The 144,179-nt window shown below is 23.3% G+C and overlaps 11 protein-coding genes across 15 annotated transcripts in view; 4 read left to right on the plus strand and 7 right to left on the minus strand.

The window, feature by feature from the left end:
- Nucleotides 1-3,038: 3,038 nt before the first annotated feature.
- Nucleotides 3,039-19,099, minus strand: LOC122507289 (transient receptor potential cation channel subfamily V member 5). The gene is given in 17 exon segments (XM_043619899.1): nucleotides 3,039-3,564; nucleotides 4,001-4,126; nucleotides 4,613-4,729; nucleotides 6,258-6,439; nucleotides 7,138-7,399; nucleotides 7,843-8,008; nucleotides 10,204-10,725; nucleotides 11,455-11,537; nucleotides 11,783-12,037; nucleotides 14,068-14,221; nucleotides 14,530-14,719; nucleotides 15,068-15,244; nucleotides 15,550-15,637; nucleotides 17,046-17,224; nucleotides 18,161-18,362; nucleotides 18,436-18,583; nucleotides 18,979-19,099. Coding segments are annotated over 15 exon segments (2,739 nt in total). The 5' UTR covers nucleotides 18,252-18,362; nucleotides 18,436-18,583; nucleotides 18,979-19,099; the 3' UTR covers nucleotides 3,039-3,417.
- Nucleotides 19,100-19,139: 40 nt separating this feature from the next.
- Nucleotides 19,140-21,726, plus strand: LOC122507288. The gene is made up of 4 exons (XM_043619898.1): nucleotides 19,140-19,298; nucleotides 19,668-19,781; nucleotides 20,065-20,198; nucleotides 21,411-21,726. Exons 2-4 carry the CDS (start codon nucleotides 19,676-19,678, stop codon nucleotides 21,579-21,581), a joined length of 411 nt encoding a protein of 136 aa, XP_043475833.1. The 5' UTR covers nucleotides 19,140-19,298; nucleotides 19,668-19,675; the 3' UTR covers nucleotides 21,582-21,726.
- A 5,377-nt stretch (nucleotides 21,727-27,103) lies between these two features.
- On the minus strand, nucleotides 27,104-38,678 carry LOC122507290 (ras-specific guanine nucleotide-releasing factor RalGPS2). The gene is made up of 12 exons (XM_043619900.1): nucleotides 38,471-38,678; nucleotides 37,827-37,961; nucleotides 37,161-37,348; nucleotides 36,844-37,084; nucleotides 36,236-36,399; nucleotides 35,930-36,125; nucleotides 35,350-35,522; nucleotides 33,138-33,335; nucleotides 31,608-31,790; nucleotides 29,291-29,476; nucleotides 28,852-28,973; nucleotides 27,104-27,693 (listed from the first exon to the last, which is right to left on the minus strand). Exons 2-12 carry the CDS (start codon nucleotides 37,899-37,901, stop codon nucleotides 27,566-27,568), a joined length of 1,854 nt encoding a protein of 617 aa, XP_043475835.1. The 5' UTR covers nucleotides 37,902-37,961; nucleotides 38,471-38,678; the 3' UTR covers nucleotides 27,104-27,565.
- A 317-nt stretch (nucleotides 38,679-38,995) lies between these two features.
- LOC122507292 (riboflavin kinase) lies at nucleotides 38,996-41,479 on the plus strand. The gene is made up of 4 exons (XM_043619904.1): nucleotides 38,996-39,284; nucleotides 39,523-39,671; nucleotides 40,775-40,877; nucleotides 41,255-41,479. Exons 1-4 carry the CDS (start codon nucleotides 39,197-39,199, stop codon nucleotides 41,356-41,358), a joined length of 444 nt encoding a protein of 147 aa, XP_043475839.1. The 5' UTR covers nucleotides 38,996-39,196; the 3' UTR covers nucleotides 41,359-41,479.
- LOC122507291 (H/ACA ribonucleoprotein complex non-core subunit NAF1) lies at nucleotides 41,367-54,862 on the minus strand. Of its 2 annotated transcripts, none has more exons than XM_043619902.1 (7): nucleotides 54,135-54,862; nucleotides 53,471-53,696; nucleotides 47,349-48,096; nucleotides 47,135-47,249; nucleotides 46,512-46,780; nucleotides 45,976-46,364; nucleotides 41,367-41,720 (listed from the first exon to the last, which is right to left on the minus strand). In XM_043619902.1, the coding sequence occupies exons 1-7, from the start codon at nucleotides 54,156-54,158 to the stop codon at nucleotides 41,506-41,508; spliced, it is 1,986 nt and encodes a 661-aa protein (XP_043475837.1). In that variant the 5' UTR covers nucleotides 54,159-54,862; the 3' UTR covers nucleotides 41,367-41,505. The 2 variants fall into 2 exon arrangements, with proteins under 2 accessions (XP_043475837.1, XP_043475838.1); XM_043619903.1 differs by having other exon boundaries at nucleotides 53,471-53,761.
- A 10,490-nt stretch (nucleotides 54,863-65,352) lies between these two features.
- Nucleotides 65,353-66,144, plus strand: LOC122507306. The gene is made up of 2 exons (XM_043619931.1): nucleotides 65,353-65,779; nucleotides 65,974-66,144. The coding sequence occupies exons 1-2, from the start codon at nucleotides 65,451-65,453 to the stop codon at nucleotides 66,137-66,139; spliced, it is 495 nt and encodes a 164-aa protein (XP_043475866.1). The 5' UTR covers nucleotides 65,353-65,450; the 3' UTR covers nucleotides 66,140-66,144.
- A 12,492-nt stretch (nucleotides 66,145-78,636) lies between these two features.
- Nucleotides 78,637-108,625, minus strand: LOC122507285 (cyclin-T-like). 2 transcript variants are annotated; one of them, XM_043619894.1, is made up of 9 exons: nucleotides 108,413-108,625; nucleotides 104,747-104,957; nucleotides 104,505-104,628; nucleotides 100,735-100,780; nucleotides 99,745-99,835; nucleotides 99,474-99,668; nucleotides 95,195-96,412; nucleotides 91,876-93,798; nucleotides 78,637-82,454 (listed from the first exon to the last, which is right to left on the minus strand). In XM_043619894.1, the coding sequence occupies exons 1-9, from the start codon at nucleotides 108,556-108,558 to the stop codon at nucleotides 82,395-82,397; spliced, it is 4,014 nt and encodes a 1,337-aa protein (XP_043475829.1). In that variant the 5' UTR covers nucleotides 108,559-108,625; the 3' UTR covers nucleotides 78,637-82,394. The 2 variants fall into 2 exon arrangements, with proteins under 2 accessions (XP_043475829.1, XP_043475830.1); XM_043619895.1 differs by lacking the exons at nucleotides 100,735-100,780; nucleotides 104,505-104,628; nucleotides 104,747-104,957; nucleotides 108,413-108,625 and adding an exon at nucleotides 100,355-100,703.
- A 1,732-nt stretch (nucleotides 108,626-110,357) lies between these two features.
- On the minus strand, nucleotides 110,358-124,094 carry LOC122507321 (nuclear RNA export factor 1-like). The gene is made up of 9 exons (XM_043619975.1): nucleotides 123,690-124,094; nucleotides 123,124-123,476; nucleotides 114,545-114,631; nucleotides 114,180-114,438; nucleotides 113,767-114,073; nucleotides 112,461-112,497; nucleotides 112,149-112,378; nucleotides 111,844-112,012; nucleotides 110,358-111,539 (listed from the first exon to the last, which is right to left on the minus strand). The coding sequence occupies exons 1-9, from the start codon at nucleotides 123,787-123,789 to the stop codon at nucleotides 111,105-111,107; spliced, it is 1,977 nt and encodes a 658-aa protein (XP_043475910.1). The 5' UTR covers nucleotides 123,790-124,094; the 3' UTR covers nucleotides 110,358-111,104.
- Nucleotides 124,095-124,321: 227 nt separating this feature from the next.
- LOC122507322 (lysosomal aspartic protease-like) lies at nucleotides 124,322-129,009 on the plus strand. Its single transcript, XM_043619976.1, has 9 exons — nucleotides 124,322-124,596; nucleotides 124,890-124,995; nucleotides 125,126-125,249; nucleotides 125,343-125,461; nucleotides 127,398-127,597; nucleotides 127,730-127,852; nucleotides 128,262-128,424; nucleotides 128,551-128,643; nucleotides 128,721-129,009. The coding sequence occupies exons 1-9, from the start codon at nucleotides 124,520-124,522 to the stop codon at nucleotides 128,865-128,867; spliced, it is 1,152 nt and encodes a 383-aa protein (XP_043475911.1). The 5' UTR covers nucleotides 124,322-124,519; the 3' UTR covers nucleotides 128,868-129,009.
- Nucleotides 129,010-129,024: 15 nt separating this feature from the next.
- On the minus strand, nucleotides 129,025-136,991 carry LOC122507319 (tetratricopeptide repeat protein 27). The gene is made up of 7 exons (XM_043619973.1): nucleotides 136,784-136,991; nucleotides 135,619-136,468; nucleotides 133,022-133,088; nucleotides 132,611-132,943; nucleotides 132,266-132,439; nucleotides 130,105-130,257; nucleotides 129,025-129,780 (listed from the first exon to the last, which is right to left on the minus strand). Exons 1-7 carry the CDS (start codon nucleotides 136,842-136,844, stop codon nucleotides 129,061-129,063), a joined length of 2,358 nt encoding a protein of 785 aa, XP_043475908.1. The 5' UTR covers nucleotides 136,845-136,991; the 3' UTR covers nucleotides 129,025-129,060.
- Nucleotides 136,992-139,580: 2,589 nt separating this feature from the next.
- The window catches only part of LOC122507324, a 22,033-nt gene continuing 17,434 nt past the window's right edge, over nucleotides 139,581-144,179 (minus strand). For all 3 annotated transcript variants that reach the window (XM_043619977.1, XM_043619978.1, XM_043619979.1), the window contains 3 exons: nucleotides 143,341-143,780; nucleotides 140,020-140,185; nucleotides 139,581-139,942 (listed from right to left, as the gene is read on the minus strand). In XM_043619977.1, the coding sequence (XP_043475912.1) occupies nucleotides 139,838-139,942; nucleotides 140,020-140,185; nucleotides 143,341-143,780 (711 nt within the window). In that variant the 3' untranslated portion in view covers nucleotides 139,581-139,837. The remainder of the gene's footprint in view (nucleotides 139,943-140,019; nucleotides 140,186-143,340; nucleotides 143,781-144,179) is intronic.

Here is a 144,179-nt window from a genome sequence, read left to right on the forward strand (position 1 = left end):
TATTATTTGCAAATTCTTTATAAATTTCATCCCAATAATTCAATTATTTTCATAAATATCAGAAAACTTGATAGGTTTTCAATTATTTTCATAAATATTAAATAATAAAACTCATCGCGGAATTTCAATTATTTTTAATACAATTTTAATCTAATTTCTCGAAAAATGAAATTATTTTTAAAAATTTTATTGAAATTCGTCAAAAGAATTTTAATTACCTATATATAAAAATTTGTTGATAAAATTCTGTAAATTAGAGTTCAATTATAAAAAAAACATTCAATTTTCAAATAAATTATTTACTTTTTGTATTTAAATAATTGAATTCTAGTAGAATTTTCTAATAAAAATTGATTTAAATATGAATTTCAGTTAAAATTTCAGATAATAATTGAATATTAAACTCTCTAAATTTGTATTAGTAAAAATGGTTTCTAATTTGAATTAGTGACTGACTTTTTGCTTTTGAATTAGCAGATTTTACTTATAAATAGTCGTTTCTACTAATTAAATAGTAAAATTTACTTATTTAAAAACAAAAAGTCAGTCACTAATTCACATTAGTAAACATTTTTACTAATTCAAATTTAGAGAGAAAGTATTATAGCGTGCATTTTTTAAATAATTGAATTTAGAAAAGGTTTCAAATTATAATCTTTGAATGTTTGAATTTTTCATACTTTTAACTGAAAATTGTGCAGATTTAATTTTTTCAAAAAGTTTAATTGAATTTTTTTTAAGTTATTTGAAGTTTTTATTTTCCAATATATATTTGATCAAAGAATTTCCGAATAATCGATGAAATTTCGTAAAATTGAATTGTAAACAAAAGAATTTGAAAATTTGCAAAGAAATTTTTCAAAAATTATTAAAAATAATTAATTTAAAGGAGAATTTTAATTAAAAATTCTGGAAAACAATAATGGAATTAAAGTGGTGAAAGTAATTTCGAATAAGTTACAGTAACAATATTCTTATAATATAAAATAATGATTTAATCAGTCAGTCATGTTTTATAACAATTTTTTATAAGTTGTTTAATTTCAAAAAGGTTTGAATTTGAAATTTTTGAAAATCTTAATTCTTATGGAAAAATTATAACATATTTATTTTTAAATGATCAATATAACAATGCGCAATAGGGTATTATATGAAAGTTCCATGTATTTGTAAAAAATTTATTGCCAATTATTTACTTTTGTAAAATATAAATGTAGTTTTAAAAACTTGGAAAAATTCCGTTTTTAACCTGAAAAATCCTGGAAAAGTCAGGATATTTGAAATGAGCAAAAGCGTGGCAACCCTAGGTCATTGAATTTTCTCTGGTTCGGATGTCTGTATGGTAATCTTATTAATTACTTAAAAAATCTAATCGTTCTTTATATTAATAATTTCTAGTTGCAGTATTTATTTTAATCTAATAATAATAATGACAATAATAATAACAATAATAATAAAAATAATAATAATATTAATAATAAAATAAAAGTGAATAAATAAATTACAATATAATATAAAAGTATATAAATGAAAGTATAATATGAGGGGAATCGATCCTTCGACCCACGTAGTTGAAGCCTAATACACTAACCACAAAGCTGCGACACTTTCATAATAGTATTTATAAATATATTACAAATTACAATATTAATTATTTTTTTCATAAGAATTAATAATTGCACTAATAAATCTTTAAATAACGTATAACAACCGGAAAAGGGTGCATAAAAGGAGAATAATAATGAAATAATAAACCAAAAGCAAACATGTATACGAGAAGAGGATAGTAAAAAAATTAAACAAGAATATTAATTAATTATTAATTATTGCTAATTAACTATAATATTCTGATACTTCCATTATTCATTCATTCATTCATTCATTCTGTCCGCAGGCAATCATACTTTTTCGTTACCAAATTTTTATTTGTTTCTTTTGGTAAAAGAATTTGTGTAATTTCTGTATTTTTAGTCACTATTTTTAATGAAATTATAATTTTTTTTAGAAATTAATAAAAAGCATTTGCATAATTTTTATTTCATAATTTCTTTTTTTTTGAAAAAGAAGAAAAATGAAATAAATTTTTTAACAAAATTTCAATTTTGTTTAGTAATAAATAAAAGAAATGTGTATAATTTTTATCTCTTCATCAACAACATCTTTTAACAAAATCTCAAGTACGTATATATTTTTAAAAAGGGTTACAAAAATAGAATTTAATATCTATTTTTTAATTGAAAATAAAATTAGGAATTTTGAAACAGTTTTATAACATAGAAAAAATCTTAATTTTTTCGATTTGTCAATCACACTATTTTTACAATTTTTAATATTTCTTTTTTTTTTGCACAATTTCTATTTTTTTATTACAATTTTTTTTAAACAAAATCTCAATAATATTTTTTTAATAAGAATAGAATGAAGATCATGCAAATTTTTTTCATTTTTTCCAAAAAAGTGAAAGTTTTTGTGAAAATTTTTGTCTGACAAATCGAAATTGCACATTTCTTTATTTATTTCTAAAAAAAAATTCGAAATTTAACAAAATTTAAATATTATTAAAAAAAAAGGTGAAAAAATTTGCATAATGAAAATTGGGATTTTTTAAAAAGAAATAAAAAAAATGACCGTAATTTCTATTTAATAATCATAATGTTTGTTAAGTATATAAAGATTAGAAAATAAAAATTGAAAATTAAATCTAAAAGTTTTGTCAGATTTAATAATAATACTATCAATAATATCTAATAATAATAATAATAAATAGATATTATTATTTTATTATAATTATAATAACAATAGATATTATTATTATTTATAATAATAATCATAATGTTAATAATAATAATGAAAATGTAATTATAATAAATCATTAGAGTCAAAAACTTTTTAATGGTTCAACAATTTACTAATTTTTTTGTTTTGTTTTAATAAAAGGTTAAAAGTGAAACAACGAAAACAATAAACTGCGTAGTCAAGTTTTATAACAGTTATAATCACTTTGAAAACCTTAATTTGTTTCATTTTCTTTCGAGAATATGAGATCGCGCGCTCTAAATTAACCCCATTTTTTATTGTATCATATGTTCAAGTTTTTCTTATATGATAGTAAGTAACTTGGATTGCGTGTTTATAATGATACGTTATTAAATCATTAGGAAAGTCGGCAAAGTTGATAAAGTATCGACACAATGAATATATTTCTCCCCTTTTCTATAATTATAAAATTAACACACACAACAAAATTCTCATTGTCTTTTTTTATATTTTTAATTAAAATCTATTTTTTCAAAGTTTTAGAAGAATTTACAATTTTTTCTTTTATTTAGTCTTTTAAATAAAATAATTGCTTGAGGGCAGTTTTACAAGTTTGAGAAATAAATTTTTATTGGTTCTTGAAAAAAATTACCATATTTTTCATTCATTGTTCATTTTCATTGTTGTGGAATTTGATCTGAATTTTTCTTTTTCTAAACTTTGAAGTTTCTCTTGTTTCTTTTTCACCAATTTGTCATGTGTTCTTTTCATTTCGAGAATTTCTTTCATTTCTTGTTTATCCGATTCCTGAAAAATATTTTCATTTTTCTTAATTTTTTACATTAATGAAAAAAAATTCTCTTCTTTTTCTGTTTCAATCTTTCAATTCAATTAAATTTTTCAATTGAATTAAATAATTAGATAAATTATTAAATAATAATAATAATTTAATAATTATTATTAAATAATTGCTACATAATTTTGAACTAAAGAATATCTCAATTTAAAAAAATTCGATTTCAATATGATGACAAAAATTAATTTAGTCTAGAAAAAAAAATTAATTTTTAATTATTAAAAAAAAAAAAAAATTACTACATGAATTATAAAATTTCATATAAAGTAAAATTGAATGAATAATGAAATAGAAATTGATTAATGATTCAAAAATTTTATCTCACGGAAAATATATATTGAAAAAAAAACAAGTCTTGTAATTTAACGTTATATCGAGGATACTCACAGACTGATGAAGCCTTAAAACTAATGCTCTTCGTCCATCGGACATTGGTTCTGAATAATCCATTAATTTTTTTAATCTCTCTGCGGGACTGACTCCTCTCTCGACTACCAACACTATTCTCGCCCACTAGAACATGAAATGAAAATATTTTTTCTATTTCTGAATAAAAATATTCATATATTTCTGAAAATTAAAAAAAAAGAGAGGAAAAGAATAAAAATTATTTAATCAAATAATATTCTCGTCAAATTACCACAATATCTAAATCAATAATATTTCATGAATTAAAGAAAAATGAATAAAATTTATTGGAATTAAAATAAAAATTATTTTTGAATTATTTTTTTAATTAATTTTAAATTTAACTGCGACAGTAATTAAAATTTTAAATCTTATTGACATACTATCTTATTGGGTTAAAGTATTATTCATTCAATAAGTATTTTATTTTAAGAAGTACCGTCTCGAATTTGATGTGATATTAATTAAATATATTTTTATTTACTTAATTTTTTTTTCTTCTTTCGTTAGAAAGGAAATTTTTGAAAAACTGAAAAAATTTTTTTTAAAATCAAAATATACCTAAGTAGATAATAATTTATAATATACTACCTGTCTTTGCCATTCATTTCTGGTTTCTGCAATTTTTTGATAAGTATTTCCCATCATGGCAATCAACATGTTAACCAATAATATTGCAACAATCCCCATGTATAAAACAAACAGCATCTGCAATAATTAAATTTTCATTAATCCACAGTACGAGCTTTACGTTCGATTAAATTAATTTTCAAATCTATCAATGAATTGTGTTATTAGTGAAGAAAAATTGGTAATAAAAAAGAAATTTAATTGAATAAACAAAAATTTGTCTATTGTAAAAAAAGATAAATAAATAAGAATTAAATAGAAACAAAGTTTGTTTATTATTTTTTTTATTTGTTGAGTTTTTTATTGTAAAAACAAGAAAATTACGTTTTTAGTATATTTGTTAAAAAATTTTGTTAAAAAATTGTTAAACTTGTTAATTTGAAAAAAGAAATTAAATTAAATAAATAAAAATTTGTCTATTTATTATAAAAAAAGAAATTCGTTTTTAATAAATAAAAAATGTTAAATTCAAAAGAAAAATTAAATATAAAAAACAAATTTCTATATTCGTGTAAAAACGAAATTAGTTATTAGTAAAGGAAAATTGTTAATTCAAATTAAAAGAAATATGAAACTCAATAAGGAAAACTGTATTTATTGTAAAAAAAAAGGAATTTAGTCTTTTAGTAATTTTGGTAAAAAATTTAGTACAGAAAATAGTTAATTTAAAATAAGAAGTTAAATAAAATGAACAAAAATTTGTCTATTATTGTAAAATAAAGGGAAATTAGTGAAATTCACAAAAAGTTTTGAATTCAAAAAAGAAATTGAATTAAATAAAAAAAAATTTTTCCATTTATTGTAAAAAAAGGAAATTATAGTCATTAATAAATAAAAATTGTTACTTTAAAGCTCGAAAAAAGAAATGGAATTTAAAAATGAAATATTTGTCTATTTATGTAAAAAACAAGATTTGTTTTTACTAAAGACAAATTTTATTAATTTAAAAAAAAATTAGATGAAAAAAAATTTAACTAATATTATTGTAAAAAAAATGACGAAATTAATTAGTAAAAAAAGTTGTTAACTCGAAAAAAGAAATGGATTTAAAGAAATAAACATTGCTTATTATTATAAGTGATTAATAATTATCAATGAATCCAAATCAGATAAAAATAAAAAACAATTCTATTTAACGTTGTGTTTATTATTGTACAAAAGAAAAATTAGTTTTTAGTAATTTTATTAAAATATTTTATTTTAAAAAGTGTTAATTTGAAAAAGCAAATTGAATTAAATAAACAAAAATTTGACTAGCATTGTAAAAAAGGTAATTAGTTTCTATGTTTCTAGTATCAAAAAGAAAATTGTTAATTCAAAAAATAAATTAAATTAAATAAGCAATTTGGCTATTATTGTAAAAAAAAGAAGTTAGTTAATAGTACCTAAAAAAATTGTTAACTCAAAAAAAAATTGAGTAAAATAAACAAAAATTTGTCTGTTATTGTAAAATAAGGAATTAGTTATTAGTAAAAAAAAATTGGTAATTAAAAAAAGAAATAGAATGAAATAAACAAAAATTTGTCATATATTATTCTGAAAAAATTTTTTTACAAAAGAAAATGATTAAAAAGGCCAAAAATAAAGAAATTAACAAAGATTTTACCTTTGCTTCTAAATCATGCGCTGTTCTTTCAAATGCAACGTAATAATCGCCAAAATTTGTCATACTCATTAGAAACATTGCCATTATACTTTCCATTGGCGATGGCATTGGATTTGAAACTGAATCGTCAACACCTTCTGGTGTATTTGGATTATCAAAAGACAAAAATATTATATAATAAGCTGTAAATGAAAAATAAACAATTCATTATGTTGTTTTCCAATAATTTCGTCAAATTATTTATAAAAGATTATAATATTAAATTTCGCCCCAAAACCAAATTAGAAAATCTAGAATTAACTTCAATAATATATGATTCAAATTCAAAAATAACTATATGTATAAATTTTAATTTCGAATTCAATTGTAATTTTTTCTTTAATAAAAAATGCTAAATGAAATTTACAACTTTTTTATAAAATTTAAGTTTTTGCTTTATTTTAATAATTTTTTTAATTTTATTTTAATCGAAACTATTTTAGATTCAATTTAATTATGTTAATTTCATTAAATTCTATAAAAGAAATTTTAAGTCAATGTTTTTTCTTTACCTTCTTTGTTAATTATTTGAAAATTATTATTACCAGTAATTAAATTGGAACAATTTTTAAATTTAATTTTCATTTCAATTTATATTATTTTAAATTAAGTTTAAATAGAATTTTCAACGTGCATTAATTACGTTAATTTCATTCAATTCTGTAAAGAAAAAATTCGAAATCGAATTTTTCCATTTTTTTTAAGATTATTAATTTTATTACGTTCTCGATTTTTTCTCTCGTTTTCTTTTCTTTTTTTGTTAATAATTTAAAAATTATTATAACTAGTTATTAAATTAATGAAAAATTAGTGAGAAAATTTGAAGTTCTATTTCTAATACCTTGAGAAAATCCCATCACGAAGACAAGATAAATTGAAACAAATCGTAGTAAATCTCCCATGATCATTCGATAAATCATTACTACGAAAGGTCCGACAGTTTTGAATCCTCGGCAAAAGAAGAGAAAATAAGGAGCTGTCGTTAACATGACGACAACCGCGAGCATGTCTTCGACTTCGTCTTCACAGGCGATTCTCAAAAATGGAAATGTCAATAAAATGCAGCAGGAAAATAGAAACATCACTCGAGACGGTGCGGTCATCTAAAAATATTGACAAAAAATAGCAATTTCTACTTCTCGACGTTATTTTTCTTTAAATAATTTATTACATTGTTTTAAATTTAACAAATAAGATTATTTTATATTTTTTCTAATAATTTATCTATTTGTTTTATTAATTATTAATTATTAACTCACAGTAAGTAATTAATTTTTTTTTATTATTTATTATAGATTCTAAATTCTTTATTTATTACGTTCTCGACTTTTTCCTTTCTTTTTTTCTTTATGTCTGTTAATGATTTGAAAATTATTGTTTAATTTTAATAATTTTTAAATGTAAATTTAATTGTAATTTCATTATAAACAATTTATTTTTAAATTTCAAATTTATTTTTCATTATATCTGCTGTATATTTTGATTTACCAATAATTAATTCTTCATTAAGAAACGTATTTTTTTCTCTTTTTTGAAAGTGACTTACGAGATTTTCAATAAACATATTGAGGCCAAGAAATCTTGCTTCTCTGAGGGCAGCGACAATATAAAGAATTGCTCCAATTTCCATGCAAATTTCAGCTGTTAAACGAATTTTGGCCACTGTACTTGTCATTTGCATGAGTCGACATTCCTCCGCAAGATCATCCCACCTGAAATAAACATAATTTTGAAAAAATATTTTAAAACAATTTTGAATCTATACTAATATTTAAAAACTTATTTTCAAGCTCGAATTTAAAGCTACAAAAAGCAAGATGAAAATTTCAGTCCCTAAAGTTCCGAATGTTTAAATGAACGAAATTTACTTATTTCATTTTCAAATTCGAATTTTATTAAATAATATTAGGTCGATTTTATTATATTAAAAAATAATTAAAAAGTTTTCAAAGTATTTAATTTATGTTATTAATTTTTATTTCAGTGAGTAATTTTCGAAAATATTTGTATTAAAAATGTATTTCGTTCTTTTGAAAGTTACGAATTTTTTAAACATGAAATTTAAAATTCAAATGGCAAAATTAATGAAAAAACGTATTTTCCTTTTTGAAAAAAATAAAGTTCTTCTAACTCTGAAAATTTAAACAAATTTTAAATTAAAATTTAATTAAAATTAAAATTGTGAAGAACTTAAAATTGAATTTACATTTATTTCATTACAGTATTCAACTAAATCGAATAATATTTAAATATCTTAACGACATAATTTTAGACCCCATTTGTTAGTTACAAACATTTTCTTTTTGAAGTTTAATGAAAATTTATTATTTTTTAAGAAATATCCTAAGTTTTCAAAATATAATTTTTCAAAAATACGATTATATTTCAAACAATTTTTAAACGTAATAAAATTAAATTCTTATAAATATAAAATTTTCTTCAATGAAATTTGACAAAACTTTTAACTGTTTAAACTGTTAACTGTTTTTTTTTTTAAAACTGTTTCAATTATTAAAATTATTTTTGGGAATTCAATTATCTTCAAAAAAAATTTTAATTACATTTTACCAAAAACCTAATTTTTTTTTAGAATTTCTACATTAAATTATTCAAAACGTTAATAACTTTGTTAAACAAATATTTAATATCTTATTGTTATTTTTTTAAATTGAAATTTTCTATAATTTCAATGTAAAACGCTCTGAAATTTAGTTATTTCTTAAAATTACAACTGCAATTTTTCCAGAAATCAATTATTTTCTAGAATTTTTAAATAAAATTATTCAAAAGTTTAATTATTATTTTCAAAGGAAAATAATACATTAATAATGTTTTTAAATAAACATTTAAATATTATTATACTTTTACGGCGATTAAAATGTTAAAGATATTTTGATATTTAGAAAACTTTTAAAATTTAATTATTTCTCAAAATTCCTGTTATAACGCTTTTGATATTCAATTATTTTTCAAAATTTTAACAGAAATTCTTTTTCTAATCAATTCTTATTAGAATTCAACTACGATGATTTAATTATTTAAATACAACAATTTTCGTAAGATTTAATTATTTCACAAATTTTTAATTAAAATTCTTAAAAAAAAAAATATTTAAAATTTATTTTTTAAACTGAGAAAATTAAAATCTTTGAAATAACAAATTTATTTTAATAAAAGTTGAGAAAATTTTCAATTTTTTAAAATTATTTTCTGGAATTCAACTATTTTCAAAAAATTTTAATTACGAATTTTTTAAAAACCTCCTTTTTCAGAATTTTTAAATAAAATTTTTCAAATTTCTTTAATTTTTGTTTCATAAATATTTGAATACTTATTGTTATTTATTTGTCTGCCAGGAATTAAAATGTCAAAATACTTTCAATGTAAAACCTTTGGAAATTTAATTATTTCTAAAAATTTGAATTGCAATTCTTCCAATAATTGGAAGAATTATTCTTCAAATCAATTTTTATCAAAAAGTCTTACGAGAATTCAATTATTTAAATTAAATACAAAAATAAGTGATAAAATAATTGATTATTTCTAAAAATTGCAACTGTAACTCTACTTTTGGATTTTCTTTTATTTGAGAAAAAAAATTCCTAGACTATTTAAAATGATAAATAATTTGATATTTTTTTGGATACAATTTCATTACCTTACTGCCCAGTGAAAATCCTGTTATTGTAAAAATTCTAGGGTAATTAATTTATTTAAAACACTAATCACTCTATTTACAAATTAATTATGAAACTTTTTGACATGCCAATTTCAGTTGTAAAACTATTTGGAATCAAAAAGCCCTAACTTCATGAGAAAGTAGAATATTTTGATTATTATTATATAATAATAATTCTAGTTTTAATTTAAACAAAAATTGAATTTAAAATAAAAATAAAAAATATACCAGTCGTCCTCGTCTCGATGACAACCCTCATTTGAACACAATTCTGTGATATTCAATTCCTCATCACCTGAGGTCGTGTCAGAAAAATAATTTGGTGTCGTAAAATTCTTATTGCCATCGAGAGGGAAATTTTCACGATTTTTTAAGAATGTCGAAATTGTCCCCTCCAATGCGAAATCGTGTCGTCAACTTCGCAAAACATTCATAAGATTGGCAGTGATGTCGGATGTTATTTGATGTGTTACTTTTTCCATTGACGTCGGCGTAACATTAAAAGTTGAATTTACATTGAACAATAAATGTTCGGCTAAATTTTTTGTTATTATCGATGATAATTGAGATGCGCCCCATGATTCAATTAAAATCGTTGTTGCCGTATGATCCGTCGCATTGGGATTTGACGTTGGTGAACTTGTATTTTCTGAATTTTGATTATCCTTCGACAATGGTCCAGGACGAAGGGTGAGTCCAATGAGTGAAATAATAAAGTAGAAAAAGAACAAAAAGAACTGTCGATAAAATCTGAAAAAAGTCGACAAACTTTTATTTTTATAGAATCAAAAGAACAAATTGCAATTTGAAACTATTTTTATTTATTTCTGTACTCTCTCCATTTCTCTATTAATTCTCTTCTATTTTATTTCCAAATAAAATATGACAGAAAATATTTTATTTTTAATTTAGAAAAACTGTTTTATTAATTTTATTTTTTGTTATTTACAAAAATAAGCGGAACAATAAATTCTATTCTAAAATAATAAAAATTTTAAAATAGAAAAATACAAAAGATGACAAGAATATAAATTCAAATGGCAAACTTATGTTAGAAATTAAAAATTAAAGAATTCTTTTTCTAAAATTTATTTCTAAATAAATTATTTCTTGTTCGACAAATTTAATTTCATTAATTTATTTAATTATTTTCCAAAAAATATTTTTTGGAATAATAATATAATAAAAAATAAAAAATATAAAAAATATATATATATATATATATATTTTTTATATAATAAAAAATTGTGTTAATTTTAGGAATTAATTAAATATAAATTGATTATATTAATAATAATATTATTATTATATTATTATTATTATTTTTTTTTTTTTTTTTTTTTTTTTTCATTTATTTTTCAAATAAATAAAGGAAATTTTATTTTTATTCATTTTGGAGAAAAAGTATCCGAATCTTAAAGATTTGAATTTTAGATTTTTCAATTTCAAGTGAAAATAAAAATTGAACGTCGAACTTGCCTGGATTTTACAAAAGTATTCCATTTCGCGTTTAGAAGATCAACCAGAACGCCATCCATCAATTCGAGATGCTCGTCTTTGTCCTAAAAATGAAGTAAATCAAAATGTAAAAGAGCAAAAATTTGTAAAAAAAAAATAACTTTATTACTTTATAATTTGAGATAATTAAAATTAATAATAATATAATTAGAGAACAATAATTTTCATTTCAAGTATTAAAAAATAAAATAATTTTATTTATATTGTACGTCGCTTATAATAAAATTATAATTATAATTGATCATATGGTGATTAATGAATGAATTGAGAATTTAAAAAATCGACTTACACCAAAAACGACGAGATTTAAGGCGGAATTTTTGCTAATTTTCCCCGTGGTTGTATCGATGGTGTCAATTTGTGAAAGAGGATAAGCAGCACACGTGATGCTGCCAATTTGCCAATAGATTTCTCTCTCGATGTTTAGAATGTGGAAGAACATTTCGATTCTCGCTAATTTTGCAGCTAATGTCAATGGCGTTAAATGTTGATTATTGCGTACAGATAGTGAAGCTCCCACTTCATACGCCATATCAAAAGTCGTCTATTTGAGAAATAATAATTTTAATTAGTTATAATATCAATAGAATTTATCACTTGGTCAAATATAATATATAATAATATATAATATATAATATAATATATTTTAAAAAGAAAAACAAAAAAAAACAATATATGAGAATTTTAATAAGTTATTTATTTTCTATTAAATACTATACCTCATAATTGATAATTATCAATTATTTAATTTTTCTTAATTTTTATAATTATTAGATTCTTCTATTTTAAATAATTATTCTTCCTAAATGTTTTTAATTTTAAAATTACTGTATTGAAATTTGAAAATCATTGAATTCTTGCAAAGAATTTTATTGAAATTGTTGAAAATTCAAATTAAATTCTTTTGAATAATTTTTAAAAAATTTTTTAAATAATGGAATTTTTTAATAATTTTAATTGAAAATTTTTAAAGTAATTGAATTTTATTAAAAAAAAAACTTCTTGACTTCTGTCAAGTTTTAAAAATAATCGTGTTTTTTATTAATTGAAATAAAACATTTAACTATTGAATTTTAATAAAATTTTTAGAAAATAATTAAACTCTTCTCAGAATTTTATTACCATTTTTAAAAATAATTTAATTTATTCAAGGAATTTTATTAAAATATTAAAATAAAAAGTCATTCAATTCTTGTGAAGAAATTTATTAAAATTCTTGAAAATCCTAATTAAATTGTTTTGACATTTTTTTTTGTTGAATATTTTAAATAGTCGGGTTTTTTTTTTAATAATTTTAATTGAAAATTTTGAAAGTGTGTAATTGAATTTTATAAAGAATTTCTTTTAAGTTTTTAAAATAATCTGATTTGTTGATAATTGAAACTAAAAATATTTAATTATTGAATTTTATTAAAATTTTTAGAAAAAAATTAAATTCTTTTCAGAATTTTATTAAATTTTTTAAAAATTATTTAATTTATTCAAGGAATTTTATTAAAACATTGAAAATAATTTAATTAATTAATTAATTAAATTAATTTTTTTTTATTTATTTAATTAAATTTTACTATTAACTATTATGACAATAATTGAATTCTTTCAAAAAACTTCTGTAATATTTTGAATATAATCCATTTTGTTCAAAATTGCAATTAATAATTTTAATATTAAAGTTTCCTAAAATTATTGCTAGAAAATTTAATTCTATTAAATAATTTTATTAGAGTTTTTGTAAATAATTAAACTCTTTTGAAAAATTTCTTTAAGTTTTTTGAAAATAATGTAGTGTTCTCAATAATTTTAAATTTTAATTAAAATTTTTGAAAATAATTGAATTAAACAAAGAATTTTTAAAACTTTTTAAAATAATCGTTATTGTTGATAATTATAATTGAAAATTTGTTTATTGAATTTTATTAAAATTGTATTGAAAATAATTGAAATTATGAAAAGAATTTTATTATTTATAAAAATAATTTAATTCTTGCGAAGAATTTTACTGTTTATAAAAATAATTGAATTGTTTCGAAGAATTTATGAAAATTCTAGAAAATAATTGAATTATTTCAAAATATTTTATTGAAAATTAAAAAAAATAATTGAACTTTTTCGTGAAATTTTATTAAAATTCAACAAAAATAAATGAATTTCTGCAAAGAATGCAGATCTCTATAAAAATAATAATTAATTAGTATTTATGTAATTAAAATATTATCATTAATATCTAGCATTTTCTGAAAGAACAAAAATACTGATTTTCAAGACAAAAATTTAAGACCGAAAGAATTACTTATTTAGAACAAAGTAAAAATTGGTGTTTGTTCTTTCAGAAAATATTATAAATAATAAAATTTGACTTTTTTAAATGTTAATTGATTATTTATTTATTTTGTTGTTCTGTATTCCTTTGGATAAAGGTCTTTAATCACGAAATAATGAGATTAAATTTTGTGTTTGAATATTTTTGGTAATCAAAGATAAAATTATTAAACTGAAATTTTCAATTTTTGTATAATTGAAATTTTATATTTTCTTCTATTTTAAGTTTTTAGTAATAAAAATATTGAGTGTTACCATCTTTTGATAAATAAGAAGCATATGAAGAACGGTATTTCCATTTGTATCCTGTTTGTCAGGATCAGCTCCTCTTGCTAGCATCAATCGATAACATTCCTCTTGGCCCAGACAGGCGGCAAAACTCAATGGATATTCACCCCAATAAACGTAGCTTTAAAAAAATAACAAAACATTTACCAGAACTTGTGAAAAATTTAAAATTCAAAAATATTTTCTTGTCATCAGATTCAACACATGATAAACTTTTCTCAAAGTTAAATTTAATTATGTTTATTAATTCTAAAATTTTCAATTACTTTATCTCATTGCTTTGTTTATAGAATTTATCATTATATTCATTCTTGAAAGTTTTCATAAAATAGAAATATTTTTTAGAAATACTTTTATCATAGAATAAAAAGTGTTTCTATCGGTTTAAACTTTAAAGACGCAAATGAAATGAATGTAATTTTGAATTACCCTTCGTAATTGGTTTCAGGTGCCACTGAAACCCATTCGTGATCTAAACAATCGTATCTCGATGCTTTTTGATCCTCGGGACACATAAAATTTCCAAAGCATCTTTCATGAAAATCTGCACCACTGTCGAGAAGAAATTTCACTGTCGCTGGATCTTCATTAACTATCGCCATGTGTAGAACATTTTCTCCTACGCAATATATAAGAAGTAAAACTAAAATATTTACATTCGAATGACAACAAAAAAGAATTTTTTTTTTTCATAATACCGGTAGAAAGTATTTAATTTTTTATGTAAATATTATCAATTAAAACATAATTTTAATCGAGAATTTCAAAAGAGGGTCCAGGTTTGAAAAAGCGTAAGTCTTATTTTCAAGTAACAATAGATAGTGGAAATGAGACTTACGATTTTGAACCCTTTTCAAAATTCACAATCGATTTTTCTTTTTTAAATTAAAAATAAAAATTGTAAGGAAATATTTTCCGATAAAGTGAAACAAATTATGAAATAAAAAAATAAAGAACACCTAATTACCGTAATATTCATCGCTAAGATAAATGTCGCATATTAGAGTAGGATAAAAGCGTAAGAGACGTTTTCCCAAATCGGCATGAATTGCAGTTGCATGCAGCATACATAAATGTAAAATAGTTTCGCCAACTGCACCTCTTTCACTCAAACTCCAACAAACTAATCTGTACTTGCTTTTATCTGTAAAATAATAAAACAATATTAATAATAAGTAATTTCACAATTTTAATGAATTCAATTCATTTTAATAAACAATAATAATTATTATTTATAATAATAACTAATAATGTTGATAAAAGAATATATAATAGTAACAATATTTCATCAAATATTTCTTTTTATTTTTCTTCTTTCTTTTAATGCAAAAAAATTATTTTTCCTTTTAATTATTCATCTTTTCAAAAAATCAGTTTTTTATTTAATTTTAATAATTTTTAATTTCATGATAAGTAAATAAAAAAAACACTAATTAAATTTTTCATTACCTATTGTATTCTCGTCTGGATCCTCATCGCCCATGTCTTTGTCTACATCATAATCGGCCGGATTTTCCATTGCTTTCAAAACAGGCAGCTTTATCAAAAAATAATTAAAAAATTAATAATAATAATAAAATTATTAGTATTTTAATTATAATAATAATAAAATATTAAAAATAAAAAAAAATTTAATTTAGCAAATGTTCAAAAATTTTTTATTTTCAAATATAAACTTCAATTTTTGAATAATTTCAAACTCAAAATTTTTTTAATTTATTAATTTTCAATACAATTTTAATAAAATTTCACGAAAGGATTAAATTATTTTTAAACATTTTTATTAATAAAATTTTTAAAAAGAATTAAATTATTTTTTAAAATTTTAATAAATTCTTCAAAACAATTTAATTATTTTTATAAAATAGTTATTTTTCGCAAGAATTCAATTATTTTCATAAATAATAATAAAATACTTCTAAAGAATTCAATTATTTTCACTACAATTTTAATAAAATTAAAGAATCAATTTTTAATTATAAGTCACGATCAGGTATTTTAAAAAGTTAAAAAAATTCTTTGTTTAATTCAATTATTTACAAAATTTCCAATTACAGTTATTAAAAAAAGCTACATTATATTAAGAAAACTTAAAGAAATTTTTCGAAATAATTTAATTATTTACAAAAATTCTAATAAAATCGTTTAAAAGAATTTAATTTTCTATTAATAATTTTAGTAAAATTTAATAATACAATTATTAATTACAATTATTAATAAAATCAATTATATTCAATGTAAATTAAAGAAATTTTTTGAAAGTATTAAATTATTTTTAATATTTTAATAAAATTCATTGAATGAATTAAATAATTTTAAAAAATTGTAATAAACTTTTGAGAAGAAATGAATTATTTTCTAAAAATTGTAATAAAAGTCAATAATAAAATGTTTAATTTCAATTATTAACAAATACCTACGTTTATTTTAAAAACTTGACAGAAATAAATTCTTTATAAAATTCAATTTGTACTTTCAAAATTTTCAATTAAAATTATTTTAAAAAAATTCAATTTCTATTTGAAAATATTAAAAAAAATTTTTCAAAAGAATTTAATTAGGGTTTTCAAAAATTTGAATGCGAAATTCTTGGTAAGAATTCAATTTTTTTCAATATTATTTTTTTTATTATAAAGAATAAAATTCTTCGAATGAATTCGATTAATTTCAAATTTTTTGATATATTCTTTGCAAGAATTCAATGATTTTCAATACATTAATTTAAAAATTGAAATCATTTAAAAATAAAAATTATTAAAAAGTTAGGAAACAAAAAGGCAAACAATAGTTATTATTAATACGGAAGATTTTAATTTAAGTTTAAATGAAAAAATTTTAAATATGAAAGGGATATAATGATTTATAAATGGAATGCTTTCTAAAATTAAGTAAAATTCGATAAGAATGATTAAAAAAATAGTGATAAGTAGAAAAAGTGATGATACCATTTTGTGTTTAGGACGATCCTTATTTCGAAGCATAACTAATTTATCGATGGGAATCCATTTGCCTTTTCCTTTATTGTACAAAAATGGTTCGACTTTCGTTCGTAATGTGTGATCTAATTCTGCAAATTGCTTCGTTTGTGATGCTCGTTTCATCATGTCCACCAATAATCCACCACCTAATGAAAGAGAATAGTTTAAATTTTTTTACAATACTTTTTCAAAAAATCTTTTTTTTTCATGAAAAATGTTCTTCTCTGCCATTAAGATAATATTGAAATAGCAAAATATTTTCAAAAGTGAAAATGAACAAAAAAAATTATTATTAATAACTAATAATTCTGCCTACCAAATAAATAAATAAAAATAATTTAGTAAATATTGTGCTGTTATTTTGTTTGGATTAATTAATTAATTTAGTAAATACTAAATAATATACTGTGAACCAAATTATTTAATAGAAATTATGTCAGTTTTTTTTATGTAAACTTTATTTATTTATTACTAAAAAACTGGAAAATTTGTTTAAAAAAATTGTGAGTGAGAAATATTTATCTCTTCCAAATTTATTTATTTTTTCTTCCTTTCCAGAAAAAAAAAAGAAAAGCAGGATTTTTTATAAAAATTCTAATATTATGAAATAGAAAGTCTGCAAATATTTTTTCATTAATTTCTAAAAAAAATTATAATTTCTTTAAAAATTGTGATTAAAAAACGAAAATTACACAAATTTTTTTTCCAAAAGAATCTAAAAATTTTGTAACCAAAAAATATAATTGACAAATCAAAAATATATTTTTTTTCCTTCATTTTATAAAAATTTTTTAAACTTCTCAGTTTTATTTTCAATTTAAAAATAAAAAATTATGATTGGTAAATTGAAAAACTGTATAATTTTGATCTAATAAGCAAAGTGTTTAAAACAAAAACAAAACCTCAAACTGCGAGCAGAATATATGAATAAATAAATAATAAAATACAGATTTATCAGATTATTATAGTTAATAATGATCAAAATAATTACTATAATAATTGCAATAATAATTTCAAGAAAAAATAATTATTGTAATAAAAAATATTATAATTTATAAATCATAAATTTAACAATGAAATACCTTTTAAGTCGACTAATTTGTAAAGAACAATAGATGATGTATCTGTCTGCTTTTTCACAGCACTTGCAACATTACTCTCGGTATTTCCCATTTTTCTTCTTGAAAAATAATCACTATTGTACTTCTTATTTTTTTCCTCTCAAAATTATTCTAGTTCTCTAATTGTTATCATCACGCTAAAATCGAAAAAAATTGTAACACACTGCAAAATAAAATTATAATTACAAAATAGATGCATTATTATATGCCTATATAGATGTAGCGTTAATCGTTACCATGGCATTGTTTACACCACCGTCGCAAATTCTTTTCTTCTTTTTCCATCACTGGAACCCACTCCTTTCGAAAATTCTCTTCTTTATCTCTAAAATCTCTAAATAAAAAAATCCCTTTCCTTACATTTCATCATCAAAAATTGATTTCCTAGAAAAAAAACTAAAATTAGAAAAATAGATCAATTTCTGAAATAAAATTCATTTGATTTAAATAAATATAAATAAAACAATAAAATAAATAGACAAATTTAAATAGTTTTCGTTTTTTAAAAATTTCGACAAAATTATTTAAAAATGAATGAAATTATAAAAATCTTAACAAGGAAATTCTTGAAATTAGAAAAGAAAAAATCGTTTCTTGTGAAACTTTCGTTAATAATAATTCGTCTAATCTGGAATTATTGTGTAGAATAATATTTGCCATTATGACGTAGTAAATAAAAAGTGGATAAGGAAATAAGAAAGTAAAAAAAGGATATCCTCGATAATCAGCAAGTATCTACGATATAGTATAGTATATAATAATTGAAAAATATATTTTACTATCATTGAAAGATTTATGGCTTTATAAAATAAAATCTCAATCAAATCCATTGATCCTTTTCCATCAATTAATCATATTTCCAAACGATAGTGTCAACAAGGGATTAAGACTTCATCTTCTTCAACTATTATAAATCTGAAATAAAAACAAAACAATGTTAGTTACAATTTATCCCCATTACGAAACGTTTCAATTGATGAAATTTAAAAACAAAAAAACAAAAATACTTTTCATCCCTCTGGAAAGTATTTCGATATAATTTCCATTTTTTTTTTAATTCTCCATGGAAAAATAAACATCCACTCGTTTACTAACTTTGGTAATAATAATTTTTATTAATTACTTTTTTTATCAAACGAAAATCGCAGATTTGTCACTCGGCACGAAATTAATTCAATTGAAATTTTTAATTTAATTTAAATTGAAATAAATTTTTACAAAAAATAAATTAAATTAATAAATAAATATTAAATAAATGTAAATGAATTAAAATTTTTTAATTTTAATTAAAATTTTTAATTTAATTTCACACGTATTTCAATTTGCGAAATTGATTTTGAAAAAAAAATTTTTAATCTCAAACTTATTTCAATGTGGAAAATTAATTTTAAAATTAATTTTTAAATTATAAAATGAAATAAATAAAGTGAAAATTGGATTATAAAAAAATTACCTTCCTTTTTTGCAGATTTCAAAATGAAACTAAAAATAATCATGTTGTGTCTGCTGCCTTGTGTTTTGTCCTTTGATAATAAATTAGATTCACCGTCAAAGAGATTTTTGGCCTCGCTCTCCGCATCTGGTAAATTTTCTTTAAAAAAGTATAATTAAACAAATTTTTTGTTCTTCTATGTACAATAATGAATACTGCAAAATAAAATACAATAATGTAGCAGATACATAAAATAATAATATGAAATAGAATGAAAAAATTTAGTGAAAAGTAAAAACTAAATAAATAGCTTTGTAACAAATTAAATTAACTGTATTTTCTGGTTAAAATTTTTTTTTTTAATTTAGTTCATGAAATAAAAATAAAAAAAAAATATAGAATAAAATAAAAATTATAAAAAAATTTTTTTCAGATAGAGAGGACTATTTGATATTTGCTCTTGCAAAAGGATACTCGACGTTCAATTCCAATAATCGCAATAAAACTGTCAGAAATTTGATTTCCAGAAGTTTAAAGAATTATCCGGAAACTATTAATAAATTCGAGGTATTATAAGTTTTGATCTTGTCAATTCTTTTTTATTATTTCACTTTACAGTGAATTAGAAATATTTTACAAATTAAATTGTAATTTATAATAATTATTAACAATAATTAAATTTTTTATTTTTCTAATTTAGTTAAACAATATGTACATATGTTTTTGTTAATTTTTAAAAAAATTTTTTTCTCAAAATGTTGAATTTCTTTTTCTTTTCATTTTATTCTACTAATTTTTGAAAAAATATTTAAATAAATAAAATAAAATAATAAATAAAAAAATAATAATAAATAAATAAATAAATAAATAAAAATAAATAAATAAAATATTTAAACATATTCTTTATTCACTTGAACGCAAATTACAAAATTTATTATTTTCAAATATATTATATAAATATATTTTTATATATTTTTCATATTTTTCATATTTTTATGAAAAGATTAAAATTCTTCGCAAGAATTCAATTATTTTCATAAATAATAATTTAATAATAAAACTCTTAAAAAATTGTTTAAATTAATTTAACTTTCTATCAATAATTTTAATAAAATTTCAATTATTTAAAAAAAATTGTAATAAAATTCTGAGAAGAATTTTAATATTTTCTAAAAATTTTAATAAAATTCAACAATCAAATGTTTAATTTCAATTATTAACAAATACGATTATTTTAAAAACTTGACAGAAATTATTCATAAAATATAAATAATTTAAAAAATTTTTAATTAAAATTTTTAAAGAAACTGTATTATTTTATTTATTTATTTATTTATTTAAGTCTCAGAATTGAATTTTTAAAAAAATTCAGTGAAATACTTCAACAGAATTTAATTAGGATTTTCAAAAATTTTAATAAAATTCTTCGCAAGAATTCAATTACTTTTATAGATAACAAAATTCTTAGATGGAATTCAATTATTCATTAATTTTAAAATTAAAACATTTAAAAAAAATTATTATAAAAAAATAAAAATGTTGAGAAACAAAAAACCAAACTTCAAATTGTGAACAGATTAACAAAATACAATGATTTTTTAAATAGAGTAGATAGAAGATTATTATTATTTTATTATTTATAATTCAAGTCAATTAAAAATAATAAAATAATTTTCCTAAAGTTTTAAATATTCAAATGAATGAATAATTTTTTCATTTATTAAAAATATAAATACGTTTGTTTTTTATAATTCTAATGAAACAAATTTTCCTTTTTAGGAACTGCAGACACCTGAAAATTTCGAAAATAATTTCTACGCTTATGCAAAAAAGGATTATTCACTTTCCCAACAGAATGTTAAAACCCTCATTGACTCTCGAAGAATTTGCTTCAACCGAAAAAGATGCATAAGCATTGATGATATCGGAAATATGTGTTGTCCCTTTTGACAAATTAGTATTAAAAAGTATTTTTTAGAATAATTGTTTTCTAAGTGACTATATTTAATAATATTATGCTATTAATTTTAGTACTTATAATAATATTATTTTATAATTAGATAATAAAAATTTATAAAAAATTGTGAAAAAATGAAAAAGTATATTTTTTTAACTATATACGTCAAAATAAAGCTGTGATTACGTTAGAAAATAAAGTTATAATTCAAAATCATAAATAAAAAAGTGATAACTTATCTTTTATTTACATTAAACAAATAATTTATAATAATAATACATTAAACTAGAAAAGTGCCATTTGTTTTCAATTTTATTACTTCTTTATTATAACAGTATGAAATGATTTGCTTTTACATTGTATGGCATTGGATGATTTTTTTTTCTTTTTTTCTTTAATTTCATTTTTAGATGAAAACAATTTTTTTACCATACTGAGACAGCTTGTACACAATTAAAGACTACATTTACTCTATAATTTTTTTTAAGCGCAAACCTTTTATATCTTCAAGTCTGTAAAATTTTCAATTTTCTATTTTTTCTCTTTTGGCAATTTTTCTTTCTTTTTAATTTTTCCAGTATTTTACTTTTTTATATGTTGTATATTAATTATTAATTATTATTATTAGCGAATAAATAATAATGGATTTTGTCAAATTCAATTTCTGTTAATTTTTCCAATGTTTTTCCTTTTTATGTTTTATTTAGTAACTATTAATTATTATTAATCAATAAATAATATCTACAGATAGATCGTTTTGCAATTTTTCTCTCTTATTAATTCTTCCAGTGTTTTTCTTTTTTATACTTTACATATTAATTATTAATAATTAATTTATATTCATATAAATTATTAAAATTCAAGATGTAATAATTAATAATTAACAAATAATTGTTATTAATAATTAATAAACAATAATAAGTGATCAACGATAATTAATAATCAACAAATAATGATTACTAATAAACAAATAATAATTAATAACTAACATGATAATTACTAATCAAAGTCAATGTTTGAGAATTTTTCAAAGTTTGAGAATTTTACAGCGAAAAATAATTTTTTTTATGTATATAATTATACAAAAAAATTTTTTTGTCTTTTAATCGAAAAATCGACGAATTTTCTTTCGTAATAATTTAAATATTTATCTCGTAATAATTGGAATTAATAAAATCATTCTTGAAGTTATAAAAGACTTACAATTAGTGAACATTTACTGCATCAAACGGAGTGCCACAACCATTTTTTTTTCGTTTTTTTCAACATATACAAAGTACGCCCTTTCTATATAAGTAACACTATTTTTTATGTGATTAAAAAGCTGGACGCAACCGTCAGAATTAGGTATGTTTATTTTTGGTATCATTTTCTGTAAAATCAGTCGCATAAATTAACAACTATTTACAATATGAGACAAAGCTTTAATCAAGTTCTGCCAACTGTTTTCTTTCTTTTTGCGCTTATAAAAAAAATAAATATAAGCGTTAATTATTATTTTTTTTTTGTTCTTATCAGTCAGCAGACTTATTTAAACTCACAAAGTACTTTTAATCAAAATAATCATTGCAATTTTCTAACATATATTTTTTCCCCTAATAAAACTGTATATACGATAAAAAAAAGAAGAGATGGAATGATTTTTATGTATTTTCTCTTGAATTCACTTTGTGTGTCTAAATGTGCTCAGTCTTTTTTTGGTCAATGAGAAATTCCAAATTTTTTTGCTTTATCTCTTATACATTTTTTTTGCAGTATTTAAACAAAATACAATGCAATTACAATATATAAATATATATACATTACAATTATTAAAACTGATTAATTAAATTAATTAATTGATCGTAATCAAATTATTAATTATAATAACCATTATAATATAGAATTCATAATATTAATGACGTTTCTATTTCCACTTAATTTTATAATTCTTAATCAAGATATCTTTCTTTTTCACAGATAATTGACGTAAAATTTTAGATAAAACTTTCTTAAAGTAGCTCAACTGTGTTTATTTATTTATCAATAAAAGACGACCAACTTGGAAAATTTAAAGAAAAAAAGCAAAATTGATAGTTAACAGTAATCAGATTAAATAGATTAGGGAGTTAATTAGCAATTAATTATATTATTCAACTAAATGAAAAAATCATATTGCTTTTAAAATAGAATTTTTCACAGATAGAGCTTCCTTAATCGAGTTAATACAATAATTAAACGCAAAATATATTTTTTGAGCTCAGAAAAATCGTAATAAATTTTGTTCGAAATATTCAGGCCTCGGATCGACTTTAAGGTGCAAAAAAAGTCGTTTTAGACGATTAAGGATATAAGAAAAGTCGAAAAAGTTTTTTATTTTCATTAAGTGTTGTCAGAAAAATTGCATTTTGTATTTTCCTGACCTTTCACTTATTTCTAAATTCAATTATTCAAATCAAATTATTTTATTTTATAAATAAGTAAATACATTTTTTTATCCACGTGAATTAAATTAAAACTGTAACGTTTCGAAATAATTATTTTCTAGTATTTTTAACTAAACTTTTCTTCTAAATTAATTTGAATAATTTTCCGAAAGTTTTTCGAGAATTCAATTATGTATTTAAATTTAAATGCAAAAATCCGATGTTTTTTAACAATTGTAACTGTAACTCTACAATTTTTTTTTACATTCATTTAGGAGAATTATTGAAAATAAATAAACGAAAAATTGAAAATAACTCATTTTTTAACAATAGTGTTAAAAAATGCATAAAATTAGTTTTTTCCAAATATTTTAAAATAATTTCTGAATGTTGACAGATTTTTCAATGATAAAAATTGAAAAATTTTCAAATGGTTGAATTTTATAAAAGAATTTTTGGAAAATATTAAAAAGTATTCAAGTTCTTGAAGAATTTTAGTTACAAATAGGAAAATACAGAATGTCTAAAAAATTTGTATAGCAAGTCTAAAAAAACTAGATTTTAAAAATTTTCATTTACTTCCTTTGAAGATAACTGGGTTTTAAAAAATTATGATAAACAAATTCTAAGAATTAGTTTTTTTAAAATATTGTAATGTAATTTTTCGAAAATAATTTAATTTCAAAAAAGAATTTTTGGACGATTTAAAAACTAATTTTTTAATTAGACTGCAAGAGAAATTATTATAATGAATAAATAAATTTATTATAATTAATTTTATAATCTTCTTCTAAATTTTAATAATAATTCTAAAAAATTAGATTTTCATAAATAATATTAAAGTAATTATTTTTTGGAGATACCTATTTAAATTAAAAAAAAATAATTTAAAAATATTGAAAATAATTGAATATTAAAAGATTATAGAAAAAAAATTCCAAGAGTTACTTTAAATTTTAAAAGTATGTATTTAAATATAATTTTCAATAATTTTAATTTTTAAATTTTCGTTTAAAGATTTTTCATTAAAATTTTCGAGAATTCAATTATTTTCACAATTTGCAATGAAAATGTTTCGTTTTATTTTCAAAAATCTTAATGAAATACTAAACAAAATCTTTTTCATTGGGGTAAAATTTCACAATATGTAATTATTTAAAAACTTTATAATTATATTATTAAAAAAAAATAATTATAAAAAAATTATTCAAAAATAATTTTTGAAAGATTTTACTTTAGTTATTTTTCACATTATAAAAATCGAAATAAGTTGCATTTAGTGACAAAAAAGTGGTATTTTGTTGCAATATTTTAAAGAAAGGTCGAAAAATTTGCATTTTTTGTGCAAATAAGTGGAAAAAATCGTTTTTTTTAAATAATCGGAAAAATTCTAAAAAGTCATACTATCCGAGGCCTGAATATTGTATAAATATATTCCACAATTTAGATCATGATCGCTTAATGTTTTGTGACTATTATTACTAAAATTAGTTAACTATTTTTTACGAGCAATTTTAGTCTTTATAGGCGTAAAATTTTTTCCCCGCAATTTAAACCCTGCCTTTTTAATTATATTATTATTATTAAATGCAAAAGAAAAAACAAATGAGTGTAGATAATATTACAGTGAATATAAATTCAAACGTGCACCCATTATACAAATATATATAATATGTATAATATATTAAGAGTATATCACATTCTAACGAATGTTTAGTCTTATTCGCATGAAGCTGATATGATTGGTTTTTTTCAAGACTTTTAATACATTCTCCCGAATTTCAAAAACTTCGCAATGTTTAGAGAATTTTTTAAAAAACAATAAAACTTAAAGACACATGAAAAGTTTTAGTCGAAAAAAATTATCGTCTTTTACAAGAGAAAAATTACTGACTCGACAAATCAAAATTTGTCCACTTATTCGAAATAAAACTTTCTCTTAAATTACAAAATTAAAATTTATTCGTTTATATTTTTTATCAAATTTAATTTACCATATAATTGTATTTAATTCATCAATTAAATAATCATACCAAATAGAAAATTATTTCGATTATAAAAAGCGATCATTTTTTTCGATTTCCACTCTTGCCGCACATTATTTAAAGAGAAAACTTAACTTTCAATTAATAATTAAATTACTAAACAATTTAATTTCTCACAAATCAGTCAATTTTTCAATTAAAAAATGAAACAGAACAAATTTTGCAATTTACAAAATACTCACAATTAATATACTTTTATCAATTCTATTCTACAAAATTTAAAAAAATAAACTTTAAATTAAAAAATATCGATTTTCATGTTAAAGATCTTTGAGATCGTAATATAATTTCCTAAAATTCCAAAAGCCAAATATCAGCTTGTGAGTATTTTCATCTTTTTTTTTAAACACATTTTCAAAAAACGTAATCTTTCAAGTAATAAAAATACAATCATTAACAAACAGAAAAAAACATGGAAAATTAAAAAAAAAAGATTCATACAAATACAAAAATATCAATATTTGTCCAAAAATTAATTAATTCATAAATTAATTAATTTTTACGGAAACAAATTTAATTGAGAATAAATTATTTAACATTCAATTTTATAGAACCTTGCATTCATTAAATATTTATATATATTTTTTTATTATTATATTACGAATTCTTTAGGCAAGAGTTAGTTCGTGGCACCATTTTGAAAATTACGTACAAACTTAATATTTCTATAATATTATTAAAAATTGTCAGCGTTATCTAAAAAAAAACATTCTATACTCTAATTTTAAAAAAATTACTCTAATTAACGAAAAAAAAATTAAGCGTTAATAGCTAGGCTTATTACTTCTTTATACAAATATTTAATTTTATATTTTCACTCTGAATATCTATCGCAATTTTATAGTATAAGCAGTTTTTATTAAAATTGTCCATTTGAAAAAATAATTCATAACTAATTCAAAGTTTAAAAAAATACGATTTTCGAAGAAAAAAAAATATCGATCTAATTTTAAAAGAAAACTAAACATTCAATTACTGGAACTTAAAAATACTCTAATTAAACGTTATTATAATATATAAATAAATTACAAAATAAATTACATTTATTTTCTAAATATTGAGAATTGATTCCGAGAAAATAAAGTGAAATCTGACTGAGATAAAAAAAGTAGTTGACTTAAATGTGTATTATTTTTTTTATATATAATCAGATATAATTATACTTGTAAAATGTGTTTTCTAAGTAGTAGAAAAATTTTCAAATATGAAAATTCTAGAGAGCCATTTAAAAATTTCTAGATGAAGATTATTGCCTTAAGATTCGTAGGATGAAGAGTGAAAAATGAAAAGAAAAAAATGAGAAAAAAAGGGTAACTTTGCAAGTATATATCTTTGATATGCATCATTCTTCGTTTAAGACGCATCGTCGAATGCGTCGAGAATTTGGATTTTGAAGTTGATACGTGGAAGACAGAAGTTATAACAGTGACATGAATTATTATTGAGTAATTCACTTGCAAATTTTTATGGATATATAATTCCTTAAATAAATTTTTTTTTATTTTTTTTTCCTTTTTTGTTAAAAACTTACTCGAACGACATGAGATTCACTGGTATTGGCTTTTTTTCTGTTGCACCGCGAACAGTTGCCCGCAATTCCTTCAGCCACTGATCGGCGAGTTCCCTCGACGAGGCCCGAAATTTATAAACGTTGCCTGAAAATTCAAAAAAATTTTAATTTAAAATTAAATAATATATAACATTTCTTAATTTTAATTCATTAAAATGAAAATATAAAATAAATAATAAAAATTAAATTTAAACATACATTATTTTATGTTACACGAATAAATTAATTATTAATAAATAAATATTATTAATAATTAATAAAAACTATTGATTAATAAGAAAATAAGAAAGATAATAAATTAATATTCAATAAATAATATCAGAATAGCCACAAGAACTTGATTTTGTTTTTTTCGGATTTCCAGACAAAATTTTCACTTTTTCCCTGATGACTATTAAAAAATCCAAGGAAAGTTCAATTATAATGCAAGATAATTTTTAGAAGGAAAAATTTGATTAAAAAATTTAAAGACATTTTCTAATTTAAAAATAAATTCCGTTACGGTGACTAATTTCCTTCGATTAGTGAATTTCCTTCAAAAATGTGAATAAAATTTTTTAAAACTTCAATTATTTCAAAAATTTTCAATTTCTTGATTATAAAAATTCAATTATCTTTTTAAAAAATAGAACTGAAATATTTTAAAAACCTAATAATTCAAAATTTTTAATGAAATTTTTCAAAACTAATTTTTTGAATAAATTTTAAACTTAAATCTTTTTAAAGTTAAATAATTCATAAAAATTTTACACTAACAAAAAAATACATTCTATTGTGACACTTTGTAAAACTTAAATGTTTGCACCTATTATTAAATTGAATTAGAAATTAAATTTTAATTCAATTCTTTGAAAATTCGATTCCTTTTTAAATTTATAATCAAGTTCTTTAATAAAATTTTTTAAAAAATCCAAGTTTCCTAAAAAAAATTGAAATTTTCAAAAATTTTAGTTTAAAACCTTCTGAAATTCTATTATATTTGAAAATTGCAACAGTTTTTTAAACTAAAATCTTAATTCTATGCTGATTATAATTATTAACTATAAGAAAGTTTTTCTAGAATTTAATAAAGATTTTTAAGTTAATTTCAAAAATGTTTTTAAACACTAAAAATCAGATATTTTGTAGTAATTCCAAAAATTTGATATTTTTCCAGTACTTTTGGCTAAATTCACAGACATTTTTCCCGATTTCCCTGATCTGTGGCTACTCTGAATATTAAATAATCTATAAAACGAATTACCTTTCAATGGATCTGTCAATAAAAATGTATCTGGATGAACACTGTTATTTGACGGTTCCACAATCCATCCAAAAATTGAAACCATTTTATAGGGTTCTCTCTTGAAATCAGATCTGTCGTTTCTAATAAATAAGAAAAGAATTTTTAATTAGATTGGTATAAAAAATAAGAAATTTTGAATATTTAAAATCATTATGTATGTAAATTTTTTTTACCCTTTGAGGACCTATGTTACTTTCAAGCAACGTGAATAAAACTGAATATTGAAAGAATATATTTCATAAAGTATAGTAAATTTTCTATTTCAGATTCTGGTCTTCAAATAAAAAACTTAAATAACTTTATCTGTGAAAAGATTGTTTAAAAATCAAAAAATGCGATTTTTCAAAAAAAATTTCGTCCTCAAAGGGTTAAAATAAAATTTCTTTATATAAAGTACCCTTTGAAACATTTTGAGGAGAAATAAACAATTGTCGATGCCCACAATTGAACCCAATATCTTTGCCACGTGGAAACTGCTGGCTTTCTGCCGTCCCGTAAAATGACTTTTCTCCTCAACAGGCCTTGCATTGAACAACAAGGTTCCACGAATCCATCTAATTCACACGGTAATACTGTAAGGGTGCTGAAAACAGAAATTAAATTGTTTCTACTTAATTTTAAATCAGTAATGAACAAATAGCAGTTATGTCTTTTATAAATTAAATTAAAATTGATTCAGTTTTCTTACACTACCGTCCGTGATTATCAGGACGCCCCTTTTTTCATGAGTGAAAAAATGCTTAAAACGTAGAAAATAAGAATGACAAAAATTTTTCGTATTTTTCTCCTGAAAGCTAATGAAATTATGAAAAGACTGACACCTGATCGATGAATTTTAGTTGACTATTCTGTCAGATACAGAAAAAATACTGGATTTTACATGCTTTTCGTAATTTTTTAATTTATCGAAAACTAATTAACTTTTATTAGCGCTCTTGGTCTTGTTTTAATCTCTATTTAATGTAGAATCTAAATTATTCACTGGTATTGTGAAATAAATTTTTCCAAAAAAATTTGAAACCGTAAAAGTAGGATTAAAAAAATTCAAAAAATTATCATGAATATTAAAGTGTCAAAAAGGTCAATGTAAAATATGTTCATTTAATAGATAGGTATACTAAAATTCAAAAAAGCTTTTTAATTACTTAATTATTTAATTAAAAAAATTTTTTTTTTGAAAAAGTGTCAATTTGGTTTTCAAAATTTTTTTATCCGACTTTCACAGTTTCAAATTTTTTTGGAAAAATTTATATCACAATACCATTAATTAATTTAGATTATACATTGAATAGAGATTGAAACAAGACCAAGAACGCTAAAAAAAGTTAATTAGTTTTCGAAAAAATTAAAAAATTACGAAAAGCATGCAAAATCCAGTATTTTTTCTGTATCCGACAGAATAGTCAACGAAAATTCTTCGATCAGATGTCAGTCTTTTCATAATTTCATTAGCTTTCAGGAAAAAAATACAAAAATTTTTTGTCATTCTTATTTTCTACGTTTTAAGCATTTTTCCACTCATGAAAAAGGGGGCGTCCTGATACTCACAGACGGTAGTGTAAATTAAAAAATAAACAGATATTTTCAATTAACCTAGAAATTTACTTTAAAAAATTTTTAAGTGAAATTTAATAATTTCAAATTGAATTAAAGAATTGAAAATACGTTTCAAAAATTCACACATTAAATTTAACAATTACAAAAATGAAGTAAAAATTAAAAGACTGAATATCGAAGTAAAAATAAAGTTTTAAAATTTATTGAAAATAAAATTTAATGATTAAAAATTAAATTAAAAAATTTTAAAAATCTTTTAAAAATTAATGGTTTATAATGATTGCAAAAAATAAAGTTCAGAAAACACAAAATTTAATTAAAATATTAACTTCAACTGAATTTAATGTACGTAATTGATTTTTAAATTTATAAATTCAAAAATAAAATTTTAAAACTAAAAATTGAATTAAAAAATTAAAAACACTATTCGAAAATTTGTAAATCCTGAACAAAAATTATCAAAGTATATTTAAAAGATAAAAATTAATTAAAAAAATTAAAAACACGATTCAAAAATTCATACATTGAGATTAATAATTACAAATTTAATTTCAAAAATTATCAAAGTCAGTTTAAAAGTTGAAAATTAAATTTGACATTTAAAATTTCGAAAATTTAATTTGTAATTAAGAATTGCATTCAAAAACTAAAAATTGAATTTAAAAATTAAAAACAAGATTCTAAAATTCAAAAAAATCAATTCAAAAATTATAAAATTTAATTAAAAAATCAATAAACAGAATTAAAGGTTGAAAATTAATTTTTGAAATTTAAAGATTCAAAAATGAAATTGAATAATTAAAAATTGCAATTGAATATTAATAATACCCTTTAAAAATTAATAAATGGAGTTCATAAATTACAAATATTGAATTAAAAAATTAATATGTAGATAAAGTGAATTTAACATTCGAAATTTAATTTCTGTAATTTTAAAGTTCTAAATGGAAATTTAATAACTAAAATTTATATATGAAAAAGTACTTTTTAAGAATTAATAATTGAAGTTCAGAAATTAACAAACTTAATTTAATAGTTAAAAATTAATTTTTGAATTTTAAAAATCCTTCGAAAAGATATTGGGAACAAAGGGTATTCCTAATAATAGCAACTTTTAAGTAAATTTAATTTAATGAAACGAAAGAAATAATTAATACCTAGTTCTCGAGAGCAAGCTGCAATCTTCATTAACAGCGTCTGTGGGTGATCCAGGTGAATTTTGATCCAAATCAAGAATTTGCGTTAATAAATGTGGTTCCTCCAAGACCGAATCATCGAGTAGATGTCGAACAGTCAACTGACTTGGATCCAAGGGCAGAGCAGTTGGCTTTCCAAAAATACTGTAATCATCAAAATAGAAAATTATCAAAAATTTGTAAAAGAAAATTGTCAATTTTTTTTCATCCATGCTTCAATGCTTCTGGATAGAATTTTTCTTTCGTTTCAAGGATTGAGAAGGGGAAATACTAACAACTAATATCACCAGAGACATTTACTCGAATAAAAAATTAAATATGTAATAAAGTAAAAATAAGTAGGTATTAAGTAATAATAAAAGAATTAATTTCTATGAATAATTTTGTTAGAATTATGTTTTCTCTTCAGCTTTAAGTCGTTTTAATAATGGAATAAAGCATTTTTTTTAGTTTCGTTTCAGTGTTTGAAAAAAGCGCTAAAACATTCGTATACAAAATGAAGTTAATAAAAATTCATTTAAACAAAAATGAAATAAAATTTTGTTTTCTAAAAATTATTAAAAACATGCAATGCTTTAAAAATACAATATTTAAAAAATCTACGATATACATCGATAACTATTTTTGTCATCTAATGAAATGATTGAGACATGAAAATAAAATAAATTAAATCAGTTGATACCTTTAATGATTTAGTACTGAAAAAATGATGACTACTATAACGAAACGAAATTCAACGAATTAAAAAAAAATACAATTATTTCTGCTTCTGATCATGCGACAGTAAAATTATTTTCACTGCTCCCAATATATTTTCTATAAATGAACTTTCGACTGTAAAGAAAAAATTAAATTAATCACATGCAAACGATTCTACGTTCACATGATGCTATTCTTCAAGCATCTATATGTTTTTTTAATTTCACATAGGAGAGTCCTATTCTCCAATCTGGGACTCACCCAGAAGATGTCATGTTTGATCCATATTTCCCTCCTTGTTTATGGAAGTTGCGAGGTAGACTCGTACTACGAAATCTAACAAGTTCATGATCATGAAAAACTTTTTCATTTATTAAAAATTTTGTTTCGAGGAAAAGAAATTCTTCATTTTACACGATAATAAGTTTTGCGATTAATAATTTTTCAATTTTAGAATTCAAATTTAAATATAAAAAATAGAAAATTAAAATTTAAAATTTTAATTTTGTAAAAATAATGAAGAATAATCATTTTTACATGTTTTAGTTTTAGAAAAATTTAAGTTAAAATATAGATAAAAATTAAATTAAAAAAATTTTAAATTTAAATACATCGAAGAATTATTTAATGATTGTAAAATCTTCTATTTTATTTTAAGAAACATTAAAGATTTATCAAAATATGTTTAAAAAAAATAACTTTTCGCCTAAATAAAAAAGATAACTGTTACAAAAAATATGAGAAAAAATTTGTTATGGTGAGAAAAGAAAAATGTGAAATTATTATGCTTACTTTGTGCCGAGACTTCTACATTTTCGATGACCAGGTACAAATTTTGTCGCGGCAGAAGCGGCATGCAATCGAAGTGATCCAGCGCATCCTCTTGCTGGTGATAAAGAAAGAGCTGCGACTCCTGTTACATCTCCCACGGATTCCTTACTGCTACTTGATGATGGAACTGGAGAATTTGGTTCGAGCTTCATTGATAATCTGAAAATAGTAAATAAAAGAATACAACATTTTTCTCAATTCTTGCAAATGATAACAAAAGAGTATTCTTTATTTTAACTATTAAAGAATTTTAAAAGTTTCAATTTAGAAGTTTTGTTAAAAATATTTAACTAAAAAAGATTAATTCAAAAATTAATTTAAAAGAAAAGAAAACTATTTTTGCTATTGTTTCAAGATTTCATGACTTTTACAGGTTTTCCAGACATTTTGGTTAAATTTTTTTTGTTAATTATTAATATCTTTTTTTAAAGTTTGCAATTTTTCTAAATTTTGAAATAAAATTTTTGTTACAATTCTACTTTTGTTAACAAATTCCATGAATTTTATTATATGCGAAGTAAATTTCAGTAAAAATTAGTAAAATTTCTTTCAAAATAATAAAATTTATTATTTCTAAAATAAATTTTGCATACTGTCTCCGAAGAAAAATTTTTTATCAAAATTAGAAAAATTACTTTAAAAGAAGTAAAATTTACTCTGGAAAATATAAATTTTTAATATTAAATATTACAGCATTTAAAGAAAATTTTAATGACAGGGTTGCCATCAAAATTTAATTGTTTTTCCCTGATTTCCTGTCAGAATTTCAACTTTTTTCTTGCCCTAAAAGAATATTTTGATTCACTCTACTGTAACTTTTTCAAAATTATTTTCAATATTTCAATTTAATTATTTTCTGAAATTTTAACTAAAATTCTTTTCTGAATCAAATAATTTTAATAATTTCTGAAAAAATTCTTTGATAGTTTAATTATTCAAACAAAAAAAGAAAGGTGCACTAAACTAATTCTGAAATATATTTGTTTTTCAAGCAATTTCAATACAATTCAAATAAAATTTTTTTTGAAAACTAACTTCTTCGGAGGTTTAAATTAGAATAATTGAAAATTCAAATTTTCTAAAATTTCAGTTTGAAACCTTTTAAAATTAGAGTATTTATAAAAGTGGTGAAAGTAACTCATAAAATTCAATTACTTTTGGAATTTTTATCTAAAATTCTTAACTAAATCAATTATTTTTAATCATTTTTGAGAATTTTTATTATTAAAAAAAAAATAAAAAATGAAAGCTCACCTAAAATAATTCTGAAATCCATTTGTTTACACTTAAATTTTACAATTATTTAAAGAGAGTAAATATAATTCTAAAATCCACATGTTTACAATTCAATAATACAAAATTTCGAGAATTTCCCAAAAACTTACGTATTCAGAATTATTTACTTTAATTTTAATTTAAATTATTTTTAAAAAAATTTTCTATTATTTCTAATTGAAACCTTTTGAATTTAAATTATTTGTAACAAATTCAATTGCGTATTCTGTAAAGTTTAATTATTATTAGAAATAAAAATAATTTAATGTTTTATATCAAAATTCGTCATGATTTCAAAGTTTATAAGGCAAACTAACAAAAATCCAAAAAGAATTAAATCTTGTTAATTTTTACAAAAATTGCTAAATCGTTATTTTATATTTTGTACTTTGTATACAAAATTTTTAAGTTTAAAAACTCTTAAAAAATAATATAAAAAGATTTTTAAATTTTGTCTTGATAAACTGAAATTTTTCTAAAGTTTGCAAAAAGAACTTTTCTCTTCAATTTAACTAAAAAAATTACTAACTTATCCAAAAAGTAACAATTTTGGAAAGTTTTTCTTTAAAGAAGGAAATAGGAGGAAATTTTGTTAAAATTAAGGAAATAAAAAAGGAAAGAAGAAATAAAGGCGATTAGATAAAAAGGAGAACAAAAAAATCTCTGCGCTTAATTTTAAACCAAATTGTGTCATTAGAAGGGAGTAACAAGAATGTTAACATTGAAATTTTAAAATTTGGACAATTCAAGTTCAAAAAATAAATTTTTAAAACCATTTTATAAAATTCCCTGACTTTTCCAAATTCTTCAGATTTTGCCTGACAATTCTATTATTCCAGAACCGTATCAGTGATTACTTATGAAATATTTATTAAATAAAAGAAAATTAATAACTTACTTAAAATGATCGTCTTCTAAGAATTTCTGTAGTTCCTCAATATAACGGACACTATTCACATACTGTTGAACGTCGGGAAGGGGAATTATCCCTGGATATTCACTAGCTTGAAATATAGCGACTCGAGTTAAAACTGCATCGAACTTTAATATTCTTTGACAATTATCTCCACTCTGCGAAAAAAGTACAATTATTAGATCCCCCTTGAAATAAAAGATCAAAACAGTTCACTTTTGTTTTAAGTTTAGTTTTTCAACAAAAATAAATTTGATACACAAATTTATTTCTTGGAAATATTTGAAATATTTCTTTGAATTAAAGCGTCTAAGCTTTTCTTCTACTAAGCAAAAATATAATTGAAAAACTGTTCTCCCTAATTTTTAGTAATTAGAAATTTAACACATACTTTAATACAAAATAAATATTCAAATTCCTTTCTCTAAACAAAATTAAACTCAAATTAAAAGGTTTTAGTAATTAAAATTTTTTAAATTAGTAAATATAGTGAAAAATGTAGTTAATATAGTTTAACAAAAAGCCAAGTTTTAAGTAATCTTTATAATTGAGCAAATATAAATACCCTCAAAGTTGGATGAGCCATGTCGATATAAACAAGATCAGTGAGAAATAAACCCAAATATGGAATACATGGCAATTTTATTGAATCCATATGAACTCGTAAATTCATCCAATTATTTTTGTCACTAAATACTTCGGCCAATTTTTCAAAGGTCGCTTTATCTTTCTTTGAAATGCACGCCCAGGTTTTGTTTAATCTACATCAAACAAGAAAAAAAGAATAAGAAATTTAGTTTGGTAAAAAAGAAGAAATCAATTTCCAAATATATAAGAGATAAGAAAAATTTCTTCGAGTTGATATAAATACCTGTATATTGAAGCACTTTGTAAAGCAGATGTTATCGCAAATAAGGAATGCAGATTATTTAACTCATAAAGCCGTTTCGCAACTCGAATAAAGTGAGCTAATATCTCAGCTCTTTGCTTTGCCGTTGGTGCATTTAATATTTCTTGAACAGTCCAAAAGCTCACCTAAAATATCAATTTTTCAGAAATAATTAAAGTATTTGTATTTTATTTTTTATTTGTATTTTTTTATGAAAATATAATTATAATAAAAGGAAGTTCTTTCAATCAATTAAATTCATTTTATATTTAATTATGAAAATTATTTCGGCGGCTGTGCAGTCGAAATGATATAACAATTGTATTTTTATTATTTTAATTCGACTCGAAAAAATTGATAAATTCCATTTAATATTTAAGTACCGAGTGATAAAACTTTACAAATTCTTAATTATGAAAGTTAATGTATTAGTTATAAAAATTATTAATTATTAATTGAAAATAATTTCTTGAAAATATTATTATCATCATTATTAATAATAATAATTATAATAATTTATTATTATTATTATTATTATTATTATTATTCGATGAGAAAGAAAAATAATTGAAATATTGTGACATACTAACATGATTAAATCTTCTTGTAAATGAGACGACATTTGGAGCGACAATTAATTTATTCTTTTTATTCCAAGAGCAACTCGACAATTCTTCTGGCCTAATGGATTTAAAAATACTTAGATCTAATAGAGTTAATTGAGAGGCCAAGTCTTCTGGTTGAACATTTAGGGCGACTAAATTTTTAATCGAGGCTGAATTACTGTTACATCTTCCTGGTAACGAATTTGACTTGCAACTCACCGAATTTCTAAAATAGAAGAAAATTTATATGTAAAAACAAAAGATTTAATACTTTCGTCACATAAAAAATATAAATTTAATACCCAAAATTATCGTAGCCATTTTGAGCAGTAAGAGGCGTTAACTCTGAGTATTTTCTGTAAGCCTTAAATTTGTCTCGATGATCTTTACGCTCCTTAAAAACTCTATCGATATTATTGACATTATTCGGCAATAATGGACCATTTAAAGAATTTGTCTCATTAGCGAAGTATTTATCCAAATTTCCATACTGTATAACAAATAAATTTTAATCATTTATTTTAATAAGTTATTAATTTCAATGTTTAAAATAAATTTATGATTTAAAATAAAAAAAAAATAAATTATTTATAAAATAAAAATTCCATATATAATTATAATCATTAAATTCAATTTTTTTTACTGATTAAATCACAATTCGATACTTTTGTAAACAGACAAGAAATCACATTTACGCTGATGAAAATTAATTGTATATAAAATGCTATAATAGAACGATTGCATTGTTTTTAATAATTACAACACATGTGACATAAACTGGGGTATCAAAATAAAAATAAAGAGATACAACTGTTCGAAAATTAACTTCATTATGAAAGATGATTAACGTTAATTAAGGTTTCTTTGAACTGTCAATAACAAGTTTCTCAATTATTCTAAAAAGTTTTTTTTTCTATTTGTTTAAAAAGTAAAAATAAATATGGAAATTTTTTAAAAAATATACTCACTTCTGCAATTCGTACAGTGGAAACAGAATCATTTGAAAGATCACGGGACATAGATGTGTAACGCATTTCAGCCATTAAGTCACTCGTCGCAATAAAAACAATTCATCTTTCTTCGATCGAGTAATTAAATTCCATCTAATACAAAATCAACAACTATTAGGAATTAAATTTTTTTTCTCCTCCACAAACAAATATTAAAAAGAAACCACAAATTCTATTCGTAAATCTTATGATAAATAAGTAAAAGAAACACAAAATTGAGAAAACAAATTCTTTTTTAAAAAAAAAACACCAAATACCTAACAATAATTATTAAATTTTGCAAATATTCAAAAAATTACAAATAACAAATTATAAAAAAAATTGTTAATTTAAAATAAATCCGAATATGAATGATAAAATTATAAAAATATATATGCACTCGTTTAAAAAAAAAACAAAAAATATTTCGCGCACTAAATTATAGGTTAGAATTTCCCTTGACGTTTAAAACGTTTAAAACTTAATAAATCAATAAAATACAGTAGAAATGGAGTAAATGAGTTGAAAGGTTAAATTAACGAAATTTTACTTATTTGATAATTAAGTTTCGTGAAATTATATTAATAAAATTTTCGAAAAGAAAGCACTGTCAAAATGTATACCATTTAGTGCATGATATATTGCCACTTGTGATAACCAGATAACCCTGCAATTATTTCGCAAGGTCAATGACGTATCATGAATAAACATCCGCGAAACGTTTCTTTTGGCGCCTCTCACTTCTATAATCAACAATAATCAAAAATAGTTTAAAACAACTAAACTCCAAATCATTATTCACACCAATGTGTGTATATAACTATTTTAACAATTTTGACGGGTGGGATGTTTTAACTGCGCACGCGCTGCAAATCTTTTCTGATTGGTCTACAATTACGCGCTGTTTTTTTTAAAGTAAAATAAATTTTTTTTATAAAATCAAGTTTTTTTTCATTCTGAATTTATTTTGTAAATAAATAAATATATAAAATTAAGGAATTATGCGGTTAAGTATGTTTATTTCTGTTCACTGTTCATAAAATAAAATGAATAAGTGTAAGGAAGGTTAGTTAACCTACTCCAACCTTAGAGATCACAATGATCACATGTTTTGAAATATAGTTTTTTTTCCTTCGCCTTTAATTCATAAAGTCCCTAGAATACAATAATAATTAAATGACGTGATGCTGTATACATACCAAAGATTAAAGAAATAGATTATCTTTATTATACAATAATGAACAGTTTTAAATGATTTTTCCTTATCATTATTGCTCTGAAGTATTGGAATTATATCAGTATTTAATGCATTCTTGTCTGAAAAACGTTAAAAGCTAAAATAAAGAACGATGTTTAGTAAATTTTTACCTTATTGTACAACTGGAAAAGTTGTTCAAGGTTTTGGAAGAGGATCAAAATCTCTAGGAATTCCAACAGGTAATTTAACATAAATAATAAAAATTCGTAATAATTTTTTTTAATTACTTCACCTCAATTAATATTTCTTCAATTTCAAATTTTCAAGGTCTTAATGTTTTTTTACCACTTCAGTAGTTTTTTCTCTGGAGAAATTTTCTATTATCCTATAGTAAAAATGATTTATTTTACCGAAAAAAAATCATTTTTCTTTTATTTTTTACTTGATAATTTTTTATAACTTTTTTTTCTAACTTAGCAAATCTTCCTGAAGATGTTGTCGATGCATTACCCAAAGAATTTGGTACTGGAATTTACTATGGTTGGGCATTATTGGAAAAATCAATTTACAAAATGGTTATGAGTATTGGTTGGAATCCTTTTTATAAAAATGAAAAAAAATCTATGGTAAGATTATTTGAGAATAATTGAATTTCTTCGAAGAATTTTATTATTTATGAAAATAATTGAATTCTTGTAAAGAAATTTATCAAAAAATTTGCGAATAATTGAATTTCTTCTAAGAGAATTTTTTTTAATTAAAGGAGTTTCTTTAATAATTTTAATTGAAAATTCTGACAGTAATAAATTGAATTTTATGAACAATTTCTTTCAAGCTTTTAAAATAATCGTGTTTCCTAATAATTGAAATTAAACAATTAAATTATTGAATTTTATTAAAATTTTTAGAAAATAATTAAATTCTTCTCAGAACTTTATTACAATTTTCTAAAATAATTTAATTAATTTAAGTAATTTTATTAAAATATAGAAAATAATTAAATACTTTCGAAAAATTTTTTAAAATTGAATTGTTTCGAAGGAATTTTTAAAATTTTAGAAAATAATTGAATTCTTTTGAAAAATTTTATAACAAATTAAAAAAAAAATTGAATTATTTCGTGAAATTTTATTGGAAATTATTGAATTTTTGTAAAAAAATAATTGAATTGTAAAAGATTTATTAAATTTTTAAAAATAATTGAATTCTTTCGTAAAATTTTATTAAAAATTTTATTTTTTCATGAAATATTTTTAAAATTATATTTAAAAGTAATTGAATTTTTGCAAAGAATTTTACTATTTATAAAAATAATTGAATTGTTTCGAAATATTTTTATAAATTTTAGAAAATAATTGAACGCTTTCGTAAAATTTTATTAAAATTTTGTTGAAAATAATTGATTTTTTGCAAAAAATTTTACTATTTATAAAAATAATTGAATTCTTACGAAGAATGTTATTATTTATGAAAATAATTGAATTTTTAAGAAGAATTTTATTAAAATTTTTGAAATTAATAAACAAGAATAATTAATTAGTAAATTAGTTAATAAGTGAATTTTTTTAAAGTTTGAATTTGAAATTATTCAAAAATTTATTTTAAAATAAAAAATTTTATAATTTGCATAATAATAATAAATTGAATTTCACGTAACATTTCCTATGAATAAAATAATTTGCTAAATAATGTTTTTTGAGGATTAAAAAGAATTCTTTTTTTTTCTTAGGAAGTTCACTTGATTCATGAATTTCCCAGTGACTTTTATGGTGAAACGATTAAAATTATTATCACCGGATATATAAGGCCAGAGAAAGATTTCACGTCTGTTGGTAAGAAAAAAATTTATTTATTTAGCTACATTTTCAAATCTTATTTTTTAAAATATATTTTTATATTCTGTACGTAAATTACTGTATAATTAATTATTAAATATCTCTTTTTCTCAACAAACATTATATTCTATGCTTTACTATAATTTTATATTCTATTCTTTCCTATAATTAATTAAGTATAAATAATTAATAATAATCATTAAAATAATTAATATTAATAATTCATCTATTTAACATATTTTATGATATAAATCATAGAACATTTTATATTTTCATTCACTCTAATACTTAATAATTTTATTATTATTTCACTGATAATAAGTTTTGAATATCATTTAACTCGACTTTTCAAAATTCTCTTGTATTTTTTTCAGATAATTTAATAAAAGAAATACAAAACGACATTGAAATTGCCAAAAAGAAGCTCGATGAACCAAAAATGTGTGAATATAAAAGTCATTCATTTTTTGAACAATAATGCAAAAGTAATTTCTAATCTATATTTATTGAAACAAGAGACCTAAACATTAACGTGTATATACAAGGGTTATTTGCATATTTTTATAGAGAAAATGTAAAAATAAATTTTATAAATTGAAGAAAAAATATAAAAAAGAAATATATCTTACATTCCTGGTGGAGAGGGATTTGGCGGAGGAATGGATGGAGGCGGTGGAGGTGGAGGTGGACTTAAGGCAATTGAATTTGTAATTGTTGGTTCAGCTTCTGATTGAAGATTTTGTGAAGATGGTGCCTGACTCCTCGTGTTCCATGTCATGGAATTTGAAAATCGTGATGATTGTTGAAAGGAAGATGGAAAACCCATTTGTGGTCTGAAACCTAAATATATTTTTTTGTTAAAAGTTTTTACGTCAAAGTATTAAAAACGCTTCAAGATAAATTAAAATTACTGCGTTAGATTAATTATAGAACATTTTAAAAAAATTAAAAAATTCGATTATATCTGCCCTCGGATCGATTTTTAAGGCGCCAAAAAAGGCGTTTTAGTCGATTAAAGATACAAGAAAGAAATCGAAAAAATCGTTTATTTTATTCACTGGTGTCACAAAAATTCCATTTTGTATTTCCTGTCCTTTCACTGCCTTCTAAATCAAATTATTCCATAATTACATAATTTTGTTAAATGGTCAATTTCAAACATTCTAAAATTTAATTACTTCTAAAAAATTTCAATTGTAAATATGCAAAAGAATTGATTTTTTGAAAATTATAATAGAGAAATTTTCAAAATTAGTTTTTTAAAAATACTTTTAAAATAATTTTTCTTTTTAAATATTTTCAATTTTAAAATTAATGTATTGTCAGATCATCGAATTATTGCAAAGAATTTTTTCAAAAAATTTGATAATAATAGAATTCCTTCGAAGAATTGTATTATTTAAGAAATTAATTGAATTCTCGCGAAAAATTTTGTTAAAATTTTTGAAAATTCTAATTAAATTCTTTTTGAAGAATTTCTTTGAATTTTTTTAAAAATAATTTAGTTTTTTTAACAATTTTAATTTAAAATTTTTAAAATAATTGAATTTTATGAACAAGTTCTTTCAAGTTTTTAAAATAATCATGTTTGTTAATAATTGAAAGTAAACATTTAATTATTGAATTTTATTAAAAAATTTTAGAAAATAATTGAATTTTTTCGAAAAAATATTATTAAAAATTAAAAAATTTAATTCTTTCATGAAATTTTATTAAAAATAAATGAATTTTTGCAAAAAATTTTACTATTCACAAATATAACACTGTGCAACAGTAAAAAATTACTTTAAATCGGACCTACCACAACTTGTTCGTCTTGAAAAACTGAAGAAAATGGTATATAATAAATTGCTGGAACACCCCAAAAATTTCATTTTAGAGCCAAAATACCAATTTTTTGTACTTTACGTATAAAATATCTTGTAACTTTTTCATTTTTGATCCAATTTCAACCATTTTTTTTCATTTTAAAGCTGAAAAATAGGGCTTTCTAAACCTAATTAGTTTTTTTGGTTATATTTAAAAATTAATTCAAAAAATTCAGTAAAAGTTCGAAAATTGCAATTTTTAAAATAATTTTTCAACTTTAGTTCTTATTTTATGCCCCAAATATTATTTGGAGTAGTTTTTTTCAATTTCACGTTTAAAGAATATTTAATTATGCGTCGAATGCGATGTTTTTTAAAAGAATTCGTTAAAAATTGCCTGAGTTATTCCATTTTTTAGTTTTGCAGGCATATTATTGAATTTATGCTTAAGACAGTATTTTCTTTTTCTCTACTAATATTTGTTGCTGTTGCGTTGTTATTGAGTTTTGACAACATTTTTTTTATTTTAACAATGTACTAAATTATTTTCATAATTTAAATATGAACCATTTTCCAACGGGAATCGTAAAACCGTTATATCAGAATTTTTAGCCTAAAATAAAAAATTTAAAAGGGAGTAAACAAAGTAATTAGATTTAATTATAATATCTTAAAATATTTCTGTATATTCTGAAATCGTTTATAATTTTTAACAATTACAATCTGAATTAAAAATGCTAATTTTTTCGACTTTTTTTTTGTACAAAGAATCATTTGTTTGAATATTATGTAGCTAATAGACAACTTGTGGAATCCGTTAATAAAACAGTAAATTTAAAAAAACAATATGTAATATAATTTTTAAAAAAATGTTAATGTGTAATATTTGAATTTTATCTCTTTGGATTTATCGTTAATACTTAATATTTAAATTAAAAACACAATTTACTGCATTGTTATAATAAAAAAAATGTTGTCAAAAATCAATAACAAAGCAACAGCAACAAATATTAGTAAAGAAGAAGAAAATGCATAAATTCAATATTATGTCTGCAAAACTAAAAAATGGAATAACTCAGGCCATCTTTAACGAATTATTTTGAAAACATCGCATTTGTCGCAGAATTAAATATTCTTTAAACGTGTAATTGAAAAAAACTACTCCAAATAATATTTGGGGCATAAAATTAGTACTAAAGTTGAAAAATTATTTTAAAAATTTGCAATTTTCGAACTTTTACTGAATTTTTTGAATTAATTTTTAAATATAACCAAAAACACTAATTAGGTTTAGAAAGCCCTATTTTTCAGCTTTAAAATGAAAAAAAATGGTTGAAATCGGATCAAAAATGAAAAAGTTACAAGATATTTTATACGTAAAGTACAAAAAATTGGTTTTTTGTCTCTAAAATGAAATTTTGGGGGTGTTTAAGCAATTTATTATATACCATTTTCTTCAGTTTTTCAAGACGAACAAGTTGTGGTAGGTCCGATTTAAAGTAATTTTATTTTTTCATTTTTTGTATCATAGTGTAATTGAATTGTTTTGAAGAATTTATTAAAATGTTAGAAAATAATTTAATTCTTTTGAAATAATTTATAACGAATTAAGAAAAAAAATGAATTCTTTCCTGGAATTTTTTTGAAAATAATTGAATTTTTGCCAAGATTTTACTATTTAAAAAAATAATTGAATTGTTTCGAGGGATTTATTAAAATTTTAGAAAATAATTGTATTTATTCGTGAAATTTTATTAAAATTTTGTTTAAAAATAATATAATTTTTGCAAAAAATATTACTATTTATAAAAATAATTGAATTCTTACGAAGAATGTTATTATTTATGAAAATAATTGAATTTTTAAGAAGAATTTTATTAAAATTTTTGAAATTAATAAACAAGAATAATTAATTAGTAAATTAGTTAATAAGTGAATTTTTTTAAAGTTTGAATTTGAAATTATTAAAAAATTCATATTTGAAAATAGAAAATGTTATAATTTGCATAATAATAATAAATTGAATATCACGTTCCGCGCGTAACATTTGCTAGTTTAAATAATAATTCTTACAAAATTAGATTTTTTACAATACTTTAATGTAATTCTTTCCTTGTAGATATATGAATTTTCGAAAAAAAATAAGTAATTGAAAATATGAAAAATCATTGAATTTTAAAAAATTATAACAAAAAAATTCGATACATTAGGTTTCTAACTATTTATTGTAGAATAATTTTTTAAAGATAATAGATTTTTCAATTATGTAATTTAAAAATTTCCAAATAATTTAAATGCAACAGACCATTTTAAAAGGAACTTTTAGAAAATATTAAAAATTAATCAAGTTTTTGAAGAATTTTAATTGCAAACATTTAAACATACGTAATCTTTCAAATTTTGATAAGTTTAAAAAAGTACATTTTTTAAGTATTTTAATTTACTTTTTTCGAAAATAATTGAATTTTAAAAAATTATGATAAAAAAAAATCTAATAAGTATTAATTTTTTTAAAAATATTGTAGTATAATTTTTCAAAGAAAATTGAATTTCTCAAAAGAATTTTTGAACAATTTAAAAAATTAATTTAATTTTAGAAAAATTTTAATAAAAAATTTAAATAATGATTGATTTTAGAAACTTTATTAATAATTATTGTAAAAAATTAGATTTTAACAAAATTTTTATATATAGTTAATTACTTTTTATAGATATTTGAATTTTTTTAAATGTGTAATTTAAAATAATGAAAGTAATTAAATTAAAAAAACTATAATAAAAACATTCTACTAATTATTCTTTTTAAAAATATTTTATTAAAATTTTCTCAACACAATTTTTATTCATTTTCATTTTCAAAGTTTTATTTCAATATTTCTCTTTAAATTTTTTGAAAATTCAATAATTTAAAAAATTTGGAATTAAAATTCTTTATTATTTCATATTTACAAATTTTAATTACCTAAATTTTTTTAAAAAATCAATTGTTTTGAATAAAATTTCAATTATTTAAAACCTTTTTAATCATATTTTTCAAAAATGTAAATATCTTTAAAAAAATATCCAAAAACCATTTTTGAAAGATTTGACTACTAATTTTTCATATTATAAAAATAAAAATTAGTTGCATTTTATAGCAAAAAAGTGGTATTTTGTTACAATTTTTGTAAGAATAATCGAAAAAGTCGCCTGTTTTGAAAATAGTCGGAAAAGTCCAAAAATGTAAACATCCAAGGTTTGTAATTATTAAAAAAAAGACAGAATAAAACATATTTAGATTTTCTTACCTCTATAATTTGGCGAAGGATAATACATCGACCATGCTGGATTTGGAAACACCGGATATGGAGGCCAAGGATTCTGTTGATACGGCGGCGTGGCTCCATACCAATTTTGCGAATAAGAATCCTGAGGACTTGAAAATCGTTGTGCAGTAGAATTATTTTGTATATTTCTTTTCGTATTCCAAGGATGATGTGACTTCCAATCAGTTGAATTCTTTTTCGCATTTGAAGATTTTTGACTAGTTCGCTTCTTTTTCGTTGGTATTCCACTTTCAGCGACGGCTTTCTCAGATTTTTGTTGTTTCCTCAAATTTTGATAATACGCCTGCTCCTCCTCGTCGTCGGAAAATTGAGGCGGCTCATCGTCATCAGTCGGATCAGAAGCTTTCATCCTACAATCAAATATATTTTCAATTTTTTTTTCTTTAAAAATATAATTTAATTATAGAATTTAATTCACAAATTAAAAAAAAATTAATACAGAAAAAATTGTGAAAAATAAGAGTAAATAATTATGTAAATAATTTAGATTTACATACTTGGTGAGTTCATGTAAGAAAACAACGGAAGTGTATTCCGTATTGGGACAAAAGTAGACATTCATGCCGACTTTTATGTTATTTTCTTGAATATGTTTCGAGTTATTGAAACGAACGCAATAATGGGGATCTGATACTTGACCAAAAACATCAAATACTCGACCCAAAACTCGACGACCTCGTTCTATGAAAAGAATTGATTCTAAATTCAAAGTTGGTTTACCTGGCTTTGGACGAACTACTACCATTTGATCAACGATCCAGGCTACCTGTTTAATACAAATATTAGCATTAATAGAAGAAATACGAAACAAATTATTTTTCAAATAAATTAGAAAGAAATTATTATTATTAGAGTTGTGCAAAAAGCTCGATCGAGTATTTCAAGCTTTTCGTTTTTCTAGCAGAACTGAGCAGAATCAATCCGAACTTGAACCAAATTCCATCCGACACGTGCAGTATTAAACCTAAAATAATTTTGAGCACTTGAATTTTTCGAGCACTCAAATATTTTTGAGTGACTAAAACTCGAGCCTGGCTCGAGCTCGACCATGCTATTCGAGCTTTTTGCACACCTCTAATTATTATTATTATAAATTTAGAGGTAAAAAAATAATAATTACTTCTCCTAGTGGATCGCAAAGTACTTCAGGAACATTAATGTTTAGATCTTCAATAGGTGGAAGATCATCAAATTCTCCTTTACTTTGTCTTCTAACACGTTGCTTGCCTTTTTCACTGTAAAAAAAATATTTGTTAAAGTACAAATAGTAGAAAAAAAATTGAAATTTGGAAAATTGATAAATTACTTATAAACCATTTTTTTAAATTAGTTACCTTGCTATTTTTTTGTTTTCATTCAAACTTTTTACACTATTTACAGATAAACTCTCACTGTCGCTACTACTTTCGGAATCATCACTACTGCTACTGCTACTTGAATCTTCCTCGCTATCGACTTCATCACTGCTGCAAGTAATTTCATTGTGAGATCGATATTCCTTAAGAACTTCCACTTCGCTATTTATTTCAATTTCCGAAATTTCCTTATCGATTATTGACACTTCTGCTCTCTCATGACTGATTATTTCAATTTCCGGCGATACTTTTTCATTACTGACTATTTCGACTTCTTGTGTTTTATTACTGATTGTTTCTACTTCTGGTGTTTTATGACTGATTATTTCAACTTCTGGTGTTTTGTGACTGATTTTTTCCACCTCTTGTGTTTTATTAATGACTATTTCTATATCTGGCGTTTTATTACTGATTATTTCTACTTCTTGTGTTTGTTTACTGATTATTTCTACTTCTAGTGTTTCATTACTTATTATTTCCACTTCTTGTGTTTGTTTACTGATTATCTCTACTTCTTGTACTTTATTATTGATTACTTCAACTTCCTGTGTTTTATTGCTGACTGTTTCCATTGGTGGATTTTTATTAGTAATTATATTCACTTGTTGCTCTTCATTGGTAACTAATTCCATTTGTGAATCTTCGTTGTTAACTTCATCCATTTCTGAGTCTGAAGAATAATAGTCCATTGCTATGGAACTTAGCGCTGTTGTCTTTTGACAATTAGCTACGTAAATAATATAAGATTAGTATAATTTAAATAAAACAATTAAATTAATAATGAATAATTATTAAATAAAAAAAATAATTATTTAGATATATAATTAAACAGGCCTCGGATAGTATGGCTTTCTAGACTTTTTTCAATTTATTTTGAAAAAATAGGACTTTTTCGCCTATTCTACAAAATATTTGAACAAAATACCACTTTTATGGTATAAAAATGCAATTTATTTCGATTTTTATAGTACGAAAAATAACTAGTCAAATTTTTCAATTACAAATTTTTTTAAACTTTTATTGAAAATAATAAAATTTTTAAAAATATTTCATTATATTTTTAGAAATCTTTTGAAGAATTTTGCTTGCACATTTTTAAAATAATTGAATTCTTAGAATTTTTCAATTATAATTTATTAAAATTCAATTATTTTCAATATTTTCAATTACATATTTCCGAAAATTCAAATATCTGCAAAAAAAATATTACATTAAATTTTATTAAAAATCTAATTCTCTATAATTGAGGGGACGGCTTCTAAAAGGGGATACGCGTGGATTCTCACGTATAAGTATTGACGAATAGTGTGATTTTAAAACATTTTCAATTTTCAAATTCAATGACAAGTTTTCTCTAAAATTTTATTAAAATGATATGGATATTTACAAAGTTATTAATGTTTAAAGCATATGGTACGTCAGATTTCTCGCGCCTGGAACGCATTGAGTCCCAAATTGTTCGTTTGCAACGCGTTAAAAATGTGTTTGTCAATATATATAATAAAATTTATTGAAATTTATTTTTAACATAAATATTTTATTTTGTTATATATGTACAAAAGTCAACTAAAATAATATTTCTTATTTTTAAGTTTCTTGTTTCATTTAGTTCAAGGTTTCCACTCTTCGTCAAAATGATCTCGTTTACTACATTTAATGTTTTTAAAATAATTATTAAAAAACTCCTGTCCGTTTGGAGAAAGATATCGATTTCCTTAATTGTGATAAAAAAATCTCGAAATCCTGGGAAAATTGTATTGGGTTTTACCGAACCCTTTTTTTTGCAGTCAACGGTCGCGGCAACCGCGACTCATCTGGACACCATATTTTTCCGTAGAGTGAAAACAAATGACAACTTTGAGAAAAATAGCATATAAAAAAGGGTTAGGTACTTCCTTGAAGTGCACATGATAACAAAAAAAAAATCTATTGTATGAAAATGTTTGCCAAAATACAGATATAAATAAAATAAAATTTGTTTTAACTTCAAGTATTAAATACAATATGGAATTATTGTACAATTTATTTTGCGAATAATTCTGCAATATTTTTTTAAAAATAATTTCATATATCTTTACGTACAATACATGTTAGAATAAATAAACTGATGCTACTGTTATATAAAGTTAGATGAATCGTCATAATCCATAGTTAAATATTATTTAAAAATAATTACTTTGATATTAAAAAACCAGTCAAAAATTAAAATAATAATATTTTTACTATTCTTAATAAACTTTTATTAGTTAAATTAACATTACATTTATGTCAAAATAACTGTGTACTAATTATTTGTATGTCAGTAAATTTTAACTATTTCCAGACGATTTTGGCTAATTATTATTGGTTACTTCTTAATAATAATAATATTGCAAAAATTTATCAGTGACTTTAATAAAAATTGTATTTATTTTAAGTAAACAAATGAATAAACTAAAATAGTCTTAATATGTTCCATGCAAACGAACAATTCGGTACTCAATGCGTTCCAGGCGCAAGAAATCTGACGCACCATACGCTTTAAACATTAATAACTTTGTAAATATCCATATCATTTTAATAAAATTTTAGAGAAAACTTGTCCGTATCGTAATAAAAAACTTTCTCACTGGAAGTTTTTTGTACCTTGAAATTTCCTAGATAAACGAAGCGTTGAAAGTTAAAAAAAACATTTTTTGCAATGTATTTCGAAAAAATTAATAAACTTTTTATTAATTAAGATTTTGAAGTTTTAAAAATATAGTTGGTTTCAGGAAACCTTAATCTGTGAGTTTGTTTTTGTTTGATTACAAAATATGAAAAATCAAAAACACCAGCACGAGTTAAAGACGTAAAACATTTAAATTTTTTGGTTTTCAAAAATTTAGTTTTTTCTCATTATTTTATAAACTAAAAAAGATATAAATTTATTTCTTAAAGAAAAAAGATGCGCCTTTCCATTTTCCACAAACTTCGGTAATTCAAATTGCAATTTGTAATACTTTCAAAAATTGACCAAGTGGACAAAACTTAAACGCGAGAATCCACGCGTATCCCCTTTTAGAAGCCGTCCCCTCAATTATTATTAAAAGTAGCAAATTCTTCTTTGAAAGAATTCAATTATTTTTATAAATGTAAAATTTTTCGCAAAAATTCAATTATTTGTTAACAAAATTTTAATAAAATTTCACGAAAGAATTCAATTATTTTTTAAAATTTTAATAAATCCTTCTAAACGGTACGATTCAATTATTTTTATAAACAATAAAATTCTTCGCAAAAATTTAATTATTTTTATACATATGAATACAATTATTTTGAAAATTTCTGAATATACTTAATTTTTATAAAATTCTCTACCGAAATTTAATTATTTTCGAAACAACATTAATTGAATTTTTTGAAAGCATTTAATTATTTTCAAATATTTCTATAAAATTCTTCAAAACGATTCAGTTTTTCCTAAAATTTTAATAAATTCTTCAATCATTTCAATTATTTTTGTAAATAGTAAAATTCTTTGCACAAATTCAATTCTTTTCAAAACAATTTCAATAGAATTCCTCAAAAGAATTTAATTATTTTCAAATATTTATATAAAATTCATTTATTTCCTAAAATTTTAATAAATTCTTTGGAACAATTCAACTATTTTTATTTTTTATAAATAAAAAATTCTTTTATTCTTTTATTATTATTATATTAACAGACACGATTATTTTAAAATGTTGAAAAAATTCTTTATTTAATTCAATTATTTTCAAAAAAAACTTAAAGAAATTCTTTAAGAAAAATTAATTTATTATCAATAATTTTAATCAAATTTAATAGTAAAATAATTAATTATTTGAGTATATTTATTAACTCGTTTCATAACCTATTGGTTTATACAAGTGAAGTCTCATTATATTACAATACATCAGAGCGATTAAAAAATAAGAAACAATAAACTAAAATATGGCTACGAAATAAAATTTGAATCACAAGCCTCTCTTGTTCGCAAAACATTCAACTTCTAGAATCTAGAGATACGCTCACCCAGGATCTCCACAATCATACGTACGAATCTTTTAATTACATTAGAATCTTCCGATGACAAAATCTCACTCCAAGCTTCGGTTCGATCAGTTTTTTCTAAAAGAATCGGGAAGTGATATTCACAAATATGAGAGCATGAAGGACAGTCCAGTAAAATATGATATAGAGAGTCTAACTCTCTTCTACAAGCAGCGCAAATCATATTATTTTCGAATTTATACACAAAATTATCTGTTATTATTCTATTGACATACTTATTACATAATCTAATTTGAGCAAATGTTCTCTTACAAGATAGCAAGTTTCTGGCTTTTAGGTATGGCTGCGCACCCAATCGTATGGGGAGAGAAGGATAAATGCAAAGACTGCTTGACGATACAACACGCTTATCATCCATTACTCGCAAAGAGTGACCATACTTCTCCAGGATAAGGAGATAAGATTTCTGCAACCGGCACTTCTTTGAATACTGCGTCACTAAGATGTTATCAACCAAATTTAGACGGTGAAATTACCTATGCCGAAGTAATTAAATGTATTTCATGGTGTAAGTGTGGAAAGGCTCCCGGAGTTGATGGGATTAGCAATGATTTCTATAAAAGTTTACCACAAAATTGGGTTTTATTCATTACACATTTCTTCAATTCGATTTTAAAGAAAGAATATGTCCCCGAATCTTGGGGTAAAATGACTACCACTATGTTTTTTAAGAAGGGGGAAGTCACAAATCCTGACAATTATAGACCAATAACTTTGGTAAATTGCATCGCGAAACTTTTCACTCAAATAATTTATATGCGAATGGTAGCTTGGGCTGAAGATTTACATCTGATACCGGAATCTCAATCCGGATTCAGAAAAGGAAGAAGTTGTATGGATAATCTCTTTACACTACTTTCTATCATTCAGATCCATCTTGCTAAACCAAAAGCTATCTTGTATGCTATTTTCATTGATTTTAAGGGAGCTTTTCCATCAATCTCGCATAATCTATTATGGAGAAAATTGGAAAGTCTGGGTTTATCTTCTAAGTTAATAAATATTCTAAAAAGTTTTTATTCACAAGCATATACCTGTATAAAGAATAAGGACGGAACAACGCAATATGTTAATGTTTCCAGGGGGGTTTTGCAGGGAGAAGTCCTTAGCCCGTTACTTTTTATATTGTTTATACGGGATATGGAGGAGTATTTGATCTTAAAAAATTGTAGAGGGGTTGCCATTAACCATCTTATAGAAATTATGATGCTAGGATACGCCGACGATTATGTTATGCTTTCAGATTCACCTTCAGAAGTGAGAAAAAAATTAGAAGCTCTTCGTTTGTATTGCGAAGAAAATAACTTAACAGTAAACGCTACTAAAACTAAAATAGTTGTTTTTACGAAATCCGGAAGGTCAAGGGCTAAAAAATTGAAATATTTTGGTTTTGGTAAAGAACGAATTGAAGTTGTAAGCCGGTACGAATATCTAGGTGTTATTTTTTTTCAAATAATTAATTATAATTGTTAACAAAATCGATTATAATAAAAAAAAATAAAGCAATTATTTTAAAGAATTGAATTATTTCCAATAATTTAATCAAATTTCTTGAATGAATTAAATTATTTTAAACAGAATAACAGAATAACATTTAACAGATTAATTTTATAAAAAGCACTTTTTTTTCACTATTTTCGTTTATTTATTTTTTATAATTCATCTTAATAACTCTATAATTCTAGAAAATAATTAAATTATGAAAGGGTTTCAGTTGTAATTTTTAAAAATAATTAAATTTTATAAAGTTTGAAATTGTAATTAAAAAATTTTAATTCTTATGGGAAAATAAAATTAAGCATTTAAATATTCATTTAATAAAATTATCAAAGTTTTGAATAATTGATTTTAGAAATCAATAAATAGTTAGGGAAATAAAAATGTAATTTTTGTGACAACACTGAATAAAATAATAGAGTTTTTCGACTATTTTTGCGCTTTAAGTCAATCTGAGGTCTGTAATTATCATTTAGTTAGGTAGACTATTTGAAAAATAAAAAAGTCATAAATAATAATTCTAAATAATTGAAAATCTTCCACATTACCTTCATTATGATTCTGCTTTTCCATTATTGGAGCACAATCGCTATTTAAATGAGTTTCAATTTTATTGTCTTGATATATTGAATCAAGTGATTTTTCAGTTTCAGAAACATTTTTATTTGAACTTGTCACACTGTCAATTTCATTCCTTGCAAGTTCTGTTATACTTTCTTCTAAATTTCCTGGTTTTTCCAAATCTACTTCCATTGTCATAATATAGATTCTCTTCTATATATTTAAGAAAATTTCTTATAAGTTTAAAATTTTATCGTAAATTTTTTAATTTACGAAATCTAAAAAATGTATATAAAATTACAATTTAGAAAAATTAAGAAGATTTCGTTTGAAAACAATTTTAAAATTCATTCTATATTTTTGATGATTTTTTAGGAGTTCCGGACACGATGAAAAGCACGTGCAAAACACAAAAACGAAGTAAACATAACCTTTAAATTACTCGCGCTTTAAGGTTTTTTGGTTTGTTTCAATTATTTACATACTTAAAAAGAATTATTGATTAATAATGAGAATTATTTAACAGTTAGTTAAAAATATTTAATTAATTAATTCATTAATTTCAAAAATAAATAAATAGTGGAAGTGGTGGAGCGTCAAAATCGTCAAAATTTTAATGATTTATAAAAGATTATAAGTTAAATAAAAAACCTGTATATCCAGAGTATTGTCCATTTCTTAATTCTTCGTCAATTTACTGTCACAAATCAGTTAAATAATCACATTAACTGAAAGATGAAAAATATTAAATTTTTCTCCAATATTTTTTTGCACTAAAGTCTAAGCGGCGTGAAGTTGGCACAACAACTAGAGAAAATTAATATTTAATTAATTGAATTCGTTTGGTAATCGTATGGTAGTGTATGGTAGTCAGTTTTTTTTGTTTGGTAGCGAAAATTGAAAGATTTATTTAAGTTTTAAGTTTGGCGTGCTAATTTCACGATAGCACTGCAAATACAATTTTTTGTAAAATAAAAACTGGAAACCGTTTGGTAGTCGTTTGGTAGTGATTGGTAACTACTTCCTGACTTTTGGTAATACAAACTGCAGAAAATATAACATTAAAAAAAATTAACAAAATATAATACACAGAGTAACGTGCTACCCGTGCTACACAATACTGCGCATGCGCACAACGGTCGGCCATGTTTATCAACAGGGAAATTCAAACTATATAAGTATGTCTTTTAGTACGACGACAAAATTATTTAATTTAATCAAAATAATAATAATAATACCTTCTACTTAATAAATAAATGTTACTTAATTATTAACTTAATTTTTAAATAAACAAAGAATTTTTAAATAAATAATTTACTTCCCTGCGCGTTTGCTTAAGAATTGTTGTGCATCAAAAATTCTTTTTTCCCTCTAATTCTAAACTTATGCTTATGATTGGTAGTAAAAATTCAACGATTGTTAATAAACAATTCATAAATAAATAAACAATTTTTACAAAAAAAAAAATTATTTTCCTGAGTGCTAGCTTAAAAATTGTTGTGCATCAAAAATTCTTTTTTCCCTCTAATTCTAAACTCATGCTGATGATTGGTAGTAAAAATTCAACGATTGTTAATAAACAATTCATAAATAAATAAACAATTTTTACAAAAAAAAAAATTTATTTCCTGCCTGCTAGCTTAAAAATTGTTGTGCATGAGAAATTCTTTTTTCCCTCTAATTCTTAGCTTATGCTTATGATTGGTATTGAATATTAAACGATTGTTAATAAACAATTCATAAATAAATAAACAATTTTTACAAAAAAAAAAATTTATTTCCTGCGTGCTAGCTTAAAAATTGTTGTGCATAAAAAATTCTTTTTTCCCTCTAATTCTTAGCTAATGCTTATGATTGGTATTGAATATTAAACGATTGTTAATAAACAATTCATAAATAAATAAACAATTTTTACAAAAAAAAAAATTATTTTCCTGAGTGCTAGCTTAAAAATTGTTGTGCATCAAAAATTCTTTTTTTCCTCTAATTCTTAACTTATGCTGATGATTGGTAGTAAAAATTCAACGATTGTTAATAAACAATTCATAAATAAATAAACAATTTTTTCAAAAAAAAATTATTTTCCTGAGTGCTAGCTTAAAAATTGTTGTGCATCAAAAATTCTTTTTTCCCTCTAATTCTAAACTTATGCTGATGATTGGTAGTAAAAGTTCAACGATTTTTAATAAACAATTCATAAATAAATAAACAATTTTTACAAAAAAAAAAAATTTATTTCCTGCCTGCTAGCTTAAAAATTGTTGTGCATGAGAAATTCTTTTTTCCCTCTAATTCTTAGCTTATGCTTATGATTGGTATTGAATATTAAACGATTGTTAATAAACAATTCATAAATAAATAAACAATTTTTACAAAAAAAAAAATTATTTTCCTGAGTGCTAGCTTAAAAATTGTTGAGCAGGAGAAATTCTTTTTTCCCTCTAATTCTTAGCTTATGCTTATGATTGGTATTGAATATTAAACGATTGTTAATAAACAATTCATTAATAAATAAACAATTTTTACAAAAAAAAAAAATTTATTTCCTGCGTGCTAGCTTAAAAATTGTTGTGCATCAAAAATTCTTTTTTCCCTCTAATTCTAAACTTATGCTGATGATTGGTAGTAAAAGTTCAACGATTGTTAATAAACAATTCATAAATAAATAAACAATTTTTACAAAAAAAAAAATTTATTTCCTGCGTGCTAGCTTAAAAATTGTTGTGCATCAAAAATTCTTTTTTCCCTCTAATTCTAAACTTATGCTTATGATTGGTAGTAAAAGTTCAACGATTGTTAATAAACAATTAATAAATAAATAAACAATTTTTACAAAAAAAAAAATTATTTTCCTGAGTGCTAGCTTAAAAATTGTTGTGCATCAAAAATTCTTTTTTCCCTCTAATTCTAAACTCATGCTGATGATTGGTAGTAAAAATTCAACGATTGTTAATAAACAATTCATAAATAAATAAACAGTAATTACAAAAAAAAAAATTTATTTCCTGCGTGCTAGCTTAAAAATTGTTGTGCATCAAAAATTCTTTTTTCCCTCTAATTCTTAACTTATGCTGATGATTGGTAGTAAAAATTCAACGATTGTTAATAAACAATTCATAAATAAATAAACAATTTTTTCAAAAAAAAATTATTTTCCTGAGTGCTAGCTTAAAAATTGTTGTGCATCAAAAATTCTTTTTTCCCTCTAATTCTAAACTTATGCTGATGATTGGTATTGAAAATTGAACGATTGTTAATAAACAATTCATAAATAAATAAACAATTTTTACAAAAAAAAAAATTTATTTCCTGCGTGCTAGCTTAAAAATTGTTGTGCATCAAAAATTCTTTTTTCCCTCTAATTCTTAACTTATGCTGATGATTGGTAGTAAAAATTCAACGATTGTTAATAAACAATTCATAAATAAATAAACAATTTTTTCAAAAAAAAATTATTTTCCTGAGTGCTAGCTTAAAAATTGTTGTGCATCAAAAATTCTTTTTTCCCTCTAATTCTAAACTTATGCTGATGATTGGTAGTAAAAATTGAACGATTGTTAATAAACAATTCATAAATAAATGAACAATTTTTACAAAAAAAAAAATTTATTTCCTGCGTGCTAGCTTAAAAATTGTTGTGCATCAAAAATTCTTTTTTCCCTCTAATTCTAAACTTATGCTGATGATTGGTAGTAAAAATTCAACGATTGTTAATAAACAATTCATAAATAAATAAACAATTTTTTCAAAAAAAAATTATTTTCCTGAGTGCTAGCTTAAAAATTGTTGTGCATCAAAAATTCTTTTTTCCCTCTAATTCTAAACTTATGCTGATGATTGGTAGTAAAAATTCAACGATTGTTAATAAACAATTCATAAATAAATAAACAATTTTTTCAAAAAAAAATTTATTTCCTGCGTGCTAGCTTAAAAATTGTTGTGCATCAAAAATTCTTTTTTCCCTCTAATTCTAAACTTATGCTGATGATTGGTAGTAAAAATTCAACGATTGTTAATAAACAATTAATAAATAAATAAACAATTTTTACAAAAAAAAAAATTATTTTCCTGAGTGCTAGCTTAAAAATTGTTGTGCATCAAAAATTCTTTTTTCCCTCTAATTCTAAACTTATGCTGATGATTGGTAGTAAAAATTCAACGATTGTTAATAAACAATTCATAAATAAATAAACAATTTTTTCAAAAAAAAATTATTTTCCTGAGTGCTAGCTTAAAAATTGTTGTGCATCAAAAATTCTTTTTTCCCTCTAATTCTAAACTTATGCTGATGATTGGTAGTAAAAATTGAACGATTGTTAATAAACAATTCATAAATAAATGAACAATTTTTACAAAAAAAAAAATTTATTTCCTGCGTGCTAGCTTAAAAATTGTTGTGCATCAAAAATTCTTTTTTCCCTCTAATTCTAAACTTATGCTGATGATTGGTAGTAAAAATTCAACGATTGTTAATAAACAATTCATAAATAAATAAACAATTTTTTCAAAAAAAAATTATTTTCCTGTGTGCTAGCTTAAAAATTGTTGTGCATCAAAAATTCTTTTTTCCCTCTAATTCTTAGCTTACGCTTATGATTGGTAGTAAAAGTTCAACGATTGTTAATAAACAATTCATAAATAAATATATAATTTTTACAAAAAAAAATTTATTTCTCTGAGTGCTATAGCCATCGTAATTTTCGTGTTCTCAACACTAAAAAATTTGAGGTTAACCTCTGACAATATACTAATATTCCAGTAGTACCAACCATATGTTGACTATGATGTGTAATGATTTTGATTACTTTTTCAAAAAATTATTTAAATACATTTTTTAATATTTAAGCCTATAAAAATTTTATTATTATTTTTTTTACATCTTTTTTGAATGTTTTTTTTCTTTTAATAAAATAAATATATAGGTTTTTTGATTAAAATTAGGAAACTGAAATTCTCTTTTTGAGGTTGCAAACATGCATTGGGAGCTATGGGATCAATCTTTTCCCTCTACGTGCGTGAAGTTGGCACAACAACCATATAATAATTAACTTTTCTGGTATGGAATCGTTTGGTCATCGTTTGGTCATGTTAGGAAACTAACTTTCAACGTTTGGATGCAATAAATAAAAAAGTTATTCAACTTTTAAATTTATAGTGCTAACTTCACATTTGCACAACAAAAGTTAATATATTTTTAAAATTTTAATGCCAATCGTTTGGTCATCGTTTGGATAAGATTGGAAACACCATTCAAGCGTTTGGACGATTCATAAAATAATTATAAAACATTTTAAAGATTTTTGTTCACAGCACACTGGAAATGTATAAAGTTGCGTAAAGGTACTGCCACAGCTCTCTGCTGCCTGCGCAGGCAGCTGAGATACAATGAGAGTAAGGGAGAAAGAAAATTCAAATTCATGCTTTTTCTCCCTCACTCTCATTGTATCTCAGCTGCCTGCGCAGGCAGCAGAGAGCTGTGGCAGTACCTTTAAAGGATCTGCGCATGGGCATTCTTAGCGCGAAATTTTGAAATCTTCTTGCATTACTCATAAAGATTATTATTGTTAGTTTTTAAATAAATTGTAGGTTATTATTATTACTATAACGATTTCATAGTAGAAAAATAAAAAATAATAGTAATAATAATAACCTAAAATTTATTTAAAAACTAACAATAATAATCTTTATGAGTAATGCAAGAAGATTTCAAAATTTCGCGCTAAGAATGCCCATGCGCAGATCCTTTTACGCAACTTTATACATAAGGCTATTCAAGTTGGGTGGGGAGACATTTAAAAATGGATGCTTACTGGTGCACAAACAGTGCATTAAATTCAATTAAACTCAATAGGACTTAAGTTTTTCAACCATAACTTTTTAAAAATCATTTTTTAACCATAGTGTAATAAAAAATTATTCTATATTTAGTTGTCAGTCCCTTTTACTTATTTTTTTCATTGTTTGTGCACCAGCAAGCATCCATCTTTAAATGTTTCCCCACCCAACTTGAATAGCCTTATTTCCAGTGTGCTGTGAACAAAAATCTTTAAAATGTTTTATAATTATTTTATGAATCGTCCAAACGCTTGAATGGTGTTTCCAATCTTATCCAAACGATGACCAAACGATTGGCATTAAAATTTTAAAAATATATTAACTTTTGTTGTGCAAATGTAAAGTTAGCACTATAAATTTAAAAGTTGAATAACTTTTTTATTTATTGCATCCAAACGTAGAAAGTTAGTTTCCTAACATGACCAAACGATGACCAAACGATTCCATACCAGAAAAGTTAATTATTATATGGTTGTTGTGCCAACTTCACGCACGTTTTCCCTCTGAGCCTTAGCTTATGCTGATGATTGGTATTAAAAATTCAACGATTGTTAATAAACAATTTATAAATAAATAAATAGTTTTTACTTAAATAATTTAATTTTTTCATGGGTTTAAGTATGGTGGAACAGTTGAATAGTTGAATACAAGTTACCAATCAGATGATTGGATTTCTTGAAAACATATTTTGATTGGTCAATTCTATTAAAGATTCTTCTGTTCCGTCTACATAGGAATGCAGCCTTCATGAAAAGACTGCCTTAAGGACAACGTGTTTGTGAATCAACCTTAAAAATCTCACATGTTTTGGGTTTCCCATTGTGGAAAGAGTTTTAAATTCGTTGACGCATTTTTTAATTCGTAATTTTATTGTATTTGTGAACATTTGTTATTTAAGATTTCTCATCAGGTGCAGTCATATTGATTTAATTTTGTTTGTAATTATAATAGTTAACCATTTATTTGAAAATGTGATTAATTTTACTGTCTTTGCCGAAGTTAAGCACGTGGATACATTCGAGGATTTAAGTTATAATTTTTATTGCTTGTTTCCAGTAAGTATATTAAATTTAATAATTGAATCAAACTTATTGCTTTAGTCTGTTTGTATATCATTTTTTCAAATTCTAATGTACTTTTATGGAATTTGTAGATTTCTAACCTGTTTAGTGCGTTCTACACTTGGACATCTGTCATGTAGCTTACAGAATTGACACTACTCAACATTTGCAAGGTAATTTTTGTAAAGATAATTTTATATTTTATAATAAATTAACTGATATCGAATGGGGAACTTATTTTTTTTTGTGAGGTACAACTAGCATTTCCATTTTTTTGCAAGTTTGCAATGTATACTTGAATCTAGAGGTAATTTTTTTTATTTTGACACGAGGTTGCTGCAAACTTTGTGATGTATAACAACTTATGTATAATCCGCTTATTTCTTGAAAAACATATTCTCTTAAGAAAACACATAATTTGTTTAAATATATGATCGATTTATTTGATTTTGAGATAGAGAACTATTGAAATTTGGTTAAATGAAGACAGGTCAACCTAATTATTATTTGCGACTAGCTAAATTATCATTTCCATGCCTCAGAAATTTTTTTTTCTTTTGCTAAATATTTATTTCAATAGTGGAAGTCATTTGAAAAATTTTCTCTTTCAAATTTTTCAAAAAAATAAAATATTTGAAATTTTTGTTGTGGGTTTTCCAAAAATTCTAGAATTTCTGGGATTGTTGAAAAATCCGTGACAAAAAATATATGTTATTGCTTTCCCCGACTTTTAACATTACACTGAAAAAAATCTAATTGATTCAAATAATCGATTAATTACTATTAATTACTATTAATTATTATTGACTATTATCAATTAAATATTTATTCGAATCAAATCATATTTATTGGAGTAAATTAATTGGTATTTGATTCTAATACTGAAATTATTGGTTCAAATACCATTTAATTGCTTTTAATAAATATTATTTGATTCAAGTAAATATTTAATTGATATTTAAATTAATTAATTTTTTTTCAGTGTAAAGTAAATAATTACTGAAAGTAAAAATTTACGTTGAAAAAACGTTGGTATCTTCAGTTTCATAAAAACTTTGAAAACTCGTATAATTAGCCAAAGTTCAAAAATTTTTTTCTGCAACATTAAACAATTCTTTTGCAATATTATAAAAACATGCCTTTACTCAACTCAATTTTTTAATGGTAAATACATGTAAAAAAAATTTTATTTCGAACGTACATTAACTGTATGTAACTGTTAGAAATTCAATGGTCATATTTTCGACCACTTTTCTCTTTAAATATTTAATAAATTGAGCTGAAATTTTGTAAGAAAGTCTAAAATATAATAAAGAAGGGCAGTGATGTGCGAAAGTTTTTATAATTTAAAAATAAATTATAATAAAACACTTTGAAATCGGTAAAAAAGAAAAATTGATTAGAAGTGACTGTGACAACTGATGATTTTAAAGTAATATGTAATAGTTAATTTTAAAGATATTTAAAATTTTGCACATCACTGCCCTTGTTTATTATTATATATGACTTTCATACAAAATTTTAGCTCAATTTATTAAATATTCAAAGAAAAAAGTAGTCGAAAAAATTACTATTGAGAACCTAACAATCATATGCTGTTAATAGAAAAAAATTAATTTGAAACTTAAATTTTAAGAAATAGAAGTCTATACTAATAATTTAATACGTAAATTTAAAATAAGTATTCTTTATATAACACAAATATAATTTATAATTGTTTTTATTTTCGTAGATGCCTCGACAAGCTAAAGTTGACGTTTCGGAAGCTGTTGATGCTATTTGCATTTATGGAGATGAATTGAGATGTGAAAAATTACCACCATATACAAATGAGTTCTACACGAAAGTTTCAGCTTGTTTACAGAATAAATGGACTCGACATGACGTTTATATAAATTTGAGAGAAAATAGAAGACAATTGCGGACGAAGGTTTTTGAAAAATTGGGGATAGAAAACATCTATGAGAAAAGAGAATTGTGCACTGATTCGTTAGAACCCAGTGATGATCCATCGGAACCGGATGAAAAGTCAAATGAAAATTTAAATGGTTCATCATTGTTCTCTACGCCATTGTTAGATGGAGAAGAATTTTTCGACTTCGTGATTCAGAAGGAAATCTGGAATAAAATCCAGCCTGTCGAAAAAAATTATAATGGTCGAGTAGTGTTGGTACTTCCTCCCGGAGTATGGTCCGATGTAATAGCTGACGAGTTTTGGAAACAGTATAGAATGCCATGTGCATTTTCCTTCAAAAAACATTTTGTTTCTCAAACATCTGAGAATACTAATACACCATTTATTACTATTGTTGGAAAATGCAAAAGCAATAAGTGCAACAATAATTTCTTTGCTGTCGCTAAATCGAAACCGATTGAGAATTCCGATTTATGGCTCCAAGTTAAGTGTATCGATACACGATTAGTACAACACGAGGAAGTTAAACGACAGTTACGGTTCGAAAAAAGAAAGGCTATAGGCCAAATTGTTTTAAAGCATGGCGCAGCTAACACCCGTCGACAAATTGCTTTAGAGATGCAGAACATTGGTGACTTTCCAGCTCCAAATCTTTATAAGAATGAAGTATTAAGGAAAGTTTTGCAGGAGCTAAGAGATAAGGAATTAAACATCAATCCTAAAGACGGTACTGATCCCATAACTATTTTATTGAAATTGCAAAACAGGACTCCTTATTTCGGATCAATTAAACACATATCTGCAAGTAAATTTCAGTTACAATATCTCATTCCAGAGCAAATCTTTGTTTTTAAAGAATACAACCGTCTTTCTGGAGATGCATCAACAGTTTGTGTAGACGCTACAAGTAGCCTGGTTACAAAAATAGACTTGCCTGACAATATTACGTCGCCAACGATTTTTTATTATCGAATTGTGATAAACTTCAATAATATAACGCTTAGTGTGGGTCAAATGCTTTCAGCTGCTCAGGATACAGTTAATATTGCATACTGGTTACTGAACTGGGTAAAGTGTATGAAAACTGTTCCTAGGGAAGCTGTGAGCGACTATTCAAAAGCGTTATTGGGAGCAATGATGTTATCTTTCAATACTATGACACTCAAAGCATACATAACAAAATGTTTTGAATTTGCAACATCAGAAAAAAATAATAAGCAGAGGGATATAAAAACATATATTCGAGTTGATGTGGCACATCTTATCCAAATATTCTGTCGGCTAAAGTGTTTTACTAAGTGCAGTAAAGCAGTCAAGGACTTTCTCATACAATGTGTAGCATTGATGATATCTTGCGATGATTTCGATCAATTCCAAGATATTTTGCTTTGCACATTTATCGTATCGATTCATCAGTACGATGGGAATTGTTTAAAAAGTACTGCACATTCTCCAGCTAAAACTGCAAGACTGAAGCTCTTAAACATAATGTCAACGGAAGAACATCGAGCGTTCAAACTCATTCCAGACGAAAAAAGTGAGGAATTCCAACAGAGTTCGAAAAAGCTTATTGCCTCTGGACTTGATCCAAATAATCCCCAGTGTTTTATTCATCAACAGGCGGACGTAGATGCCAATATTTTAATGTGGTTAACAAATTTGAAAGAAAAAGCTGAAGTTGACAAAAACAAAAAACACGAAGAGGCCAATGCTTATTATATGCCGAAATTTTTCAACCATATTTTCGAGTTATCCAAAGAGTTTCCGTTGTGGACATCGGTAAATAGGAAGGATTTTTCATCTCCTTATATTCGACCCACGAGCTGTTATGTCGAAAGTGCCTTCAGTGAACTCAAGAACAACGTTTTAAATAATGTCCATGGAGCAATTCGTTGTGACAAATTTTTTAAATTCGACTTCGGATCATCGAAAGCACAATGCTTAATTGCAGCAGCAGAAATTGCAAAAATTCAGATGGGAACCTCATTGCTTGATCTTAATACTCAAAAAACAGAATTAACAACAATAGAAATACAAAATGAAGAAAATGTCACCGTCAACTCTCCAGTACATGAAGATAACAAAGAACTTGAAAGAAATGTCACCATAAACTCATCAGTACATGAAGATAACGAAGAACTTGAAAGAAATTTCACCATAAACTCATCAGTACATGAAGATAACGAAGAACTTGAAAAAAATGTCACCGTAGACTCACAAATACATGAAAATAACAAAGAACTTGAAAGAATAGTCACCATAAACTCATCAGTACATGAAGATAACGAAGAACTTGGAGGAAATGTCACCGTAAACTCACCAGTACATGAAGATAACGAAGAAATTGAAAGTTTTGATGAAAATTTCACTTTTCTTCCAAAGCATCAAAGTACGGCTCTTGATCTGGAAATCGATGTTGCAACAAATATTCCAGTTGAAATAGTAAATAAAGATTTGTTTGCTTTTGAAAATTGGAAAAATAAGGCAGTTGAGGAAAAGCAAACATCTGATTTTGAAATTGTTGTCACTGACTTAAAATTGGCCAAAACTTTAGATCAAAAGCATTCTATAAAAGGAGAAGTAGATACTGCAGAGAAAGAACCGTTGAAGTTTATGGAACCAAGCGCTGTAATTGTCAAGGAATCAAAAATTGATAAAATAATAGAGCAAAAAGTGTCAAAGAAAAGGAAGATAGAAATTAAAGAAAGGAAACCCTCGAAGTTCTTCAGAAAATGTCCTAACATAATGTTAACACAAAATGCAGCTATCGCTGCTGCAAAAATAAACATTAAAAAACCTTTATTGCTTAATGGCAATAAGTTTTCACAACCAATCATCTTTAATCAGAAGAAATTTATGATTTTAAACACATGTGCATTTGATTCAATTATACAAATAATAACATGTGCAGCAATTGATAATCCACATTACTTAAGGAACATTGAACAATCATTGAATGAGACATTCGGATTTGTTTTAGTATTTCTCGAATATGGAGCAGTAAATCATGTTTATGGTTTGAGATGTTGCATATTGAAGGATTTCCAGGCAAGTTCAGAAAAACAAAGTAAATTAATGTTAAAATTTAAAGAAATGCCACGTATGTTACAAACAATAAATTGTTTCTGTAATGTAACGGAAATGTGAGAATTCCTTATGCGATCTGAACCCAGCATCTACCTGACAATGTTTTATACATGTGGTCATTGCAAGATTGAAGAAATCCCTTCCATCTATATAAATCACAGAATTATTGAACAAGAAGGATTTAAAAATCTGCAAAATGCTATTATCACCCACACAGAAAGAAATCCTTCCCTCTGCCAAAAAGACAATTGCGGATTCAACATTTCTACTAGATTAACAATAAATGCTCATGTCTTCATCGAATTGGATGCAAGAGCAACCAAAGACATTACTAAATCATTGACTTGCAAGATGGAAGATTTGCCTCTACAGATAAACTTGCAGGGAACAATTCTAAGGTTCGTTTTACTTATAATCACCCTATGTATATAGAAAAATAATTACCCAGGTCATTAAAACATTTTCTAATAATTTCCTAAACAAAGTAAATCTGTAATTTTCATATAATGAAATTATTTCATTTTTAAAATACAATACCTGGAATATAATAAAAATTTATAATCTTTATATACATAATTATATTTTCTTTTAGGCTAGGAGGAGTTATAACACATCATGAAGATCACTATATGGCAAGATGCAAAAGATTAAATGGTAGGTGGGAATTATATAACGACTGTAGTACAAAAGTAACTTATTGCGACAGAAAAGGAGCAGAATTGCCAGCAGCAGCAATTTATATTAAAAGCGAACAATAATGATTTAATAAATAATTAATACACTGAAAAAAGTTGTCAAGCCCAGAAAAATATAGGCACACCAGTAGTGTTCGCTTATATTACATTATTACATTTGATTATATTTTATATAAAAATATAAGTACACTCCAACGCCGGTTCAGCGGACTGTGTTGGGAAGTCTACCATTAAAGTTCGCAATATTTTTACAACATATAAAATTATATTTCAATGTTAATGTACAGTTCCTTAAAGTATATATTTAAAAAATTGTTTGCAATACAAATTCAGTAAGAATTAAAGCAATCGACAAATTCTTACTATAAAGTATTATAATGTTAATGCATATTTACTGAAAAATATACTTATAAAACAAAACTGGTGATATTACCATAAGAGAAACATTAAAGAACATAAGGAAATATTTACAAAACTTCATTTTTTAACGCTCAAATTAGCTAAACTAGATAAATATAATTAAAATATGGCTTTCTAATAACTTGATTACAATAAGGTACATATATTGTAATGTTAATGTATATTTACTAAATTTAATTTTAACTAAATTTTTGTTTAAATAATTTAATAGCATATACAAAACAACTTTATTATGAACATCGACTCTATACTATAAAAATGTTTAGAATTCGTAGAAGGATAACAATGTAAAACTAAAATTGACCAAAAAGCAATTAGAATTAAAATTACCTATAATTAAAAATAGTAATATTTCATTGTGAGTTATACTAACAATAAAGATAATATTGTTTTATAAAGTGAGAATAGATACAAAAAATGATAGGATCAGAATATACTTAGAATAAAATATAATTTAAATTACAAAAATTATATGCCATTCATCATAGGATATAAGCTATTACGAATAAATTATTTAAATAAATATTCATTACAAAAAATACATTATTCTTTTCCAAAAAATCATAAATAGAAATCATCAGCATAAGCCAAGAATTAGAGAGAAAAAAGAATTTTTTATGCACAACAATTTTAAAAATAGCACTCAGGAAAATAATTTTTTTTTGAAAAAATTGTTTATTTATTTATGAATTGTTTATTAACAATCGTTGAATTTTTACTACCAATCATCAGCATAAGTTAATAATTAGAGGGAAAAAAGAATTTTTGATGCACAACAATTTTTAAGCTAGCACGCAGGAAATAAATTTTTTTTTTTGTAAAAATTGTTTATTTATTTATGAATTGTTTATTAACAATCGTTGAATTTTTACTACCAATCATCAGCATAAGTTTAGAATTAGAGGGAAAAAAGAATTTTTGATGCTCAACAATTTTTAAGCTAGCACTCAGGAAAATAATTTTTTTTTGAAAAAATTGTTTATTTATTTATGAATTGTTTATTAACAATCGTTGAACTTTTACTACCAATCATAAGCATAAGTTTAGAATTAGAGGGAAAAAAGAATTTTTGATGCACAACAATTTTTAAGCTAGCACTCAGGAAAATAATATTTTTTTTTGTAAAAATTGTTTATTTATTTATTAATTGTTTATTAACAATCGTTGAACTTTTACTACCAATCATAAGCATAAGTTTAGAATTAGAGGGAAAAAAGAATTTTTGATGCACAACAATTTTTAAGCTAGCACGCAGGAAATAAATTTTTTTTTTTTGTAAAAATTGTTTATTTATTAATGAATTGTTTATTAACAATCGTTTAATATTCAATACCAATCATAAGCATAAGCTAAGAATTAGAGGGAAAAAAGAATTTCTCATGCTCAACAATTTTTAAGCTAGCACTCAGGAAAATAATTTTTTTTTTTGTAAAAATTGTTTATTTATTTATGAATTGTTTATTAACAATCGTTGAACTTTTACTACCAATCATAAGCATAAGCTAAGAATTAGAGGAAAAAAAGAATTTCTCATGCACAACAATTTTTAAGCTAGCAGGCAGGAAATAAATTTTTTTTTTTGTAAAAATTGTTTATTTATTTATGAATTGTTTATTAACAATCGTTGAATTTTTACTACCAATCATCAGCATGAGTTTAGAATTAGAGGGAAAAAAGAATTTTTGATGCACAACAATTTTTAAGCTAGCACTCAGGAAAATAATTTTTTTTTTTGTAAAAATTGTTTATTTATTTATTAATTGTTTATTAACAATCGTTGAACTTTTACTACCAATCATAAGCATAAGTTTGGAATTAGAGGGAAAAAAGAATTTTTGATGCACAACAATTTTTAAGCTAGCACGCAGGAAATAAATTTTTTTTTTGTAAAAACTGTTTATTTATTTATGAATTGTTTATTAACAATCGTTTAATATTCAATACCAATCATAAGCATAAGCTAAGAATTAGAGGGAAAAAAGAATTTCTCATGCACAACAATTTTTAAGCTAGCAGGCAGGAAATAAATTTTTTTTTTTGTAAAAATTGTTTATTTATTTATGAATTGTTTATTAACAATCGTTGAATTTTTACTACCAATCATCAGCATGAGTTTAGAATTAGAGGGAAAAAAGAATTTTTGATGCACAACAATTTTTAAGCTAGCACTCAGGAAAATAATTTTTTTTTTTGTAAAAATTGTTTATTTATTTATTAATTGTTTATTAACAATCGTTGAACTTTTACTACCAATCATAAGCATAAGTTTAGAATTAGAGGGAAAAAAGAATTTTTGATGCACAACAATTTTTAAGCTAGCACGCAGGAAATAAATTTTTTTTTTTGTAAAAACTGTTTATTTATTTATGAATTGTTTATTAACAATCGTTTAATATTCAATACCAATCATAAGCATAAGCTAAGAATTAGAGGGAAAAAAGAATTTCTCATGCACAACAATTTTTAAGCTAGCAGGCAGGAAATAAATTTTTTTTTTTGTAAAAATTGTTTATTTATTTATGAATTGTTTATTAACAATCGTTGAATTTTTACTACCAATCATAAGCATAAGTTTAGAATTAGAGGGAAAAAAGAATTTTTGATGCACAACAATTTTTAAGCTAGCACGCAGGAAATAAATTTTTTTTTTTGTAAAAATTGTTTATTTATTAATGAATTGTTTATTAACAATCGTTTAATATTCAATACCAATCATAAGCATAAGCTAAGAATTAGAGGGAAAAAAGAATTTCTCATGCTCAACAATTTTTAAGCTAGCACTCAGGAAAATAATTTTTTTTTTTGTAAAAATTGTTTATTTATTTATGAATTGTTTATTAACAATCGTTTAATATTCAATACCAATCATAAGAATAAGCTAAGAATTAGAGGAAAAAAAGAATTTCTCATGCACAACAATTTTTAAGCTAGCAGGCAGGAAATAAATTTTTTTTTTTGTAAAAATTGTTTATTTATTTATGAATTGTTTATTAACAATCGTTGAATTTTTACTACCAATCATCAGCATGAGTTTAGAATTAGAGGGAAAAAAGAATTTTTGATGCACAACAATTTTTAAGCTAGCACTCAGGAAAATAATTTTTTTTTTTGTAAAAATTGTTTATTTATTTATTAATTGTTTATTAACAATCGTTGAACTTTTACTACCAATCATAAGCATAAGTTTGGAATTAGAGGGAAAAAAGAATTTTTGATGCACAACAATTTTTAAGCTAGCACGCAGGAAATAAATTTTTTTTTTGTAAAAACTGTTTATTTATTTATGAATTGTTTATTAACAATCGTTTAATATTCAATACCAATCATAAGCATAAGCTAAGAATTAGAGGGAAAAAAGAATTTCTCATGCACAACAATTTTTAAGCTAGCAGGCAGGAAATAAATTTTTTTTTTTGTAAAAATTGTTTATTTATTTATGAATTGTTTATTAACAATCGTTGAATTTTTACTACCAATCATCAGCATGAGTTTAGAATTAGAGGGAAAAAAGAATTTTTGATGCACAACAATTTTTAAGCTAGCACTCAGGAAAATAATTTTTTTTTTTGTAAAAATTGTTTATTTATTTATTAATTGTTTATTAACAATCGTTGAACTTTTACTACCAATCATAAGCATAAGTTTAGAATTAGAGGGAAAAAAGAATTTTTGATGCACAACAATTTTTAAGCTAGCACGCAGGAAATAAATTTTTTTTTTTGTAAAAACTGTTTATTTATTTATGAATTGTTTATTAACAATCGTTTAATATTCAATACCAATCATAAGCATAAGCTAAGAATTAGAGGGAAAAAAGAATTTCTCATGCACAACAATTTTTAAGCTAGCAGGCAGGAAAATAATTTTTTTTTGAAAAAATTGTTTATTTATTTATGAATTGTTTATTAACAATCGTTGAACTTTTACTACCAATCATAAGCATAAGTTTAGAATTAGAGGGAAAAAAGAATTTTTGATGCACAACAATTTTTAAGCTAGCACGCAGGAAATAAATTTTTTTTTTTGTAAAAATTGTTTATTTATTTATGAATTGTTTATTAACAATCGTTGAATTTTTACTACCAATCATCAGCATAAGTTTAGAATTAGAGGGAAAAAAGAATTTTTGATGCTCAACAATTTTTAAGCTAGCACTCAGGAAAATAATTTTTTTTTGAAAAAATTGTTTATTTATTTATGAATTGTTTATTAACAATCGTTGAACTTTTACTACCAATCATAAGCATAAGTTTAGAATTAGAGGGAAAAAAGAATTTTTGATGCACAACAATTTTTAAGCTAGCACTCAGGAAAATAATATTTTTTTTTGTAAAAATTGTTTATTTATTTATTAATTGTTTATTAACAATCGTTGAACTTTTACTACCAATCATAAGCATAAGTTTAGAATTAGAGGGAAAAAAGAATTTTTGATGCACAACAATTTTTAAGCTAGCACGCAGGAAATAAATTTTTTTTTTTGTAAAAATTGTTTATTTATTAATGAATTGTTTATTAACAATCGTTTAATATTCAATACCAATCATAAGCATAAGCTAAGAATTAGAGGGAAAAAAGAATTTCTCATGCTCAACAATTTTTAAGCTAGCACTCAGGAAAATAATTTTTTTTTTTGTAAAAATTGTTTATTTATTTATGAATTGTTTATTAACAATCGTTGAACTTTTACTACCAATCATAAGCATAAGCTAAGAATTAGAGGAAAAAAAGAATTTCTCATGCACAACAATTTTTAAGCTAGCAGGCAGGAAATAAATTTTTTTTTTTGTAAAAATTGTTTATTTATTTATGAATTGTTTATTAACAATCGTTGAATTTTTACTACCAATCATCAGCATGAGTTTAGAATTAGAGGGAAAAAAGAATTTTTGATGCACAACAATTTTTAAGCTAGCACTCAGGAAAATAATTTTTTTTTTGTAAAAATTGTTTATTTATTTATTAATTGTTTATTAACAATCGTTGAACTTTTACTACCAATCATAAGCATAAGTTTGGAATTAGAGGGAAAAAAGAATTTTTGATGCACAACAATTTTTAAGCTAGCACGCAGGAAATAAATTTTTTTTTTGTAAAAACTGTTTATTTATTTATGAATTGTTTATTAACAATCGTTTAATATTCAATACCAATCATAAGCATAAGCTAAGAATTAGAGGGAAAAAAGAATTTCTCATGCACAACAATTTTTAAGCTAGCAGGCAGGAAATAAATTTTTTTTTTTGTAAAAATTGTTTATTTATTTATGAATTGTTTATTAACAATCGTTGAATTTTTACTACCAATCATCAGCATGAGTTTAGAATTAGAGGGAAAAAAGAATTTTTGATGCACAACAATTTTTAAGCTAGCACTCAGGAAAATAATTTTTTTTTTTGTAAAAATTGTTTATTTATTTATTAATTGTTTATTAACAATCGTTGAACTTTTACTACCAATCATAAGCATAAGTTTAGAATTAGAGGGAAAAAAGAATTTTTGATGCACAACAATTTTTAAGCTAGCACGCAGGAAATAAATTTTTTTTTTTGTAAAAACTGTTTATTTATTTATGAATTGTTTATTAACAATCGTTTAATATTCAATACCAATCATAAGCATAAGCTAAGAATTAGAGGGAAAAAAGAATTTCTCATGCACAACAATTTTTAAGCTAGCAGGCAGGAAATAAATTTTTTTTTTTGTAAAAATTGTTTATTTATTTATGAATTGTTTATTAACAATCGTTGAATTTTTACTACCAATCATAAGCATAAGTTTAGAATTAGAGGGAAAAAAGAATTTTTGATGCACAACAATTTTTAAGCTAGCACGCAGGAAATAAATTTTTTTTTTTTGTAAAAATTGTTTATTTATTAATGAATTGTTTATTAACAATCGTTTAATATTCAATACCAATCATAAGCATAAGCTAAGAATTAGAGGGAAAAAAGAATTTCTCATGCTCAACAATTTTTAAGCTAGCACTCAGGAAAATAATTTTTTTTTTTGTAAAAATTGTTTATTTATTTATGAATTGTTTATTAACAATCGTTTAATATTCAATACCAATCATAAGAATAAGCTAAGAATTAGAGGAAAAAAAGAATTTCTCATGCACAACAATTTTTAAGCTAGCAGGCAGGAAATAAATTTTTTTTTTTGTAAAAATTGTTTATTTATTTATGAATTGTTTATTAACAATCGTTGAATTTTTACTACCAATCATCAGCATGAGTTTAGAATTAGAGGGAAAAAAGAATTTTTGATGCACAACAATTTTTAAGCTAGCACTCAGGAAAATAATTTTTTTTTTTGTAAAAATTGTTTATTTATTTATTAATTGTTTATTAACAATCGTTGAACTTTTACTACCAATCATAAGCATAAGTTTGGAATTAGAGGGAAAAAAGAATTTTTGATGCACAACAATTTTTAAGCTAGCACGCAGGAAATAAATTTTTTTTTTGTAAAAACTGTTTATTTATTTATGAATTGTTTATTAACAATCGTTTAATATTCAATACCAATCATAAGCATAAGCTAAGAATTAGAGGGAAAAAAGAATTTCTCATGCACAACAATTTTTAAGCTAGCAGGCAGGAAATAAATTTTTTTTTTTGTAAAAATTGTTTATTTATTTATGAATTGTTTATTAACAATCGTTGAATTTTTACTACCAATCATCAGCATGAGTTTAGAATTAGAGGGAAAAAAGAATTTTTGATGCACAACAATTTTTAAGCTAGCACTCAGGAAAATAATTTTTTTTTTTGTAAAAATTGTTTATTTATTTATTAATTGTTTATTAACAATCGTTGAACTTTTACTACCAATCATAAGCATAAGTTTAGAATTAGAGGGAAAAAAGAATTTTTGATGCACAACAATTTTTAAGCTAGCACGCAGGAAATAAATTTTTTTTTTTGTAAAAACTGTTTATTTATTTATGAATTGTTTATTAACAATCGTTTAATATTCAATACCAATCATAAGCATAAGCTAAGAATTAGAGGGAAAAAAGAATTTCTCATGCACAACAATTTTTAAGCTAGCAGGCAGGAAATAAATTTTTTTTTTTGTAAAAATTGTTTATTTATTTATGAATTGTTTATTAACAATCGTTGAATTTTTACTACCAATCATCAGCATGAGTTTAGAATTAGAGGGAAAAAAGAATTTTTGATGCACAACAATTTTTAAGCTAGCACTCAGGAAAATAATTTTTTTTTTTGTAAAAATTGTTTATTTATTTATTAATTGTTTATTAACAATCGTTGAACTTTTACTACCAATCATAAGCATAAGTTTGGAATTAGAGGGAAAAAAGAATTTTTGATGCACAACAATTTTTAAGCTAGCACGCAGGAAATAAATTTTTTTTTTTGTAAAAACTGTTTATTTATTTATGAATTGTTTATTAACAATCGTTTAATATTCAATACCAATCATAAGCATAAGCTAAGAATTAGAGGGAAAAAAGAATTTCTCATGCACAACAATTTTTAAGCTAGCAGGCAGGAAATAAATTTTTTTTTTTGTAAAAATTGTTTATTTATTTATGAATTGTTTATTAACAATCGTTGAATTTTTACTACCAATCATAAGCATAAGTTTAGAATTAGAGGGAAAAAAGAATTTTTGATGCACAACAATTTTTAAGCTGGCACGCAGGAAATAAATTTTTTTTTTTTGTAAAAATTGTTTATTTATTAATGAATTGTTTATTAACAATCGTTTAATATTCAATACCAATCATAAGCATAAGCTAAGAATTAGAGGGAAAAAAGAATTTCTCATGCTCAACAATTTTTAAGCTAGCACTCAGGAAAATAATTTTTTTTTTTGTAAAAATTGTTTATTTATTTATGAATTGTTTATTAACAATCGTTTAATATTCAATACCAATCATAAGCATAAGCTAAGAATTAGAGGAAAAAAAGAATTTCTCATGCACAACAATTTTTAAGCTAGCAGGCAGGAAATAAATTTTTTTTTTTGTAAAAATTGTTTATTTATTTATTAATTGTTTATTAACAATCGTTGAATTTTTACTACCAATCATCAGCATGAGTTTAGAATTAGAGGGAAAAAAGAATTTTTGATGCACAACAATTTTTAAGCTAGCACTCAGGAAAATAATTTTTTTTTTTGTAAAAATTGTTTATTTATTTATTAATTGTTTATTAACAATCGTTGAACTTTTACTACCAATCATAAGCATAAGTTTGGAATTAGAGGGAAAAAAGAATTTTTGATGCACAACAATTTTTAAGCTAGCACGCAGGAAATAAATTTTTTTTTTGTAAAAACTGTTTATTTATTTATGAATTGTTTATTAACAATCGTTTAATATTCAATACCAATCATAAGCATAAGCTAAGAATTAGAGGGAAAAAAGAATTTCTCATGCACAACAATTTTTAAGCTAGCAGGCAGGAAATAAATTTTTTTTTTTGTAAAAATTGTTTATTTATTTATGAATTGTTTATTAACAATCGTTGAATTTTTACTACCAATCATCAGCATGAGTTTAGAATTAGAGGGAAAAAAGAATTTTTGATGCACAACAATTTTTAAGCTAGCACTCAGGAAAATAATTTTTTTTTTTGTAAAAATTGTTTATTTATTTATTAATTGTTTATTAACAATCGTTGAACTTTTACTACCAATCATAAGCATAAGTTTAGAATTAGAGGGAAAAAAGAATTTTTGATGCACAACAATTTTTAAGCTAGCACGCAGGAAATAAATTTTTTTTTTTGTAAAAACTGTTTATTTATTTATGAATTGTTTATTAACAATCGTTTAATATTCAATACCAATCATAAGCATAAGCTAAGAATTAGAGGGAAAAAAGAATTTCTCATGCACAACAATTTTTAAGCTAGCAGGCAGGAAATAAATTTTTTTTTTGTAAAAATTGTTTATTTATTTATGAATTGTTTATTAACAATCGTTGAATTTTTACTACCAATCATCAGCATGAGTTTAGAATTAGAGGGAAAAAAGAATTTTTGATGCACAACAATTTTTAAGCTAGCACTCAGGAAAATAATTTTTTTTTTTGTAAAAATTGTTTATTTATTTATTAATTGTTTATTAACAATCGTTGAACTTTTACTACCAATCATAAGCATAAGTTTGGAATTAGAGGGAAAAAAGAATTTTTGATGCACAACAATTTTTAAGCTAGCACGCAGGAAATAAATTTTTTTTTTTGTAAAAACTGTTTATTTATTTATGAATTGTTTATTAACAATCGTTTAATATTCAATACCAATCATAAGCATAAGCTAAGAATTAGAGGGAAAAAAGAATTTCTCATGCACAACAATTTTTAAGCTAGCAGGCAGGAAATAAATTTTTTTTTTTGTAAAAATTGTTTATTTATTTATGAATTGTTTATTAACAATCGTTGAATTTTTACTACCAATCATAAGCATAAGTTTAGAATTAGAGGGAAAAAAGAATTTTTGATGCACAACAATTTTTAAGCTGGCACGCAGGAAATAAATTTTTTTTTTTTGTAAAAATTGTTTATTTATTAATGAATTGTTTATTAACAATCGTTTAATATTCAATACCAATCATAAGCATAAGCTAAGAATTAGAGGGAAAAAAGAATTTCTCATGCTCAACAATTTTTAAGCTAGCACTCAGGAAAATAATTTTTTTTTTTGTAAAAATTGTTTATTTATTTATGAATTGTTTATTAACAATCGTTTAATATTCAATACCAATCATAAGCATAAGCTAAGAATTAGAGGAAAAAAAGAATTTCTCATGCACAACAATTTTTAAGCTAGCAGGCAGGAAATAAATTTTTTTTTTTGTAAAAATTGTTTATTTATTTATTAATTGTTTATTAACAATCGTTGAATTTTTACTACCAATCATCAGCATGAGTTTAGAATTAGAGGGAAAAAAGAATTTTTGATGCACAACAATTTTTAAGCTAGCACTCAGGAAAATAATTTTTTTTTTTGTAAAAATTGTTTATTTATTTATTAATTGTTTATTAACAATCGTTGAACTTTTACTACCAATCATAAGCATAAGTTTAGAATTAGAGGGAAAAAAGAATTTTTGATGCACAACAATTTTTAAGCTAGCACGCAGGAAATAAATTTTTTTTTTTTGTAAAAATTGTTTATTTATTAATGAATTGTTTATTAACAATCGTTTAATATTCAATACCAATCATAAGCATAAGCTAATAATTAGAGGGAAAAAAGAATTTTTGATGCACAACAATTTTTAAGCTAGCACGCAGGAAATAAATTTTTTTTTTTGTAAAAATTGTTTATTTATTTATGAATTGTTTATTAACAATCGTTCAATTTTCAATACCAATCATCAGCATAAGTTTAGAATTAGAGGGAAAAAAGAATTTTTGATGCACAACAATTTTTAAGCTAGCACTCAGGAAAATAATTTTTTTTTGAAAAAATTGTTTATTTATTTATGAATTGTTTATTAACAATCGTTGAACTTTTACTACCAATCATAAGCGTAAGCTAAGAATTAGAGGGAAAAAAGAATTTTTGATGCACAACAATTTTTAAGCTAGCACGCAGGAAATAAATTTTTTTTTTTGTAAAAATTGTTTATTTATTTATGAATTGGTTATTAACAATCGTTTAATATTCAATACCAATCATAAGCATAAGCTAAGAATTAGAGGGAAAAAAGAATTTTTGATGCACAACAATTTTTAAGCTAGCACGCAGGAAATAAATTTTTTTTTTTGTAAAAATTGTTCATTTATTTATGAATTGTTTATTAACAATCGTTCAATTTTTACTACCAATCATCAGCATAAGTTTAGAATTAGAGGGAAAAAAGAATTTTTGATGCACAACAATTTTTAAGCTAGCACTCAGGAAAATAATTTTTTTTTGAAAAAATTGTTTATTTATTTATGAATTGTTTATTAACAATCGTTGAATTTTTACTACCAATCATAAGCATAAGTTTAGAATTAGAGGGAAAAAAGAATTTTTGATGCACAACAATTCTTAAGCAAACGCGCAGGGAAGTAAATTATTTATTTAAAAATTCTTTGTTTATTTAAAAATTAAGTTAATAATTAAGTAACATTTATTTATTAAGTAGAAGGTATTATTATTATTATTTTGATTAAATTAAATAATTTTGTCGTCGTACTAAAAGACATACTTATATAGTTTGAATTTCCCTGTTGATAAACATGGCCGACCGTTGTGCGCATGCGCAGTATTGTGTAGCACGGGTAGCACGTTACTCTGTGTATTATATTTTGTTAATTTTTTTTAATGTTATATTTTCTGCAGTTTGTATTACCAAAAGTCAGGAAGTAGTTACCAATCACTACCAAACGACTACCAGTTTTTATTTTACAAAAAATTGTATTTGCAGTGCTATCGTGAAATTAGCACGCCAAACTTAAAACTTAAATAAATCTTTCAATTTTCGCTACCAAACAAAAAAAACTGACTACCATACTCTACCATACGATTACCAAACGAATTCAATTAATTAAATATTAATTTTCTCTAGTTGTTGTGCCAACTTCACGCCGCTTAAAGTCTATATGAAAACATTGATTCATAAAATCATAACCTCAAACTAACAACCGGAAGCGATGCGCCTATCGAAAATGCAAATATCGACTATAGATTTAAATTCAAAATTTCCCTCCATTTTTTTGTTACTAAAAAAGAGAAAAAATAAAATAACAAAATTAAAATATCAAGAGTACAAAAATATATAAACAAAAGTAAACACAATATTAATATTTTGGTTGTAAAAATAATGTGCAAAATAATTTTATTATTACAATTTTTATAAAAATAATATATACAAATAGATAATAATTTAACTTCATTTTACAATTTATACGTATCGAACAATTTATATAATAAATTGATTATTTAAACAATAGTCGTGTTAAATTAAAAAATTGTTTGCTAAATATTACAATTACAAAATTCTTTTTTCTCACGCGGAAAATATAATGCAAAAAAAAACAAAATATTGTTTTTTTTAGCAACATTTATATTAACAAATTCAAATATTTTTGAAAAAGTTTCCCTTAATAAATGTGTAACTTTGTTGTTGTTATTGTTGTTGTTGTTGAATACACAGTAAAGAGACAATTTTTTTTCGCTTGAGTATATCGTCGTTTTATTGATATTTACAGGTACATAACGGCACAAATAGACGTTAGTAACATGAGAGAACGAAAAAACTTTCAAGTTTTTTTTTTGTTTATTATTTTTTATATAATTCTTGAGTCGTTTGATGAAAATCCAACGAGGCGTGTATATATGTGTGTAAGAAATGACGATCTTCTCATGTCAAAAAAAATACTTAGGTTTCGTGACAATGAAACGATATAATGTTAAAGAAGAACAAAAAAGAACTGTCTAAACGTATAGCGACTTAAGTTTAAAAAACAAACTTTTATTTTTTCAATTCTCTTTTCCACAGATTTTACACAATTTTTTTTTACAAAACAATATTTCTGATAAAAATGAGAATTGAAAAAATAAAATCACCAAACAATTTTTATATTTCTTTCTTTTTCTTTCTTGTTTTTTTTAACGTACAATTATTACGTTACGTTCGTAAATATATTTTAAATACACTTTTTTTTATTTTTTCATCGACTAACAATGATAATAACTTAATGAGGATTTTTAATTACATGAAAAACTAATAAAATAGCTGCAGATAGTGGCCAATAATCTATAACTAAAAATTTTCATTTTTTTTTTTTGATAAAGTCTAAAAAAAATGTCACATCATTTCGTTTTAATCTTTATCAAAACATTGGCCTCTCTTTTTAAATATATTTATTTATATATTTACGAAAATTTTTAATTCTGCTTCACTATGAGCAATATATTTTGTTTTTTTTTTGTTTGAAAAGATTCTTAGCCGTAATTTAAAAAAAAGAGAATAAAAATTATTAAAAATACACAATAATTAGATTGTTTTTTTTTTGTTGTTTTCATTTCTTTTTTCTTTTTTTGGTTCTTTATTTAATTTCTAAATCTCAGACGCACACAAAGAATTCAAGTTTTCACAACCATTGCACCAAAATCGATTTATAAAACAAATCGTGATTCCTATTTACTACATTATTTTCTTTTTTCAATATACATTCCACAAAAAACATATAGAAACATTTAGTCTTTCATTTTTTCTTTTGCCACAATTTTAAAATATGTTTGCCAAGCATAAAAGAAAAATTAGAGAAGTATCATTCAAATGGCTAAGGATCTTCCAAATCAATTTTACAATAAGTACAACTAATTACAAATAGATTTCAATGAAAATTCTCATTTCAAAAATGTAAACAATCTACGATAGATTTTTAAAATCCTAATTTTTTAATTCTAGGAAAGTTTTCTAAATTTCTTTTTCTTTTGCATATTTGAGGCAAAATTGTTTCTTTTTCAAAATATCGTTTGACAATTCGAAATGAAAATTTTCATTGAAAAACAATGTTTCACGTGATATTTCTTATCGAGAAATAAGACATTTTTTTACACATAGCAGAGAATTTAACAACAGTGTTTTTTTTAATTTAAAAAAAACAACGATTTTAAAAAAAATAAAATGTTCTGTCAATATTTAAATGTGCATATAAAATATTAGAGTCATGATATTTAAAATTTCAAGAATCTCTCTCTTCTCTCGCTCTTTCTTTCTTTCTTTCTTTCTTTCTTTCTTTCTTTCTTTCTCTCTCTCTCTCTCTCTCTCTCTCTCTCTCTCTCTCTCTCTCTCTCTCTTTCGTCCTCGTGGATTCTCTAAAATCGGTTCAAGTTCTGAAAGTGTTAATTTAAACACGAGTGTATAATGCGCGCGTGTCTACACAATTAATAATAATAATAATAATAATAATAATTATAATAATAATAATAATAATAATAATTAATTAATTTAATTAATAATTACAATATTTTTTCTATGTATTTCTCGTTTAATCCTCACGTGTACGTGTCACATCGTGTCGTAGTCATCCATTTGGTTTATTTTGGCATACAAAATAATTTTATTTACAGTCTGAGAATAATGTTTTCATTGATATTATCGTTATTATACTAAATTAGCGATAGTATAATTCGACTGATCGCGGAACAATGACGACCTGCAATTAGAATAATAATATTATCATTAATAATAATATTAAAAATATTAATAATTATATTAATATTAATAATAATAGTACTAACAATAGAAATAATAATATTAATAATTAATATTAAAAATAATAATAATATTAATAATAATATTAATAATAATAATAATAATAATAAGAATAATAATAAGGGAGGGACTATTTTACAAAGTGAAACGTCGATTAATAAATATCTCTCGGATAAGGGAACTTAAATTAACATTCCCCTTTCCGAATTATTCTTATTACATTTTTTTTTATTTCTTTTTTTCTCATTTTGCCCTATTTTCGTTTCTACGAAAGAAAACGCTCGTACTTTTGTGTTCGACGAGGAAAAATCTCGAGTGAAATTCTCTCTATTATACGATTCTTGAAATTTTAACACACCGTATGTTTAAAAAAAAAAGAAATTTTTTTCACAATAAATGCATTTTGAAAGAAAAAGAAATTTTTCTTTCTTTCTCTCTTTCTCTTTCTCTCTCTTTCTCCTTTATCTCAATATGGAAAAAAAGAGAATTTCGGCGCACATTCTGCAATTATAAACGTATAATAATTCTAGTCAGTCTTGAAAAACAAAGAAAGACTCGAATTTTTCTCTTTGCCAAGAAAAGAAAAATTTTATTTCTTTATTTTTAATCAATTGGTATTCGAGAGAAAAAAACGAGTCCAGTTTGTAGAAAACCCAGTTAATTTTCCGTTCAAGCACATTTTTATTTTTATTTTTGGAAAATACATATATTTTCTTTTTTTTTGCTGCTGAATAAGATACATGTATTTAAATATTAAATTTCAAGTATTAATTTCTTCTTTTTCTTTGATATTTTTTCTTTATCAATTTGAGATTGAACAGAAAAATGCCAGATTTTGAAGATTTATTTCAAAATTGCACAAATTTGCAAATTTGATGTTTTCTTCATTTGTTTTCTAATCTATTGATACATACTTGGCCTTTAAAAAAAGTACAGTTGTATGCTCTCTAAAAGTTAAAAAATAGAAAAAAATTGGCAGAATTCGCAAAAAAAAGAGAGAAGGAGACGTTGGAAAATTGTACAAAGAATCGGAGAGAATTTCCCTCATCGCGTACAATAATTATATCTACGACCTGAGTTTTATGTTACACCCTTTTTCTCGCATCCAACATATTTTTTTTTTCGTTTTTTTTTCTATTTATTTTTTTCTCATGGATTTACAATCTATCCGAGAGAATACAACGCTTAATTTAAGTTACGTTAACAATTAGATTTAACGTATATTCGCCGATTTCTTTTCACTGTCTTACTTCTTTAGATTCAGTTCCAAGTAACTTGGAAAAAAAGTGAGAAACAGAATCATTAAAAAAGAGAGATAGCATAATTACAACAAAAAAAATGACAATAATATTTTTTGAATTTTCTTTTTTTGTTTAATTAAACAAAAGAAGATGTGAATTTTTAAATAAGGGAAAAAATTCCGATTGATATTGTTGTCATTTTTTGTTCTCTACGTTAGTCACGCAATGTTTCAAAAGTCGGAGCTTGTGAGAGAAAAGGGAAGGAAATATTTTCTAAGAGACAAAAACCGTGTCTTAATTACGACATACCTTTTTTTGCTTTTGTCTCGGGCATAAGTTAACGGCGAGTTTTCTTTGTACAATGTGTGTGTATATATATTTTTTTCTTTTTCAATTCATTCTCTACTCTGAGAATTGAATTGATAATTTTTTTTCTATTAACCTATCTAGGATTTCCACTACGACGACTGTTGTGATAACTTATGTGAACTCTTGTGATGACTCGACGAGTGCTTCTCCTGCAAAAAAAACAAACATAATTTAATAATTTAATACTTCGTAAGAAAAAACAAATTTAATTGTATAAAAGATTAAAAAAATTTCCGTTTATAAAGAAAACAAAAATTATTCCAAATTAATAAAAATTAACAACACAATCAGCTTTAATAAAAAACAAAATTAAAAAATGAGATCTAAACACAAATTCCCTCTAAAAAAAAAATGTTTTAATTATTTAAAATTGTAAACGTTTTCAAAAACCGGAAGTGTGGAAAAATTACCATCAGAGTACGAAATTCAAAACAAAAAAAAAACAATTTAAAAAATACAAAAAATGACTAAAATGGTAAAAAGATCAAAATTAATTTCAATTCAATAAAAAAATGGAATGTTTCGAAAAAAAATTTGAACGAAATCACCACAAATGTTTCAAAAATACAACCACAATTATCAAACATATGGAACGTTTAAAAACACTAATAGAAAACGAAATAAAAGTTGAAACATAATCACAAAATTCAAATTAATAGTGAGGATTCGATAAAAACTGTTTTGATGCATAAATTATCAGTCGTTAAATAGAAATAATTTATAGAAGATAAGAATTTTCTTCACAGACTACGTGATAACGTAAATACGAAATAAATTTTTCCTAGAGCGACACCTGCCGTATCTTTCACTTTGAAAGGTGAGAGAGGGATAAGGAGCACAAACACCAAAGAGAGAATTAATTCAACTATGTACAAAATTCAATTCATAAATTATAAATAACTTTTTCTGCGATAATTTCAATCGTTAATTTCTATATTTTTTCATAGTATTGGAAAACATTTTTTATACTCATTACTCGTAAATAAATAAATAAACAAGCAAATAAAAAATCGATAAAAAATTACAACTTTAAAAGAAATTGTTAAAATAATATAAAAATTTTAAACATTTTAAATTTGAAATTGAGCATTTCTAATATTTTTTTTATTTTTTTAAATAATTTCTAGTTGAAAAATTTGTAATAAAATTGTAATAAATTATAAAACAATAAAAAATGGTCATTGCTCGTCTATATTTTATAAATAAAGAAATAAAAATAAAATTCACTTTTATACAATTTACAATTTTCTTTCAACAATTTTTTCTTTAAATAATTTGTCAGTAAAATAAATATTAAAAATTTTTGTCTTTACTTTTTCAATAAATTAAACTTTAAAAATTAAAAAATGTTTCTAACTACTTTTGCAAAAAATTAAATAGTTAGTCAAAAAATTTTTTTTGAATTACTTTTCAGTAGAAAATATTTTTTTCAATTACTTTTTCGGTAAATTAAATATTAAAAATTTCTTTTAAAATTACTTTTTCAGTAAATTAATTATTAAAAACTAAAAAACTTTATCAATTAATTTTCCAGCAAATAAAATATAAAAAATTAAAAAACCTTTTCAATTAATTTTCCAGAAAATTATATATTAAAAATTAATAGATTTTTCCAATAACTATTTCAGTTTAAAATGAACCATTTTTCCAATTACTATTTCGGTAAAATAAATAAACCTTTAAAATTAAAATTTTTTCAATTAAATTTTCGAAAGAACAAATTTTTTCCTGTTACAAATTTTTTAATTAATAACACATTTTTTACTTTTCACTAAAAAATTACCAAAATACCTGCATCTAATATTTTAAAAATTTAATTTTTCTTTTATTTTGATAAAACTTTGTTTTAAAATTTTATTCACTATTTATTTTAATTGAGAAAAAAAATGCTTTTTCCTGAAAAGGGTTTAATATTTATGACAATGGAGAAAAATGAATGATAATGATAATGTGGTGCATGAGAAGAAACTTATAAATTAATTCTAGCAAACAATAAAAGTAAAGCATGCGAATAGTGAAATGTGTTTCATCTAATTTCTACAAGCATGTAAAAAATGGAAAGAAATTCATGCAAACATGCGTGATTGATTCTACAACTAAATCCTTCACCTACGAACCCATTTTTATATTTTTTTTTTTTTTGTTTTTTGTTTTGTAAGTGGACAATTTATTTTGCTGTATGACAATTGATGGATTTTCGCAAGGATCTCTGAACGATGTTAGTATACAATAATAAAAAAGCGGCGACAATATGTGCGAAAATGATTTATAATAAGAAAAGACAAAATAATTACTAAGGTATATTCGTTTCCATAGAACGTTTATTTTCCTTTGAATTCGATTATTATGTCGCTCACGATTCCTGCTTTCTTTTTGATATTTTTTTCCTTCACAAGATTTATTTATTCGAAATAAATTTTTTTTTAAATCATTTTTTTAAAATTATGTTTTTGAAACATGTTTTTAAAAACTTTTTTTTTTACTTAAAAATGAATTTTTCTCGTGTATAATTTTCTTTTTCATATTCGACTAGTTTCTCAGTGGAAAAAATCATTTCTGAAAGAATTCTTAAACTGATTATCATGTTTGGATTTACCCGTAATTAGAAGTCGAAAAAATAGGAATTTTTCCTAATAAAAAATTATTTTCTAAATTTTTTTTTACAAAAAGAAAAAACAGGAACCGATAAAGCGACAGATAAAAAATACAATTAGATACAGAAAATCGAAGCAACATACGCGTTTTACAATTTCGTGCGAGTCCTTTTCTTCTTCAATGTTGCTTAAAAAATTAGCTGTAAGCTTTCGAAAAAAACATTCAATCGTTATACAATAATAATAAATCAACACACTTTTCAATCTCGATAAAAAAATTCTTTTTTTGTTATATTTTTTTTTTGTTTTTTTGTTTTTTTTTTTTTGAGGAAAAAAAATCAAATTCCCGCAGCTCCGGTTTCTTTACCTTAGCAATTACCTTGTCATTATTTATCGCTTAAAAAAACACTGTCAAGAGCAAAGAAGCTCGCGGAAATAAAAAAAAATCACTGGAATGTTTCAGTCATCATTTTTTAAAAATCAAAATAAATTATAAAAAAAAAATAAACTAATAACTATCAATAATTCTCTTTTCTTCACACTAAATATACAATTTACAATATTTGAAAATAAATCCAAATTTTCACATTTTCCTTAAGATTTGTTTTCAAATATTTTTTTAAATTTAACAATAATGATAATAAAATTAATTAACAAAATAAACATTAAACTTTCTGCGAACTTTGCTCCATTTTTATAGAATAAATATTATCTCTCTCAATATATTAAATATATCATTAATAGAAACAGAAAATTATTTCTATAAATAATTATCCGGTGCTGTGAAAATCTGTTTAAAATAAAGAAAGAAAAGTCCATTTTATAAAAAACATTAAATTTCTGTCTTCGAAAATAAAAAAACTTTTTAAAAACGGAAAATTTCTCTAAAAATTCGTAAAAAAAATTTACGAATTTGAAGTCCACAAGGTTTAATGAAAAAAATTTGTTTAATGTATTCGAATATTACTTTTTAGAAACAACAATTTTTGTTAAAACGAATAAAAAACTTCTTTTTTATATATTTTTTTGGCAATATTGTTGCGTTATCTTTGAGTAATATAATTAAAAATATTTTTCGTTTATCAAACTTGTGGGTTTTAAATTCGTGAATATTTCCAAAAGTTATATTGGAAATATAAAAAAATTTTAACAGCGTCGGTTATAGAGAACTTTCTATTTTTTTTCGCAAGAATTTAAATAAGTACAACTGGCAAAATATTTCGATTAAATACGAAAAAAAAGAGAACAGAATTAAAATTTGAGAGAAAGAATAACGCAAATATTTGCAAAAAAAAAAATAGTGAATAATGTCATAAAATTACCTATATAGATGACGTGTAAATTTAACCGTAAAATTAATAAACAAAGTGTTAATGAACATGTTCGACAAGGTTGTGATACTTTATAACAATATTGACGATGACGATGAGAAAATTCTTTTTTTCCTAATTATATATATACATTTAATTATTATTTTTTCTTTTTTTGCATAATGGCAAAACACTGTAACACCACATATAAACTCACTCTTGCTTATTATGCACATAACTATATATATATATATATTATTAATTATATTAATTATTAATTATCAATTACACGTCATATTAATTTTAATATACGCTGTCTCTATTTATTCCTGAGTAATATTTGTTGCATTATTAGAAGATTAATGTTTGCATATTGTCTTCAAAAGACTAAAACTTTTTAAAACTTTTTCAAATAAATATTCGCGAAATAAAATGTTATATATTATAATATATACAAAATTTTCTCTCAGGAAAAAAAATGTCATTCATTATTTTTGACAATTTCAATTTCCACGAGACAATAATAAAAGAGAAAAATTGACTATTTGGAAAAATAAATCTATTTGTATATCTTAAATTATTATTATATTGCCTCGTAAAAAAAAACTTTTGTTTACCTAAAATAATATTTACAACATTAATATCTATATGTGTAAAAAAATAATTATTCTCCCTCTTTGAAAACAAAATCATAACGATTCAGACTTTTTTTTTCTTTTTTTTCTTTGCTAATCATTTCTTTTTTTTTGTTTCTTTTTCTATTTGTAAATTCTTATTTATAATATTGGTCACAATGTTCTAATTTGATAAAAGAACAGTTAAAAATTCACTACTTATGATAAAATAGAAAATAACTAACAATTGAAAATCTACAGATAAGCTAAAAAAAAAATGTTTCCATTTTATTGGAAATAAATTCCCGAAAGGAAAAATTTAATATTTCCTTTCCATTCTTTTACGTATAAATAAAGTTTACAGCTGAGAATAGAAAATACTATTTTCCTTTTTTTTCAAAAAGTTTTTCAGTTTTGTTCATTTTTTTTGTTTTTCTTTTTTTTTGTCATGTATTTCTAAAAAGAGATCCAGAATTTTTTTCGTCGTTATTTTTCTTGTAAATCGTCTCATACTCTTCGAGAAAAATAGTCATTAGAATAAAGTATTATTATACTAAAATTTAAAAAAAACGGTATCATGCTAATTACAAAATTCTACCAATTTATAACAAGAGAAATTAAAAAAATTGAGAAAAAGATGGAAGAGGAAAAATTTTACTTCATTATTATTAGTATAAACTACCTTTTTGTAATTAAATTATTACAATAATTAATTATTTTTATAAAAATTCTATTTTTTCTGAAATTAACTTTCTCTATAAAAAAAAAATTGTACATATCTAATAACAAAGCATTTGCTGCAGCGAATTTCGAAAAATTAGAATGAAAAATGATTTTTTTAAATGCCTAGAATTAGAATATGAAAAAAGCGTTAAAAATAAAAAGTTAATTTTTCAAGCAATATTTCAAGAATACTTCGTTTCCCAAAAAATAGAATTTTTTTCCAAACGAAGCTTTCCTGGGAATATTTTTCGGTTAATTACAAAATCATAATGCATCACACTTTTTTATTCACAAATCAAGCAAATACTTTGTTAATTTGAAACTATTAAATAAAAAAAAAAATACTTTCTCTATGAGAAAGCAAAAATTCATTTTTTAAAATTGAAAATTCAACAAAAATTCTTTGTATATACAATTTTCACACATTCATCATGAAAATAAAAATCCTTTGAAATCATTTTCAATTGTAATTGAATTAAATTTACAAAGTTTAATAATTTATTGCAATATTCAGTTTTTGAAAAACTAAAATTAATTTAGTTCTTGAAAACAAATTTCTACGAAAAAAATGTTAAAAACAATATAAAAAGAAAGAATTTAAAATTTTCGAAAATTGTATAATATAAAAGAAAAATTAAAAATTTATGATTATTTATACGACAATTTTAATATTTACAATTGTCAGAAGACAATTTCTGTCAAAAATTAATACTGTAAATTGTTGAGATTTTAAGTTAGAAAGTTTAGTTTTTATTACTATAGTTAACTAATGACTAGACAATTCAATTTTTGCAGAAAAAACAATTGTATAATTAATAAAATTCTATTATTTACGGACAATTTAAAACGTTGACAAACGAAAATAAAAATTTTAAACTTTATTTTCTTTATTGTAAAGAAAAGAGAAAAAAAAATAAAAATAAAAATATTTGAAATGTTTGTATTGCAAAACTTTTAGAAAAGTGTGCAATGAAGTTAATAATTCGTAATTAAAAATGTAATTGCATAAAATTAAATTAAACTTATTAAAATATTTAATTAAATTGGTTCAATACATTTAATTAAATTTAAATAAATAACTTCAATTTATTACTTCGGTTGAGTTCACATTTATAATCAACGATTAATGGAAAACAAATATTTTACACAGAAGACAATAAAATTTTTCTGTTTACAAATTTTTTTTTTAAATAATTGCCAAGTAAAATGTGTAAAAAAAAATTTCCAAGCGAAAAATTACTCAAATTTGCCTATAAAAATATTTTTTCTTATAACTCTGATCATAAACGTTGTGAACTTCAGTAATATAATTTATTGAATAAAACTTGAGTAAATAATAGTAAAAAATAAACTGTAATTGAATTAAATTTGAAGTTACTGTAAATTTTTTTCGTCAATTTTCGTTTAAAATAAATTCTTCTCCAGCAGGTATAGAGTTTTAAATAAAAAAAGTTTTAAATTCCTTAAAATCTTCACAATTTACAGAAATATCTGTTGTCACACTGTCGTACAACTATATACTAATAAAAAAATTTTTAATTAAATAGACATAAAAAATAGTAAAAGCTAAAGAAAAGAGAAGTGGAATTCGTGCTCTAATTTATAAATGCAATAATAAAAATTAAATTTTCGAGGAGAAAGAAATATTTACAATTCATTTCCCTAAACTATAATACACATTTCATTTTGTATAATAAACATTTTTATTGATATTTCACGAATATCAATGTTTAAACGATTTTTTTATAAAATGTACTTTTTTATAAACTTTATTTAATTTTTCAAATTTTATAATTTTATTTTAAAATTCTTTATAATTTATTTTCAAATGTTATATAATCAATTTTGAATTTTTATATAAATTACTTTTAGTTCTTAAGTAAGTAATTTTTAATTATTGAGTGATTTTTTTTTAAATATAATTTTTAAAACACAATTATTAATAATATAATTGATAATTCAGTTTATTATTTTATTTAAAATTTATTTACTTTTTTAAACGAAGACATTCAAACAAAAGATTTTCATCTTTGTCTGAATGTTTTCGTCTGTCTTATTAAAATCTCTTGGACGTTAAAGACTTGATTATAACAAATATTTAATGAAAATTTTTCAAAAATTTCAATTAATTTTTTTTTGTACAATTTTATTCCACACAAAAAATGAATTAAAAAGAAAAATATTAATATTAATTTTGAATTAAAAAATTGAAATTAACTGATTTTTTTTTTTAATACAAAAAACAATTTTTAAACGAATAATATCAATTTTTAATTAAAAAATCGAAATTAACTGATTTTTTTGTCTTCTTTTACACAAAAAAAATTGTTAAAGAATAATATTAATTTTTGATTAAAAAATGGAAATTAACTTATTTTTAAAAAATTTTTAAAACAAAAAACAACTGTTAAACAAATAATATTAATTTTCAATTAAACAATCAAAATAAACAAATTTTTTGTCCTTTTCTTTACGAAAAACAATTTTTAAACAACTAATATTAATTAAAATTAGTTAAAATTAGTTTTAATTAAAAAAACTCGAAATTAACAGATTTTTTGTCTTCTTTTGCACAGAAAACAATTTTTGAACAAATATAATATTAATGTTCAATTAAAAAATCTAAATTACGATCTGTTGTTTTTTTGTATAAAAGACTATTATTCTAAAACAAATATTTATTTCAGATAAAAAAACCGAAATTAATTCTTTACTTTTTACTTTTGTATTTATAATCATTATTAATCATAAATTATTATTTATTACGAAATTAAGATATTTATTATCAACTAGAGAATCTAAATCAATTTATTAATTTTTGTCTTTTTTGTACCAAGTATTTAGTAAAAAAAATAATTTATTCAATGAATTGAATTGGCATAAAAATCTTTTCTTGAAAACAAAAGTTAACGAAGGTAAAAATATATTATATGTAATATTTTAAAAAACTATTTATATAATATAAACACAAATAGATCAAGAATTATCTATGTATAAATTTGAAAATATTGCAATGAATAATTTATCCTATTCAACATTTAATTTATATTTACAGGAATAAAAATTGCTTTAAAGAAAAAAAAACTTTCTCTACGAAATTTAGTTTTTTCTACTATTTTTCTATTTGTTTTATATAAATTTTTATATATTTTATCTAAAAATATATTTTAACTATATTTCTTTCTAAATCTTAATTTCATATAATTTATATATAAATCATATTATTTATATTAAAAATAAATAATTTAAAATATATTACAATTATAATGTAAACGAATATAAATATAGTAATCTATTATAATTATAATACATTACTATACAATTCTAAGAATATTATATAATTATATATTTATTTATTACACTTGTCTTGTTCACTTGTCGTGAATACAAGGGAATAATTATAATATACAAAAATAATATATATTTTGTAATCAAATAATTTTGAATTATTCGAAAAATTATTGTTACAAGACAAACAAATTTCTTTCCTTTGTCTCTTTCATTTTACAAACGAATAATTTTGAATTATTCAAAAAATTATTATTACAAGACAAAAAAATTTCTTTCTCCACGAAATTAAATTTTTTTCTCTCTCTCGAGTTTCACGAAATTCCTCTACACTGTAAAGATGTTCATCTACTCTCGATAAAACAACTACTTAATAAATCATCTAAATCATCAACTACTAGATAAATCTTCAACTATTAGATAAATCTTCAACTACTAGATAAATCTTCAACTACTAGATAAAATCATCAACTACTTGAAAAATAAAAATGAGAGAAAAAAAAAAACAAAATGCTAATAAAAAAAGGAGAAAAAAAACTCCTTTCACTTCTACTCAGGTGGAGGTGGAGGCGGTGGCGGAGGAGACGAACCAGGTGGAGGACCATCAGGTAAAGGAGGTTGACTATCGACATTACGAGTACTACCAACACTGTTATCAGATTTATTATTCAAATTTCTCAAATTTGATGGTAAAATCGGTGGCGGTATACTCGTGTCAATTGTAACGTCAGGAGTGACAATAACATTACCAGCTGGATACAAATTGAATCTCTGCTGTTGTTGTTGTTGCTGCTGTTGTTGTTGATATTGTTGATAATAAATCGCAGGATCGTACATATATCCAGCTGGGTTATTGAACATGTGTGGTGGCGGTGGATAATTGGAAAAGAAAAATGGATCACGGGGATTTGTTGGACGATGGAGTGGATTACGGGGACCGTGAATATTTTCAAAACGTTGATAGAAACCATCATGGAATTGTTGATTTACGTAGGGCAGCCGCGGTGGAAAGAGTCGGCCGCCTCTGCCGATTCCACGTACCTTATTATTACTGCCGGAGTTATAGTGCCTTCCATTCTGTCTCTCATTGGAACGTTGCTGCTGCTGCTGCTGTTGTTGTTGAACGAGAACGGGATTAACAGACTGTTGTTGTTGCTGCTGCTGCTGTTGTTGTAGTAGTAACTGCTGCTGTTTTTTATTCGGTGGTCCACTTTGTAAATTCTCGTGACCGTCGCTGCGTTCCCTTTTTCTGGTATCATGCTCACCTCGAGAAATAGCGTCGGTACGAATTTTAATTTTCAAAGGTTGAATTGTCGCCGGTTGTGGTGGTTGTTGTTGTATCGATTGTGTCACCTTGATTCTTTCTTTGGCAATTTTAATCTTTATTTTACCAGGTGGCGATTTCAATTTATCAACACTACCCAATGATTCGCTGGTTAAATTAATTTTATCCTTGGGTATTGTTATTTTTATTGGTTCGGCGGTCATATTATCGCCCTCGGCTTTTTTCCTATCCTTGTCGCGATGCTTCTCCTTGTCCTTGTCCTTGTGCTTGTGTTTATGCTTCTCTTTACTCTTCTCCTTGTCTTTGTGTTTGTGTTTCTTCTCCTTCTTTTTCTTTTCACTTTTATGATGTTCGGATTTTTTCTCCTCGACAACAACTGGCATTATTGGAACTGTGGAAGTTGTCGATAGAGTTGAGAGTGTTGAATCAATTGTTGAGCCGGAAAGTGCGCCCATATCGACTGTTGACACTAGTGGCGGTGGTTGTTGATGCTGTTGTTGTTGTTGTGGTTGTTGTTGTTGTGTTTCGTGTTGAATTGATTGTTCGGACGGTAAAATTGCCGATAGTATTGGCGGATATTCTTGTATTTGTTGTTGATGTTGTGGGGGTTGATTAAATTGTTGAAGAAGCGAAGGCATTGGCGCTAAGGGTTCCTGTAGTAATGCACTGATACTCTGTGCTGATTTTGTACGCGAGAATTCCTCCAATGGTTCAGCTTTAATTTTTTTCTTACTTTCAACAATCGGCTCGATGAATTCTTGTGGTTCTTGTTTTGGAAATACAATTGGATCTTGTGTGACGAGAAATTCTTGTAGTTCTTGTTTCACAAAATCGGATTGATTCTTGGAACATTCGGGTATTGTTTTTGGTTGTTCGACTTTTACTTTTGGATAATCGGTGAGCCTCTGTAATTGAACTGTAGCGCGGGGGAATTCCATTCCATCTTTAAAATCGAAAATATTCTTTGGAAAATCATGAACCTTGGGCACTTCATGCTTGTACTCTTGATTAATTTTAAAATCTGGAACTGATTTGAAATCCTGAAGTTGCTTATAATCTTGTGCGGATTTAAAATCTTGGGTAACTTTCAATTCTTGATTTAGTTTATAATCTTGAGTTGCTTTAAAATTCACTTGATCGATAATTGGTTTAAAATCTTGATTAACTTTAAATTCTTGAGCTTTAGGGAATTCTTGTGCCTCGGAAAATTCTTGCCTTGACAAGCGACTTTCAATGCCGTTTGTTAATGGACCAAGTGAGGCACGATGAGTTAGTGTTGATTCGGGTTCGAAGGGTCTTAATAATTCGGGCATTTTTGTATCGTTCATGAATGAACTTCTTGATGGTAGTTCGTTGATTGGTTGAAGAAGTCCGGGTATATTATTTGTTGCATTTAATACAGATGATAATGCATCTTGAGCGGATGTTGTTTGATCGAATTCATTCATGCCACGATGTCGTTTATGTGAGGAATTTGCAATTTCTAACTGTGGTCGTTTTAGTGAATCGTGTTGCTGTTGTTGTTGTTGTTGTGGTTGTTGCTGTAAACCAGGTGGACTTGAAAATGGCGATATAAGTGTTGCCGGTAAATCGAGAGCAGCAGATTGTTGTTTCGCAATTTTTGCTGCCGGTGGTGTTTTTTGTCGCGACTTGGAACGTTGATGTGAGTCGCGAGGTGCCTGAAAAAAGCCAAGATAATAATTTCAAACAATTCATTAAAAAATTACAACTTTACAAAAATATTGATTCACTAATCAATTCACTAAACACTAATCACAATACATTTTATTTATTATTTATTTCATTTTTATTTAACTATATTTTTAATAATAGTATCAATTCTATTACAAATATTTTGGTCCAAGAACGAAATTGATAAATTAACATTAAATTTTTAATTGTAAAAAAATAAAAGAAATTTAAATGAATATTTATTTAAATATTTATAAATTATTTTTATTCCAAAGATTCTAAAGAATCAAAATCGTCAAATAAATATTTTTTCTCTACAAAATCGAAAGTTTTAAAATTTAAAAGACACTTGTGTGAGGATCGAAATTTACGATAGTTTAAAAATATAACAATACAATAAAAACGGAATATCGAAATATTTAGAAAAAAAATAATTATAAATGAGAGAAAAAAATAGAAAAAATGTTTCGAAGAATACAATTTTATGGAAAATTTGTTTCGTTATGGGAGAAAAGTTTCGAAATGCTATAAAAATTATATAAAAACTCAAGAAATATTTTAGATTAAATTGTATGAAAAAAATTTAATATTACTCTCACAAATCAATTAAATCATTTTTATTCACATCTTTTAGTCATATTAACAATTAAAAATACAATATCCCATGTCAATTTTGTTAATATAAGAAAATTATTATTTTTTAATTTGCTTACGTAAATGGATAATTTAATTCCATGAAAATAATAAATAAATTGACTGTTGTTGAGGAGAAATAATTGCCATTAAAATTAAAAAAATATATACGTCAACTAGAATAACTGTATATAAATAAATAAATAAATAAACAAATAAACAAACAAATAAACAACGACGTTACTGATTATTTAAAAAAAAAATAAAATCTTTAAAAAAATGTTTAAATTTAAAGAAATTAGCAGTTCTTAAATTTTAAACGAACGAAATTGATCTAATTCTCCAAATTAAAATTTTATTATAAAAAAATATTGCGTCTTGTATTAAAAAAACACAAATAATAAAATTTCTAAATTTGTTTAATTAACTTTTTAACTTTCTATCTTAGTCAATCATTTTTTTTTGGAAACTTAAATTATATTTTAAATTTTCGTTTTCTTTCAAAAAAAGGTTCTTTCATTTGAAATTTCAGAATTTATGAAAAATTCCCTTGATTTTATGAATAAAAAGAAAAATTCCATGAGAAATGTACATTGACCTGGTTTTTCATTTCAGGTCGAAATCATGATTAACGAACTTCCACTTATATCTTAATTGAAATAAAAATACAAAAATAATTAAGGAGGTAGTCCAAAAAATCGAATAGAAAATAAAACTTAATTTCTAAAAAAATATAAAAATATAACTCACATCTCTTTGAATCTTCTCAGGACTAAACAGCGACTTTGGTTTAACGTTAGCCACATTCTGTTGTTCAATCATCGTCTTCTCGTCATGTCGTGGCCTCTTCTCAGCTTTAGGATCCTCAACATTGCTCATTGAACTCGACGATTGTGACGAACTTCCATTCTTGATAAACTGCTGCATTCCGGACATTGAATGTTGATGTCCCATTGGTTTTGGCATTGTTTTCTGTTGCTGCTGTTGTTGTTGTTGTTGTTGCATTTGCGGCGTGATTGGAATCGTTAAATTTTGTCCCGAATTACCCTGCAGCAATTTATCAGACTGATTATGTTTGGAATGATGCGATTGTTTCAGCATATGCGCAATATAATCGTCCTTCGTTAATTCCTGCCTTGTTTTTGGTGGCGGAAGTGGTTTTTCAATGAGCTTCCTCACCTCCTCACTTCTCTGCTCAAGTGAATCGGGCTTCCTTTGACGATCGACGCGCGACATGTCACGATATTCAGGATATGATGCGACTTTCTGCTCGTCTTTTCTGTGTTCCGGTAATTTATTGTGTCGTGGATCGTACCTCTTGTCATGTGAGCTTACTCTATGTACATTGTGATTATTATTGCTCAACTTGTCCTGAGGATTCGAGTGTGACGCTGATTCTTGTGGTAAGCCTGACTCGAGTCTTGCCGCAAGATCTGGCTGTGAGGCTATTAGATTTGTTTCGTTTTGGGAGATGTTGTGATGATATAGTGTGCCACTTGTTCCGCTGTTAAATTCACGAGTTGCAACGCGTTGTCTGTTTGGATCGCGATTTGGATCTCTTGTTTGCGATGTGCTACTCGTGTGCCTTTGTGACAGTGATGGATTTAGTTTCATGTCAGGCCTGTGATGATGATTGTGATGGAGTGCCGATTTTTGATTTGGCGTTGGAGCTTGCTTGTTTGGCATTATTGAACCCGGTATTTGTTGTTTGTGATGATGTGAATGATGTTTATTGGGGTCGGTGACATTTTGACCAGTTGATGATGATCCGCCGGCGGCATTTGCTGCCGCTTTCTCCCTCTCGAGACGTTCGCGTTCTTTCTTTTCGCGGTACTCGCGATAATCGACTGACGATCGTCCTGGCATTGTTGGCTTCTTGTCGTCGTGTTTTTGCGGATGATGAGAACGATTCGAGGGAAATGTGGGACCATCCGTTGCTGGGGATTGAATTTTCCTTGGCTCTAATTCCTATGAAAAGGCAAACAATAATTATTAACCCTCGGAGAACACACCTCTTTTTTAGACTATTTTTGAAAGCTCAACCAATTTTAAACTGCTCATCTAATCAAGCTAAAGAATTTTTTTAATTATAGTTTAAACTCTGTAGAATAAGTCTGTATACTTGAAAGTCCTTATTAAAAATATTAAAAAAAGATAAAAAGCTTTTCGTAAAAAAGCGTGGGGTCAAAAAGACCCCATGTGTTCTCCGAAGGTTAACTATATTATTTCGCAGTTTGAAGTTAGTTTCTGTGTAAGCTTTTGTTGTTTTTTTTTCTTTAAAAAACATTGTTTGACAAATCGAAAATATGCAGGTATTTTTTCATGATTTAAATAATAAAATAATATTACAAAATTAGAAAATTTAAAAAAAATTATGATTAACAAATAAAAAAAATACCCATTTTGTTTGTTATGTGATTTTTTTCTATAAGAAATAACAATATTGTTAACAAACTCATCTTTTTCTTCAGGGAAGAAAAACATTAGATATTCCCGTTTCTTAAGGGGTTATATAGTCAGGCGGTCGGAAAAATACAGTTTTTCGGGATTTTTTTTTTAAACAGGAATGTTTATTTATTAAAGCGAAAGTTTTCCTATAATATTTTACATCTTTTAAAGTTTAAAAAAAATATTTCATTTGTAAAAATATTATTTTTTTTTTGGCCTCTGTAGCTTATCTCCCAAAGATCCTCGGAAAAAAGTGTCCCGCGGTGAACAAGATAACAATTGATAGAATCATCTAAGATCAAAAAGTTAAATAGATTCTGTTAGTGTATGAAAAAATGTAGTCTTTGATCGTTGGAATTAAAAAAATATCACTTTTTTACAAAATGGCAGCTAAAGAAAAAGTTCATTTTTATGAAAGAAAAAATCGTCTTCAAATGTTGATTAAAATTTTAATTTTAATTTTAATTTTATTTAAAAAAAACTACGATCAAGGACAGCAAAAAGTTGTTGTTGAGCTTGTGTGAAAATTAGAGCTAAATTGGTTCAGCGGTTTTTGAGAAATCGTGTTCACCGACTTAAAAAACATAGTTTTGAGAAAAGCGAGTTTAAAGACCCTTACAAATCGATTTTTTGAAAATCGTGACTGTATATAACCCCTTATTGTTTTTGTAGAAACTCCTCAATTATCATAAGGAAATAATTTGCATAAATTCTGTTTCTTAATTTCAATTGCTATAATAAAATTCAAAGTTTTTTAAAAATAAAGGAAAAAAATGTTTATAAAGTTTTAGAATTTTTAGAAAATAAAGGAAAAAATTTTATTGAAAAAAATATTCTGTTAAATTTATTTACGAATATCTTTAATTGTAAAATTATTCGAAAACAATAATTTCTTTTTTAAATATATTTTAAATATTTAATTTTTATTATTTTTCCATAGGAATTAAGATTTTCAAAAATTTTAAATTCAAACCTTTTTGAAATTAATCAACTTTAAAAAAATTGTTATAAAACATGAAGAAATCGATCACTCCGAGTCTTCGAGTCGGAGTGATCGTTTTCTTCATGTTTTATAATAATTAAAGAAGATCAAGTGTTAAAATCATTATTTTATATTATAAGAATATTGTTTCTCTAGATAACTTCTTAAAAATTATTTTCATATTCTATTATTATCTCAAATTTAAACTAAAATTAATTTTCAAATCAATTTTTATTAGAAAATTCTACGAGAATTCAATTATTTAAATACAAAAGTAAATTATTTATTGAATAATTGAATGTTTCTGAAAATTGAATTCTTTTAAAGAATTTTATTAACAAATTTTTAAATAATTGAATTCTTTTGAAAAATTTTAATAAAATTTTTTAGAATAGTTACATTTTTCAATGAATTTGATTAAAATTGTATTAAAAATAATTGAAATTCTGCGATGAGTTTTATTATTTCTGAAAATAATTGAATTATTGAGAAGAAACTTATGAAAAATTTGTAAATATGTATTTGTTTTTAAATAATTGAATTCTATTGAGTAATTTTATTAAAATAGTAGATATTAAAAATCATTGAAATGAGGAAAATTTTTGAAAATAATTGAAATTATGGCAAGAATTTCATTAAATTTTTTGAAAATAATTGAATTTTAAAGAAGAATTTTTTTATTTATAAAGATAATAATTGGGATTTTGTCAAGATTTTTTTGTAAATTTTGTAATAAGAATTTTATTACTTTTAAAAATAATTGAATTTCTGCAATAATTTGTAACTTCTTCAAAATTCAATTTTTTTAGTGTTTTTCACTAAAATTCTTCTATAAATCCATAATTTTTAATAGTTAATTAAATATATATTAAAAAATGTAACTAATTTGAAAGGAATTTAAATTATTGAAATTTTTCAAAAATCTAAGTTCATTAAAATTTCTAATTAAATTTATTCAACATTGAAATTTTATAAAATTTCAAATTGAATCCGTTTGAAGTTCATTTATTTATGAAAATTGTAAACGCAACTCTTTTAAATTGAATTAATTTTGAAATATTTTGGTAAAATTATTATTCATTAATTTAAATAATTTATTTATTTTATGATAGTTATTCTAGATTTAAGTTATTTAAAAAGAAATTTTTGTCAGAAATTGAAAACATTTGAAAGTTTTGTATTAGAATTCGTGGTAATTTTATAGTTTATGAGTCAAACAAAAGACACAAAAATTCAGAATTTTCTTATGAATTCTAAAAGTTTAATTTTTTTCAGTACTTATATTAAAACTATATATTCCAATTCAAATTTTATTTTTATAAAAAAATTTTGGCTTTTTCCAATGATCCCCATAAAAAAATTCAAAGATGTTTGTCTATTTTTAAAAATAAAATTAGTTACTGTGGCTAGTTTCTCTCGACTATTTTCAAAAATGTCAATAAAATAAAATCTTAAAAAATTCAATTATTTTTAATCAGAGTTGCCACAAAAATTAGATTTTGTTTTTCCCTGATTTCCAGAAAGAATTTTGACTTTTTCATTTCCCCTTCTATAATATAAATATATTTAAAAATTAATAAAAAAGAGTTTAAAACTTACAAAAGGAGAATTTGTAATCTGGTGACTCATATTCGGACTTTGGTTATCATTGATACTCTTGATTTTTCTTTTCAGCCTCGAGGGACATTTATCAAAAATGTGAAGAAATTCGGCGGTTAATTTTTGCAAGAGTTCCGAAGTAACCGTTTTGTCGATATACCAGAACCAGTGTTTTCCTTCGTTGCTTTGTGGTATCTTTGAAAAAAAAGAAAACCATAAAAGAAATTTAAATTCGTTTTTTCAATGTTATATTCAATTTTTTAAATCTTACCTCCCAATTGGACCATTTACAAGCCAAATGAATGCAGAAACAAGCAACAACTGTGGGTTTATACTGCAAACACATTGTTGTCAGGTGTAAACTGTAACATAGAAAATTCTCCTTCGAAAAATCTTCAAACAAAACTAACAGTGATGAATAAAATAGAAAAAAAAATTATCATTAAGAATACGTGGGTTTACAGAATTTCAGAGAACGTTTTGGTTCTAAATGATTCGCCATGATTTTGCAGAATCCTCATGCCGAATAGAACTCAAAGCATTTTTTGTTTTTTAAAAATAAAAGTATATATTGGAAAAAATCTAACATACTTAAAACAAAAAATTAGATTAAAACTCGACGGATGCAATTCCGCTTTTTTAAAAAAGTGAATTTTAATCATCGAATGATGTGACACGAAAAAATAAAAGGAAAATACGATAGAAATGAAAAAAAGAAGCACATTCGTATACATTCACTCTTTCTCTCTCTTTCTCGTGGTGCTAAAATAGCATCCGGCATGTGAAACTGAAGGCGAAACTAAACAAACAGATTTTTTTTCTTTTTAATATTATAACGTATAGAAAAAAAAACGATCAGCCTTTTAGAAAATTCTATTTACCTGAAGGTCCTTATTGTGAAATAAACTTCGTATCGCGTTGGCATTAATAACATTTTTCCCGAATTAAACTGCTTATTGCTTTGGTTACGTTCTCTTAACAATCAGACATTACCGTTACCAAGTGAAAAACACATTCTTCCATCAAAATTTTACATTGTAAACAACATGTATATTTCAATTTTCAAAATTTAATTTGCATTCTCATAATTCAATTGCATTTTTTGTTGAAAAAAAAATGATAGAAAGAAAAAGAGTGAATTTTTCTCTTAAAAAATGGGAAGAATGCTTTAGCTTGGCATAAAGTTTTTTTTTCTCAACGGCATTTATCTGATCGGAAGACTTCTAAGAGTAAGAGATACTAGGAAATAATTTGTAGCCACCTGTTAGATGCCATGAAGTATGAAGTCTGGGCTAAGTCCTTGTTCGCTGAAAATAAATAAAATTTTAATTAGTCATTTTTTGTTGAATTTAAAAATGAAATTAACGTTTTTAAATTTAATTAAATTCAGGGTTGCCACAAAAATTTGATTTTGTTTTTTTCCTGATTTTCAGACAGAATTTTGACTCTTATCTGGATCTCCATAAAAATGTAAAAATTATTCAATTATACAGAAGCAAAAAATTAATTTAAAACTTTAAGGGTTCTATCTATCTATAACATTAATAATTGTTGTACTTCGTATGTCTGTTTGAACTTTAAAGTTAGTTATTTATTTTTGATATTTTTTTTCTAATTTTTCTTTTTAAATGTTTAGAATTTAAAAATTAATTAAATAATAATTTTATTAAAAATCATAATTTTAATTGTAAATTTAATTCTAACAATTTCTAATTTAATTCTACAATATAAAAAAGTTACTTATACAGTATTGTAAAGAAACTAATTTTTATTAATGCAAAAGATAATATTTTTGTTGAAAAGAAATTGTAATTTTTGTATTTTTTAAATCTGAAATAATTTAATTTTTACATAGAATTTTATTAAATTTCTTGAAAAGAATTGAATTATTCCGAAGAATTTTTGAAAATAATTAAATTACTTTGAACAATTTTAATTACAATTGCATTGAAAATAATTGAATTTCCACGAAGAATGTTATCAAAAATTTTTTAAATAATTAAATTCTTTCCAAAAATTTACATTTCTGGAACTATTTGCAGAAATAAGAAAAACTCAAGGTATTATTTTTAAATTCATTTTAGCTTTAGTACCTAATTCAAGAAGTTTGATATTTTTTAAGTATTTTTGATAAAATTTCCTGATTTCCCTGACCTGTGACAACTCTGAAATTGCAGGCCACGGACTGAATTTAAAAATGAAAAATAGAATCAAGTGTCATAAAAAATTGATCGTAATACTTGCAGATAGTATGAGTATGTTTTGTGTTTGAATAAACAGCGTTATAAATATACAGTGAATGCTAAATAACAACAATAAAATAAAATTCAACTTTTTATTTAATTAAATAATTTGATTAAATTCTGCAAATTTTTTTCTAAACACAATTTAGAAATGATTATACTTTTCTCGTATAAAAATTTCCATAATATTTGAAACAATCTTTGCCAGAGGATTTTACAAGTTTTTTTTATTATTCAAAATTTTCACAAAAATAAATGGGATAAATGATTAAAAAAAATACAAATAATTAATTATTTAAATATTTTTGATAAAATTCCCTGATTTCCCTCATCTGTGGCAACCCTGAAATTGCAGGCCTCGGACTGAATTTAAATATGAAAAATTGAATATTTATTATTTTTTAATCAGATTCAGAAAAATGGACTAAATTTTTAAAGGAGATTTTGCATTTACTTTAATTTTATTTAAATTTTATAAAAACTTACAAAGAACAAAATAAATATTTCAATATAATTTAATAAATGTTTTTCTAAACACTGAAAAACATTAATTTTGAAATCTTTTCAAAATTCAATTATTTCCAAAAAATCTTTCTACATTAATAATTGTTGTATTCCGATAATCTGTTCGCAGTTTGTTGTTGTTTGCTTTTTTATTTCCTAACTTTTTTAATAATTTTTCTTTTCAAATATTTTAATTTTTAAAATTAATGTAGGTATTAAAAATCATTGAATTCTTGCAAAGAATTTTGTCAAAAAATTTGAGAATAATAAATTAAATTCCTTCGCAGAATGTTATTATTTATGAAAATAATTCAATTCTAGTGAAGAATTTTATTAAAATTTTAAAAAATTCTAATTAAATTCTTTTGAAGAATTTCTTTTAATTTTTTTGAAATATAATGGAGTTTCTTTGATAATAATTGAATTCTTTCAAAAAATTTCTTTAATTTATTGAATATAATCGATTTTGCTAATAATTGTAATTAATTATTTTACTATTAAAATTTTAATAAAATTATTCATAGAAAATTAAACTCTTTTAAACAATTTTATTAGAGTTTTTCTAATAAATTAAATTCTTTTGAAAAATTTCTTTAAGTTTCTTTGAGAAATAATATAGTTTTTTTTTTAAAATTTTTATTGAAAATTAGTTTTATTGAAAATTTTGAAAATAATTGAATTAAACAAAGAATTTTGTTCAATTTTTTAAAATAATCGTGTCTGTTAATAATCATAATTAAATATTTGATTATTGATGTTTATTAAAATTGTATTCAAAATAATTGAATTTCTGAGAATTTTATTATTTATAAACAATAATTTAATTCTTACGATAAATTTTACTACTTATAAAAATAATTGGGGATCCAACAATTGAATTGTTCCGAAGGATTTATTCAAATTTCAGAAAACAATTGAATTTTTTGAAGAATTTTACTATTTATAAAAATAATTGAATTGTTTCAAAGAGTTTATTAAAATTTTAGAAAAAAATTGAATTCTTTAGTGACATTTTATTGAAATTAATTGAATTTCTGCAAAGATTTTACTATTTGAAAAAAAATAAATGAATTGTTTCGAGGGATTTATTAAAATTTGAGAAAATAAGTGAATTTTCGCAAAAATTTTACTATTTAAAAAAAATAATTGAATGGTTTCGAAGGATTTATTAAAATTTTAGAAAATAATTGAAGTTTTGCAAAAATTTTTTCAAAAATTAATATTTCAAAATAAACAAATTCTGTAAATTGCATAATAATAAATAGAAAATCATGTTTCGCGCGTAATTCATACTATAATGCTTTTAATGATAAATTATTATACAAAATTTTAACTACAATTAATTTTTAAATCAATTTTTATTAGAAAATTTTACGAGAATTTAATTATTTATGTACAAAAATAAATAATTTATCGAATAATTGAATGTTTCTCAAAATTGAATTCTCATAAAGAATTTTATCAACAAAACAATTAAATGTTTGCGTACAATTTTATTACATTTTTTTAAAATAATAAATTGTATTCTTTTGGAAAACTATTTTTTGATTGAAAATCATTGAATTGAGAAAAATTTTTGAACATAATAATTGAATTTCTGCAATCATTTGTAATTTCTTTAAAATTCAATTTATTTAGTATTTTTAATTAAAATTCTTCTATAAATTCATTATTTTTATTAGTTAATTAAGTAGATATTAAAAAATGTAACTAATTTGAGAAGAATTTGAATTATTGAAATTTCTCAAAAATCTAAGTTCTTTAAAATTTCTAATTGAATTCATTCAAAATTGAAATTTTATAAAAATACAAATTGAAACCTTATGATAATAATTATTGTAAACGCAACTCTTTCAAAATTCAATTAATTTTGAAATTTTTAAGTAAAATTATTCATTAAATAATTTCTAAGTAATAATTTTATGATAGTTCTTCTAGAATTAGGTTATTTAAAAAGAAATCATTGCCAGAAATATAAAAAATTGAAGGTTTTGAATATTAGAATTCGTGGTAATTTTATAGTTTATAAGGCAAACAAAAAAGACATAAAAATTCAGAATTTTCTTATGAATTCTAAAAATTCAATTTTTTCTAGTACTTTTAACTTTTAATAAAAATCCCTGACTTTTCCCTGAGCAATTCTACTTTTCCTATCTTTTCCCTAATCTGTGGCAATTCTGAATTATCAAAAGTATAAAAAATATCAATAGTCTCGTGAGTCCGAGGCCTGAATTTGTAAAACATTTCTCTTTCTATAAAAGTAAGAAAAAAAATTGATGATTACCTTTTACTAGGTGACAACATCTAACAACGTGTGTGTGAGGGTGGTCAATGGCAAGTTCGAAACCCAGAGTCATTAGGAGGGCACTTTCATTGGACACCAACTCATTAGCCTGCTCCAAATATTGCTGCAATAAGACATAAGCTAGCTATTAAGCAGCTAATGAATTTCGTTTTTTATTTTTGTCATTTTGCCGCAATTTTTTTTTTTTTTTTTTTTTTGCTTTTGAAAAACATCGCACTCACATCCGATTTCATGTCAAGTGACGCCTGATCTCTGTGGAGACACAAATGCGCACATTTGATGACATGCTCCAGTTTCCGCGGTTGCTCCTCTGTCTTTGCCGCTAAGAAGAGGGCCGCTGCTGCAATCTTGTTCCGTGGAAACTGTGTTAATGAGTGGAACACAAAAAATCGATGCATGTACACGATGGCTGTATTGATGCATAGTTGAGTACTAAATTCGAAAAGTTAAGGAAAATTTCTTTTTTTTTTTCTTCTGAAAAATTCTAAATTTCCATTTTTTTTGGGAGGTAAGAAAAGGTCTTTAGGAATTTGTACCTGAAAAAATTCAAAAGCAAAACTGAGAAAATTCTCAAATTGTATTCAATAAATAATTTTCTATTTTTCTTATCGAATAATTCTTATTATTAAATAATTTTCTATTTTAATTTGTTCTAAAACAAATAGTTGTAAATCAATTTGAAAATATTAACAGGGTGGTCACAAATTTCAGTTTATCAATTTCCCTGACAATTTACTGACATTAAAATTATTTTCCCTGACAAAATTCTTTTTACAGGAAAATATGAAAGTTTACGGAAAATGAGTAAAATTGTTGAAATTTAATCTAATTCTAATACAAGTCTAAGAATAAAGTAGTTTTTAAAAATATTTTAATGTAATTTTTCGAAAACAATTGAATTTCTTAAAAGAGTTTTTGTATTATTTAGAAAAACTAATTAATTTTTTGATGAATTTTAATGAAATATTTTTAACAAGAATTTTTTCTCCAAAATGGTAAAAATAATTCTGAAATGTTATTATTTTCGGAATGTATTTGAATTTTCGGAAATATGTAATTGAAAGTACTGAAAATAATCAACTTTAAAAAATTAAAAGCTATTTTCATTAAATTTCATTTTTAAATTTACGTTTAGAAATGTTTCTCATTAAAATTTTTGATAATTCAATTATTTTGAAAATTTGCTATTAAAATTCTTCAAAAGTTTATTTTTAAAAATTTATTGTAACAAAATATTTTTAAAAAATTAATTATTTTCAATTAAATTTTACAAAATTTCAATTATTCAAAATCTTTTAAATTGTATATTTCAAAAATTTAATAGCAAAATGATTCAAAAATCATTTTTGAAAGATTTGTTTAGTTATTTTTCGCACTATAAAAATCGAAATGAGTTACATTTAATACTAACAATTATGATATTTTGTTGCAATATTTGGGAGAAAAGTTGAAAAAATCTCAATTTTCTAAATTTCCCTGAGTTCACTGACAAAAATTTTGTTTTACTGACTTTACTGACATGTGGCCACCCTAATTAATTAATAAAAAAAAGAAACCAAATTTTTGCAAGTAATTACTTTTATAATTAACGAAAAAACAAAAGGCTTTATTTTAAATTGATAAAATTCGAATTTTTCATAATAAATAGAAGACGAATAAAGTAAAAAATTTCACTACATTTTGGATTGTAATATTTTTGACTTTAATTTTAAGTAACGAATTTCTTTGTTAAATATTCTTTACGTAAAAATGTAGAAAATAAATTAAAAAGAGCAAAATTTGTAAAAATAAAAAATTTATGAAAAAACTTGTCTTAAAAATCATAAAATAACATTTTTCGAATGACACTTGTTGCTAAATTTCACAAATTATAAATTAACTCAAAATGAATAATTTTATAATCTCAAATAATAATTATTAAAATTACATTCATAAAAAAAGTGTCGCAATTTAATTATAGAAACATGATTCATTTCTGTGTTCTCAAAAGATAATTGCAGAAGTAAAGACAATCATTTTTAACACTTAATTAGCAATATTATTGTCTTTTTTTTATATAAAAAAAGCAAGATTAAAGTTTTCAATTTTAATGAGAATAATGTAGAATATTTTCTCAATTCTTGACTTTAATTTTTAAACACATGACTACTTTTGCATGGTTATGACTAGAAAACAGAAAGAACAATTTTGTATAAATAATATTTTTTTATTTTTTCTTTTCTTTTCAAATTACAATTAATTCTGATGATAAACTTCTTTTTTTAAAATCCTTTTTTTTGGAAAATCCTCTTTTTTTTGTGTGTTATAAAAATATACAAATAGAAAAGTTCCCCAGCGTCGTACAAAAAATTTCCTTCTTTTTTTTCATACAAAAGATCAAACAATCTTGAAAATACATAAATGGAAATAAACTGGACTCTGAAAATGGACAGATTGTTAGGAACTGATAAAAACTTCATACTGCAAACGATGAATGTCTAGAAGCTTTTTCTGAAAACCTGTGTAAAAATATTTTTTTCTTTTTTTGTTTCAAGTAGAAGAAGAAAATTTCGAAAAAATTTTCAATTCTTTTTCTGTTTCAATAATAGAAATGCTAAAGAAGTTTAAGAGATTTTGAAACTCGGAAAAATAAAAATTTACTGACCTTAAGAAATATTTGACAAATTTACAAAAGTAGAATTTATATTTAATTTAATTCATAAGGAAAAATAAAATCTATTCTATATTGTTAATTAATATTAAGGATTTTGCACTAAATAATAAAGACATTGACAATTAACACAAAATTTCAAAATTTAATAAGCAATATAAGTACGAACAAGACGACAAAAAAAAAACTAAAAATAGTACGTATAATATTCAGAGTTTCTCAGTCTCTCAATATATAACCTCTGAACACACAATTGAACGAATATTAACAATTTTTTTTATTTTGAACAAAATGTTTATAAAAACAAAATAAATACGCTACTGGTTAAAAATACGTGAACAAATTTTTAAAGCAAAAGTATTCTAAAAAAAAGAGGGTCAAATCGCCCAAAAGCGAATAACGGTTCTTCAAGACTGTAAAATCAAGGCTAAACTGACACATACAAACAAACAAAGTGCATAAAATAATCACATGATAAACTTTTGTTTACAAGCAGAGACAATTTAAATATTTCACTAACGTCAGAAAAGAAAATTTGTTTTTAAAGACAATTGGAATTTCCAAAGAGAGACAAATAGAGAGAGAACAAACAAAAACTGTCGTAACTAACACACCCAAACCTATAAAAAACGAAATAAAAGCAATCAATCAAAAATTCACTTCCGAACAACTCTAAACGTGAATATTTAACATTTCTTAATTAAGAATTTTGCACTGATTTGCGAAATACGATAAAGACGCGTCCTAGAAATGCTTGCAAATCAACAAGAAAAAAAACTGCATTATGAATCAGAAAATTAATGATTGATGAACAAAAATTGCGTAAGCAAACTCAGTTGGTAGGACTGTCGTTACAATCGTCAATCTTGTCCTACAAAACAAGTTTATTAACGTGAATAAACATAAAATAATAATTAATATTGAAAAATAATTTGTAAAAACAAAAGGAAATGTTAAAAATTTCGAAAATCCAATGTAGTCAGCCCACGTTTCTCCAATATGGAGTTCCATGACGCGTGACCTCACAGAATTCAATTCTCATGTTTACAGCCACTTGACACATTAATAAACGAAATTAAATCATTAAACATATCACGGACATGGATTTAATCATAATTCGAAAACATACCTGTGGAAAAACACGACGATAATTGACGTACGAATGTTTCTTTAGCAGCGAGCACGAGCGGGGAAGGGGGTAGGTGTTGAGATTGAGAATCAAGCGTTAAAAGGATACACAGATAATCGTTGTCCCATATCCTGGATGAAATTTGCGGCCTGCTGCCTATTACTCAGTTCTTTATCGGCGTCGATACCGCATCTTCGGCTCGGTGAATTTGCTAGTTGTTCTTTTGTAAAATACCATTTTGCGTCAGCCGCCATTTATATGTACACACTCCAAAACTAATGCACCTCGGCGCTGCGACGCCGTACTTCACGCCACTTCACGCGAAACTGACCGGAAATATACATACAAGCATAAAGTTCATTCTCAACGGACGACAGTCGTGCACATGACTTTGTTAGTAGCGCGCAACTTTTGAATTCCCTTCACTTGCGAAACAATTTTTTTAATATTAATTCATAGAAATGAAATAATTAATATTTAACTTTTAAATTGTTCATATTTAAACTGTCACTATTTATGAAAAATATAATAACAATTTCTGGGTTTGGTTTAAAAACAAAACAGGAAAGGGTACAAAATTGTTTGTTTTGGCGCGAAATTTGAAATTTTTAAAAATACATTTTGTAAATAAGTAAATAAATAATAATTATTAATGTAATATTCACTCTAAAATTGATTAGATACAAAAAAGAATGTTCTAATATATTTATTTGCGAATTTCTTTAATTGTAAAATTATTCAAAAATTCTTCTTTAAATCAATTATTTTTAATAAGTTTTGAACAAATTCATTTTTAAATCAATTTTTATTAAAAAATTCTACGAAAATTCAATTATTTATAAATAAAAAAATAAATGATTTATTGAATAATGGAATGTTTCTTAAAATTGAATTCTTTCGACGAATTTTAATAAAATTTTTAAGAATAATTGTTTTTTTCGAGCAATTAAATTAAAATTAAATAAAAAATCATTGAAATTCTGCGATGAGTTTTATTATATTTATGAAAATAATTGAAATCCTAAAAAGAATTTTATTATTTATATATAAAAAATAATTGAAATTCTGCGATGAGTTTTATTATATTTATGAAAATAATTGAAATCCTAAAAAGAATTTTATTATTTATATAAAAATAATTGAATTACTAAAAAGAAATTTTATTACTTGTGAAAATAATTGAATCTCTGAAAAAAAATTTTATTATTTATGAAAATAATTGAATTACTAAAAAGAAATTTTATTACTTGTGAAAATAATTGAATCTCTGAAAAAAAATCTTAATATTTATGAAAATAATTGAATTATTGCGAAGAACTTTATAAAAAAAATGATTTTTTTCGAAAAAATTTATATTCAAATTCAATTTTAAATAATTGAATTTCCGTGAAATTTTCATTAATTTATAAAAATAATTGAATGTTTGTGTAGAATTTTATGAAAATTTGATTAAAATATAGTAGATATTAAAAATCATTGAATTGAGAAAAATGTTTGAAAATAATTGAAATTTTGATAAGAATTTAAAAAAAAAAAGAATTTTTGAAAATTATTAAATATTGGAGAAAATTTTTGCTATGTATAAAGATAATTGAAATCTTGACGAAAATTTTTAAAAATTTTAACATATAATTGAATTTTTGCGAAGAATTTTATTACTTTTGAAAATAATTAATAAATGAAAATCATTGAATTTTGCAAAGAATTTTATTAAAAGTCCTGAAAAGAATTGAATTTTTGGGAATAATTTTGAAGACTTGCGTTAAAATTTTTGAAGTAATATCAAATATGCATTAAAAGATTCAACTAATTTCAACAGAATTGAAATTAAAATTTTTCGAAAAAATTAGTTCAAAAGAATTATTAATTACAAGTATTCACATTTTTAATGGTTTTAATTTTTAAATTTATCTAAATTCAATATTTCTTTTTACAGATTTTAACCGAAATTATTTTCTAATTCAATTATTTTTAATAATAAAATAATATATACAATCAAGAAATAAATACTACACTATAAAAAACCATATAGAGGGAATTTAAAAAATTGTACTTTTTTTTATTAAGAAACTATTTATTAAGTACCATTTTTTAAAACTTAGAAATCCACAAGATGGAAATTGACGAAATGTAATAATTTAAAAACTAAACGATTTTGTAAAGTCACATTACGATGATTATAAAAATGATTTATTTTGTCCACAAAGACATGAGAGCACTTTAAATTTGTGAATCGCAAGAAATGAAAAACAAAATTTCTTTTCCTAAATCTAACTTATTCAAATAATTTTTTTTTTTGTAGATCTTTGAAAATCTAACAGAATTAAAAAATTCTCGCATGACACAAATGTTTCTAATACTTTGATTCTGTCGAAATTCGACATTCTATTCTTATGTGTACACGTGTCTTTAAAAAAATAATAATATTTTGTTCTAACTTAATATTTTTGTCAGTCAACATTTCTTTTTAAATTCTTAATCTCATTATTTACAAGAGAGAGAGAGAGAGAGAGAGAAAATTAAACAGTTTAATAAACTTTTTTCTTCTTCTTCTTCTTCTTAAACAATACTGAATAATGTATCCAACATTTTTAAAATATATAAAATAAACTTTGTTTCTTTTAACACAGCTCTTATAATGAATTAAACAATCAAATGTTTATAAAAAACGAAATAAACAAATACTTTTTCTCTTTAACTAATTTCTAAAATCTCTTTGGAAGTTTTTCCTCTTTGTTTTTGTTTCTTTAAGTAAATATTACTATGGCTTAATTATTACTAATTTTTTTTCTCATTCATTTTAGGATGTTCTTTCGAATGCATCGGCCGGAATCAGACCTTGCGCGAAACATCGTCGGAAGGCTGACATTGCTTCCTCATATTTCCAGTCGACTTCAGTTAAACATTTACAACTCCATTCATTTTTCATATTTGATTCAAGACACAAATCTTTGATCATTTTTCTCTTGATATCTTCGGATAACATTCCAATTTCATTTTGACAATTTATTATTGGTTCTGGATGTGTCATTGCCATTTCAACTGATCTCGTTTGATTCATTGCAAGTTTTTGTTGCAATTGAGTGGCATTTGAAATGCACAATTGTTCGTTGAGAATAACGAATCCAGAACCTTCGGGAACAATTATTAATGTTCGATTGAAATAACGAAACGGTGCATCGAAATCGTTGGATTCTTTAAAAAGTCCTGAGACTGTAACCATCATCATTGATTTCTGAAAAAATTCCATTCTCATTAGAAAATGATTTAATGGCAAATATATTTCTTGTCTTTAAAAATAATGGTTTTATTTCTATTTATTAATAATAAAAAATTCAATTTAAATCGAAAATAGAATTTGTAGATTTTAAATTTAAATATAAATAAAATAGTTATACAAAAATAATAAGTAAATAAAAATAATAATAATAATAAATGTAATGAATATAAAATAAAGTTAATATTCTCTAAAATTGAAAATAAATAAATTTCTAATCGAAAGCTTAAAAAAATTTGGTTTACTATTTAAATTTACTAACCGAACAGAAGGACACATCCATCGTAAAAGAATCCGTATCGTGTCTTGTTCGTGGAAATTCAGAAATTGTTGTTACGACTGCCAGCTTTCCACGCTTTAGCAGTCTCCTCACAGAATTTTGATCTCTTATTCGAAGTAAATTTCTACTTTCACCGAGGTAACTGTTTGGTCTAAAAAAATGACAGTAAATGTAAAAAAAGTTATTAAAAAGAACAAAATATCTATTATAAAAAATTAAATTACTAATCACAAAAAATTATAAAAATATAATTAATAAATTACACTTGAATTTTTTTAATTCGTTACCTTGCTCCAACATTGGGCGACACAGTCATACTAAAAACTGCACTATCATGATAAGCCTGCATTAAAGTTTCTCGATTATTGTTGTCAAACACTGAAAAGTACTGTTGAATGAATTGTCTTGCAATTATGTTTCCTTCCGAACTGACAGAAAATAATTTCTTTGAAGGCGGAATTTTTAGATCTTCTTCAACCACATCGAATGAAATTGGAGGCGGTAACTCGATACCATCCTGTTATATAGAAACAAATTTTTATATTTTCAATGTAAATTAAAATACGAATAGAAAAACATTTTATTTTTAATTTACTCACCAAACGTAAAAGTTTTGGAAATATTTGACGTACATCACTAGTATCCAGAAAAAAATCCGGCAATAGGAAGTTTTTTTTGGGAAAATCGAGAAAAAAAGTGATTAATACATTTATAAATAATACTAATTGAAAAATTAATAATTGTTCATTCATTTATAAATTAATATATATATATATATAACATTCTCAAAGATTTATAAAAGTTTTTTTATTTAATGTTTTCTCCCTAGTGAGGAAACTTGGTATTATTTAAAATTGTTTACTTTAAATTTCGTTTTTTTACGTTTTTTATTTTCGTTTTAAAATATTTTCCCCACATTCCTAATCCTGTAAATTGGGAATATTTTTCAAAAAATAATAAATTTACTTTTATTTATTGTTTCCCACCATTTCCCTCCGTTTTGATAGAAAATAACTAATCTTTCAAAAATATAATGAAAGATAAACGAAAAATATTTCGAGTCAATGTCTCCTCCTTGTTTCGGTAAAGAAAACACTTCTCATCATATAAAAAATGATACAATTTAAATAAATAATAGATTATCGTGTTCAGAAAAAGATTCTCAATTCAATTTTTAAGGAGGTTCTCCGGCTGCTACTTTTGAAAAAATCGATTTTCCTTAAATTTTCTTTAAATTTTGAGAAAATGTTTCTTCGAGTGCGCTTTAAATGTGGTAAAAATTTCAAAACCCTTCTGAAATTTTTACCAAATTTAAAGTGGACACAAAGAAACATTTCCTCAAAATTTAAAGAAAATTTAACGAAAATTGATTTTTTCAAGAGTAGAAGCCGGAGAACCTCATTAAAGAGTAGCGAAAGAAATATTTATTTATTGGGTAATATTTATAAATGTTTAAAAAGAACCATTTGTTCGAAAACAAAAAGTGTATATATAAACTAAAGAGAAAAGAAGATAGACAAATATATAAATAAACAAATAAAAATAAATAATGGGAAAGAAGAATAAAAAAATTTCATGTATAAAAACTAAATACAAAATAATTTGTCGAAAATCCATCTCTGAACAAAATAAACTATTATTTATTTAAATAATATCATTCTTTCTCTTTGTCTTGGCGAAAATGGTATATTTTTCCAATAATACCAGAATAATATTTCCATTTTCGTTATTTTTCCAGAATTTCCATAAAAAATAAACTACTCCCTATCAAAAAGAGTCATCGATAACAAATAATAAATCAAAATAAAATCCACATTTTATAAATTTATGAAATTAATTTTTGGTAAAGACTAAATTATAAATAATAAATATAATTTCTAACTGTGAATAAAAAATAGACATTACCTTACGTATTCATTTTTACGCATCGAGTAATCGTTGCAAAAAGGATTTCCCAATAGTGACAATTCTTCTAAATTTAAAAATCTTATCGGATCCAATAAATTGATATCCTTCAATAAATTATCACCAAGCAGAAGAATTTTAAGATTCTTAAATCTCGCTTTCAACGTCGAGAGTGTACTAATGAAAGTCAGTTTATTGCCACTGAGATTCAATACTTGAATATTTGGAACCAATTGCACTGCAGTGTCCAAAACTGTCGTCAACAAAATCGGTTGAAATAAGGCACAAAAATGATTATCCACAAGTGCTGTAACAAAGAATAGAAAAATAACATAATTATTTAGACTTAGAGTTTAGTGAGAGAAAGAGAGAGAGAAATATAAATAAAAAAGAAACACAAAAAATATTTTTACCTGGATCATGATAAAATTCTGAAAGATTTAACGAATTCGTCTCTTGATTATAACGCATTGCGACAATTTGAACAATTTTTTCCTTCAGTACATTTGAAACATCATTTGATTTTTTCATTACATTAGGATGTCCTGGCTTTACATAAATATGTAATTTGAATGTTTCGTTTAAATAGATCTTATAATCACAGTCTAATAATGTTTTAGCTATTCTGTAATTGTCCACATAAAATATTGCCGATCTTTCAAAATGTTGATACTAGAAATAGTAATAAATTAATTAATAAAGAAAAAGCATTAGTTCAAAATAAAAAAAAAGTAATAAAATAATACAAATTTTTTTTAATTTTTAAAAAATAAATTACCATAATTGGCACAAAAGTTTCAGGTGCAATGTACTGTAAAATCTTCTTAATGATGAAATCTTTTTCGAAATTTGCTCCACACGGAATCTGTAAATAATTAGAAATGTTCAATAAAAAATTAATGCAGAAACTAAATAAATTTTTATCTACATAATTGAAATCTATTTTCAATAATTCTAGCTAAAATTGACTTTGTAAATGATTAAAATTAAAATCTATTAAACTTTAGATAATATAAAATATTAATTGAACGTCCAAATGAACGAAATATTTATTAAAATTATTTTCATAAAATACTGATTGCAATAAAAATTAAAAACTTAAATTCTACATTTAGAAACTTTTTAACTTCCTTGTTTCGATTTAGGAATTCAAGGTACGCGTGTCGAAGTTACTCTGAGAATATGTTAATCTTTTATTGGTGAAAAGTGGATAACAGTTGAGAGATTTATTTTTTCTAGTGAAGTTTGAGTTGCAGTTTGTGTTGAACATAAAATTTTTGAGTTGAATATACATTTGATTGCATTTTTTGTAAGTAAATGTGAGTTTTATAAAAGTGAGGTTAGAAAGTGAAACGCAATAGGGTGCGCCACAGCGGACCCATTCATTCATCCAAAATGTCGGCCGTCGATCGGAAAAATAGATCCGCAAAAAATGTATTAAGTCAAAAGGAAAATGGTAATAAAGCAACAGGTAAGATTGAAAAAAAGGAAGGAAATGGAAAAAATATCCCAAATAATAAACCAGGAAGACCTACCAGCAGAAACCAACTCGATAAAGATAAAAATAACAAACTGATTCATGAAGTTTTTAAGACTATGGAAACTACAACAAGTAAACAAGGGACAGATACGGAAGTGAAAGAAAAAGTAGAAGGCGAATGGGAAAATATGTTTCATGCAATGAAAGATGAAATATTAGAAGGTATCAGAAGTGATTTTAATGCTTCTCTTAAAGAAATAGAAAGCAAAGTGGAAAGCAAAATGGAAGAACTTATATCAAGGACGGAGGAAAAAATCATGAAATCCCAAAAAGCTATCGAACAAAAGGTTTTCGAGCAATATAAGTTAGTAGAATTAAAGTTCAGCGAATGGGACACAGAAAAAAAGGAACTATTGGATAAAATTAATAAGCTAGAAGAAATTGACCGTAGAAGAGATCAAGAAAATAGAAGGAAGAATATAATCATTAGAGGTCTGAAGACAGAAAAGAACGATAACGATATAAGAACAGAAGTGGAAGATTTCATAGAAGCGAATCTGAATCTTAAAATCGACTTGGAATCAGCAGTCAAAATTAAACCGGCAAATGGAGAAGACTTCCTCAAAATTAGGGTAAAAAGTGCAGAGGATAAGAAAAGTATTATAGAAAAAAAGGCGACACTTAAAGGTACCCAAATCTATTTAGATGATGACTTGACCAAAGAGGATAGAGAAATACAAAGAAAAATATACAGTAGAGCAAGGGAAGAAAGAAGTCGAGGAAACACGGCTAAAATTGGATACAAGAAAATCTACATAAACAATCAATTGTGGGTATGGAAAAACGAGCAGGGTATAGTGAAACAAACGAGATCCTTTCGACACGAAAGTGACAACCATACAGACGTCAACGGAATTTACACTCAATCAGGAACAAGAGCCTACGGAAATAAAGAAAATCACGATTGGACAAGGGATAATGGACGAGGGAGGAATAATTCTGACAACGGAATCTTTACGGAACCAAGAGAAGAAAATTCACAACGCCACCGGAGAAGCAAGTAAGAGAAAACTGTTGAAAGTGTCAAAAAGTAAAATATTAGTGTGGAACGTACATGGAATAAAAAATCTGTTTGAGTTAAGCTGTAGTGAAAAAAGTAAATTAGTGAGTGACTACTTTCTTATATGTGTAATAGAAACGTGGTTAACTAAAGACGAACTGTTATTAAAACATGATTTCAAAGATTATAAATATATAGGAAATGCGGCAACAAAACAATATGATAAAGGAAGAGCGAGTGGAGGTATTGGTATGCTAATTGACGAAAACGTAGTACGCAATATAGAAATTTTGGATATAAGTACAGGATGGACAGCAATCAAAGGATGGATAGACAATAAAGAGTGGATAGTTATATGTGTTTATATACGTCCGGACTTAATAAAGGATAGGTTAACATTATTTAGAGATTTCGTGTGGGAAATGCGGGAAAAATACAATGCGGCAATTTTGATATCAGGGGATTTTAACTGCAGAATAGGGAATCTCAATAATATGGATGAAAATATGTGCGAAAACGTAAATATAAACTATATGAGAAATTCACGAGACAAAACTATCTGTAGAAATGGAGAAGTGCTGTACGACTTAATGAGTGATATAGGTTTATGTTGTGTTAATGGAAGAACCCAGAGTGATTCAGGAGGTGAATTCACTTTCATAAACAAAATGGGGAAAAGTGTTATAGATTATACGTGGTCAGATTTGAACGGCTTAGATTATATCAGTGACTTCGAGTTTCTCAATTTGGACACTTCCGATCATTTAGCTCAAAGTTTAACTATTGAAAGAATTGAAATAGAAAGTGAAAAAGACGTTATTGGTGACGAAAGTTCGGATGTCAATACGATTTTGACTAATAAATACATTTGGGATGCAAGCAAACGAATAAATTATTCAATGAAGATAAAGGATAAAATTGAAAGTCGCAAACTAAAGAATGAAGAGGTAAATTTCGAAATTATGATAGATTTAATAAAAGAATCTGCAGGCGAAATGGATATGATAAAAACCCTAAGAAATAGAAAAGGAAAGCAGTTTAAGAATAATCCCTGGTTCTCAAAAAAGTGTAAAGAAAAGAAAAGAGAAGTTAGAAGAGCATACAGGAAATTTAAAAGACTTAACTCGGAAGAATCTAGAATCGAATATGTGGATAAAAGAAAAGAATATAGAGAAACGGTGAGAAGCGAAAAGAAAAGAAATGTGGATGATTTAAAAAAACAGGTTAGTAAAGTTAAAAGCAGTTCAGATTTCTGGGGGGTAATAAGAAGGTTTAGAAATAAAAAAGGAAGCGGTAGTTTCTGTGATCTCAAAAGTGAAGAAATTTTCGAGTTCTACGAGAATATTTTCCCATTAAGAGTGATTTTAGATGAAATTTACCTAGATGCAAGACACCCATATTTGGATAAGGACATAAGTATATATGAATTAAACCTAACTCTTCGAAAACTAGGAAATAACAAAGCTCCTGGGGACGATGGAATTATCAATGAATTCTACAAAGCTCTTCCTGGAAACGCAAAAGTGTATCTTGTAAACAAATTTAACGAGATTATAAATACGAGTGAGGTCCCAAAAAAATGGTGTAATTTTACGCAAATTCTACTCTTTAAGAAAGGAAACAAAAATGACATCATGAACTATAGAGGTATTGCCTTAGCCAACGCAATATTAAAAATATTTACTAATATATTAGCTAAAAGATTGGGTATCTGGGCGGAAAATATGGGACTCTTACCGGAAGGACAGGCAGGTTTTCGCGCTGGAAGATCTTGTGAGGACAACATTTTTGTGCTTCAAGCAAAAATATGCCTGACTATACAAAAAGAGCGAGGAAAACTCTTCACAACATTTGTAGATTTCCAGAGAGCTTTCGATTCGGTTCATCACGGATTGCTGTGGCAAAAACTTCATAAGATTGGATTAAGTGGACAATGTATTAGAATCATCAGATCTATTTACGAGAACGCAAAGATGAAAGTTAAATTGCAAGACGGGAAATTTACAGATGAAATAGAAATAACTATGGGAGTTCTCCAAGGAGATTCTTTAAGTCCTGTACTATTTATACTTTTCCTTCAGGACTTGGTGCACTTTTTCGAGTCAAACGGGTACAAATGTATAGAGGAAAAAGGAGAGATTCAGCTCTTCGCGGATGACCTAACTATCTCGGGAGAATCGGAGGCTGATCTACAGAGAAAACTACAAACATTAAGTGACTACTGCGAAATAAATAAATTGAATGTAAATACTAACAAAACAAAAGTTATGATATTTCAGAAGGGGGGAAAGAGAAAATCTTGTAAAAGTTTTAAATACAGAGGGAAATGTATTGAGGTAGTAGACGAGTATGTATACTTGGGGACTCTATTTCACAGATCTGGGAATTTTGCAAAGACTGTAAACTATTTTTCGACGAAAGCTAAAATTGCTATTGGGACCATTTGGAAACCACTGATTGCAACTAAAGCCGAAGGTTGGAATTCGAGACAGAAGCTATTTGACGCAATCGTCACATCAACTCTCTTATACAATGCAGGTAATTGGGGACTAGACTATGAAGAGGAATTAGAAATTGTTCAATCTGGATTCGTAAAACAAATGCTGGGTCTACCTCGTAGAACACCAGGATATCTACTGAGACTGGAAATTAATTATTCTAAATTAATAGTAGAAGTGATGAAACGGGCTTTAAGATTATTGGTCAGAATAGAAAAAATGGAGGATACGAGGCTGCCAAAGATTTTTTTGATAAAACTAATGGAGGATGCGGATAAAAAATATGACACGAAGAAGAAGTTCAACTGGTTTAGGAAATTAAGGGATAAAATTATGAAAATAGATCCAAGTAAATGTGTATACAACAGCGAAAAAGGAAGAATGGAATTAAAAATAAAAAGTGCAAGTGACATCGAGGACTACTTAACAAAAATGAGAACATCGCAGTTCATAGAGGATAGAGAAAGAGCAGTTAAATCAAGGTATTGTCCTATCTACAAATATATAAAGGCAATGAAAAAACCAAATGCTGAGTTGTACCTCAATTGGAAGATTCCCTTAAGGTTCACAAGACTCTTGGCACAGCTAAGAATGGCTGGTAGAATAGAGTGGCAATTGAACATAAAACTCGGTTATGTGTATAAGTTTAGTGACAAAGAAAAGTGTTTAATGTGTAATATGGACAGGAATGAAAATTTAAAACACGTCTTAATGGATTGTCCCGCGTATAACGAATGTTGTAGTGAAAATGTGCGACAAAACTCTTTATCAGAATTGCTGAATGTGGATAACGGTGAAAGTCTAAAAAAATTATTCTATTTTGTAAACAATTTAGTAAAGATAAGAGCGTTTTGTTTGTGTGAATAGGGAGGAATGAGAAAAGAAGAAACACTTATGTAAAAAGGCTACAGGCCTATTGTTACATTACTTGTAAATAAATAAAAAATAACTTCCTTGTTTCGATAGTGAAGGAAATTTATAATAAAAATTTAATTCGGTGTAGAAATAAATAAATTTCGTTCATTTGAACATTCAAAACTGTAGGAACATATAAACTAAATAAATTTATTTAATAAATTTTTTAACTATAATAAAAATTAGGACTGATTAAAAATTGGATTTAGTTGAAAATTGAGTTAAAATCTTCAAATAAAATTGAAATTTTAATTTTTAATACATTAAAATTTGAATCGAATGCTTTTCAAATTCTGAACGTTCATATAAACAAAATTTATATATTTTTTCATTAAAATGAAATTTTATTACAAAAATTTTGCGTCAACAGGGTTGCCACTAAAAAATATTATGATTCAGTATCAAAATAATTAGATACTCAAAAAAAATGTTCTATTGCATTTATTTACGAATTTCTTTAATTGTAAAATAATTCGAAAAACATCAATAACTTAATTTTTTAAATAAATATTTAATCTTTATTATTTTTTGATAGGAATTAAGAGTTTCAAAATTTTCAAATTCAAATCTTTTTCAAATCAATGGATTTCAAAATTAAATTTACAATTCAATTTTACAAAAATTCCATTATTCGGAAATTCTTCAATTAAATAGGCATATTATTATTAGAAAATAAAAACTTCAAATAATTTTAAAAAAATTCAATTATAATTTTTTCAAAAAATTTAATTCTACAAAATTGTTAGTTAAAAGTGTGAAAATTTCAAATTTTCAAAGATTTTAATTTGAAACCTTTTTGAAATTCAATTATTTCTAAAAATCCATGCAATCATTTGTAATTTTTTCAAATCAATTTTTTTTGTAGTGTTTTTAACTAAAAATCTTCTATAAATCCACTATTATTTATAACTAATTAAATATATATTAAACAATGTAACTATTTTCAGAAGAAATTGAATTGTTAAAATTTTTCAAAAACCTAAGTTCTTTAAAATTTCTAATGAAATTCAAAAATTTAAATAAAAACCTTTTGAAGTTCATCTATTTATAAAAATTGTAAATGCAACTCTTTTAAAATTCAATTAACATTGAAATATTTGAGTAAAATTATTTATTAAATAATTTTTAAGAATTAATTTTTTGATAGTTCTTCAAAAATTACACAGAAAAAAAGTTTCATCTCGAGCAGTTACAAATTTCTCTATTTTAGCGAAATTTTTAGTTCCGGGTTAAAATTTTTTTCTGTGTAAGTTATTTAAAAAGAAATTATTGTCAGAATTAGAAAATATTGAAGGTTTTGTATTTATGAGGCAAACAAAGAAGACATCAAAATTCAGAATTTTCTTATGAATTCTGAAAATTTAATTTTTTTCACTACTTTTAATAAAATTCCATGACATTTCCTGACCTGTGGCAACAATGGTCAATTATCAAAAGCATGAATTACAATTAAACATGAATTTAATTTTTCTTGCAATCAGAATTTTTGTAAAATATTATTGATGAAAATTAAAACTTGACTATCATTGAAATTTTTTTATACTAAATTATATTTTGAAATTGATTAAAATTTGGATAAATTAAAGTTACAATTAATTTCAGTGAAAATTCATTAAAATTGGAATAAATTGAAATGAAATATTAATAAATAAAAATTTGAGTGAAATTTCAATAAATTATATTTTCAATAGATTAAAATTTGGATAAATTAACTTTTGCATTAATACAAGGTTACCACACTTTTGCTTATTTCAAATTCCCTGACTTTAACAGATTTTCCAGGTTAAAAACGGAATTTTTCCAGGTTTTAAAAACTACATTTATATTTTACAAAATTAAATAATTTCAATAAATTTTTACAAATACATGGAACTTTCATATGATACTGTATTCCGAATTGTTATATTTATCATTTTTAAATAAATATTTAGTCATTATAATTTTTCCATAAAAATTAAGATTTAAAAAAATTTCAAATTCAAACCTTTTTCAAATTAAATAACTTATAAAAAATTGTTATAAAACATGAAGAAATCGATCACTCCGAGTCTTCGACTCGGAGCAATCGATGTCTTCATGTTTTATAATAATTAAAAATGACCGACTAATAAAATGCTTCAATCAAATATATATTAGAAAATAAAAACTTCATATAACTTTAAAAAAATTCAATTAAACTTTTTCAAAAAAATTAAATCTACACAATTTTTAGTTAAAAGTGTGTAAATTTCAAACATTCAAAGATTATAATTTGAAACCTTATCAAAATTCAATCATTTCTAGAAATTCACGCTATAATACTTTCTCTCTAAATTTGAATTAGTAAAAATGTTTACTAATTGGAATTAGTGACTGACTTTTTGCTTTTGAATTAATAAATTTTACTATTAAATTAGTAGAAACGACTATATTTATTAGTAAAATCTGCTAATTCAAAAGCAAAAAATCAGTCACTAATTCAAATTAGAAAACATTTTTTACTAGAGAGTTTAATATTCAATTATTATATAAAATTTTAACTGAAATTCTTTAGACGAATTTCAATAAAATTTTTAATAATAATTTCATTTTTCGAGAAATTACTTAGATTAAAATTGTATGAAAAATAATTGAATCTCTGTAAAAAATTTGATTGAATTGAGAAAAGTTTTTGAAAATCATTGAAATTTTGCCAAGAATATTATTAAAATTTTTGAAAATAATTGAATTTTGGAAAATAATTACATTTTTCGAGAAATTCCATTAAAATTTGTATTAAAAATAATTGAAATTCTGCGATGGGTTTTATTATTTATCAATTATTTATGAAAATAATTGAATCCCTGTAAAAAATTTGATTATTTATGAAAATAATTGAATTATTGCGATGAAATTTATAAAGAATTTGTAAATAATAGAATTCCTGTGGAATTTTTATTATTTAATTAATTCATTCAAAATTTCAAATTAAAACCTTTTGAAGTTCATCTATTTATGAAAACTGTAAACGCAACTCTTTTAAAATTGAATTAATTTTGAAATATTTAAGAAAAATTATATTTCAAGAATAAGCCCCATAATTTTAGAAAACAATAATTTTCCAGGATTCCGATCATAATTCCCTTACTTTTCCAGGTTTATAAAATTCCCTGACATTACCAGGTTGCATGACAACTCCGATTAATTCATGTAAAAATTTATTATAATTAGAATAAATTAAAATTTACCTGGATTCACAGTGCAAAATTGAACTATTTCTGAAATGCATTACTTTAAAAATAATATCAAATCAATATAAAAAGGTGAAAATGGTAAAAAAATATGGTTAAAATAGATAAAAAAGATGAGAAAATTTTAAATAGATGACAAACTGTGATCATTGTAAAAATATTTGAATATCTATTTACTTTTAAATCTCCACTTACTGTAATTTTATACCAATAGGCGTCAGCAAGAATTGTTTGTGTCAGTCTACATCTTAAATCCTTTTGGGGAATTACTCCCAGTCTACCATTAAGAAGACTTCGACCTCGTGTTTTAAGAAAAACTTGTCTCTCATGAAAATTATTATTATTGTTATTGTTGATGGAAGACATTTCCAAATCGTCGTCATCATCGAGAAGATTTTGCGCAGCAAATGACAAATTTCGTGGCATTGTTACTCTTGTTTTCTGTTTAAAAGAAATTCGTGGTCTTACACCAGCCATTATGGTGTCACCTCCCATTCGTACTTCTCGTGTATCATTTCCTTGACGATCAACGTAACCGAACCTACGATCTGTAGTATTAAAAATAAATATTAAAAAAACAATAAAATAATTAATCCAATTAACAATAAAATTCAATTTCAATATTAAAAAAATACAACAAAAATGTCATGCAACAGGTTAACACAAGAAAGTCAAGTTTATTTTACCCAAAACAAAACTTCAGGAAATATACAATTACTATCAATTTTTAAAGAATATAAAGCAAAAATTGTTCTTCTTACCTAATAATGATTCAATTTGAACGTCTTGTAAGTCACAACCGAATTTTCTGCGTCCGTCGCCACGCATTTGTAGGTTATAATCGTTATAATAGTTTGACATTTTTTAACATAACATAAAATTGCACCACTAATCGCGTTATCTTCTTTTTTAAAGTGAAAAATCACTCGTGTTTATATTGTGTTCATTAAGTTTATAAAAATAAATAGACCACGTGTTTAATACAGATAATACGTAATTGAGACCTTCGTCATACTTGTCTTTTTTTGGGAGTAAAACATTCACAACCGCCACCACGATGAAGTATGCGTCGCCATTTTAATTCTCTCGCACACATAAAAAAATGTAGTGTACCGATTACTGGTATTGCGCAATATTTCGTTTTTAATCTTAGATACACACTTTTTACCTCATATCATTAATAATCACATTTATTAAATTTTTCTAGAAACAAAATTACACTTTTATCCCGTCATTAATGACTGTTAATGACAATTAGGTAGAATATTTATCCGAAAATATCGTAAAAAAAGAACGTATGCAATTATTTAAAAACCGGAAGTATCAAAAAGGCGACATCTAGCGTTATTAATTGGAACAAATTCAAAAATTAATCTATTTCTCAGTTGGCAATACGATGAAAAACAAAAAGTTGAGTCCCAAAACAAAACATCTGGGAATTACCTCTCTTTGTTTAACAAGTGTAATTTTGTCCCTTTAAAATACTTCTCAGTTATATGTCGTCAGTGATCTGGTAAACATAGAAAAAAATCTTAATTTTAATTAACGAAACAAAAAAATCTGACTGAAAGGTTTGGAAAAATTATAGAAAATGTTTTTAAGGAAAAGTTTTCTTTTTTTTGCGATTTTGTCAACAATTGCGTCATTCATAGAAGCTTCTGTCCTCGAGTAAGTAAAAAATTTCTTTTAAACATTCTTTCGAACGAAATAGGTAAATATTTAATAAATCAAAATCAAAATTACTAATCGAATGATTCGATTTTAAAATTGATTTTAATTCAAGCACTACTTGTTTACTGAAAACCAAAAAAAATTTATTTCATAATTTTATAATTAATTTTTTATTAATAATAATTAACTTTTTATAATTAACAATAAGAAGGCAGAGAAAAAAGTGGTAAAGAAAAAAATAAAAAAAAAAGAAATTTAGCTAATTCGTATTTTTTAAAAATGAATTTTAGAATAGATATTTATAAGAAATATCCATCAAGATTGTTACAACAATTAGACAATAGTTTACCTCAACCTCCACAAAATGAATCAGTCGTCTTGTATAAATTTATGGATGTAAGTATATATTGAAAATTTCTCCTTTAAAATATTTTAATTGAAAATAATTAATGATTAATAAATTAAAAAATTAATTAAAAAATAATATATTCTTTATATTTCTATTTATAAAATAATTTTTTTCCAGTCCGAATATTACGGTTTAATAAAAATTGGCCAACCAGCGAAGGAATTTAAAGTTATTTTTGACACAACTTGGAGCGATACTTGGGTTCCTTCTTCAAGATGCGATTTAATAGAAATTGCTTGCAGTAAGAAATTTATTAAATCAAACAAAGAAAAATTCACTCATATTAAAATCCGAACTACAATATATTAATGTAGTTTTCTAAATTTAATTTTAGTGACTCATACGAGATACGATAACACAAAGTCTTCAACTTATCAGGCAGACGGAACTGTTGTGAACATCACTGGAGATACATATTCACTCTTAGGATTTCTTTCCAGAGACAATTTTTATGTAAGAAATAATAATTGCAAAATATTATGCAACACTTCCAGAATGATTAAAAAGAAAAATTATGAATAATTTTTTTTTAATTAAAATAAAAGATTTTATTTTAATTCATTAAAAAAATTTCAGTAATAAATAAATTGAAATATTAATTAATAATTAATTTAGTACTGATTAATTATTAACTAATCGAATGTTAATTAATTAATTATTTACAAACTAATATTATTAGTTTCCTACTTATAATTATTAATAATTAAATAGGAAATAATTTTTTTTCTTTCCTAACATTTTAAATAATTTTTTTTCAAAGAAAGAAAAATTAATGAAATGATTTCAATTTTAAAATTAATGTATTGAAAATCATTGAATTCTTGCAAAAAATTTTATCAAACAATTTTAAAATAATTTAATTCCTTCAAAGAATTCTATTATTTATGAAAATAACAGAATTCATGCGAAGAATTTTTATAAAAACTTTTGAAAATACTAATTAAATTCTTCTAAAGGATTTCTTTGAATTTTCGTAAAGTATTGGAGTTTATTTAATAACTTTAATTGAAAATTTTGAATGTAATTGAATTTTATTAACTATTTCTTTCAAATTTTCATAAAAATCGTGTTTGGTCATAATTGAAAATAAACATTTAATTATTGAATTTTATTAAAATTTTTTAAAATAATTGAATTCATTCAAGCAATTTTATTAAAATATAGAAAATAATTGAATTGAACAAAAGAATTTTTTTCAAATTTTTAAAATAATCCTGTTCGTTAATAATTATAATTAAAAATTTGATTTTTGAATTTTATTAAAATTGTAATGAAAATATTTGAATTTCTCAGAAGAATTTTACTATATTATAAAAATAATTGAATTGTTACCAATAATTTATTAAAATTTTAGAAAACAATTGAATTCTTTCGAAAAAATTTATTAAAATTGTATTGAAATTAATTGAATTCCTTCGAAAAATTTTATTATTTATGAAAATAAAAGAATTGATGTGAAGAATTTTATAAACATTTTTGTAAAATCTTAATTAAATTCTTCTGAAGGATTTCTTTGAATTTTTGTAAAATATTTGAGTTTTTCTAATAATTTTAATTGAATTTTATGAACAATTTTTTTCAACTTATCTCATAAAAATCGTGTTTGTTAATAATTGAAAGTAAACATTTGATTATTGAATTTTATTAAAATATTTTGAAAATAATTGAATTGAATAAAAGAATTTTTTTTTAAATTTTTAAATAATTTTGTTCCTTAATAATTGTAATTAAAATTTTGATTTTTGAATTTTAGTAAATTAAGTATTGAAAATAATAGAATTTCTCAGAAGAATTTTACTATTTATGAAAATAAATGAATTATTTCTATGAATTTATTAAACTTCTAGAAAACAATTGATTTATTTCGAAAAATTTTATTAAATTTGTATTGAAAATAATTGAATTCTTGCAAAGAATTTTACTATTTATAAAAATAATTAAATTCTTCCGGAAAATCATTCAATAATCAATATTAATTAAATAATGACTTGAATGTATTTAATTACAAATTAATTTGTCAATAATTACTTTTTACTTATTTATTAATTCACTAATTAGTATTTAATTAATTTTTACTTATGTATAATTATAATTAAATTAGGAATTAATTAGCTATCAGTTAATTTATCACTTTATTAATAATAAAATAGGAACTAATTATCTATTTTATTAATTAAATTTTCTATTATTAGTTAATAGTACCTACCTATAAATATTTATTGTACTATTTAATTATTATTTATTTTCTTAAATAGTATTCAATGAATAATTGATTAAATAATTAGTTAATTAGTTGTTTTTGAATAAATAATAATTTTTAAATAGTTATTTGTAAGATTTTCGTTAGTTAAAATTGAAAATTAATTAAAATTTTATTTTTCGATTTTAGTTGCCTCATAAAAATGTAACGAACCAAACTTTCATTGAAATGACTCACATGTCATTCAAGACGTTTGCATTTATGAGAGCTGATGGAATTGTTGGTTTAGGATTTCAAAGTTTAAGTGAAACGAATTCTATTCCATTTTTTTATAATTTGGTACGACAAAAAGTCGTTAAAGAACCCGTATTCACAGTTTATATGAATAGGTAGAACAAGTTTATATATTTTTTATTATTATTATTGTTAATTAACAATTAATAATTATTAGTGTTTTTTAGAAAGAAAAAACAATGATCAATAATAAATAAATAATATAAAAACTAATATTTATTATTCAGGGATGAAACGACTGATAAAGCTGGACGATTAATTTTGGGAGGAACCGAAAGAAAACATCTAAAAGGAGATTTAACATTTACTCCTGTAACTAAGAAACAATATTGGCAAATTCAAATTGACTCGTAATATTTTTTTATATTTCAATTACGCTCATTAATTTTAATCTCGAACATTTTTATTTCATAATAGCATGTATTTTTTCTCTTCGACTCTATAGTAATAATTTAATTACGTAGTTTAAAAAAGAAAAATAATTGTTATACAAATAAGAAGACTTTAATTTTGATATAACATTTTGTTTGTTATTTTTATTTGTTATTGCCATTTGTAACTTTTTTTTTACTTATATTTCTTTTTTATTTATTTTGAAACGAAATAAAATTTTTTAAATTCCAAAAAAAAGAAATCCATGAATTCGGAAATATATTAAATATAAAATTAAAAATGAAACACTAATTATAATAATTAGCGTAGGTATTTAAATAGATAAATAATTAGTATAGTAATAAAAAACTAATTATATTTGTACAGAATTATGCTGGAAAGTGCTAAGAAAACTTTTAAAATTATTGGTAAAACAGCGGCAATTATGAGTACCAGTACGAACACTATAAAGGGACCAAGAAACGAAATAATGAGAATCAATAATTTATTAAATGCCAAAAATATTGCACCTCAAATTGGAAGATATGTGGTAAATTCTTAATCATTGTTAATTGCTTTTCTTTTTTTTTTAATGTATTATCAGTAACAATAATTAAAAAAATCATATCGATTAAAAGTTCATTTTTTAAATTAATAATTTTTTTTTAATTTTTAGGTTGATTGTAGAGAATATGCAAGACTACCTCGCATACATTTTATAATAGAAAATAAAAATTTCACTATTGAGTCAAAATACTACGTGCAAAGAGTAAGCAAAAAGATTATTGAAGAATATAGAATTTTATGAATATGACTATAATTATTACTTTTAAATAAATTTTTTAGATGAACTTTAAGAGTATGGAAGCATGTTTGTCACCTTTTGTTGAAGAAGACGGTGATTTTTGGCAACTTGGTGGAGCTTTCTTAATGCAATTCTACACGGAATATTATTTCGATGGACGAATCGCTATTGGACAGACTGTATTTTAAGTTGGAAAACAATTTTCAATTCAAATTATTTTCATATTAATAGATAGTTGGTTACTTAAAGAAGTTCATTTATAAACATACAAATTTACTATCTTTTCTTCAGAATAAGATTTTTAGATATTTTTTTGTATATTTTTAATAAAAAGAATAATAAATCTCCAAGAAAAAAATATTTATTTCACATCTTTCATTATTATTTTATTTTCTCTAAATTAGACAAAATAATTTCCAATTTTTCCTCAACTTTCATTAAATGATCAATAATTTCTTGCTTTTCACTCAATTCTTGATCTTTCACTTTTTTAATAACCGATTGCAGTGATAATTTTGCACTACCAAGAAGGCTACGTTTTTGTTGATCAGAACAATTTTTTGAACAATTTTCATAAGCATCGGACAATTTGATACACATATTTAAAACATTTTCAATAGATTCAATTCTTTGATACCATTTTGGATCGGAAACAGAGGCACGATATGCTCTCTGTAAATATTGCGCTGTTTTTTGATTATTAATATCGTCAGTTTGCAATGAATTTAATTCGGCGTAAAGTCGCCAAACTTCAGAATTATTTGGTAATGTTGATGTTATACGTCCAAAAAGTTCTAAAGCCTTTGATAAAATAATTCTTGATGAATTACCTTCGGCATCATTGATATCGTCAATTATTGCTCTCGATAAAATATTCAAAATTTGAACATCTAAATGTTGTCCTTTGATTTCAATAATTCGATGATAGCAGCGAATCACTTCGGTAAATCGTCCCAAATCAATACTGACGACCATTAAATTATCCCAAACTTCCCATCGATCATAATTACATTTTATTGCATCTTGAAGAGCTCGAAAAGCTCTTTGCTTCTCGCCTAATTTTATGTAGGCTTTTGCTAGATTATTCCACGCCTCGAAACTCTAGAATGATAAATGAAAAGAAAATGGTAAAATTGTTATAAGCACTTTAAAAAAGAAAATAATTCTTTAACTATAACAAATTTATCATTTAAAGATTTGATTTGTGAATAATAGTTTAAATGATTAAGTAATTGATTTACTAATTACTTAATTATCATTAAGTAATTACTTAAAAGCTTCACTTCTCACTTTATTTTTTTCTTAATTACTTAATTGATTCCCTAATCAGTGAATTTAATTAAAAATTACTTAACTGATTCACTAATAATTACTTTATTTATTTTCAAATAACCTAATTGATTAACTAATTGAATAACTTCTCACCGATTGTTCTAAAGCGCAAAATTTTCTGTAAGCTGTAGCGGCCAATTCCCAGTTTTCAATTTGTAAGCAAGCGAATCCAAGTCTCGACCAAACCGTTTCTTGGATATTATTCAACTCTGCAGAAAGTTTTAGATGCGGCACAGCCTCAACATACTGCAAAAAAGAAATATTAAATTAAAAATATTAAAATTTTTTTAAATAATTGAATTCTTACGATAAATATTGCAGGGCTCGTAGTAGGTCCGTAAATCCTGAAAAAGTCCGTAACTTTGCTTCAAGTCCGTAAAAGTCCGTTTTTTTAAAAAAAGTCCGTAAAGTCCGTAATTTCATTCAAAAAAGATGAAGAAAAGTTCGTAAATTGTACGATATAATTTTGAGAATTTTAGAGAAATTACAAATGATTGCAGAAAGCCAATTATTTTTAAAAGTAATAAAATTCGTCGCAAGAATTCAGTTATGTTCAAAAAATTTTTTAAATTCTCGTCAAAATTTCAATTATCTTTAGAAATATTAAAATTCTTCTCCAAAATTCAATTATTTTCAAAAAATCTAAAAAAACATTGTCAACATTTTAATTATCTTTAGAAATATTAAAATTCTTCGACAAAATTCAATTATTTTCAAAAATTTTAATAAAATTCATTAAAATTTTTTTATTATTTTCATAATTAACAATATTTATCACACGAATTCAATTATTTTTTAAAGTAATAATATTCAATTATTTTCAAAAATTTTAATAAAATCCATTGCAAAATTTGAATTATTTTCAAAAGTATAATAAAATTCTTTTTAGGAAAATTCAATTATTTTCAATAGAATTTTAATCGAATTTCTCGAAAAAATTCTTTAAAATTTTATTAAAATTCGTCCAAAGAATTTAATTATTTAAAAATTTGTTGATAAAATTTGTAATAGAAATTGAATTCCAAGAAACATTCAATTATACAATAAATTATTTATTTTTGTATTTAAATAATTGAATTCTGATAGAATTTTCTCATAAATATTGATTTAAAAATAGATTTCAGTTAAAATCTTAGATTATAATAATTGAATTCTTTCGAAGAATTTCATTAAATTTTAAAAATAATTAAATTTCTACCAAAAAGAAGTTTTATCAAAACTTTTTTAAATGTTTGAATTTCTGCTAAAATTCTGATATTTTTGAAAATAATTGAATTCTTGTTAATTTTTTACAAGAATTTAACTATTTTTGAAAATTTTAATAAAATTCTTCGCAAAAATTCAATTATTTTCATAAATAATAAAATTTGATGCAGAATTTCAATTATTTTTAATTAAATATTTATTTAATTAAAGAATTTACGAATAATTAAAATTTCGTAAAATTGAATATTGTAAAGAAATGAATTTGGAAATTTGTCAAAGAACTTTTTCGAAAATTATTAAAAATTATCGATATAAAGAAGAATTTTAGATAAAATTTTTAAAAATAATAATTGAATTGATAATGATTTTAATTATTATAAATTATTTTTATTAATAATTAATTTGTTAAATATATTTTTTTGAAATTTTGAATATGAAATTATTCACAAAATTTAAGTTGATATTTGAAAATCCAAAATTTTCTAATTAAAATTGTAAGTACTGAAATAATAATTTTTAGAAAGAATTTTAACAAAATTTTTGAAAAGAATTGAATTTCTGCAAAGAATTAGGATATTAAAATTTTTTTAAAATAATTTAATATTTTGAGAAATTTCATAATTGCATTGAAAATAATTGGATACTTGCAAAAAATTGTATTATTCATAAAAATAATAGAAATCATGCGAAGAATTTTATTAAAATTGTTAGAAATATTTTCAAATTTTGAGAAATTTCGTTAAAATTGTATTGAAAATAATTAAAATCGTTAGAAGAATTCTTTAAAAAAATTTTAAAATTATAATTAATAAATAATAATTAATTACAGTTAATAAATGAATTTTTTATCTTTCAAAATAAATTGATTTAAAATACAATACTGCTTTAATATTAAAAAAAGCAAATTTTCTTATTGTTTTGTAAAGAGGAAAAAAATGTTTAAAAAAACAAAAAAATTTGATTCTACAAATTCCTTATTTTTGATACAATTTTTTCTTTCTCTAAAGGGATAATAAGTAAACTGTAGATAAAATTTCTGTGTCCTTACATTTTTCTTATTGAAATGGAAGATTCCCCAATGTCGTTGTGCACGACTGCTTTTTCCTTCGGACAATTTCCAAGCAGTTTCATAATGTCCCTCTTCCTCCATTGCATCTCCAAGTAAACACCATAATTTCACTGACGGTTTTTTATCAATTTCTTGCTTTATAATTTCCGCAGCCTGAAAATAGTTTTTTAAATTAAATTGAAATCTCTTTTTCAATAAAAAGGAATTATTAAAAATTAATATTTGTGTTATTAGCTAAAGTAATATTTGAATTATTTATAAATTAAATAAAGTAGTAAAAAATAATAAAGATAGTTGTTTAATTAATCAATAATAAATAATTACCTTGTGTTTTAGGCCAAGAATCGTGTAACAAAGAATAACATCTTCCCAAAGATGAAGACTCAAATAGAGATCGAGAGCTCCTTTAACGAGTCCTAAATTCAATTTTTGATCAGCGAGCATTTGTTTGAATGACCATTTTGGTCTTAAACCACTCACAAAAAACAAATCCATGCGATATGAAATTTGTACCTTATCATCATTCACCTGATCAATTAAATATTCCATTTGCGCTATTGATCGTTCAATCGTTCTCTTGTGATTCGATTCATTAACACATCTTTGATACAATGACGATAATTTCAGGGACCAATTATTTGTATTTTCAATCACTCTCTGTAAAATTTAATTTTTTATTTAAATTATGTACATTTTCAGTTAATACTTGATTAGAAAAAATAAAAAATTACTTACCGATAAATACGGTGTAATTTCTTCAAAAGTAAGCTGATGTTTAGGTTGCGAAATTTGTAGCTGAAAACTTAAAACATTTCCAATTAAATTACGTTTGAATATTATCAGAGCTCGAACCAGTGAAAGTATTTAAAAATACGGACTTTACGGACAAATTTTACTTAAAACTATAAATTAAATTTTTTCATAACTACAAAACATGAAAATATCGATCACTCCAAGTCTTCGACTCGGAATGATCGATTTCTTCATGTTTTATAATTGAACTAAAAATGGCAAATTGATAAAATTTCAACTGAAATTCATTTTTAAATCAATTTTTATCAAAAAATTCTACTAGAATTCAATTATGTATTTAAATATAAAAATAAATAATTTATTAATAATTCATTGCTTCTTAAAATTCAATTCTCATAAAAAATTTTATTAACAAATTATTAAATAATTTAATTCTTTCTACAATTTTTACATTTTACGAGAAATTCGATTAAAATAATTGTTTTAAAACATAATTAAATTTCTGCGAAGGATTTTATTTTTTAGTGTTTTGAACTAAAATTTTTCTATTATAAATCCATTATTTTTAATATAATTTCTTGAAAAAGTTTTTTGAGAAATTTCATATTAATTTATTTTTAACTGAAATTTATCATTAAATCAATTTTTATTAGAAAATTCTACTAGAATTCAATCATTTAAATACAAAAAAATAATTTATTGACTATTTTAATGTTTCTTAGAAATGAATTCTCATAAAGAATTTTATCAAAAATTTTTTTAATAATTTAATTCTTTTGACGAATTTTAATAAAATTTTTAAAAATAATTACATTTTTCGAAAAATTTTATTAAAAATAATTAAAATTCTACAAGGAGTTGTATTATTTATGAAAATAATGGAACTATTGTGAAGAAATTTATAAAAAATTTGTAAATAATTGAATTCCTATGAAATTTTTATTATTTTATGAAAATAATTAAATAATGTTTGCGTAATTGATTTCTTGCGAAGTATTTTATTCAAATTTTTTAAAATAGTTGAATTCCCATAAAAAATGTATTATTTGTGAAAATAATTGAATTCATAAGAAGAATTGTATTGAAAATAATTGAATTGAATAGGAAAGTTTTATTAAAATTGCAATTTTATTAACTAAATCTTGTAAAGAATTTTGTCAAAATTTTTTTAAATAATAGAATTTAATTACAGGGTTGCTACAGAAGTCTGTTTTTAAATTTCCATGACTTTTCCATGTTTTCCAGTACCAAATCTGATAAATTTTCAGGTCACCTTTTGAACATTATAAATTAGAGCAATTTTTGAAGAAAAATTGGCCTAATAATAATAAATTAGAATTTTTCTGTATTATAAAAATTTTCACGTTAGATTATCTCTATTTGATTATTAAAGCACAGACAGGGTGTCTACTGAAAATATGACTTAAAATTCCAGGACAGATTTTTTATTTTTCCAGGACATTTACATGTGTAATATTATTTCATATTACGATTAACATAATTTAAATTAACCTACTTGAACAAAAATATTAATTTTATTATAAAAAGAGTTAAAAATCAATATTATATAATATATAGATATCAGATTCTTTAATCAAACGACAAATTAAAATTATTTTTTGATGGATCAAAAAAATTATTTTTTTAAATTTGAGTAAAATTTTTAAATTATTGAATATTTAAAAGCAAAATATGGAAAATTCAAGGATATTTCAGGACATTTCCAGGAATTCCAGGACATCATTTTTTAAAAGAAAAAATGTAGGAAAAAATATTAAGTGGAATAAAATTCCAGGCATTTCAAATTTCCATGACATTTCCAGGTATTCCAGACCATTTTTAAAAAAATCCCTGACTTTTCCAGGTATTCCAGACCTTTTTTTTAAAAAAATCCCGGACTTTTTCAGGTTTTCCAGGTTCTGTAGCAACCCTGTAATTTTATTTAAATTATTCGAAATAATTGAATTTCTCAGAACTATTTCTTTCAATTCTCTGAATATATTTGAATTCTTTCGAGAAACTTCATTATAAAATTAAAAATAATTGAATTGGTGCGAAGAAATTTATAAAAAATTGCTAAGTAATTGAATTCATGTGACATTTTTATTAAAATTTTGTTTAAATAATTGAATTCTTTTTACCAAGAATGTTATTAAATTTTTTGAAAATAATTGAATCCCTGTAAAAATGTTATTATTTATGAAAATAATTAAATTATTGCGAAGAAATTTATAAAAAACTCGTTAATAATTGAATACCTGTGAAATTTTTATTATTTTATGAAAATAATTAAATACTGTTTGAGTAGAATTTTATTAAAAAAATTTTAAATAATTGGATTCTTTTGGAAAATTTGATTAAAGTAGTAGATATTGAAAAGCATTGAATTGAGGAAAATTTTTGAAAATAATTGAAATTTTGCCAAGAATTTTATTAAAATTTTTGAAAATAATTAAATTTCTGCAATCATTTTACGGACTTGAAGCAAATTTACGCACCTTTACGGGATTTGCGGACCAAGTTCGAGCCCTGTAATATGAAAAAAAATATTATTTTATTAAAAATAAAAATTTCTTTACTATTTCGTCATGACAATCGCTTCTTCAATAGATCCCAATTTCACATTTTGTGTCTCCTCTGAAAATTGAATCTTCTCCAATCTCAAATCATCATTTAAATTCAAAGCCACTGGCATAATATCACACGATCTTGATGGAAATAATTCTTTTTCAATTTCAACTTTCAAAAATAATTGAGCATTCTTCACCTGTTGATATTTCGTACGTACACCTAATGCACCTTGCAATTCTAATTTTAATCCAGCCAATTTTTCGGCAATTTCGAAATATTTCTCCGAATTTTGTACACGTTTATAGGATAAATAGAAATACGTTATTTCCAAATTAAAAATTGTTTTTAAACAATCATTCGCCAACAAATTGAATTTTGAAATATTTTCCATTAATTTCTCCGATTCTTCAAATATTATTGTTGAATAATCATCGAGAATTAGTTGATGTATAAAATTTGCTCTAAATAACCACCAGGAACAACTCTCAAATGACGATTGTAATTGTTTATTGGAGAAAATTAATTTTGCAAGATATAAAAATTCCCCTCTACTCGTATTCTCATTGCATTCATCGTGTAATGATAAATTTTTCAAAGCCCTTTCACGAAGATGTGAAAAATTTTCAATTTCTACTTTAATCGATGGTCCCGTCCAATTATGTTGGATGAAATAAAATAAGGAAGCAATTCCAATTGAGAGCCAATTTAAATGTTGATCTGCATCTGTTTCAATGAGTTTTACAATTGTTTCTTCAATATTATCACTTGTTTTCAACAATGACAATAGATTTTCAGTTTGAAGCAGTAATTCGTATTTTCCATCAAAAACTTGTTTTACTACCGAAGGTATGTGAATGTCTAAAAAAATTATTTGTGATTTAAATATTCTTACGATAAACACTGGTTTATAATAATAATTATTAGCTTTTGGACAACTTGTCTTTACTGTTAAATATTAATAATAGTATTAATAGTTATTATAATTTATTAAAAAAGATTTTTAAAAAACAATTTTGAGGTTATGTAATAGAATTAGAAAGTTTTTTTATATTTAGATTAAAAAAATCGATATTAATAATTAAAAAATTTTAATAGTAAGAATAAGCGAATAATAAGATTTTAATATTACAGAAATTAAATATATTATTAGTGAGAAATAAACAATTTCCTTACCTTCATCGCCAACGATATAATTCAATAAAAGATATGTTTCAAGTTCACTAATTGATTCCATTTTTTAAAATTAAAGAAAATTCGTAACAGATATTGTTTATAATATTTTAATGGCTTAAAATTATTTATAATGTATACAAAACATTATTTTGGAGTTTTTATTTATGTTTATTTTACACATCCACGTGTTTTTGGTTTTTACTTACTTTTCGGAAATTTTAATCGCTTGCGCGCATGCTTGAAAAAACGATGTTTATTGGTTCTGCTTGGCGCCATTTTCCAAAAAGTATTAATTTAAAAGTTTGTTTATTAATTAAAATATACCGTCCAATACTGAAGAAAATGAAAATTTAACTGGTAAAATTGTTATTAATCCTAATATTATTATTTTCTAGTTGTCATTTATTCAAATGCTGAATTTTTCAAAATGCAAGTTAATAAAATACTTATGTTATGAAAACTTTCTTTTCTCGAACCTTTATTATTTCAAATTATTACCATAAAATATATTTTTTAATGTTTATATAAATGTTATTTGATAGAATGTTTACTTTAACAAATGTTATATAATTTCAAATAATGTTTTTATACTCGAATAACCACTTTTTCTAAGATTACAAAATCCAAATGGAATTTTGATCTAAAAAAATTGACTACCGCTTAAGGTCATGTTATTCAGTGGTCACGTGCCCCATATACTTTACTATGGAAATAACATGGCCTTAAGCGGTAAAAAAAATTCGATACACGGACCGCGGAGTTCGTATACGAGCTCGGTAGCTCGTATGAGAAATATGAGAAAACTCTCATACGAGCGACGTAAAAAAAACGTTAAAAATTAAAAAAAAAAAAAAAAATTTGTTAAAAATTTTTTTAACAAAATTTTTACCTCAAAAACTATTTATGTAAGTAGAAATAAATAAGAAAATGTCTTCCGAGCGAGCGTTAGCGAGCGAGGAGTATGACGCTAGTTGAATATTAAAAGCAATATAGCGTGAATTTTAAAATATAATTGAATTTTGTAATTAATTTTTTTGAAAAAGTTTAATTAAGTTTTTTAAATATTATTTTTAGTTTCTATTTTCTAATATTTATTTAATTAAAGAATTTACGAATAAATGAAATTTCGTAAAATTGAATATTGTAAAGAAATGAATTTGGAAATTTGTCAAAGAACTTTTTCGAAAATTATTAAAAATTATCGATATAAAGAAGAATTTTAGCTAAAAATTCTTAAAAATAATAAAATTTCTAGTTTTAAGTAAAATGCCCAAGTAGCACGTAATATTGGGAACATTCCAGCAATATGCCACAACATTGAGACAATATTGGTAATGTTAAGGCAATGTTCCCAATATCGCTGTAATATTACGTGCTACTGGGGTGTTCTTTTATTTGATTCGGACTGATTCTATTTTTGTCAGTTGGTCCGTAAAGTCCGTATTTTTAAATAATATCACTGCTTTGAGCCCTGAATTTCCTAATAAGGTAGTGCTTTTGAAAAATTAAAATTTCGAATTTTAATTTTTTGAGTTTTTTGAAGGTTTGACTTGCATCAACGCGTTAATCCGAGCGTCGGGCGAGTTATTAAATTGGAAGGCTCGATTTCAATTATTTTCGTAATTAATAAAAATTTCTCGAAAAATTTTGATAAAACTCTTTATAAGAATTTAAATATTTTTAATATTATTTTAATTAAATTTCTCGTAAGAAGTAACTTATTTTTAAACCTTTTAATTAATTTTTTTGCAAGAAATTTAATTATTTTGAAAAATTTGGGTAAATTTCTTTTCAAGAATTCAATTATTTCAGACTCAAAATTATAAAAGAAATAATAACAAAAGAAATATTTTGAATTGAAAGCAGTATGGTTTAATTTATATTGTAGTAATTATTTAATAACGGTTGTTATATGTAAAACCATAATTATCATTATTAGTTAATAATAAATAAATAAATAATACTAAAAAGTGGGTAAATAAATAAGAAAAGAAATAAATAAAGTAACCATATATATTTTTATAAAAATAATCATCGACAAAGTTGAATATGATCATGAATAGGTACATCAGTTAGTAGTATAATTACTATAAATAACTAATTACTACAATAATTAAATTTAACGACTTCATTATAACGACTTTCTTGGCAACCTTTTAAAAAGAGTTTTACACATAATTATGACTTTTTCATCAACAAAAAAAAAATCTTATGTACCTAACAAAAAAGAGCCTCCACCTGGATTCGTATATTTAATCAAACATTCGACTATAATTATATATACGAAACAATAATAAATGGAAACCATTTATCAATCACAAATGAAGCCTCAAAATTACAAACACAGTCTGCAGATTTTTTAACTTCCAAATTATTTTCTTTAAAGTTACAAAATTACGCAAAAATATATTATTTTTGTTTCTTTGTAATAAATAAATACACAAGTAATATTCTAATTAGAAAAATTAATTCTTTAAAATTGACTTTTTTTCAAAATTGCAAAAATTTTTAAAATGGACAAATTCTTATTAATCGATAAATAAATTTGTTCAATAAATAAATAATAATACGAATAAATAAATAATTTCGTAAAAAAAAAATTATGCCGAGAGTAAATATAAAATACAAATTGGTTTTCTTCGACTAAACGATTTTTTGATGAATTTTTTTTTTTAATTATGCTTCGCATAATAAAATTATAATAATTTAATACTGAATTTCTATTGCGTGTAAAATCGTTTCAGTCGATTACAATCAATAAGCTTATGATCTATCAGATTTCAATAAGTCTTTTTCATTTTTCAATTCTGCTTTTTTTTAATCGACTTAATGCGATTAAAAGGGTGTTAAGAAATTTTTTCTCTTTTTTTAAATTTAAACGCTTGGCTGGAAATTATATATCTTCATTGCTGATTGCCATTCTGCGTTTTATTCTATTTTTTTAAACACTTACGGCTTTTAAAAGAGCGAAAAAATCTATCAATTACTTATATTATGCAATGTAAGTGTGAAGAATTCGAAAAAAATGAAACATTATTTTTTGTGGAAGTACTGTTAAACAGTATTGTTATTTTCGTTGAAATTATCAGTCGATTCTTTTTTAGCGGCAATTAAACTTTCCCATTGTGCTATCAACGTGCTTCGACGTCTTGGATTTGGCTGTAGGAAAGGGAAAAATATTATTTTCTTATTTCTTTTGAAATTAAATTTGAAATTATAGAAAATAAAGATTTTACCTTGTGCCTTCCTTTATTTTCTTTCTCCACTTCATCGTCGTTCAAAGTATTACTTGAGGTTCCACTTCTCAAAGAACTAGCACCATCGTAGATATCAGAATCATTATCATTTCCAATATCTAACAAATTTGGCTGCGACTTTGCCAGCATTTGTGATCGCATTAATCTGAAATTATTAAAAGGAAATTAAATTCAATATTAAAATTAAGTTCAATTGATAATAATTAATAAAAATTAAATTTAATTAAAAAATAATAAAATTAGACTTATATTTCAATGTTCAAATTAAATTTCTTTAAATACTAAAATTAGACTTAATTAAATAATAATTTAAATGTTATATGCAAAATCTAGTCGAATTTCTAATAAATCAAAATTTTTACTAAAACTTGTTCAGTAGAATAAAATAAGAATATTTTAAGATTAAAAATAGGAAAAAGTAATTAATTATTATTTATTAGTTTCAAACACTTCTAATAAAACTCTTCTAAATTAAAATACATATTCAATTGCTTTTTCATAAAATTTAAATAAAAATCTTCACAAGAATTAAATTACTCTTATAGATAACAAAATTCAAATCACAGACATTCAATTATTTTAAATACAATTTTAATAAAATTTCTTAAAAAAATTAAATTACATATTTTCAAAATTTTTTATAAAATTCTTTATAAGAATTTTATTATTTTAATAAAATTTTAATTTAAAAATTTTTAAAAAGTCATTTATTAACTATTTAACTAATTAATTATTAATTTTCAAAGATTTCTATAAAATTCGTCGAAACAATTCAATGATTTTAATTATTTTTTTTAAATTTAAGTATTAATTAATTAATTAACTAATTATTATTTTTTATTTTCAAAAAGTTTAATAAAATCATTTAAAATAATTAAATTATTTTCAAAAATTTTAATAAAATTCGTCGAAATAATTCAATAATTTCGAAAAATTTTAATAAGATTCTTCAAAATAATTTATTTTTAAAAATTTTAATCAAACTTATTACAGTGAATTCAATTATTTTCAACGGAATTTTTAATATAATTTCTTGAAAGAATTCATTTATTTAAAAATAATTCAAATTAAATTCTTCGCAAGAGTTCAATATATTTTCAAATCTATCTTCTATATTAATAATTATATTAAAATAATTCATAGAAAATTAAATTTTTTTTAAACAATTTGATTATTTTTTGTAAATAATTACATTTCTTTTTAAGAATTTCATTAAATTTCGTAAAAATAATGTAAATTTTTTAAATCATTTTAATTGAAAAGGACCACGCACAAAATACATATAAATTGGATCCCAGTCGATTTTTTTTGAAACTGCGTAGAAAAGTAGTTTTTTGTGTCAGGAAAAAGATTCCCAATTGAAAAATAAAAAAAAATTGACTGGGATCCAATTTGTATGTATTTTGTGCATGGTCCTTTTGAAAATAATTGAAACTTACAAAGAATTTTATTAAAATAACTTTTGAGAACAATTGAATTGTTTAGAAAAATTTTATTACAATTTTTAAAAATAATTCTGTTAGAGAAATTTTATTAAAATTATTTTGAATATAATTGAATTTTTTCCTAGAAATTTTATTAAAATTGTATTGAAAATAATTAAATTTCTCAGAAGAATTTTATTATTTACAAAAATAATTGAATTTTTTCGAAGAAATTTATCAGAATTGTTGAAAATAATTGAATTTTTATTAAAACTTTTGAAAATAATTAAATTTAAATAATAATTTTAAAAATAATTGTATTCTTTTGAGAAATTTTATTAAAATTGTATTGAAAATAATTGAATTCCTCCGAAACATTTTATTATTTTTGAAAATAATTGAATTCTTTTGAAGAATTTTATTATTTATGAAAATATTTTAATCTTGCGAAGAATTTTCGGATATTTTTATTTGTGAAAATAATTGAATTCTTGCGGGTGATTTTACAATGCATAAAAATAATTTAATTGATTCGAAGAATTTTATATGAATTTTTGAACATAATTGATTTTTTTTAAGGAATTTTATTAAAAAATTTGAAAATAATGATTTTTGTAAAAAGAATTTCAGCAAAATTGTCGAAAATAATTGAATTTATATTAAAATTCTTGAAATAATCGAATTTAATTAATTAATATATTTTAAAATAATTGTATTCTTTTGAGAAATTTTATTAAAATTGTATTGAAAATAATTGAATTCCTCCGAAACATTTTATTATTTTTGAAAATAATTGAATTCTTTTGAAGAATTTTATTATTTATGAAAATATTTTAATCTTGCGAAGAATTTTCGGATTTTTTTATTTGTGAAAATAATTGAATTCTTGCGGGTGATTTTACAATGCATAAAAATAATTTAATTGATTCGAAGAATTTTATATGAATTTTTGAACATAATTGATTTTTTTTAAGGAATTTTATTAAAAAATTTGAAAATAATGATTTTTGTAAAAAGAATTTCAGCAAAATTGTCGAAAATAATTGAATTTATATTAAAATTCTTGAAATAATCGAATTTAATTAATTAATATATTTTAAAATAATTGTATTCTTTTGAGAAATTTTATTAAAATTGTATTGAAAATAATTGAATACCTCCGAAACATTTCATTATTTATGAAAATAATTGAATTCCTTTGAAGGATTTTATTAAAATTTTCGAATAATAATAAACAAGAATATTTAATGTTATGTACTTAATAAGTGAATTCTTTAAATTCTGAATCTGTAATCATTCAAAAATTGATGTTTATTCTTAAAAATATAAATTTTTTGAATTTATAAAATAATAATAAATTGTGGAAAATAAAATAAATTCTAAATATATTTGCTACAATAATGGAATAATAATAAAATAATAATATTTTTTTTAATAAAAAAACTCTAAATCTGAATTTGTAAAAATATAAATCAAATCCTGTTTTTCGTATTAAATAAATACCAATGACCGTATTTTACATGAATAAAAATTAGTTTTTCTACAACACTTTATAAGTTACTAATTTAGTTTTTTAGAATTAAAATTGAATTAAATTATGATTTTTAAATCAATACAATTTTGTTTTATTCATTCTTGCTACTATATTTAATCTTCAAAACATTAAATTAGAATTTCATCAATTTAAAAAATTTAAAAATTTAAAAAGAAAAATTTTTAAAAATTAAGAAACAAAAAAGCATACTTCAAACTGCACATAGACAATTATTAATAAATAAATTTTTATTATTAATAATAATACTCCTAATTTTATTAATTTACAGGCCTAAATTTAATATAAGAAATGATGAAAAAGAAAAGTAAAAATTTCCTATACCTCAATTCATTTTCTCGCTCTTTCATTTCAGTGAGTTCTTTCTGAATTTTTTGTTCTACTGGAACAAAACCTTTCCTCGTTGGTTTCACTTTAGGCTCATCCGATTCAATTTGAATATCTAGACTTCTATTAAAGGCTTTTATGCTTAATGGATTGAGAGTGATAGTGGGCACTGATGACTGTTTAATTAATTCGTTATTAATCGATTGTGACTTATAAATTTTTCCTCGAGTCGCAAGAAACCTGTGCATTAATCCCTTTTGACTTGGACTCGTTGCAAAACGCAATGGCGTGGGTGTTGTGCGAGTTGAAATCACTCCATTTGTCATTTTTGGTGTTAAAATTGGTGCCGTTTGAGTTGATGGCGATGTGATGTTCTCCAAAATTTGTGGCGTTGACGTTGTTCTTTTTAATTTTAAAGCTTGTGGCATTCGTCGAACCTGAAAAAGAACATTTTCTCGCAATTATTCCAATTAAAAAAAATGTTAAGTAAAAAATTACATTTTTTATTATTAATTAATAAACTAACTTAAAAACAAACGAATTTCAGTATCACGGACAACAATGTACAATCAATAGGAAAAAAAAAATTGAAAAAGAGACGAAATTATATGCTTCGAGAAATGGTCTTTTTATCTAATTAGATAATTAAAATTCTAATTTGAATGAAAATGAATAGTTTACTTTGGGACTTGAAGATTCTCAGATGATATAGTAATTTACCATTAATAGCAATGCTCGTTAGTTACGTTCCAGTTGTCAAACATATCCGGTATAATAAAACAGTTATTCTCTAATGAATTGAAACCACAAACTCTTTCACACCGTAAGTGATAATA

The sequence above is a fragment of the Leptopilina heterotoma genome, unplaced genomic scaffold (genome assembly GCF_015476425.1).
Source record: "Leptopilina heterotoma isolate Lh14 unplaced genomic scaffold, ASM1547642v1 Lhet_46, whole genome shotgun sequence".
Lineage (NCBI taxonomy): Eukaryota > Metazoa > Arthropoda > Insecta > Hymenoptera > Figitidae > Leptopilina > Leptopilina heterotoma.

Excerpts from the sequence above, each read along its gene's own strand:
- LOC122507288 (XM_043619898.1), top strand. The coding sequence starts at position 19,676 with ATGAAACTAAAAATAATCATGTTGTGTCTGCTGCCTTGTGTTTTGTCC. Across the intron at positions 19,782-20,064 it reads GGCCTCGCTCTCCGCATCTG|ATAGAGAGGACTATTTGATA; the intron begins GTAAATTTTCTT and ends AATTTTTTTCAG. Across the intron at positions 20,199-21,410 it reads AAACTATTAATAAATTCGAG|GAACTGCAGACACCTGAAAA; the intron begins GTATTATAAGTT and ends TTTCCTTTTTAG.
- LOC122507290 (XM_043619900.1), bottom strand. The coding sequence starts at position 37,901 with ATGGCTGAAATGCGTTACACATCTATGTCCCGTGATCTTTCAAATGAT. Across the intron at positions 36,126-36,235 it reads CAAAGTGCTTCAATATACAG|ATTAAACAAAACCTGGGCGT; the intron begins GTATTTATATCA and ends TGTTTGATGTAG. Across the intron at positions 29,477-31,607 it reads AGCTTGCTCTCGAGAACTAG|CACCCTTACAGTATTACCGT; the intron begins GTATTAATTATT and ends TTCTGTTTTCAG.
- LOC122507292 (XM_043619904.1), top strand. The coding sequence starts at position 39,197 with ATGTTTAGTAAATTTTTACCTTATTGTACAACTGGAAAAGTTGTTCAA. Across the intron at positions 39,672-40,774 it reads AAAATGAAAAAAAATCTATG|GAAGTTCACTTGATTCATGA; the intron begins GTAAGATTATTT and ends TTTTTTTCTTAG. Across the intron at positions 40,878-41,254 it reads GAAAGATTTCACGTCTGTTG|ATAATTTAATAAAAGAAATA; the intron begins GTAAGAAAAAAA and ends TATTTTTTTCAG.
- LOC122507291 (XM_043619902.1), bottom strand. The coding sequence starts at position 54,158 with ATGGACAATACTCTGGATATACAG. Across the intron at positions 53,697-54,134 it reads ACAATACTCTGGATATACAG|AAGAGAATCTATATTATGAC; the intron begins GTTTTTTATTTA and ends TTAAATATATAG. Across the intron at positions 46,365-46,511 it reads TTCTTACATGAACTCACCAA|GATGAAAGCTTCTGATCCGA; the intron begins GTATGTAAATCT and ends ATTTGATTGTAG.
- LOC122507306 (XM_043619931.1), top strand. The coding sequence starts at position 65,451 with ATGCGATCTGAACCCAGCATCTACCTGACAATGTTTTATACATGTGGT. Across the intron at positions 65,780-65,973 it reads TTGCAGGGAACAATTCTAAG|GCTAGGAGGAGTTATAACAC; the intron begins GTTCGTTTTACT and ends ATTTTCTTTTAG.
- LOC122507285 (XM_043619894.1), bottom strand. The coding sequence starts at position 108,558 with ATGGCGGCTGACGCAAAATGGTATTTTACAAAAGAACAACTAGCAAAT. Across the intron at positions 104,958-108,412 it reads ATGGGACAACGATTATCTGT|TACTCAACTATGCATCAATA; the intron begins GTATCCTTTTAA and ends TTTCGAATTTAG. Across the intron at positions 99,836-100,734 it reads TACTTCATGGCATCTAACAG|TTTACACCTGACAACAATGT; the intron begins GTGGCTACAAAT and ends TCTATGTTACAG.
- LOC122507321 (XM_043619975.1), bottom strand. The coding sequence starts at position 123,789 with ATGTCAAACTATTATAACGATTATAACCTACAAATGCGTGGCGACGGA. Across the intron at positions 112,498-113,766 it reads CGTAAAAATGAATACGTAAG|TGATGTACGTCAAATATTTC; the intron begins GTAATGTCTATT and ends TCTGGATACTAG. Across the intron at positions 112,379-112,460 it reads TTCCAAAACTTTTACGTTTG|GATGGTATCGAGTTACCGCC; the intron begins GTGAGTAAATTA and ends TCTATATAACAG.
- LOC122507322 (XM_043619976.1), top strand. The coding sequence starts at position 124,520 with ATGTTTTTAAGGAAAAGTTTTCTTTTTTTTGCGATTTTGTCAACAATT. Across the intron at positions 124,996-125,125 it reads TCTTGTATAAATTTATGGAT|TCCGAATATTACGGTTTAAT; the intron begins GTAAGTATATAT and ends ATTTTTTTCCAG. Across the intron at positions 128,425-128,550 it reads CTCAAATTGGAAGATATGTG|GTTGATTGTAGAGAATATGC; the intron begins GTAAATTCTTAA and ends TTTAATTTTTAG.
- LOC122507319 (XM_043619973.1), bottom strand. The coding sequence starts at position 136,844 with ATGGAATCAATTAGTGAACTTGAAACATATCTTTTATTGAATTATATC. Across the intron at positions 130,258-132,265 it reads TCCATTTCAATAAGAAAAAT|TATGTTGAGGCTGTGCCGCA; the intron begins GTAAGGACACAG and ends TCTTTTTTGCAG. Across the intron at positions 129,781-130,104 it reads TTTGCGCTTTAGAACAATCG|AGTTTCGAGGCGTGGAATAA; the intron begins GTGAGAAGTTAT and ends TTATCATTCTAG.